Source organism: Salmo trutta, chromosome 8, assembly GCF_901001165.1.
Source record: "Salmo trutta chromosome 8, fSalTru1.1, whole genome shotgun sequence".
In the NCBI taxonomy this organism is placed as follows: Eukaryota; Metazoa; Chordata; class Actinopteri; order Salmoniformes; family Salmonidae; genus Salmo; species Salmo trutta.
This window is the reverse complement of record NC_042964.1, coordinates 43,037,551-43,181,729: the sequence shown is the minus strand read 5'-3', so window position 1 is coordinate 43,181,729 and position 144,179 is coordinate 43,037,551. Positions and strand designations below refer to the sequence as shown.

The following is a 144,179-nucleotide window of genomic DNA, read 5'->3' as shown; positions in this document are numbered from 1 at the left end:
AGTGTGATACCGATAGAAGAGCTGATGGTTGAAATTGGCATTTTAAGCATATAATGCGGTGCACAGCTTCCTCTTCCTCTACCAACAACACAGGGTAGGTCCTCCTCTATAGATTGGACAATACTCAGTCCTTTCACTTTGTCTAATGCGGTAGAGAAAGGCACTTTCCAGCAATCTAAATACATTCCATAAAGAGATTAGATCTTTTCAAACAGATATTTGATTTCAAATTGGATTGATAAAACAGACATTCGACAAACATTCTGATAAATACTTCGAAACCAGCATCAAAGGCCTGTCTAATAGTACGTCTAGGCTCAAGCTCCTGTTATGAAACACAAGGCTGTGTCTGTGTGTTTGTGCCCGCATGCCTGTCTGTATAGGCAGTGTTAGTCTGACGTCCGTATTGTACATGGGCTGTGGAATATCCAGCGTTAATGGCACGGGTTATTGATTCAGTTTGCTGTAATCTGTCGAAACCGGTCGAAACCAGCTGCAACAGGGGGCGACGCTTCCTATAAGGTCATCTGCAGCCATCTGCTCCGCAGCGGACGTGATTATCCTCCTACTACTTGTTAAAGTGCCACTATTAAGAGGATCCCACAGCAAATTACAACTTCAATTAATTGAGAAGAGGGAGAGTTTTCAGAAAGTTACTTTCTTTGTCGAACGCAGTTGTAGTCGACAGAAGTACAGTGCTGTCGATTGAGAATGATACCAGTTAAAAGTCTAACTGATCCAAACTCCTATCACTCAATAGTATTTTGACTATACTCATATAAAAAAAACATTTCAAATATATTTTTAGATACCTTTTTAGGATACATAAATATATTACAGAATGTCTTGAAAATGTATATATAAATGTATGGCAAGTCTATATCACAATATATGTTAAATGCGTCGGGAAATGTATTTACTATATTTCAAAATACATTCTGAAATACATTAAAGAATCTATTTTAGAATCTATTTTCAAATGTATTTGTCGATATATTTGGCAAATATATTTTAAAATGTATTTGGAAATGTTTAGTAAAATATATTCCAACATTCATTTACATATATTTGTAAGAAATATATTTTTAGATTAGAATGTATGGTAAATACCAAAAAATTGGCCAAATCATACTGTAACAAAATGGTGACTGTCTTAACAATGAAACTGTCATAGTAGGCTCTTTGGTATCACATGCACTTATATCAGTCTCATGAAGACTGCAGAACTGGCAGTATCCAAGCATAACCTTTAAGGGACATTTCTAAATGTTTCATCTTCATATTCATCATCACTCAACAAATTGGATGCAGTCTACCCCAGTGCCATCCGTTTTGTTACCAAAGCCCCATATACCGCCCACCACAGCGACCTGTATGCTCTCGCTACATATTCGTCGCCAGACACACTGGCTCTAGGTGATCTGTAAGTCTTTGCTAGGTAAAGCTCCACCTTATCTCAGCTCATTGGTCACGATTACAACACCCACCCATAGCACGCGCTCCAGCAAGTATATCTCACTGTCATCCCCAAAGCCAACACCTCCTTTGGCCGCCTTTCCTTCCAGTTCTCTGCTGCCAATGACTGGAACGAATTGCAAAAATCGCTGAAGTTGGAGACTTATATCTCCCTCACTAACTTTAAACATCAGCTATCTGAGCAGCTAACCGATCGCTGCATCTGTACACAACCCATCTGTAAATAGCCCATCCAATCTACCTACGTCACCTACCACACCAGTATTTCTACTTGCACATCATCATCTGCACATCTATCACTCCAGTGTTAATTTGCGAAATTGTAATTACTTCACTACTATGGCCTATTTATTGCCTTACTTCCTCACGCCATTTGCACACACTGTATATAGACTTTTTTCTATTGTGTTATTGACTGTACGTTTGTTTATTCCATGTGTAACTCTGTGTTGCTGTTTGTGTCACACTGCTTTGCTTTATCTTGGCCAAGTCGCAGTTGTAAATGAGAACTTGTTCTCAACTGGCCTACCTGGTTAAATAAAGGTGAAATAAAAAAAAATCATCTCCAGAACCACACCAACAGCAACATATGTGAAGATGGCGCGTTTCTATGTTTTGTAGTAACAAACATAGAGGAAAATGTGTTTCCAATGACATCAACCAATTAGTAGATGATTGGAAACACTTACCTAGCAGTGATTACAGCTGGGAGTCTCTAAGAGCTTTCCACACATAGATTGTGCAACATTTGCCCATTATTATTTTCAAAATTCTTCAAGCTCTATCAAATAGGTTGTTGACAACCATTTTCAGGTTTTGCCATAGATTTTCAAGAAGATATAAGTCAAAACTGTTACTCGGCCACTCAGTATCATTCAGTCTTCTTGGTAAGTAATTCCAGTGTAGATTTGGCCTTGTGTTTTATGTTATTGTTCCTCTGAAAGGTGAATTAATCTCCCAGTGTCTGGTGGAAAGCAGACTGAACCAAGTTTTCCTCTAGGATTTTGCCTGTGCTTAGCTCATTTCCGTATTTTTTTATCCTGAAAAACTCTCCAGTCCTTAACGATGACAAGCATACCCATAAGATGATGCAGCCACCACTATGCTTGAAAATATGGAGAGTGGTACTTAGTAATGTGTTGTATTGGATTTGCCCCAAACATAACACTTTGTATTCAGGACAAAAAGGGGGGGGCCAGCAGGCCAGAGGTGGATGAGCGCAGTGCCCTCGTTTGGGTGTAGGGACTGATCAGAGCCTGAAGGTACGGAGGTGCCGTTCCCCTCACGGCTCCGTAGGCAAGCACCATGGTCTTGTAGAGGATGCGAGCTTCAACTGGAAGCCAGTGGAGAGAGCGGAGGAGCGGGGTGACGTGAGAGAACTTGGGAAGGTTGAACACCAGACGGGCTGCGGCGTTCTGGATGAGTTGTAGGGGTTTAATGGCACAGGCAGGGAGCCCAGCCAACAGCGAGTTGCAGTAATCAAGACGGGAGATGACAAGTGCCTGGATTTAGGACCAGCGCCGCTTCCTGTGTGAGGCAGGGTCGTACTCTGTGAATGTTGTAGAGCATGAACCTACAGGATCGGGTCACCGCCTTGATATTAGTGGAGAACGACAGGGTGTTGTCCAGGGTCACGCCAAGGTTCTTAGCACTCTGGGAGGAGGATACAATGGAGTTGTCAACCGTGATGGCGAGATCATGGAACGGGCAGTCCTTCCCCGGGAGGAAAAGCAGCTCCGTCTTGCCGGGGTTCAGCTTGAGGTGGTGATCCGTCATCCACACTGATATGTCTGCCAGACATGCAGAGATGCGATTCGCCACCTGGTTATCAGAAGGGGGAAAGGAGAAGATTAATTGAGTGTCGTCTGCATAGCAATGATAGGAGAGACCATGTGAGGATATGACAGAGCCAAGTGACTTAGTGTATAGCGAGAATAGGAGAGGGCCTAGAACTGAGCCCTGGGGGACACCAGTGGTGAGAGCACGTGATGCGGAGACAGATTCTCGCCACGCCACCTGGTAGGAGCGACCTGTCAGGTAGGACGCAATCCAAGCGTGGGCCGCACCGGAGATGCCCAGCTCGGAGAGGGTGGAGAGGAGGATCTGGTGGTTCACAGTATCAAAGGCAGCAGATAGGTCTAGAAGGATGAGAGCAGAGGAGAGAGAGTTAGCTTTAGCAGTGCGGAGAGCCTCCGTGACACAGAGAAGAGCAGTCTCAGTTGAATGACCAGTCTTGAAACCTGACTGATTTGGGTCAAGAAGGTCATTCTGAGAGAGATAGCAAGAGAGCTGGCCAAGGACGGCACGTTCAAGAGTTTTGGAGAGAAAAGAAAGAAGGGATACTGGTCTGTAGTTGTTGACATCGGAGGGATCGAGTGTAGGTTTTTTCAGAAGGGGTGCAACTCTCGCTCTCTTGAAGACAAACCCCCCAAAATATTTCAAGTTTTCACCATTATTGTAAAGCCATAGTTATTTTGTTGCTTTGACAGTTATTTCTGAAGATTTTTATTTATTTCAAGTGATTAGTGATTCATTTACATCTGTCCCTCATTTTAAGGTCAAACCTGTGACATGAACTGAACTCTTGTTTTAAGAAACTATTCCTTTTTAAAAATGTATTTCAAAAGAAAAATTTAACATCTAATAGTCAAATCGTAGTGTAAAAGCAGGTGAGCTAGTTCCACTCTTTTTGGCCATTTTCTGGTGCTTTGTGGTGAAAAACTGAACGGATTGAGCATAATTTGTCAACCCTGTTACCCATAGATAGACAGGCTAGAAATTTATAAAAAAATATGTATATATTTTTTTTTGGGGGGGGGGCATTCAATTGCCCCTCCCTGCTGCAGTCAACAAGCTTCCTTTCCCCCTGTCACAAGGGGCTTCATGGCTCATTTAACTAGTATTACCAGTTTGAGGGCCGTTCAAGTGGATTTTCCCCAGATTAGGTAAATTCCCACTCCCCACTTGGATACGAACACACCATAACACAGCTAACCATCCACTGTAGATCAATATAATACCACTCATTGGAAGCACAAGACCTACACCTACATTTTGACATATTGTGGACTGTTGTTCGAAGTATAGTTTTTATTTAAACCGATAACTCAAATACAATTTTTTTTTAAATAGCTTAGCTTTCTTGTCATTATTTAATTAAGCTGAAGAGAGGCTCTTACTACAGTAATTTACTTTTTATTTTGAGATGGGAATTTTTTTTTTTTATAAAGTTGAACATTCTCTTTATGAAAGAATGTTAAATTTAGGTGAAATCAAAAGTACATTTTTTACTCACCATAACAATTTTGGGCTTGGTGGACCAAAAAATAATTATCGCCATTGATCAATACGTAATCAGTAATTTAAGAAGCTGACATAGTGTCACGACTTCTACCGAAGTCGATGCCCCCCTTGTCCGAGTGGTGCTCGGCGGTCGACGTCACCGGTCTTCTAGCCATCATTGATCCATTTTTCATTTTCCATTGGTTTTGTCTTGTTTTCACACTCACCTGGTTCCAATCCCATTCATTACCTGTTGTGTATTTAACCCTCTGTTTCCCCTCATGTCCTTGTCTGAGATTGTTTGAATGTTATTTTGTGTCGTGTATTTTGTAGTAGTGAGCGACGGGTATTGTTGCCCATGTTATTTTATGTACATTTTGGTTTTGGAGTTCGTTGTTTGTTTATTATTTTATTAAAACAACTCCAGTGATACCAAGTTGGTTTCTCCTGCACCTGACTTCCCTGCCACCTACACACAAGGCGATGACACATAGGAACCACTTTGACCAGCCTGTAGACTAGATGTCACTGCCATTCATGCACTTGAGCAAAGATGCAAATGTATGTACATGTACACTATCGTCCAAAGTTTTAGAACACCCACTCATTCAAGAGTTTTTCTTTATTTTGACTATTTTCTAAATTGTAGAATAATAGTGAAGACATCACAACTATAAAATAACACATATGGAATCATGTAGTAACCCCAAAATATATTTTACATTTGAGATTCTTCAAATAGCCACCCTTTGCCTTGATGACAGCTTTGCACACTCTTGGCATACTCTCAACCAACTTCCAGCTTTTCTGACAGTCTTGAAGGAGTTCCCACATATGCTGAGTACTTGTTGGCTCCTTTTCCTTCACTCTGCTGTCTGTTACTTGAACTCTGTGAAACATTTATGTGGGCTGCAATTTCTGAGGCTGGTAACTCTAATAAACTTATCCTCTGCAGCAGAGGTAACTCTGTGTCTTCCATTCCTGTGGTGGTCCTCATGAGAGCCAGTTTCATCATAACGCGATTTTTGCGACTGCACTTGAAGAAACTTTCAAAGTTCTTGAAATATTCTGTATTGACTGACCTTCATGTCTTAAAGTAATGATGGACTGTCATTTCCCTTTGCTTATTTGAGCTGTTCTTACCAGAATATGGACTTGGTCTTTTACCAAATAGGGCTTTCTTATGTATACCCCCCTACCTTGTCACAACACAACTGATTGGCTCAAATGCATTAAGAAGGAAAGAAATTCCACAAATTAACTTTTAAGAAGGCACACCTGTTAATTGAAATTCATTCCAGGTGACTGCCTCATGAAGCTGGTTGAGAAAATGCAAGAGTGTGCAAAGCTGTCATCAAGGCTGTCTTCAAGGTAAAATATATTTTGATTTGTTTAATACTTTTTTGGTTACTACATGATTCCATATGTGTTATTTCATAGTTGTGAGGTCTTCACCATTATTCTACAATGTAGAAAATAGTAAAAATAAAGAAAAACCCTTGAATGAGTAGGTGTTCTAAAACTTTTGACCGTTAGTGTACTTGAAATACATTTTATGTGACGTTAAATGTATTGACATTTATTTTTTCCTCTGTGGATACTGTTCTCCATGCTGTTGTCCATGTTGTTCTTCATGTTGTTTATATAACTTCTGTATATTAGATGACTGGGGCTATCCTGTCAGAGCCCATCTGTTGCTAACCCTACCCCACCCCAACTCAACCCAACCTCTCGCTCTCTCGCTCTCTTTCTCTGTCCCCAGTGTGACTACATAGCTCCAGTTCTGTCTCTAAGTGCTCCCTCTCCTCCCTCCTGTCTCCCTCTCTACCCCCTCTTTCTCTCTTCTCTCTCTCTCTGAGTGCTGCTCCCCTGCCAAGCGGCCTGTCCCTGGAGTGACCTTGTGGCAATGAGATCCTGATCACGAGTCAGGAAACCAAGCTTTTCAGAACGCCCACCTCTCTCAGCAACAGAAATGAGAGGGTGAGGGTGAGAGAGAGAGAGAGAGAGAGAGAGAGAGAGAGAGAGAGAAAACAGCTATCGTTTGCCCAGACTTGTGGAGAGACAAGACTGAGAGAGTAAGTGAAAGAAAGAGAGGGAGGTAGAGAGAGAATTAGAGAGAGAGTGACTGACAGCAGGGGTGAGGAGCAGATGAGAGGAGAGTTCACAAACTATTGCAAAGCATTGGAACAACCACCAGACCTCCAGTTCAAAGTAAGTACTGATAACCGGAGCAAGGTGCACACTTGGATGTGTGGTGGTAGTTGGGTGACCAGGAGAGACGTGGCGTGTGAAGCTATTGGGGCTGAGATGAGGAGGGAGATTTCAGAACTGTGAGAGGCAGACAGGGACTAGCAATGCTGGGAGTCTGGGGAGTATGAATGGGCCGAGACTCAATCAGATGAGTCCAACTGTAGCCTAGACAGATATGGACAATTAGGGATAGCAGAAGGAGCGTAGGGGGAATGTTTGTGTTGTGGGATAGTGGAACTGGTGTCTTTGAGTTGGCAGCATCATTATTAACTCTCTGTGTAGTAAGTGTTCTCTTGCTTGCTTTGTTTTGGATGTCGTGCCACGTCCCATGCTAATAATACACTAAACACTGTGACAAACCAAAGTATAGCTCGAGAGCCTTTTTGTGAAGTTTTTTTTCTCGATTATAATTTATGGTTGCAGATACTAATCACCACAAGCTATGGGTGTTGTTTTTGTATCCCTTTCAGCACACTGTTGCTGTAAACCATGTTGATTGTCCATGTGTTTTCTATGGTTTATTCAGTTCTGAACGTGGAAGGCTCAGGTATATGAACATAAAAGCTCTTGTTTTTTCATTAACAAAGGATTTATAATTTAAACTGGATATATTTCCCTTTCAGGCTTCGTATGAGAGACAAATAAAACAGTAAAGAACAAGAAGCTCAAAACAAGCTCATGAGGAAATGAGAAGAATAGTAGACAGAGCTGCAGGGCTTTGTGTTTACCGTCTCCCTGTAATATTTAGTGTTTGCATTACAGTAAGGGATTAACTCCAAAAGTAGCATTTATCCAAATACTTAGTATGCTGTAGGAATCGTTGCAAACTTCAAGACTTCTAAGAACATCTATTTCCTCTAGTCTAAAACGATATTTTGTTTTTCTTCATATTGTAGCACAACTGCTTGAATCCCTCCATCAGTCAAGTTTCACAATTCTACGGAGGTGCACGCCCACCAGAACACAACCCTTCATTCTCCAAGCATATCATTAGACTAGTCATTTTATTGGCTCCGTTTGGTGTCCTCTTATAAAGACCTATGCTTGCAGTGTATGTGAGTGTGTTTGACAGAGAGTATTTGTGCGTGGCCGTGCATGTGCGTGCGCATGCGTGTTGTTGGGGACAGTGTTTTTCCCAGGATATTGTAATTTGGGTCAGGCCTGACTGGAATGAGAAACCGAGGGCATCGGTATTGTAGAACTCCTATGGTTGAGCAAACCTTGCGCCTGTGTTGCCATAGTTATGTTCACCCCTGGTATAGGAACCCCAACTTCAACCAACATCTCTGGCATTCCTACTGTGTACAAAAGAGCCCTGGTCTCGATCTAGATTTAAATGAGCTTTGGCCAGTTCATTGCTTTAGAAGTAACACATGGTGTGTTCCTAATGAAAGAGCTGGGAGATTAAACATGAGGCAATAGGTGGAGAGATGAGCTTGAGAAACCAGCTTTGGTCAGTGGGAAGTCAAGCTCATTGAGAGACCCGAGGTGGAGCTGAGCTGCCTGGATGGAAGCCAGGAGGGTGAGCTAACTCTCACATAACCAGTCCCATTTGTAAATGTGCACTGGCATTTATGTAAGGGCTGCCATTTGAGGAAGATAAGGCAAGGCACATTTTACGGATCCTGCTTTCCCTCGATGTTAATTTGCCCCTCACATTTCAAACACTTGATCTTTCCATGTGTGACACTGAGAGATGCTATTCAGCATGGAACACAAAGCCAATGCATTTCACCCATTTATACAAATGCTGTGTCACATGACCGCTCTCCATGGAAGACCTGTAGCAATAAGGTATAGAATGGTCTGTGAGATGCCTAAGAAGGCTGCTTCACTGTGGGGAAGGGAAGCACTCTCAAAGGAGCCAGGTAAGGTTCAACAGTATCCACTATCACAGAGCTAGAAGAGGCTACTAAGATACTATGATACTAAGAGATGACTAGCTCTCTATTTCATCAAATCTTCTCAGAAAGTCCATAGGTAATCATGGCATGGGATTTAGACTGAGCTGAGGGCCTGTGTCGATTAAATGGTTAAATTGTCAATTGAGGAAATGCACATATTCTAATTGAGACGTCAACTAGACGGATATTTCATTACAACAAAACCGTAACAATCTCTGGCTTACTGAACATCCTTAAAGCCAGTGGCCCATTGCTTGACATGACAGAGTCTCTGTAGGGAGGAACATCATTGATGGCGCTGGCAATGACTTTTGTTGTGGGGAATCTGATGGGTGCATTTTTGTGTGAATCATGTCTGTGCCCATCTGTTCGTGTGTCTGTCCGTGTTTTTGTCTATCTTACTGTGTGTGTGTGTGTGTGTGTGTGTGTGTGTGTGTGTGTGTGTGATGGGACAGACTTCGAATCACATAACCACGTACATCGAACTTCAGATTCAGACCACCTTTCCACTAATGGCCAAATAATATATTCTTAGGAATTTTATGAATATAAACTGTCTGGAGAGTATCTGTATTGGGGAGAGCTAGTTTGTCTGTGGTCATATAAAGATCTGACTGTGACGTACTGTGGAGCGCCTGTGGTTTGGCCCTTGTATTGGCCTCATTGGCTGTATGATCCTCTGAGGAATAGTGACGGCCAGAGGCCTACCACCACGATCAATTACTTAATTAGTCTCCCACAGTCACAGCTTGGCCGGCATACTCCTGGCATCGTCCTTTGGCCTCTGATTGGCCCACACTGCTGGAAAGGTCATAGGTCATGTGTTTGCCTAATGAACTGAGAGAACACGAGGGAGAAGATAGGGCGATGGAGAGAGAGAGTAGATAGAGGGAGGGAGAGGACAGAGAGAGAGAAAAGAGAGAGAGCAAGAGAGAGAGAGGAGATAGAGAGAGAACAATGAAAGAGGGGGAGGGGGAGAGAGAGAGGAGGAGAAAGAGAGAGAGAAAGGGAGGAGGGGAAGAGAGAAAGAGGAGAGAGAGAGAGGGAGAGAGTAAGAAAAAGAAAGAAAGGGGGCGAGTCAGTGGAATAATAGATGTAGGGATCTATGCTTTCATATCTGTGTCATGTGAAGTGTGATTCAGAGCCATTCATCAATCATAAAGCACATTTTACATGGTGACATTTTATGAAAGGATGGCGTGATAAAATCCATCCTTACAGTACATTGCATTGTTAAAATCGACTGGTTTACATAAGCTAAGCAGGGTAGGGCTGGGTTAATCCCTGGATGGGAGACCACATAGGAAAGTGTGGTTGCTGTTGTTGGAGGTGGTGCTGGAGGGCCAGTAGTAACCTTTTCTCCATATGGTATTAGGGAAACTCTCCAAGTACTAAACATGCTTACTGATGCATTTAAATGCACTATATAAATGCAACAATCCATTACATACAACATTAAATGTGTCCTTAAAATAAAACGATCCATGTCCCTTTCAGCAACCTTTCCTGGCAATAGAGGTGCCTATATAACATTTAACACTCCTTGGGGGCACAATAACATGACATACAATGTATGTGCCACCTCCAATGCAAAAATCTAAATGTTAAAATCTATAAAGGCAATCACTGCTAATCTCATTTTATTTTACCTGACCTTTTAGCACTGTGGCTGAGTTACTTCGATCCACCGTAGAGGATTTTATTCAATATTATGGCCACTGTTAATCAGAAAGGAGACTGTCGTCAGGCATAAACAGTGTAGGGCTAAAAAGGAAAGACAGAAAATTATCGAGACACCCACCAAGAATACTCCCCATATTAGTTTGATGAACCATAGTCCGTCCTTAGGGGACTGTCAGTCTCTCTGCCCTTGACAAGTAGTCTGTACAGACAGACAAAACTGAGAGCCATTTCCACTGATGTGGCCAGTCCACTCAAGGAGAATGGAAAGATTAACTGAGCGCGAGCAGTAACCTGCAGCATTCTACCACTTTGTTTTCTTATTCCATTCTCACTGCTAATAGGATGGCTAATGCAAAGGAGAGATGCAGTGGAATGGTGATAATAGCCTAATGACAAGGCATTGCACGGCTCAATTGGAAAGTTCTGATGGAATTAAGTTAGACAGCCTATATTCGATATACTGTGATGCGTAGATGATTTTGAAACTCTACACTTCTGTGTAGCTAGCTGATTGATGAATGTTTATGAATGTAAGGATGTTGCCAACAGACCATCATCAGAAATGACATTCGATGCCAATCCTTTTGTCAATAATCTGTTTGGATTGGTCTCTGACTTGATCAATTCTTGTTAAAAACAGGAGGATCAGTTGCAAGGCCATGAATAAGCCTGCAATCAATGACAGATATCCTCTTATCTTTGCTTAGTTCTGCACGTGTTTTTCTTTTTTTTATCTGCATCAGTTATGGATGACGGCTGTTTTTAAAGTTGCCTGAATTGGAGATGTTGCAAAAAGCTATATTTCAAAGTCTTTGTTAAAGTCAAATGTAATCAGACTTTGTACGTTAAAGATGGAGCTTAATCCTACTCCATTTAAATCTCACCAGGTTTTAATCGGACTCTGTGGAGACGTTCACAAGCTGATAGCGTTCTGGGATGTTTTTATTTCTTTGAGGGCTGCATTCAGGAGTGAGAGAATGATTTGATAACTTACCACATAGAATGGCTAGGGGGGGGATTAGGTAAGCCCACTCTATGGAGCTAAGACCAAAGCGGTGCTTGTACCCACCAATAGGTGATCAGAGCTTCAGGATCACAACAATTATGAGGAGGGTTGCCTTCAGCAGCGCCTCAGGGGGACGTTCAAGAACGCTTTTTATCCCTGTTCTCATTAAACCTCCCACTAAATTCCCCCAGACTGACTTGTGTGGCTCAGAAATCCCTTTGCAAATCCCTCACTAAGGAAACAATCTTCAATGTGCTTGAAGTTCCGTCTTCAATGTGGTGGATTATGGCTCTCACACATACTGTGATTGTTGTGGAGAGAGGGAGAGAGGGATAGAGAGAAAGAAGGAGAGACAGAGAGGGAGAGAAGAAGAGAGAAACGGAGAGAGAGAGGGAGAGAGAGGAAGAGAGGGAGAGAGAAAGAAGGAGAGAGAGGGGAAGAGAGAGGGAGGAAGAGAAAGAAGGAAAGAGAGAGGAGAGAGAGGAGAGAGAAAGGAAAAGAGAGAAAGAAGGAGAGAGAAAGAAGGAGAGAGAAAGTAAGAGAGAGAAAGAAGGAGAGAGAGCGGAGAGAGGAGAACGATGGAGAGGGAGGAAGAAAGATGGAGAGAGAGGGAGAGAGGAGAACAATGGAGAGAGAGGAAGAAAGATTGAGAAAGAGAGAGGAAGCGGGATGGAGAGGGAGAGAGCGAGAGACAGACACCCCATTAGTCATACATTAGTATTCTGTCCACAGCTCATAGTGAGAGACAGCCGATCTACACTAACACCAGAGAAGGGAATGGCTCATTAGAACTTTCTACTCTTTTTTTACCAATAGCTCAAATTCTCCTGACCCTATACAGAAGAAACAAAAGAAACACATCCATGTTTCAGAAGGCAGAGAAACACCTCCATGTTTCAGAAGGCAGAGAAACACATCCATGTTTCAGAAGGCAGAGAAACACATCCATGTTTCAGAAGGCAGAGAAACACCTCCATGTTTCAGAAGGCAGAGAAACACATCCATGTTTCAGAAGGCAGAGAAACACATCCATGTTTCAGAAGGCAGAGAAACACCTCCATGTTTCAGAAGGCAGAGAAACACCTCCATGTTTCAGAAGGCAGAGAAACACATCCATGTTTCAGAAGGCAGAGAAACACATCCATGTTTCAGAAGGCAGAGAAACACCTCCATGTTTCAGAAGGCAGAGAAACACCTCCATGTTTCAGAAGGCAGAGAAACACCTCCATGTTTCAGAAGGCAGAGAAACACATCCATGTTTCAGAAGGCAGAGTAACACATCCATGTTTCAAAAGGCAGAGAAACACCTCCATGTTTTAGAAGGCAGAGAAACACATCCATGTTTCAAAAGGCAGAGAAACATCAATTCCAACGAAGTTCAGGGGTGTGCTACTTGTGTTAGCGAACAAACTTCCATATTCTCCTCAGGAATTTTATGTCTCCAGGAAAGGGGGGCGAAACCAAGGTCCAGAGAGAAAGGTAGTCGGGCAGGTAGAGGAAATTGTTGAAGCAAGCTTGTTTCTCGTACCCCTCGGATGAACACTAACGGTTTGCCCCATACATGTAACTGGGTAATGCCCCTGGTGATTTGAGTCTGCTGGTTGAGGGGGCTTTTTTGTTCTCTCCCTGTGCCGGTCATCCAGGCCAGACACCCCTGGAGCTGCTCGGAGAGAGCCCCTGGGGGCTAAATGGACCAGTGCATTGTGAGCTGAACACTGATGCTGCACTGTGGACACTGTCAGACTGTTGTGAGAAGCGGCCAACAGCTAAACTGGCATCAACAACCAGGGTTGGGTAGGTTACTTTCTAAATGTAAGGCGTTACAGTTACTAGTTACAGTGCCTGCCCAAAATGATCAGTAACGTAACTTTTGGATTACCCAAACAGAGTAACGTAATCTGATTACTTTTGGATTACTTTCCCCTTAAGAGGCATTAGAAGATGAAAAGGATCCCTCAAACGCATTTGGTGTGACGTCATAGTGGTCTCTGATTCGCTCAGGTGGAACAAACTTAAAATTGTGCCTGTTTTCAATGCTGAATTGAATGTCATTGAGAAAACAAAAAGTTGTCATGTCTTTTTTTGCAAACATCCTTTCTGAATTTAAATGTAATCCAATTAGTAATCGTCCACTTTTTTGAAAGTATCTGTAATCTGATTACAATATTTTAGCTGGTAACGGATTAGTTGTAGTAGTTTTTGTAATCGGATTACATGTAATCACTTATTCCCCAACCCAGGGAACAACCAATTTATGCAACTATGGTGGATGTGTAACCAGGCTAACCCAGTACAGCTTAGCTTGGTTTGACTCAGTAGTGTGAAAACGGTATTAGATAACTATACAAACACACACCCAGACAGACAGGTCAGGATCATAAAAAAAAATGTGTGATTTGAAATGAGTTCTTCAGTTTTCACGTGCCGATCTGTTGTGATGTATTCTCTGAGGGGGAAACCACATACGCCATAACCTGTTTGTCTGTGTGACCCAGTTCAATGTGACAGAGGTGGTCAGAGAAGGCATGGCACATAGCACAATCAACCACACTTCAACTCATGGAAAAGGAGTGTGTTTCTGTCCAGTCTGCTGTAATGTTCTGTGGCATGCTGAAAGGGCCCGGTCAATGCTCTGGGCTGTGCTGTGTCTGTGAGCAGGTTGCCAGAAACTATCTTGAATCCCACCATGACCAGAGACAGTGATGGAACACTGCCAGAAACATTTTGTTTTTCTGAGAAAAAACATAGGGATTGAGTGGAGGTTGTCATGTATGCTGGCTCCCAGGAGTGTTGTTATTCCCTTTGAGGAGGATGAAAGTGGAAAGCTATAATCACTCTATAGCAAAAAAGAGCTCCTCAATGTACTTGTAAGTTGTCCTTTGGAAAGAAGCATGTATTGAGGGTCTACTAACCACCGGTCCTGGCAACCCACACTGCGTTCACCTGGCAACCATCATTGCGTTCACCTGGCAACCATCATTGCGCACACCTGCTCCCCATCATTAAGCACACCTGGACTTCATCACCACCCTGATAACTCTCCGTTTATATAGCCCTCAGTTGCCTCATTCATCAGGCGGTATTGGTTTTGGTTACGTTCAGTATGCAGCTTCTGTTTTGTATTATTGTCATGTTTGTTATTAAACTCACTTTCTGCACCTGCTTCCTGACTCCCTGCGTATACGTTACAGATACTCATGTTTTTGGGTTAACAGGGTGTGCATCCCAAATGGCACCCTATCCCTAGGGGCCCTGGTCAAAAGTAGTGCACTATATAGGAATAGGGTGCCATTTGGGTACCAGGATAGCAATACATGTGTGATGGATGGGAATAGCATGTGTTGAAGAGGCCAGTAATGTGAACAGATGAAGTTGGTAGACAGGGTTGGCAGATCCTCGGTAAGGAGAATAAATTAAATAGCCTCTGAAAACAAACTGAGGCGGGAATTTCACATGCAAATGCTTTTACTGTGTGTGTGTGTGTGTGTGTGTGTGTGTGTGTGTGTGTGTGTGTGTGTGTGTGTGTGTGTGTGTGTGTGTGTGTGTGTGTGTGTGTGTGTGTGTGTGTGTGTGTGTGTGTGTGTGTGTGTGTGTGTGTGTGTGTGTGTGTGTGTGTTTGGGACCTTTGGTTTTGACAATGGGAGTAGATAAAGCTGACTAAGACATTGTGGAGTTGATGTTGTATTTTATGTGTGGTACTCTGATTCAAATATGCCAAGGAGACACTAATTGCTTCATGACAGAATAGTTCTGGTTAGTATGGCTTGAGACGATAACATTCAAAACACCTAGCTAACAGTGGCGACTGAGTGGAGGATGGCTCATAATAATGTCTGGAATGGAGTCAATGGAATGACATCATTCCATATCATTGGTTGATTCCATTGACTCCATTCCAGCCGTTAATATGAGCCGTCCTCCCCTCAGCAGCCTCCACTGCCAGCTAACTAATAACACTTTTAGGCTGCTGGAACATTTTCATAATAAAGGATGGACTTGACTTCATACAGTGCATACAAATACGAATCTCTTTAACGACAAATCAATGCAACGACAAATAATTTTTCTCAGATTAATCTTTTAGCATCAGTAAATAGTGTGTGCATATACTGTAGTACATTCCACAGCCAGTGCACACAGAAACAGACAAACAAGCCTCTGTCGGTTTTATTGTGGAATAAATTAGGCAGCGTTGCTGTGTATCGAATTCCCATCAGCCCTCTCTGCTGACTGACGTCACAGGGCCCCAGGCGTTGGATCTCTCATGGCTCTGCTGCACATGTTGTCGACAGTGGCTGGCTGGCAGCATGCTCTTCATCAAACAGCTCTATTAGCCCTATATCTCCACACCAGCAGATCATCCAACAGCTCTAGTATCCCTATATCTGTACACTAGCAGATCATCCAAAAGTTCTAGTATCCCTATATCTACACACTAGCAGATCATGCAACAGATCAGGCATCCCTATATCTCTAAATCAAATCAAATAAATACAATTTTATTGGTCACATACTCGTGTTTAGCAGATGTTATTGTGGGTGTAGCGAAATGCATGTGCTTCTAGTTCCGACAGTGCAGCAATATCTAACAAGTAATATCTAACAATTTCACAACAAATAACTAATACACACAAATCTAAGTAAAGGAATGGAATTAAGAATATATAAATATATGGATGAGCAATATCAGAGCGGCATAGGCTAAGATACAATAGATAGTATAGAATACAGTATATACATATGAGATGAGTAATGCAAGATATGTAAACATTATTAAAGTGACATTATTAAAGTGACTAGTGTTCTATTTATTAAAGTGGCCAATGATTTCAAGTCTGTGTATGTTGGCAGCTGTTCTAGTGATGGCTATTTAACAGTCTGATGGCCTTGAGATAGAAGCTGTTTTTCAGTCTCTCGGTCCTAGCTTTAATGCACCTGTATTGACCTCGCCTTCTGGATAATAGCGGAGTGAACAGGCAGTGGCTCGGGTAGTTCTTGTCCTTGATGATCTTTTTGGCCTTTCTGTGACATCGGGTGCTGTAGGTGTCCTGGAGGGTTGGTAGTGTGCCCCCGGTGATGCATTGTGCAGACCGCACCACCCGCTGGAGAGCCCTGCGGTTGTGGGCAGTGCAGTTGCCGTACCAGGTGATGATACAGCCAGACAGCATGCTCTCAATTGTGCATTTGTAAAAGTTTGTGAGGGTTTTAGGTGACAAGACACATTTCTTCAGCCTCCTGGGGTTGAATAGGCGCTGTTGCGCCTTCTTCATCACACTGTCTGTGTGGGTGGACCATTTCAGTTTGCCAGTGATATGTACGCCGAGAAACTTAAAACTTTCCACCTTCTCCACTGCTGTCTCGTTGATGTGGATGGGGGGGTGCTCCCTATAGGGGGGTGCTCCCTGTTTCCTGAAGTCCATGATCATCTCCTTTGTTTTGTTGATGTTGAGTGAAAGGTTATTTTCCTGACACCACACTCCAGGAGCCCTCACCTCCTCCCTGCAGGCTGTCTCGTCATTGTTGGTAATCAAGCCTACTACTGTTGTGTCATCTGCAAACTTGATGATTGAGTTGGAGGCATGCATGGACAAGCAGTCATGGGTGAACAGGGAGTACAGGAGGGGGCTGAGCACGCACCCTTGTGGGGCCCCAGTGTTGAGGATCAGCAAAGTGGAGATGTTGTTTCCTACCTTCACCACCTGGGGGCGGCCTGTCAGGAGGTCCAGGACCCACTATTTCATAGTTTTGATGTCTTCACTATTATTCTACAATGTAGAAAATAGTAAAAAATAAAGAAAAACCCTTGAATGAGTACTTTTGACTGGTACTGTATATATTTTTAATTATCTTTGAGAATTTAGAACTAACCATCAAATAAAAGCTAGACAGTCAGCGAGAATAAAAAAAGTTAAAGGCCATTCAGAGCACCTGCCCATTGACTTTGTTATAATGTTTGATAAGAAGAACACAGCATTATCCATTGCAAAATGCATAGAATTGCAAGAAATTGAAAACTGCAAAATTGTCTCAGCTCCATGTCAAACTGTGTAGAATTGTTGGAAATTAGCTTCGAAGCTGTCCTAGAGTTTCCACTTCCTCTTCCAGTGAACTGTGGGGAGGTCAAAATAATGAACCTGTCTACCAAATCTATTAATTTTAAAATGTTGATTATTTCTACTTGCCATTATCATTCACCTGATGATAAGACAAGACACACATCTTTTTTTTTTGCTAACACATGATGGGGTCTGTGGGTCGCTGGTTGGCCTTGGAGGGGGTCCCTGGGCAAGAAACATTTGAGCAATGTTTCTCAACATCCGGTTCTGGGACAAGCATTGGTCCCAGGGATGATGCTGACCGGTACCTCAGATGGTTCGCTGATATGAATGTTTTTGTCAGTTCTAAAGTTAGTTACAGTATATTGTAATCAGACCCTTAAGTAGGAAGTGCAATAGCTTACAGAAAATGTTGGAGAAACACAGGATTTGAGGAATATACTTGTATACTGGAAGCATGGCCCATCCCATGGCCCTCCATCCAAAAAGCCCTGAAGACAATGCAATAACATTGACTTGTTTTGGCTTGGAGTCATTTCCTTGACGTAACAGGGTTGTCCAATCTGTTTACACCCACCATTTTCAATAAATAACCTCCCTCTCTGCATCACGGGGAGCTGAAAATAAGAATGTCTCTGAAACCAGGGATATAGTGCATCTAGCCCATAATGACAGATGGTGTAATTCATTTAAATTAGCAGAAAGTCAGAAATAGAAGTGCAAGTAGTTAAATAGAGACAGCGCTCCATCCACGTGCCTGTAAATATCTTGAATGGAATGGGTTTCTGGCTCCATATTCAGAACACACACACACACCCACTCGGCAAAAATTGGTTGAATCAATAATGTTTCCACTTCATTTCAACCAAATAATTCAATGTGATGATGTTGAATCAATGTGGAAAACTGATTGGATTAGAAGAAAAGTAATCAATGTTAGGAAATTTCGTCATTTTTTCAGCCAACTTTTAAGCTAAATCCAATGACATGGTGAACTATTTTGTTGATTTCACGTTGAATTTACGTTAGTTGACAACTCAACCAAATGTCAATCAAAACTAGACGTTGAACTGACATCTGTGCTCAGAGGGAATGCAGTGTTTGTTTGCCGACAGACACTAGAATAAGACTCTCTGGAAGAGAAGTTAGACATTTAAATGTACATGGCAGACGTGAGCCTCTCTCTCTCATGACAATCTGGTGCTTGTACCACGGAGGGTGATCATTCTGCTTTGACTACTGCTGCATACTTGCTGAATTTTGATTGATTGGGCACTATGGCCAAATGTATTTCTCCATTCAGACTGTGTTGTCTGTCTTTGTTGTTTAGTGTCTAATCCAAAATGGTGGGCACTCAGGAAAAGCACCAGTGTTAAATTCCTGTTCCGCCACTACTCGCATTAGATCAGCGTCTCATAGGACTGATATTTGAATGATTCAGGCTCAGTGGAGACTTGGTGTAAAATCAAAGCCTGCCAAAATGATTTGTTATCATAGATTAATAGTTTTCGCCTCAGGGCACAGAACACCCTTAACATGCCAGACACAACAACTCCTTCATAGTCCACGTATAAGGGAATATATGATCTGAACGTCACAAACATGTTATTCAGCCATAATACTGAGCCTGCCTGTTTATAAATGACTGGAAACATCCTATATGTGAAATCATACAGTAGCCCTTTATCAATAGGAGGATTTTACATTTTACAGTAACTCTCATAAATGTTAAAACACTGGTCCTCATTTCTCCAGGCAGTACCTAGGACAGCCCAGAAGAGGGCAGTGTGTAGTTAATGAGAAGGACCAGAACTCAAGCGTTTCCATGACTTTGAATGCAACAAAAGCCGTTCTCTCAAGAGACAAAAAACACCTACACATGGAGGTCTCAGTGAAGTTGTGACCATAGATATAATTTAAGCCGCTAGAACGGGAAATATTATGAAGAGAAATCAATGGAAACACCCGCTATACTAAGACAAAAAAGAGACTCCAGATGTGTTGAAGCCAAGCAAGGCAGAGAGCTGTAAGCATGATGAAGCACAAGGCCATTGCTGCCTGTATTAGCAGAGGAAGACAGTAGAGCCTTTTCAGTATTTCATGAGAGAAGGGATGTGGGCTGCATTCAGCAAGTCACAACGTTTGTGAATAAATAGAAACTGATAGAAATATAAACTGTAGAACAAACACGCCTCTGTAGAAGAAGGAATAACGTCCGCTCTATTCTTGACTTTCTACTTGCAGCGTTCCATAAGGGTTGCCTATTGAACAAAGCCCTGGTGCTCGTTTAGGATTACACAACATAATGGAGGGGGAGAGAGGTTGCTGTCTGTCTGCAACTACTACAGATCATGAGAGCATTCTGCTGTCTGTCAGTTGACTCCAATCGGTGCCCAAAGTATTTAAAAGCAATTGGATCTCTACATCATACAGTTGGAAGATCCCAGCCCCATGAACTAAATCTGTTCTGGAACCGTAAGAGCATTTTGTTCATGGTGGAGTATTGAGATGTATTTAACACAAAAGCACAAAAGCTTCTGTAGGCCTATATGATAAATGCTTTATAAATGAAAATGTCACGGTATAATAGTAAGGGTTACGATACATGAGCACTCTAACACTTGGTGGGAGAGGAAGATTAGGTTTTAATCATAGGAAGGATGGTAAGAGATATAATTCAGCACACCCACTATATACCATCAGCATGTAGACATTTACTGTATGTCGTCAAAATGTAGTAACTTATTCCTGATGCCGATATTAAGGTTGCCTTCATTTCCTCATCTTCATACTCCAAGCTAAAGACCTGCTCCAACAACTTGCTTACAATCAAATCACATGAACTTGATTAACCTTTGAGGGCTGTTAAAATTCAGTTATTGATCGAGAGCTCAAAGAACATCTTCAATCCTGTTTAGTCTAGACTACTATCCACCCAGACAGATCACCACAGACACTACATCATCCCCGGCTGTTTATCTACACTTCAATATTAACTCCAATCTGGACATTTCCATCTAACAAACAGAAACAACTGAACAGAATATATTGCACATCCACACACAAGTACAATAGAGGAATGCTTTCATATTGAATTAAAATCCTCCCTCTATCGATATCTAACCTGAGACAGGTGCTTGTGGAATATATTAATAAAAACAACTTGGAAAAGGTGTTTGAATGTTTGGCACAAGCACTAATTTGTTCACTCCACACACCTGCTACCAGCATGTGGGTACATCTGGAGTCAATTAGGACGTCAGTGACAAGGGTCTCAAGAGAAAATGACTGAAAATAACCAGCCACAATTCACTTGTACAAAAGCGAACAGGTTAGCGATTACAAACTAAAATGCAAAGTTTTAATTATCTGAAAAGAAACTGAAAAATATAGGTTGTGTGGAGGACTGAAATCAATGCGACACAGGACAGGCATTTACTTTGTTTAAGGGAACACAAACCAATATGCTTTTGGACCACCTCAGGAGGAGCTATATGAGGACAGGGTCATTGTAATACCTGGAATGGAATATATGGAACTGTATCAAACATATGGAAATCACATGTTTGACTCTGTTCCATTAATTCCATTCCAGCCATTCCAATCATCCCATCCTCCTATAACTCCTCCCACCAGCCTCCACTGCATTGGTCTTATATATCCCACACACAGTAGCAATCTCTTGTCAGGGTAAGCTGAGGTGAGACACTAAGCGAAGGGAATTTACTACTGTTGGCTTTTGTGTATGTCGTAATCTTCACCTAAGCCTCGTTCCCTCGCCCAGCTTACTGTCTTGTCTCTGTCTTTTACAGGCTAGTTTCTAGAGGACCTTGGTGCATTGAGTAAAGACACCTAGGTACCCCTGACTCTAATAAGGAAAAGGTAGAGACACTGCATAGACATGGTTATGCTTGGAATGTCAAGTCCATTTGGGATGCTGGTTTCCAAATTCTATTCCCTTGCGCGAACCATGGGTTATCCCATTTGTGGGAGCTGTTCTTTGTTGTGCCCTGAGTGGTAGGCCTGGGATGGTGGTTTAAATGGGTATGAAAGTAGTATAGGATTAGAGGTGACTGACAGCTTTATATCTGCTCTAACAGCTTTAGCCAGGCTGGTTCCATCTTGTTCTCTAGCAGCTTTAGCCAGGCTGGTTCCATCTTGTCCTCTAACAGCTTTAGCCAGGCTGGTTCCATCTTGTTCTCTAGCAGCTTTAGCCAGGCTGGTTCCATCTTGTTCTCTAGCAGCTTTAGCCAGGCTTGTTACATCTTGTCCTCTAGCAGCTTTAGCCAGGCTGGTTCCATCTTGTCCTGTAGCAGCTTTAGCCAGGCTTGTTACATCTTGTCCTCTAGCAGCTTTAGCCAGGCTGGTTCCATCTTGTCCTCTAGCAGCTTTAGCCAGGCTGGTTCCATCTTGTCCTCTAGCAGCTTTAGCCAGGCTGGTTCCATCTTGTCCCTCAAGCAGCTTTAGCCAGGCTGGTTCCATCTTGTCCTCTAGCAGCTTTAGCCAGGCTGGTTCCATCTTGTCCTCTAGCAGCTTTAGCCAGACTGGTTCCATCTTGTCCTGTAGCAGCTTTAGCCAGGCTTGTTACATCTTGTCCTCAAGCAGCTTTAGCCAGGCTGGTTCCATCTTGTCCTCTAGCAGCTTTAGCCAGGCTGGTTCCATCTTGTCCTCAAGCAGTTTTAGCCAGGCTGGTTCCATCTTGTCCTCAAGCAGCTTTAGCCAGGCTGGATACATCTTGTCCCTCAAGCAGCTTTAGCCAGGCTGGTTCCATCTTGTCCTCAAGCAGCTTTAGCCATGCTGGTTCCATCTTGTTCTCTAGCAGCTTTAGCCAGGCTGGTTCCATCTTGTCCTCTAGCAGCTTTAGCCAGGCTGGTTCCATCTTGTCCTCTAGCAGCTTTAGCCAGGCTGGTTCCATCTTGTCCTCTAGCAGCTTTAGCCAGGCTGGTTCCATCTTGTCCTCTAGCAGCTTTAGCCAGGCTGGTTCCATCTTGTCCTCAAGCAGCTTTAGCCAGGCTGGATACATCTTGTCCCTCAAGCAGCTTTAGCCAGGCTGGTTCCATCTTGTCCTCAAGCAGCTTTAGCCATGCTGGTTCCATCTTGTTCTCTAGCAGCTTTAGCCAGGCTGGTTCCATCTTGTCCTGTAGCAGCTTTAGCCAGGCTGGTTCCATCTTGTTCTCTAGCAGCTTTAGCCAGGCTGGTTCCATCTTGTCCTGTAGCAGCTTTAGCCAGGCTGGTTCCATCTTGTCCTCTAGCAGCTTTAGCCAGGCTGGTTACATCTTGTCTCGTGCTTTGAAACCCTTCGCATTGTAATGCCAAGCTGTCGTTGAGGAGGGGGGTGGGGATGATTGTGGAAGTGCTGTCTCTGTGACACAGGAGGTTGGTGGCACCTTAATTGGGGAGGATGTGGTCGTGGTAATGACTGGAGCGGAATAAGTGGAATGATATCAAATACATGAATTATATGTGCTTGATGTCATTCCATTGCTCCGTTCCAGACATTATTATAAGCCGTCCTCCCCTCAGCAGCCTCCCATGCTCTGTGAATGTGTCGGTTTGAATGAACATATTGTATTGTAGATGGGTCTTCTCTGCTCAAAACAAATCGATTGAGTGTTAACAGTACTATCATTTTAAATCAGTCCTCTTAGGGTTGGTCTGTTCTTTCAGTTCAATACTTTTTCTACTTTCAGGACAAGTGAAACATTTTCAGTTGCTGATTGATTGCAAATTCATGGTTGGTAAATCAGAAGTATAGAGTCAAAGTTTGATTCCAAAAAGTATTGAGTGATATTAAAAGTAAGCCTGTGGCTTTTAAAGTTCTGCAGTAGAGTGTTTTGCACCTATAGTAGTGAAGTCAAGACACAGTCAGGCTTCCACCGTCAGAGCCAAAGAGCACATTGGAGCTGGTGTTTGCATAACATTGTGGGTTTAACATATTGACATCGCACTGCAGTTAATTAAATCCTTGGAGCCCTTCGACACTATTCATGCATCTATGATGTTAATGCGAATAGTTTGTTGTCAAAGTATTATTCATTATTTAGCCTCACTGTCCTTGGCACTGACATTCACGTTGAAAACTATCCTTCCTTTTTGATAACCTCTGGCGTCCACTCAGTTTCCTATGACTGACAACAAAACAATGCTCCATAGCTGAAAGAAAGTAGCATAACCATATGAACACACTGCCTATGTACAGTGAATGAGTGATAGAGAGAGAAAACCAGAGAGCACGTACGAGAGGAGCGACAGCGCTTTAATCAAAAGCCAGACCAAACTCCCCAAGGCGTACGCAAATGCTGTCTTTCAGACCTGATTTAATGAACTAGTGTCTCAAGGTGCTTTCACCAACGTCTCTTCAATTGTCTCTTCAATTAGGAGGACTGATCTAAATTGGAAGCTTTGGAGAGAGAGCTGATAAAGGTACAGAGAGAGAGAGAGAGGGGGAGAGAGGGAGATGAGGAGAGAGAGATATGGAGATGACTGAGATGCTAACAGTGTGAGGCTAGAGTGACAGGCTGCTGTCACTTGGCTGCTAGTCAGGCCTGCATGTGAGAGGGGATCAGAGGAACACAACTGGCAAGAGAGACAGGATCTAAAGTGAACAAAAAAAGCTGCTACTTCCAGCAAACAAGAAGGAACCAAAACAAGACGAAATGAAAGACGGATAGGAAAGGGGAAGGGGATTCCTAGTCAGTTGCACAACTGAATGCATTCAACCGAAATGTGTCCTCCGCATTTACCCCAACCCCTCAGAGAGAGAGGTAACACATCTCTCCAATAGCCAGAGGCTTCCCACAGCTAATTCAAGTGTGACTTCCACCCGTCTCACTATGATGAATTCTGATCAAAACGAAGAAGTGGTAAAAGCGCTTCCGGAAAATGGAAATATTTCAGCTCCGCCCTAGTGCCGCCATCTCAAGTCCTCAAGTCCCTGTTGAAAATGAATATTCATAAAATATGCTAATTTGTATGAGCCAGAAACAAAGCACAAACAAACATGGGCATCTTGTTGAGTAAAGCCCTTGAATGCAGAAGACAGGAGGACTAATGGTAATGCACCGTTACAGTGTTTAACATGCTAAACTGCTGAGGCAACGCAGCTCGAGCTGCACGCTAACCTGCAGGGGTGCACGGAGACGCTTAAAGGAAATATTTTTACTTCGATTTTATCTGGAGAGTTGTGACGATCTACATGAGCACAAAGCTGCTCATTTTTTGAGAGACATTTAGGTAGAGTTGACTTTTCTAAAACCGACATGGGATTCCCATCTGTCTTACTTCAAACAGCTCCCAGCTCAAAAGATATACTGGCAGTCAAGTGGAAAAAGATCTAAATAAGAGATATTTGCATTGAGACTGTTTATCATCAAGAGGGGCTGTTTGTTTGGAGAGTTTATACTCTGGTGGTGGTTAATGAACTGTATGCTTTTTGCAAGGAAGAGATCCTAGGATCTTTGCATAGTGCGTGTGTATGTTTGAAAGTGTAAGAGAGTGATTGTTGAAGAGAAAATGGATGATTTAGGGTGTGGGATACAGAGAGTGGGTGTCTAGATGCTAAATGTAATTTGTTGAATGTAATGGAGGCATTCACGCATAATTTGATGTCTTCCATTTTAGTCTTTTCAGCTCTGATGCACTCACTGAGCCACTGCTTGTCATCATTACTAATGTGTTTTATCATTAAACAAGCCTGTTACCTCGGCTATGTAGATTCCTGCTCTATTCGGCACCTTGCAACGCACACACACACACACGCACACACGCACGCACGCACGCACGCACGCACACACACACACACACACAGATAAGAGGATATCTCTGGAGATTGGTAGTGCGTGGCTGTTAGTAGAGATAATGAGGACGGTCTGCACACAGTCTCACAATAATACAGCCACACTGTCACACAATAATACAGTCACACAATAATACACTCACAAAATAATACAGTCACACAATAATACAGTCACACAATAATACACTCACAAAATAATACTGTCACACAATAATACAGTCACACAATAATACACTCACAAAATAATAGTCATAAAGTCACACAGTCACAAAATAATACAGTCATACAGTCACTCAGTCACTGCCTGACCTTTCCAACTGAGAAATCTGAATACACACACCATACACACAACATACACACCTGAACACTGAAAAATGGCGACAAGCCTCAATGAAGGATGGAGGATCATAAGTAAAGACTTGCTCCCCCTCAGCTTGATAGCTCCAAGGTTGATGTACAGAGACAACATTTACCCACAGCCATTGTTAACCATGACTGGTGGAGGTTTGTTAACCATGACTTTGACTATCTTCCTCTGGCTGGTGGAGGTTTGTTAACCATGACTTTGACTATCTTCCTCTGGCTGGTGGAGGTTTGTTAACCATGACCTTGACTATCTTCCTCTGGCTGGTGGAGGTTTGTTAACCATGACTTTGACTATCTTCCTCTGGCTGGTGGAGGTTTGTTAACCATGACCTTGACTATCTTCCTCTGGCTGGTGGAGGTTTGTTAACCATGACCTTGACTATCTTCCTCTGGCTGGTGGAGGTTTGTTAACCATGACTTTGACTATCTTCCTCTGGCTGGTGGAGGTTTGTTAACCATGACCTTGACTATCTTCCTCTGGCTGGTGGAGGTTTGTTAACCATGACCTTGACTATCTTCCTCTGGCTGGTGGAGGTTTGTTAACCATGACCTTGACTATCTTCCTCTGGCTGGTGGAGGTTTGTTAACCATGACCTTGACTATCTTCCTCTGGCTGGTGGAGGTTTGTTAACCATGACCTTGACTATCTTCCTCTAGCTGGTGGAGGTTTGTTAACCATGACCTTGACTATCTTCCTCTGGCTGGTGGAGGTTTGTTAACCATGACCATGACTATCTTCCTCTGGCTGGTGGAGGTTTGTTAACCATGACCTTGACTATCTTCCTCTAGCTGGTGGAGGTTTGTTAACCATGACCTTGACTATCTTCCTCTAGCTGGTGGAGGTTTGGGGCAGGAGGTTTTTTCTATCAAATCAAATCAAAGTTTATTGGTCACGTACACAGTTTTGCAGATGTTATCGCTGATGCAGCGAAAGGCTTGTGTTTCTAGCTCCAACAGTGCCGAAATATCTAGAAATACAGTAATATCTGTTTTTCTGGGGTGTAGTGAACTTTTATGTTGTTCAGGTCATACTGTTGTTCAGGTCATACTGTTGACCGGTCATACTGTTGTTCAGGTCATACTGTTGTTCAGGTCATACTGTTGTTCAGGTCATACTGTTGTTCAGGTCATACTGTTGTTCCGGTCATACTGTTGTTCAGGTCATACTGTTGTTCAGGTCATACTGTTGTTCAGGTCATACTGTTGTTCAGGTCATACTGTTGTTCCGGTCATACTGTTGTTCCGGTCATACTGTTGTTCAGGTCATACTGTTGACCGGTCATACTGTTGTTCCGGTCATACTGTTGTAAAGGTCATACTGTTGTTCAGGTCATACTGTATACCTCGTGGCTGTGTTTGCAACCAGTCTTTCACTGCGCTCCGTAGTCAAGATGTTTTCATCTGTTTAGAAATGTATCTTAAGGTGTGATGATGAAACACAAACAGGCAAACAACAAGAAATACATCCTTTTAATGTACTGTGTGTCTGGATGAAGCATTTTTCTGCTTCTCTAAAATATAACCAAAACATCTCAAAGGTGTATATCGATGCTACTTTCCCCAAGGACAAATAGAAAAATACTCAAACTTCATTTTCCCTTTCAATAAGCGTTAACAGAAAGTAATAGCTAAACCAACAATTGAATTGTGTTATTTTGAGATAGTCTGGCATCACATTTTAAACTAGGGGCCACCATCGAGAGTGATGTGATGACCTGATCTTACTAAGGCCTGGAGTTTCTCACAAAGTCAGGAAAGACTCCTGGCCCTCTCATAGCCCTGTACCAGGCATTAGAGGTTGTTGTACCTACTGTAGCTTTTATATGGCTAAGTAATAAGATATCACAATTACGTCTTAAGGAGTATATAAACCTGCCAGGTCACCAGGCAGTTATAGGACTCTGTAATCTGAGTAATGTCATTTCCAGAACTAGGTTTAGCACCCTGGTTTAGTGGCATTGGTAGCCATCTCTCTAGCCTACATAAACACCGTTACACCATTACTGTAGGTCACCTTCTCACTAAGATAACAGAATATTGCCATGTACGCATTACATTTTGCAACAACAATACTAGGCATAGCATAGGGAAGGGAGGGAGTTACTTCTCCCTGTTCACAAGTTTGTTTAGGCCTATTTGTTTTCGGAATCTGTGAGCGGCTGAGGTTGGATGAACAGAGGAAAATTTATTTGAACCTAACCTGCTTTGAAAGGCTACACTTATCTCCAAATACGATCTATGTATAATTTAATTCTTGCTGGTTTAAGAAAATGGGGATTTGCCTCTGAGCCTTCAGGAGGATAATATTCAATGCATGTTTTATTTATGTATGGCTACTTACCACAGCATGCTAGTGCACGAATCCCCCTCATTTGTTAGGATATTTCCCTCTATCATACCAGTAGAGTTGTAATGGTTGGATTACCATATCATCTATTCCGTTCAAAATATTAAAACATTAAAAAAAGATCAAATGTACATTTTCGTTCTTTGGAGGATGACCGAGGAGGATGACCAATATTTTGCATGTAACTTTAGAAAGCTAATACCACCCAGTCGATTCTCTTTCTACTGTCTTTTCATTTTAACGGCTCTATTCTTCCATGGCTAAAAACTTTATTGCCTCCGTTCCTTTTGTTCAAATGCCACTGAAAGGATCAGATAATATGAATAGATAATATGAATAGAGGCTTTAACTATTGAAGCAGTATCAATGAGAGAGGGAGTGGAGCGAGAATGGAGGTGAAGGAGTTTGTGGTGAGTTCCACAAACTCGCTGAGCGCTGCCACCGCTGTTCACAGATCAATGGGGAAATGGAGTGTTTGATAGGACTAATTCTGACTGGCTCATGGACTGTGTCTGCCACAGTGTTTCTGTCGAGGGCTGAGGAGGACTGAGGTACACCTGCCTGCTTGGCAGCTGGTGAACGCATGTTCTCCTGTGGTCCATAAGCCATGTCATCCTCATCTAACGGAGTGATTGGGGCTGGGCCTCACATGCCCACCCAGCACTCCACACTGTGATCTTCCCCGCTGATCCGCAGGAAAGAATCCCACTTCATTGTGACAGATAGGAGTGATGACTCATCGTATTAGGCCTTCTCATTTGGCTTCCAGTGGTATTCAAACTTTTTCAGCTTGGACCCCATTTTTTTTCCACCAGAATTTCTGGGGACCCTACTTTTTTTCACAATAATTTCTCGCAACCCCACCCATCCCAAATCTAATGACAACCTTTGAAGCGGTAAATGTAAAAACATTTTTTACATCAACATATAACCTTCAATTCTTATTGAATGAAAAGTAACCAATAAATACGGTGAAGTTGACCATGCATTTGGATTTAGCTTTTGCAACAACGCAGATCTACAGACAGGAATCAAATAAATCTCTAACCAAAGAGAACACAGGCTTCAATCATGCCTGTAAACCTGGCAGTAGTGCTGAACAATTAGTGCTTTGAGGTCGGTTTGGTTTCGGTTAGATTATTAAAAAATTAAAAGGTTTTCGATTTGGATTATTTGTGTTGAATGCTGTAACAACACAGAATAAAACAATGAATACAAGTCCCATGATGGTAGTGACTGCCCATTACTACTTATCACTTATTAACCATCATTTATTCACATTACTTTACTTTAATAAAATATTGAAATTGTTGTGTATATTACATTTGTTTTATTTGATTACTTTCTTAATTCATTCCAAGTCATCATTTAATCTCTATAGAGCTGCTGCCTATGCTGTCTGACAAAAATCACAGTTATGTAGTTCTTCAAAGTAAATAACACATGCTTTTCTGGCTGCCGAATACCAACTATCAATTACTATGATCATGTATTTTCAGGTAGAGATACCTGGTCAAGCAACAGCTGACCTCGCAATACCGCATTCTTGTCTCCTCTGTAGCAGGTGTAAAGAAACATACATAGTTTCATACCGTACTGTCTTTGGAAACACAGACCGGACAATTAGATTATGGTCATTGTAGTTAATTACTATGTTTTATGCACTAAACTATGTAGAATATTGGCCTGCTGGAAACTACAACTCCCTACTACATCGCACAGTTCAGGCTGGATCTGATTAATCTATAGAGATACTGTGCAATTTGACTATTGAGCTCACAGAAAAAAAACGGAATAAAATAGAACTGATGTTGGTTAACCGCTCAGCACTAACCAGCAGCAAGCCAACCTGTTACCTGGATGTCTTGTCTAACAACCAAAGAAATTATAAGCTTCTTGTAGCAATACCTATTACCCAGAATGCATCACAAACCCTACCAATTACCTCATTGACAATTAACTTCAATAAAGGTATGAAAAAGGTACAAACACATTGAGACAATATATTCCACATGATAAATATCCCCACATCAATAACAGTCAATAAATGTGCTTTCATAATAAAGAGGTGTTAATCGATGTCTGGACATACATAATCACATAATACTTTTGCTTATGTGACAGAGGACATTGGACAATAGTCACGAATACATTCACTCAATAAAAATTTATTTTTCAAATAATCTTTCTCAAAAACGTTTGTATATTGTCCCATACAATAATCTGTACTCTTATTTTAGGGTAAAAAAAAAAGCTAGAAAAATGTACAATTTTGGCAACCCAACTGGAGGTTCACGACCCCAACTTTGAATCCCACTGTCATAGGGTGACTTGTTGTGTCTGGTTGTGATATGAGAAGATATACATTTGAAATGATCTATGGGTGGTGGGAGGGATAGTGGGGAAAAAAATCGTTACTTTATTCCCAAATACAGCTAAATATCATACGATAACCTGGGTATGGTACAGTATGCATGGTGTGTACAATATCTGAGAACTCAGGTATTATCGATCGACTCTGTAGTAGTAGGACGGCAGGTAGCGTACCAGCTAGAGTGTTGGGCCAGTAACCTAAAGGTCGCTGGTTTGAATACCCGAGCCAACAAGGTGTAAAATCTATGTGCCCTTGAGCAAGGCACTTAAGCCTAATTTGGTCCAGGGGCACTGTACTACTATGGCTGACCCTTTAAAACAACACATTTCCCTGCACCTATCTGGTGTATGTGACAATAAAACCATTTTAATTTTTTAAATGGAAATCCAGGTTACAATGGAGATGCACATGTAGCATCTAAAAGTCAAGTGTACTGAATCAATCCATTCATCCATTATGGAAAGTGTTGTCATGCTCTGAGAGACAGAAAGAGATTTGGTGTAAACATTTGATGCACAGCACCAGTGAGTGAAAGTAGGAACACTTGATTCCATTGCAATGAGGGAAACCCTGCTGTCTACCCCTCTGCATACTATTCTGTCTGAACATACTGTACTGAATACTGCAGGAGGTTGATATCCCCTTTTAACCTGTAGCCCTCCTAAACTACACCTGGACCTGGACTGTAACTCATCTGCAGACTGCTTATGAATCATTAATAAGGGGAAAGACTTCTCCTTTGAGAAGTCACAATGCCGTAGCTTCCAAACTCCTGGTTGCAATCCAGAAGTACAATTGGAGAATTTCTCAGAAAACACTTTAGACTTTGCAGGTTGTCTATTTTTAGAAACGATCAAAGATGTTAGACTAACAAGATTTTTCTTGGAATAGAGAGAGGAATGGAACATTGACTGAATAGTTTGACTGACACAAAACTGCTTCTGGCAAGAAAACAGTCTGTCTAAAGGGGTCCTCAAATCAAATGTTATTCTGCCTCTCAGTTAAAGTGGGTATGTTGTATGCTTCCACTGTTGAGGGTTCAAGCCCTGTATTGTAAGGGTTCAGATGAGTTAAAACTCAGAGTAGACTCATTATATTTAGATGCACTGAGAGCAGAAGTGAATTCAACCAGCGAACGCTCTATTAAAAATGGCTAATAATAAAATAAAGGAGAGCGTTTGAATGGCATCTTTTTAAATGGATTATCACGTTGCCTACATCGCTAATAGACGTGGGGTGCATCAACTTCTGCAAAGTTTCAAACTGGAGAGGACTAAAAATACAAGGCCAAATGTGTCAGGGCGGCGGTAAGAGCCATGTCAGCTCATGATTCATTAAAATTGCCGAATGTAAATGATTTCCCCGCCAGGCTGTACCTTTTGCAGTAATTTGGACACAGTGGAGCATTTTGGCATCCAAGACGCTCGGTAATTGCTTAAATCTCACGCTGATTCCCCTCCTGTGGGTTTTAGGGTATCTCCAAAATAAACAGGGGGAAAGTGAAAGAAGGAATGAATGAGAAACGGGGATGGTGCGCCAATTCCACCACCCAGAGTTCCCTATCACAGCAGCACCCACGATTAGAGCGGTGCTTCTCTTCATTGGGCCGCTGGGAGGCCGGAGAGCGCCTGGAGGGGAAACAATTAGTCTATTCATAAAGAACATGCAAAAAAAGTTTTTTTCTATTTCCAAATCGTCTGTATCACTGTCTGACAGCCGATAATTTCCCCATGTCATGATACACATCTGTAGACCCGAGCACAGTGCAGCACACAGCAGGCCATTGTAGCAAATAACAACCATTTATTCCACAAATAGCCTGAGCTTGCCTTCACCTGTAACTGTGAACCATACATGTAAGTAGGGGCATGCTGTGGTTCTTTGTCAGGTCTGCCCCTTCATCTGAAGAAATGAGAGGGTGGTGATGGAATGTCTCCCACAGAGTTACATAGGTTGCTGTACTTGCTATTCCTCAATGCTTGTTCTCCCTCTATCCTAGCATGTCAGGACAGCAGCAGTGGACGCTTCTGGCCGTCATGGCCCTCCTGGTCCTCACAGTGACAGCAGGCGAGGGGGGGAAAGCTGAGAAACAAGGTGAGAAACACTGGCAGATTGGCAGCAGTCAGACAGACAGATGATATGTGGATGGAGGGGGATCTCCTATTACAGTACCTGCTACAAGGTATGAATGGTAATTTGATGCAAAGCTCAAATCAGGTCAGATTTGTGCATAAATACACTTTAAGCAGCGGGGCTCACTGCAGACTCACAATGACAGATGCATATCTCGGTTCTTTATATATTTGAATACTTTGACCTTTCACGGTGGTAGTGTACCTCTAGCCTGGCCTAATTACAGCCCACATAATTATGTTCCAGACATAACTGCAGTATAAGGTTGGTGTGTGTGTGCGATCCTGCAGGGAAGAAGGATCGTAAGTCGGACTGTGGGGAGTGGCAGTGGAGTGTGTGCGTGGCCAACGAGGGTGACTGCGGCCTGGGCACCAGGGAGGGCACACGCACTGGCACCGACTGCAAGCAGACCATCAAGACCCAGCGCTGCAAGATCCCCTGTAACTGGAAGAAGCAGTTTGGAGGTGTGTGAGTGTGGTCATGGGGAGCGGACTCAAAACACATTTACAATTCAGCACGAACATGACTGGTCTAGGGATTTTGTCTTTTTGTTTTGGTCATATTTTTTGTTGTGTATCCATGTCCATTGAAGGGGAAAACATTCTGCCACTCAATGGAGTAGGATTTCAGTTGTGTTTCCAAATCAGTCTTCATGTATGGACATTCCCAGAGAATGATTGCCTGGTTCAGGAAATTACAGACTGGGTATATACACACAGCAGAGATGTGAGTCATCTCCAAACAGAGCATGGGCTACCTGCCACTTTCCCTACTAGCTTATTCCTGATTCAGCTCACACCCAGGCTTGAACCCAAGATCTCTGCTTTGCTAGCACACGTGACTGCCTACCTGAAGCATCTTACCAGTCAGCGCCACATGAAAAGCTAGCTATTCTCTGGCGGAAGTGGGGACACTTCAGGCTGAGGAGTAAGTTTCACACATGCCCATATGCTACACGTGTTCACTGCCAAATTATAGGTACAGAGGCACACGCTTTTAGAGCACTCTGTTTTGAAGATCCCTGTAGAATTCCCAGAACAATGGTCCTGTCAACCCCTCCTCATCCCCCCCTCCGCTCCCCTCAGCCGAGTGCCCTGGGATTTCAGAGCCAGGTGACAGTGGCCCAAGCTTTTCTCTGAGAGAAATAGGGAAACGAGTGTCACAGCCAAGAGGGAGCTACGCCAGAGTCCAACAAAAGGAAGGGAGAGATGGATGGAGGGATGACACACACAAACACGCACGCACACACGAATGCGGACACACATTCTTACACACAAGAACAGGGCATGGCTATCCTTTCCTGGAACAGCTCTGCATCCTTGGGGGAGGAGTTTAAAGAGGACTCTGAATATAATGTAAAATTAGATCTTTAATGAAATCCAGTCTGTAGACTGCTTAAATGTTTTCTTTCCATAAAGAGAATAAAAGATAAAGTGAAAGAGTGGAGGCCCTCTTTGAAAGGCAGAGAACACCAGACAGTCTGTGTATGGGAAAGACAGATGGAATCTTCAGAGTGGAGAAACTGGGCAAAATGGAGCAAAAAGGAGACAATCCGGTCTTGGCAGGGAAGTCCATACACTGGCTAATAACACGGTGCACCAGTTGGTGGTTGATAAAAGTCCTGGGGCTGAGAATAGTTGGAATGTAAATCTTTTTGCAAATATTACCGGTTCTGGTGTTTGAGTAGATGATCAGATTACTTAATGGATAAAATTAAAATAAATCAGACATTTTTGTAACGGCTGTCTTAGGAAGAAGTGGACCAAAACGCGGCGGAGTTAGGGTTCGTCATATTTAATTAAACGAACACTATGCAATTTACAAAACAACAAAAACTGCCAGCCAACACAGTCCTGTCAGGTACAAGCACAATGACATGAACAATTACCCACAAACCCACAAGGCAAAGTAGGCAACTTATGTGTGACTCCCAATCAGCCACAACCCTCTACAGCTGTGCCTGATTGGAAGTCACACGGCCAAAATTACTGAAACAATAAAAAACACAGACTCTGCTGCCACGTCCTGACCCAACTACACCCTCTACTGGTCAGGACGTGACAGTACCCCCCCTCAAAGGTGCATACCCTGAAATGTACCTACACAAAACACAGAAAATCCCCAACAAAAATAAACACCTAAACAATAAGGGAGGGAAGGGAGGGTGGCTGCCGTCACCGACGGCACTGTGCTACACCCCCCCCTCCCCAACCCACCTATATCAGGAGGTGGCTCCGGTTCTGGCCGTTCCGGGCAGTCGGGCCACTCTGGCAGTTCGGGGCAGTCTGGGCAGTCTGGCAGCTCGGGACAGTCTGGCAGCTCGGGACAGTCTGGCAGCTCGGGACAGTCTGGCAGCTCGGGACAGTCTGGCAGCTCGGGACAGTCTGGGCAGTCTGGCAGCTCGGGACAGTCTGGGCAGTCTGGCCGCTCGGGACAGTCTGGGCAGTCTGGCCGCTCGGGACAGTCTGGGCAGTCTGGCCGCTCCGGCAGTTCAGGGCAGTCTGGCCACTCCGGCAGTTCAGGGCAGTCTGGCCACTCCGGCAGTTCAGGGCAGTCTGGCCACTCCGGCAGTTCAGGGCAGTCTGGCCACTCCGGCAGTTCAGGGCAGTCTGGCCACTCCGGCAGTTCAGCGCAGTCTGGCCACTCCGGCAGTTCAGCGCAGTCTGGCCACTCCGGCAGTTCAGCGCAGTCTGACCTCTCTGGCGACTGTTGACTGGCGGGCAGCTCTGACGACTGTTGACTGGCGGGCAGCTCTGGTGACTGTTGACTGGCGGGCAGCTCTGGTGACTGTTGACTGGCGGGCAGCTCTGGTGACTGTTGACTGGCGGGCAGCTCTGGTGACTGTTGACTGGCGAGGCTGGGCTGACGCACTAGACTCCTGATGCGTGGGGCTGGTATTGGACTTGCCAGCCTGGAGACACGCACCTCCATGCTAGTGCGTCTAGCGGGAAACACCGGACCGAAAGGGCGCACTGGCGGTCTTGAGTGCAGGGTTGGCATCACACCTTCCGGCTCGATGCTCCCCTTGCCCTGGCACCTGCGGGGTGCTGGTACTGGGCGAACTGGGCTGTGCGTCCGTATAGGCGAGATGGTGCGTACCACAGCGTAACATGGCGCCCTCCACCTCATACGCACCTCCCAGTAGTCACGAGTAGCTGGCTTACGGCTCTTCCCTGGCCTGGCCAAACTACCCGTGTGCCCCCCCAAAAAAAATCTTGGGGCTGCCTCTCGGGTTTGAACGCTAGTCGTGTACCTCGGAAACGTTCCCGGTGGTTCCTCTGTCCAGCTGCCTCCGCTCTCCTGAGTGCCTCCACCTGTTCCCATGGGAGGCGATCTCTTCCGGCCAGGATCTCTTCCCAGGTGTAGGCTCCCTTGCCATCCAGGACGTCCTCCCATGTCCATTCCTCATTTTTTCTCTTCCGCCGCTTGGTCCTGGTTTGGTGGTGGGTAATTCTGTAACGGCTGTCTTAGGAAGAAGTGGACCAAAACGCGGCGGAGTTAGGGTTCGTCATTTTTAATTAAACGAACACTATGCAATTTACAAAACAACAAAAACTGCCAGCCAACACAGTCCTGTCAGGTACAAGCACAATGACATGAACAATTACCCACAAACCCACAAGGCAAAGTAGGCAACTTATGTGTGACTCCCAATCAGCCACAACCCTCTACAGCTGTGCCTGATTGGAAGTCACACGGCCAAAATTACTGAAACAATAAAAAACACAGACTCTGCTGCCACGTCCTGACCCAACTACACCCTCTACTGGTCAGGACGTGACAATTTTATGGAGAAAAAAAATCCCTTTTCCAGTAAAAGAAAGGATGTTCCACAACAGCAGCTCTCTGAGCTTGAGGGTCCAGGTCTTAATTGCTGATTCTAGGCCGAAAAATGTAATTACATTTCATTTTCTACTTGATCAGTAATATTCAACCTATGGGATGTCTTCTGGGTGCTACAATCACCATAATACAAGCAACCTGGACTTAGGGGTAGACGTAACATAATAAATACAAATCTGGGACAGTCAAATTAGTATGATATGGTATGTATTCATTTGTGGATGACCATCATCCATTTTGTATGATATGTTACTAATTACAATTCGTATGATATGTTACCAATTGAAATTCATATAATATATTACAAATCTGCAATACGCATGATATGTTACGAATTCCAATTTGTTGTGAATGTTAGCTAGGTGGCTAAGTGGCTAACGCTAACATTAACTAGGTGGCTAACGTTAGCGAGGCTAGGGTTTAGGGTTAGGGTTAAGGATAGGGTTAGGAGTTAGGTGAAAGGGTCCTTGTGTTTGAAAGAAAAGCAAATTTTTTGTCCATTAAAATAACATTAAATTGATCAGAAATACAGTGTGGACATTGTCAATGTTGTAAATGACCATTATAGCTGGAAACGGGTGATTTTGAATGGAATATCTACATATGTGTACAGAGGCCCATTATCAGAAACCATCATTCCTGTGTTCCAATGACACGCTGTGTTAGCTAATCCAAGTTTATCATTTTAAAAGGTTAACTGATCATTAGAAAACCCTTTTGCAATTATGTTAGCACTGCTGAAAACGGTTGTTCTGATTAAAGAAGCAATAAAACTGGCCTTCTTTAGACTAGTTGAGTATCTGGAGCATCAGCATTTGTGGGTTCGATTACAGGCTCAAAATTGCCAGAAACAAATAACTTTCTTCTGAAACTCATCAGTCTATTCTTGTTCTGAGAAATGAAGGCTATTCCATTCGAGAAATTGCCAAGAAACTGAAGATCTGGTACAATGCTGTAAACTAATTCCTTCAACGAACAGCGCAAACTGGCCCTAACCAGAATAGAAAGAGGAGTGGGAGGCCCCGGTGCACAACTGAGCAAGAGGACAAGTACATTTGAGTGTCTAGTTTGAGAAACAGATGCCTCACAAGTCCTCAACTGGCATCTTCATTAAATAGTACCCGCAAAACACCAGTCTCAACGTTAACAGTGAAGAGGTGACTTCGGGATGCTGGCCTTCTAGGCAGAGTTCCACTGTCCAGTGTCTGTGTTCTTTTACCCATCTTAATCTTTTCTTTTTATTGGCCAGTCTGAGATATGGCTTTTTCTTTGCAACTCCACCTAGTATACCAGCATACCGGAGTCTCCTCTTCACTATTGACGTTGAGACTGGTGTTATACGAGTACTATTTAATGAAGATGCCAGTTGAGGACTTATGAGGTGTCTGTTTCTCAAACTAGACACTCTAATGTACTTGTCCTCTTGCTCAGTTGTGCACCGGGGCCTCCCACTCCTTTTTCTATTTTTCTTGGAGCCAGTTTGCGCTGTTCTGTGAAGGGAGTAGTACACAGCGTTGTACGAGATCTTCAGTTTCTTGGCAGTTTCTCGCATAGAATAGCCTTCATTTCTCAGAACAAGAATAGACTGGCCATTTTTCTGGCCATTTTGAGCCTGTAATCGAACCCACAAATGCTGATACTCCAGATACTGAACTAGTCTAAAGAAGGCCAGTTTTATTGCTTCTTTAATCAGCACAACCATTTTCAGCTATGCTAACATAATTGCAAAAGGGTTTTCTAATGATCAATTAGCCTTTTAAAATGATAAACTTGGATTCGCTAACACAACCTGCCGTTGGAACACAGGAGTGATGGTTGCTGACAATGGACCTCTGTACGCAAATGTAGATATTCCATAAAAAATCTGCTGTTTCCAGCTGCAATAGTCATTTACAACATTAACAATGTCTATACTGTATTTCTGATCAATTTGCTGTTATTTTAATGGACAAAAAAATGTGCTTTTCTTTTAAAAACAAGGACATTTTTAATTGACCCCAAACTTTTGAACAGTAGTGTATATACAATAGGTATGTTTGTGGCTGTAACAATCCTGTAAAATGTGTGTTTTGTATTGAATATGTATCTCTGTTGTAACCATGTCTCTGTAGGTGAATGCAAGTATGACTTCCAGGCCTGGGGAGAGTGTGACTTGGTGACGGGGAAGAAGAACCGGACAGGGGTGCTGAAACGCGCTCTCATGGATGCTACCTGTCCTAACACAGTGAGCGCCACCAAGCCCTGCGGCAAGATCCCCAAGACCAAGCTGCAAGGTAGGCTGAGGGGGAATATCAGAGAGCATATCAGCAAAGCCATAGATTTGCATATATAGTACATATATGTCTTTACCAGTAGTGTATATCCTGAGGGATTTGAATGGGAAGCTAAACCACTGCAAAGGGAACACATGTTTAGTGAATGATTAACTTACAATACCAGGAAATGGTGTAGGTATCAGTCAATATATTACTAGTCTAAAAATGTATACTGTACCAGTCAAAAGTTTGGACACACCTACTCATTCAAGGGTTTTTCTTTATTTTTACATTTTCTACATTGTACTATAATAGTGAAGACATCAGCACTATGAAATAACACATATGGAATCATGTAGTAACCATAAAAGTGTTAAACAAATGAAAATATATGTTTTATTTTAGATTCTTCAAAGTAGCCAGTCTTTGCCTTGATGACAGCTTTGCACACTCTTGGTATTCTCTCAACCAGCTTCACTTGGAATGCTTTTCCAACAGTCTTGAAGCAGTTCCCACATATGCTGAGCACTTATTGGCTTCTTTTCCTTCACTCTGCGGTCCAACTCATCCCAAACCATCTCAATTGGGTTGAGGTCGGGTGATTGTGGAGGCCAGGTCATCTGATGCAGCACTCCATCACTCTCCTTCTTGGTCAAATAGCCCTTACACAGCCTGGAAGTGTTATTTTACAATGATGGCCTACCCCGTCCAAACCCTCCCCTAACCTGGATAACGCTTGGCGCTGCCCTATGGGACTCCCGATCACGGCTGGATGTGATACAGCTCGGGATCAAACCAGGGTATGTAGTGACGCCTCTAGCACTGAGATGCAGTGCCTTAGACTCTGTGCCACTCGGGAGCCCCTATCCTCTGCAGCAGAGGTAACTCTGGGTCTTCCTTTTCTGTGGCGGCCCTCATGAGAGCCAGTTTTATCATAGCGCTTGATGGTTTTTGCGACTGCACTTGAAGAAACTTTCAAAGTTCTTGAAATGTTCCTAATTGACTGACCTTGAAGTAATGATGGACTGTCGTTTCTCTTTGCTTATTTAAGCTGTTCTTGCCATAATATAGACTTGGTCTTTTACCAAATAGTGCTATCTTCTGTATACCACCCTTACCTTGAAATGCATTCCAGGTGACTACCTCATGAAGCTGGTTGAGAGAATGCAAAGCTGTCATCAAGGCATAGGGTGGCTACTTTGTTTAACACTTTTTTGGTTATTACTTGACTCCATATGTGTTATTTCATCGTTTTGATGTCTTCGTTATTATTCTACAATGTAGAAAATATTCAAAATAAAGAAAAACCCTTCAATGAGTAGGTGTGTCCAAACTTTTGACTGGTACTGTACATGGTTGGAGAGGACAAAACACAAAGTTATAAGATCCATTTTAAACACAATAGTCAATACATTGGAGAGTGAATCTCCATAAATGTGCGGAAGCGTTGGAAGATGATATTAGTTTTGGTTAATTAAACCGTCAGAAAAGGACCATTTTCACCCGCTCCCTTTATGCTTCATATTTAAAGCACGTTGCCACTTTCAGTCAACTTTTTTCATCCTTTAACCTTGCTAACGTATATTTATTAGCATATTATTTGGCAGTACTTTCACAGCTCACACCGATGACATCCTGCTTAATGATTCATTCTGCGATAGTGCTAGACTTGTCAGAGATTCATGTTTAATCCAGCTCCACGATGGTGGAATTAGCCCCTTCACTGAGCCTAAAAGGTTCAGTGGGAGTGATTTCTATAAGTCTCCAACTAGGGTGAACTAAGGTAAATACAAGTATTGAGCAGTCAAGTATGAAAATGTAACGCTGCATTCTCTCAGTAACTGCCAGTAGACATCTAGACTCACCCATTTAAAGAAGACAACAGGAGACGTCAAGAAACATCGATTTTTCTCTTTCAATTATGTAAAGCAGTGAGACTGAGATGGTCACCGAACATGACATTGAGGATTTCAGATTGTGGTTTTAGTTGGCAATTCGCCCAACAGACATTATAGATTTCTAATGTATTTCGTTTTGGTTAATTTCATCTGTCTGATACAATAAACTAGATGAGTATCTTAATAGAATGAAATTGCATATTCAATATTTAGGTCAGTCACAGTTAGCCCTGTTTGTCTAACTACTTCATTCAATGCGCTGATGAACATTGCCTTTCATCATTCATCAAACCGTGTTTAACATAAGATATTTTTTGCCATTCAGTTTGTTATAAGATGTATACCTCATGTCCAAACTTTACAAAATGTTCCAAAAGTAAAGCAGATGAATACTTTAGTTCAGTGCTCCATCATTAATACAGTGACAGAATGTTACCAACATATAGAGGCCAACACACAGATTTTCATCTATTTTCCCCACATAAAGGCTTTATTAACATCTCCCACTAAAACCAATTAAGTGAGAGCAGAAGTTGTTTAAAAATATAATGAATGCTGCTGCATGATGTTGCCAGTAAAGGACTCATGGGGCTAGTGTGTACATTACGTCCAACCTGACTGCGTTTTGAGAAGTAGGCTACTGTGGCGATTTGTTGAGAGTGTGAAACTGGAATCAGGGTAGATTTGGCAGCAGCCCTGACAGTAATCTACTGTATGAGAGGGTGTGCCAGAACAGAACAGACTCTCCAGGAGCGACTGGACCAGAGTCTCATTGTTTTTCAGGCAGGCGGCTAACAGTTAAGACAGTTTCCTGCTCGAGGACAGAGAAAAACACGCACTCCTGTCAATCTGATTGGGATTTTGGGTTCAATTCAAGTTTCCCTCGCATCCTAATAACCTGGGAGTTAAGGAAATCAAAAGGGTAAAAAGCTGCTAAGACAAATCTCTCTGTGACGGAAAAAAACATGTCAGATTGACAGTGGAGTGGAACCCCTGGCTTGGGTAATGGTTCTCGAAAAAACTACAATATCTTTACACATAAGCCGAGCAAAGCCTATTTAAGATGTCACATGAAAGGAATCTGATCCAAATTAAAATCATATTTGTGTTGGTGTATTTCTTCGGTGCACATGCATTTCAGTGACAGAAATAGCAAGATGACATACAGAAATAACTTTATTTCTGCAGTGATTAACATTTAATGGTAATCTCTATACAGTGTGTGTGTGTGCGTGCGTGCAAGCACCTGTACAGGATTGTATAGCACTGTACCTATATAAATGATCATATACTCCCAAATGAATCCTGTGTGATGGAGGCCAGTCCTGTTTTAAGTCGGGCCTACTGCCCTAGGGAGGGTGAGAACCACAGTGTGAAAGGAGGAGGGAGGGATGACGGTGGAGAAGAAGAATGGAGAGTTGAAAAGAAAGACCTGCTATCTGAGAGTATGATTTCCCATGTCTGCCATTTGACAGATAAGCCCTGGTAAGCTAAAGGGTTACTGGGAAACAGACAGGCTGACGATGTTTGTGTGTGTGTGTGTGTGTGTGTGTATGCGCTTGCCTCTGTGTGTGTTTGTGTGTGTGTGTGTGTGTTGGAAGGGGATTCCAGGCCAGTCAGAGTCACAGAGGAGGGATCAGAGGGCTTGTAATGAACCCCGGCTACAGAGCGAGGGACTATCTCACTTCCGGCTGGGGCCACCATATCCGCCCAGTCATATTTACAATTCTAAACAGCCACCTTGTCTGCTGGTGCCAGGAGCAATGGAGAAAACATCTGCCAGGCCCATAGTCTTGAGGAGACAATGCTGCGAGGCAGCGAGGGAGCGATCTGAGATTCAGTGTCAGCTTCTCCCTTGTCTAACCTCAGGTAGAGATGGGCCCCACGAATGAAATGGAAAGGCCGGAAAACAGAGAGTGACCGAAATGAAGCAGAAATTAAACATTATGAATACCTGTAGAATTCTCCTATTCTCCTCCCTCCTTACTCAGAAGAATGAGCAGGGTAGCCACAGTGGGGAGCGGAGAATGTCAGAGATGATTTGCGGGGAAACAAAAGGCTTTATAGAGATGAAAACCCTGTGGCTGCCGTCGAGGAGTTGTTTTGGGGCTGGCGATGGTTTATCATTCCCCTGAGAAGGGCTGTGTCGTTGTGTCTCTGTGTACGAGACGGCCCATTCAGACACTGAATTCAGTTTTATTGCACTCAGCCTGTTTCACGGCATCCCGGTTCAAAACCTATTCTCTCCAAGCCGCTCTGATTATTATGAGTCTGTGTCAAAAGTGCGGTGGCAGAAATGAGAGCGGAGAGAGTACACAGTAATGTGCCTATGCAGCAGAAAGCACTCCGGCATGGTGAGAGCTCCAATCTCACAGACGGGGCTCGCAGAGGTAATGTGATTCTCTCTGTCTCCCTAGGGAGCCAAATGTGCTGACAAAGGCAAAGGCAAAAACACAGTTTAACAAATTAAAACTGGCCAAACAAATGGAGCGAGGAGCAATTTTCTGTGTTTTGTATGAACACCCACATCCCAATCTCCAAACTCACAGAACTCTCTTGGCTTGTCCACAATATGATTGCAATACATGTGCTTATGAGAAATGTATAGATTAGATAGCAGGTCCCTGGGGCATTGATGTCAACATGATATTTTAGGAGGATTCGAGTGACAAACATTATGCATTTTGGTAGCACAGGGAACATCTGGTAGGCTATCATCAATCAGTTAGACACTTGCGATTCATGAGTCATCTCTAGGTCTGTGCATTGGCCTGAGGCATATCGACCCTTACAACGGGTTCATTTATACCCACTTATTAATGATTTGGCAATTCTATACAAGCAAGGAATCATTACTTCTGTATTTACCGATGGATAGCATTGTTTGTTTATCAGGGATAAAAGATTAGCATGGGGATGATTTACAATACTTTATATGCTGATTATCATCACATTCTTCACATTAATGCTCCAATGCTGATAGGACGTTTCACATAGATTATTAAAGGGCATGTGAACGATAAGCAAATGATTCCTCAATGTTTGCATGACTTTGTTCATGTTTAATGCTGATGTCTTATTGTACTGTATATGACTTGGCTTGGTACTGCATATTGACTAATGCTGCATCGGTGGTGAATAGATCGATTCATGTGCTGTAAATTTAAATCCAGTTTGAATCGTTCTAATATGTTGTAGTGGAGCGGCAACGCACAGTAGTATTGATGGAGTGTTTAAATGTTTTATGTTGAGGACGTTTTTTCTCAGATTAGCTGGAGAGGGTGGCAAGGCTTTCATCAACAAACTGACGTGGGAGGATCTTAAATTAGTGGCAGGTGGGAACTTGCTTTAGATCAGGTACAAAACAAACAGGTGTTGATTAGCCAGTTGACATTCTCGTCTGTTACCGCCCACCAACAACATCCCACCCTGTAATCTACAATGATAGGAGCTCCTGGGGGAAACAGACTTTAGATGAGTCCTGCCTTTTCCTTGTTGTTTACTTTCCCCCTCACGCTCTTCTAAACGCAGACAGACATGCAGACATGCAGACATGCGAACAGGCAGACAGGCAAGCAGACAGATAGATAGATAGACAGATAGGCAGGCGGACAGACTAGCAGACAGACACAGAGACAGATAGACAGGCAGGCGGACAGACAGGCAGGCAAACAAGCAGACAGACAGACAGATTAGACAGACAGATAGACAGACAGTCAGACAAGCAGACAGGAAGGCAGATAGACAAGCAGACAGATAGACGGATAGACGGATGGACGGATGGACGGATGGACGGATAGATAGATAGCAGAATATATGTATGGAGGGTGGGGTATGTTGCTTCTGTTCATCAGACCAGAGACAGGGGTATGGACTGTGGTTCCTGCCATGGCTGTCAGGTACTAAAACCACTCTTGTGGGACGATGATTAAGCACTTTCATGTTTGTCCACATGCACAGTAAACCTGCAATCCTCAGGCCAGCGGTAGGATTAACAACACACCCAGTGAGTGAGCGAGACAGGAGCTTGAAGTGGAGTGCCAGTTAAGGCCCAAATAAAAATATCAAAAGATATTCCCTGTTTGAAGACCAATAACAAGTTCCACTAAAACCCAAATGGTTGATTATATCTGAAAAACTGGCAAATTCACTTTTCATGGAAGACTGTCCGAAAGGCAGGTTATGATCTTCAAAAACATTCTGACTGCAGGGTAAGTGACAGTGTGGATGTCGATTCTAACCTGATGCCCACCTGTTCCTGCAGATGCCAAGAAGCCGAAACGGGAGGGGAAGAAGAGGGAGCGCACTCCGATGGACTAGTGGTGCATCATGGGAATCAGGAAGTGGAAGTTGATGCTTATACTGCCCTATCTCAACATGGTTCCTATTTGTTTGTCCTGTAGGTTTATAGGGGCCTGTAGCAGCTACACAACAAAGAGTTGGATAGAAGTGATAAAATGTATTTCTTTCCAAATTTCTCATATGAAAATCTTGTAGGGGATTTAATACTCTGCGTAAATAATACAAATTAAGCATTTCTTACTAAAATGCTTACCTTAACTTTTTTCAGGGTCATTTTTGGAAAATCTAAATAAATTGGATTTTTGTTCATATTACATAACATCCATTTTGTTTGAGGTGACAAAATTATTCTCACTCAAATAAAAAATCCTTTCTTGCATGTCTTGATTTAAAGCAGCTTAAAGTTAAAACCTCATGTCTTTACTGTGGTTTTAAAGGTTATTTTGCTGGTAAAAAAAATTCTAACAATTTTTGAGGGCGTACATTAATAAGAAACATAAGTACTCATTGATTTAAAGGAAATTCCTTTCCTAATGTTATCTACAGTGAAAGATGTAAACTATTGTCAGATGACTGTATAAATTAGCTACTGTACTGTACAGTTGTTAGTGTGTAAGAGCTTGTGTCCAGTATTAGTTCGGGTCCTCCTGCTATTATACCTCACTTTGTAGTTCCCCCGCTCTCCAGTTGAACTCTGAGTAAAACTGTTATTGTGGTTTACAACTGGAGTTGACCTGTCCTAATTATCGACTACATAAAAAAAAAAAGTTTGAAATGATGTCCAAATATGTGTGATGTTTACTCACTCTGATTGAAGTAATTGCATGTCCATATGAAATTATGGAGGCGTAATATGAAAGCTAAATAAAAACCTAATGTGCGTCATTTCCAATTCCGACCAAACAAGTGGTACATTTCTCCACACCACTATCATTTGAATAATCTGGACACAAAATGCCATGAAACATTTTTCGTACATTTTATTTGAATTGATTTAAAAAATGAATATGCCACCATAAATCCACTGAATATGGTTAATATTTTACAGCTTCATAAGTGAGTGGCCAGTGATATTAACACTCAGCTTCATTGTCAAGAACTATTAAACAATCAACTAATGGCGCAAAAGAAATCATGAACATTATTACTGTACATTAGGGGTGAGGGAGTATCATATTAGGATGAGGGAGGGTGAGAAGGGAGGGGAAGGGAACATTCAGATAGCTTTTAAACATGTGTAGACCTATGTATATTTCAACTGTATCTCATCCAAATGACATATAATGTATACTATAGAGATATATACAATTAAAATAATACGTTTTTAACAGACAATATATCGACCGTATTAGGAGCCGTGAGCCACAGTGGATGAGAGCACAATGATTCGATTTACATACTGACACAACTGAAAAATGAACACCCTGTACACTCGTAAGAAAAAAAAGGAGCTATCTAGAACCTTAAAGGGTTCTTCGGCTGTCCCCATAGGAGAACCCTTTTAAGAACTAGTTTTGGTTCCAAGTAGAACCCTTTTGGTTCCAGATAGAGCCCTTTTGGGTTTCATGTAGGACCCTTTCCGCAGAGGGTTCTATGTGGAACCAAAAAGGGTCCTCCCTGGAACCAAAACGGGTTCTCCTATGGGGACAGCTGAAGAACCCTTTTGGAAGAGTGTACACTGCTGTATATACATTTTCCACAATATAAGTTTTTATCATTTGTATTCCGTTTGTCCATTTGAAGAGATATTTCAGTGAAGTCACACCTACAATGGTTCAACATGGTTCATTCCCTCAAGACAAGACTTTGAATATATTTCAATAACAATTCCCCCAGATATCTGGAAGAAGTCCAGATGTTTCCAATACTACACTGCATGTTGTAGCAGCTGGTCTCATAGTTTCTCCCTACGGTCAGTCTGTGTCCCTTTTTGCTCATCACTCACTTACAAGTTGAGACAAAATGGATGCCGAACACACATCCCTCTTGGCTGATCATCAGCACTTCATTGTTTGTAAGTAATGGATTTTTTTTCTCTGCAGATTCAGCAGGTTACCACTTGATTCTCCTCTTCGACTGATCGTCAGTCTCACAAAGCCCAAACATGGGACAGAGTAAAACAAAAGAAAAGTGGGACAGTTGAGTGTACTTTAGTTCAGTTTTAAATGTCACACGGCAGTGGTCCGTTCTCTCAGAATTGCATTTGTTTTCTCATTCACTAAACGATGTCTCTTTCTTTCCCACCATAATATTGTCACTCCAATAAACACATGTTCAGTCTGGATGCAGTACTCATCTAACACATACTGATACACTGTTCAATTCTAGATTTTGTACAACAATATAATAGATATAGCTTTATAAAACGTGATACAAAATGTACACTATGATGATCATATGTGTTTAGGCAAAAATAAATGTTTGTCTTGTATTTTTATCTTTCAGAGTGTGTCTTTGGAAGCCACTTGCTTTTGAGACACTTTTCAAACAGGGACTGTGAGGTGAGGACAGAAACAACATTGTTTGTTGAATCCTTTAGTGTTTCTTGCCCCCCTGAATGCAATGTGTGGCTTGTGTTTCTATGGGGTTGTCTTTATTTACAGATGCCACTTGGTGCTTTGACATGCTAAGGGTCTCTTATAGAGCAGAGCAAAGCAAAGCAAAGCAAAGCAAAGCAAAGCACACACACACACACACAGACAGACAGACAGACAGACAGACAGACAGACAGACAGACAGACAGACAGACAGACAGACAGACAGACAGACAGACAGACAGACAGACAGACAGACAGACAGACAGACAGACAGACAGACAGACAGACAGACAGACAGACAGACAGACAGACAGACAGACAGAGACATCATGCCCATAGGGGGCATAGAGGCACGTGACCCCCTCAGATTTGTCCTGTTTAATTAATATATAGTATATATGTGTGTGTGTGTTGTTGTCGTTGTTTTCTCTGTAATACAACTAGCCACCTAGCAATTTTATAAAGTTGGTTTTACCTAGCCCAGATAGGTTCCCAATCTCCCGACCGCATAAGTAACTAACATGAAGCCATTTCAGGCTATCAAGTTAGAGTAGCTAGCTTGTCTAACTATGTTAGCTGGCATGCCTGCTGGCAAGGTTGGTAGGCTTTAGAAAAGCAAGCATAAACTAAATGTACTGAATAAGACTCACATTCCTTTCAATCTTTTACCCAGATTTTAGCAGAGATGCAGAGAAGCATATTTAGTTTCTTTATAATAAGAACCACCAGTCAGGAGGATACAGACAGATCAACAGGTATGCTTAGATATGCCGAAAAATAGACACATTTTTACATATAATTAAGTCTCTAGATTGCAGAAAAAAGCTGTTTCAGGTGTTTGAAAAATGCCAAATTAGCCCCCCTCAGGACCACCCCCCAGCCATCTTCACATACATTTTTGGGGTGCATGACATCCCTGCGCACACACACACACAAACACACAAACACACACACACACACACACACACACACACACACACACACACACACACACACACACACACACACACACACACACACACACACACACACACACACACACACACACACACACACACACACACACACACACACACACACACACACGTGTTAAAGTACCCTCTAAACCTCCAGGGATGAATTAGATACATGTTTTCCCCCTTTTACAAAACCTATGCCTTCCACGACCACAAGGAAGAAGGAGAAAATATTTCAGACTTTAGATGATCTTGTGCTTTTCTACATCTATGACTGTCACCTTAAATTGCACCACCATCTAACAAAGATTTAATCACCTGAAAATATAAAACATCCATTTAAATATCAATGAGCAATTATAAGAATGGGTAATAAGTAATAAGGCACTTCAAATTGCTCAGTATACAATGTGGCGATATATTTGTCTGTTCAGATACACTTCACATACCACATCGCCTTGGAAACACGGCTATAAGTGGCAGAAGTAGCCCAACTATCTCAACTAGAAACAGAGACTCAGGATGTTCCCATCCCAATGGGTACTAACCCTCTGCTCAAGAACAGACCAAACAACACAGTAACAATCTGAATAAATACGCTTTCACACATTTCTCAAGTACACTATCAAAACATCACAATTCTAACTAACTAACTACTAAACCAAAAAATCCCCCAACATTTAATCAATCACAATCAAACATTTAGGGAAAAATACATCTCCCTAAAAAGGTTTAGCCCTTTGAAACAAGCCGTGTGAAGAGGAGCCCAGCTAGCTCAGACGGCACATGATGATCTGTTGACGCCATGGAGACAGTTTTTATGTGATGAAGGGGAAACATACCAGTGGAATGAGGCTCTTTGTACGTCGACAGGTGAATCCACTCAATGAGAAATACACCCCCCCCCCCACATGGACAGAGAGCTATGTCCTGTTGTTACAGTATGGTAATAAAAAGTCTAGCCAGAATCCCTCTGAGAGTTACTGTACTCCATCACCTTGTTTCCATCATTCTCTAGACTATACAGTAACGTGTGATTCCTGAAGGACGCATTATTTATTTTGTGGAAACCTTTGGCTGACCCTGTCTGAAATGGCTGACAGTATCCAAACATGGTACCTAAGATGTGAGAGCCTGTTGTGTATCCTGTGGACGACAGGCCGCCTCTCTGCAACTATGACTACAAATGTGGGCTTATCGGACCGTACAAAGTGGACAGCGCAGGATTTCTGTTAGTCAAACAATATGCTGTTGACTGGTGAGGAGTGCTAAAGGGGTGTGAGCTTTCCACTGTGTCTGAAAGCAGCTGAAAGAGCATTCCACTGAGACTCAGTGAGTGACAGCCATCTTGTCTGGGGACCCTGTCCCTCGATTGGTGATAAATGGCTGTCACTTTCCATCAAACACCCGGATAACTGTTCTCAAAAAAGACCCAGACCACCAGTTGTGTTGGAGAGCACTTACTTTCCTGCTGGTATCACTCAAACAGCAGCTTAGCCTGAGCTGAATCAGACGTTCCGTTCTGGGAAGCTAGGAGGCTCTTAGCAACACCAACCACTGAGACGTGTGACAGATGACACCCAGACATGGGTCCACTTATCAACCTGACGGATGGCTGGATTGTAAACTTGGATGGATGCCTCGCGCACACTGCTGGGCTCGCGCACACTGCTGGGCTCGCGCACACTGCTGGGCTCGCGCACACTGCTGGGCTCGCGCACACTGCTGGGCTCGCGCACACTGCTGGGCTCGCGCAGTCGAACAGATCGACTGAATTATAGGTGCCAGGCTTCCAGAGGATAACCTGCATTTAAATAAGGAAGATTTTAAGGATTCAGAGGATCTTCATCCTCTTCCACTTCCTTTGCCATCACTTTGCCATCACATTTCCATTAAAAGCAGAATTTATTAATAATTACTCATGACCTAAATGTTGTGTTATTTTGACGCCTCTAGTGAATTTTTCAGTAGGTTGCGTTGTCTTTTATCTTTATAATATTGGGGGCGATGTTAGTCATAACAATGTCATTAAGGGGGAGGAGACACTGGGGGACAATGTCAGAGAGAGAGAGAGCGAGAGAGAGAGCGAGAGAGAGAGCGAGAGAGAGCGAGAGAGAGAGAGAGAGAGAGAGAGAGATAGATAGATAGATAGATAGATAGATAGATAGATAGATGTAAATATGATGTTCCTTATGTTTCACGGGCCTTTAAACAATGCCCTGATATAGGGGACGTCACAGTCACACATAACGGGATCAGGAGCAAGTGGGACACTAAGTGGGACGGGAGGGGAGGGGCTGTGTAAACCGAGCGCATAACGGCCAATCTTTAATCTCCAGTAGGTGTTCCACATCATTTTATAATCTGATCAGGCTCATGGTGAGTTTCCATTAAAGGCCTGTCCCATATCTCTCTTTAAGGAGACTGCCTTAAGGGGTTGCTCAATGCTGGTGTCATTTTCTGTTAAGCCCCCTAGCAACCAACGTGGCGACCATCCCATGGCTGCTTTATGTTCATTACTTAAATTGGAATACATTAGCATGTCAGAGATAAATGGACTGTGTTGAAGATCAGCATACGGTGTGGACGAAATGTATGGACACAAACAGTATGACACAAAACCATGGGAATTCTAGTATCGTATTATTTCTAACGTCATTAGACTGTGATCTCATTAAAACACACGTACATAAACAATACATATGACTTCATCTATATTCATGTGATGAAACACGCACACACACACACACACACACACACACACACACACACACACACACACACACACACACACAGATGTAGATGAATTAGTACATCTAACATCGAGTAGCCCTTATAATTCACAAGGCCATGGCCTGTGATTATTGGTATTTAACCCCATTCCGGAGTAACAACAGAAACATGCACTGAAATAACCTCTAAATCTCCACGATATGACACTCTCAATCACTCTACAACCTTGGTAACCCCTACTCAACCACCTCTGATGACAGCAAGACAAAAATACAATCCTTTTCAATCTTTCTCTTAATTATCAGTCAGGACTGACATACAACAGGTGGCTCTTGTTACAGGCTGTAACATCTGCAACATAGCGGGATCAAATTATGTTGAAAATCCAATCTCAGAGGAATATCCAACTCACCCCTGGAAAAGCACAAGATCCCTTCCTGTATAATTGAATAGGCTTTGGCTCCAAGCCCCTGCCAACTGCCACACTCTGAATGTATTTACAAGCTCCAAGCATCATTACACTTTTAGAAAACAGGCTCCAAAAGGGTTCTGAAGCTGTCCCCATAGGAGAACCATTTTTTGGATCCAGGTAGAACCCTTTTTGTTTACAGGTAGAACTCTTTTGGGTTCCATGTAGAACTCTCTGTGGAAAGGGTTCTACATGGAAGGCAAAATAGTTCTACTGGAGGCAAAAGGGTTCTACCTGGAACCAAAAGGGTTTCTTCAAAGGGTTCTCCTACGGTAACAGCCAAATAACCCTTTTTGGTTCTAGATAGCACCTTTTTTTCTAAGAGTGTAGACTATCTGCCCCAAAAAATATCTTAATATACAATCAAATAAACGTCAAACTCTTCATGTAATGAATTGTAAGAGATCAAATCGCCGATCATCTAAAATGATGTGGAAAACGAATAGCAAGCTAAATAATGTAATTGAACAATGCCTTTTTAGACAATGCCTTATCTATTTATTTGTTTGCTCATGACCTTTTTTCAAAACAAGTTTCCTAACCTCAGTCCTACGTTGTGGTGAGAGGTGACCCTGGCCAGGCCTGGTCTCTGTCCTGATATGCCCTTCAGGGGCCATTTATGGTCCATCCCTGGAGATAGGAGGGCTCCCAGCCATGTTACTCAGTCGTATATGAACATGTCAGAGAGGCAGTTTAGACAAGCTGCTCTGCTTTGTGTGCCGCCAACACAGAGTGCCACCGGCATACAGATAACAGTTTGTAGTATGTACTGTATGTCCTTCTGCTGTCTTTACTGGCGGACATCTCCACTGAAACTGTGTGATGGATCATTCTGTCACGCTCAGACAGATGCACACACACACACACACACACACACACACACACACACACACACACACACACACACACACACACACGCACACACACACACACACACACACACACACACACACACACACACACACACACACACACACACACACACACACACACACACACACACACACACACACATATTTTGTGTATACATTGATATATACAGGTTTCTTTTTTTTTTACACTGAATTTCAAACGGGAAGTATGTGAATTCAGTCAGCCCTATTTTCCCTTACAATTCGTCTTGTGCAGTGCAGAGCTCTCTATCCAACTGTCCTTTTCATGTTCGGTCTATTTGTTCTCCTGGCTGTGCGCTTCTTTGTAAGTCTTATGTCTCAACAGTTGCATCACAAATCTCATTCATCAGAGCCAAACCCAACATGGCTGCAGGATACATGTTCTCTTATGAGCCGTAGAGTAAAAACAAAGGAAAGGGACCACATCATAAACCTCTTTCTCTCTCTCTCTCTCTCTCTCTCTCTCTCTCTCACACACACACACACACACACACACACACACACACACACACACACACACACACACACACGCGCGCGCACACGCGCACACACTCACGCACGCACACACATGCAAACACGCACACACGCACACTCGCATCCATATTCATCTAGCTGACCTAATGTTTTTGTATTGGCAGAGGAGGAGATGTTTGAATGTCTTTTTGAAAGTGACATTGCAGAGGGCATAGCAGGCGGGGTTGATGGTGCTGTTGATGTAGCACAGCCAGTAGCCGATAGTCCAGACCGTGCTGGGGATGCAGCTGGAGCAGAAGGTGTTGATGAGCACCATGACATTGTAAGGGGTCCAGGTGGCCACAAAGGCCACCAGGATGGCCATGATGGTACGGGTCACCTTCTTCTCCCGAGACGGTGGCGCTTTCTTCTTCTTGGGCGGCTGCTTGGTCATCTTCACGATTTTCCGCGCCACGTGGTTCTGCTTCTCCGTGGCGGGGACGATCTCCACCGTGGCGTTGGAGGGTGTGTAGCAGTCCCCCTTGGGAGACTTGGTCTTAATCTTGATGCAGGTGAGTTTGGAGCCGCCTGCCTTGGCCCGGTGGCGGGTTGGCTGCTGAACGAGCTCGGCGTTGCAGTTTGCTCTGGATGGCACCGCCTCTTCTTCTTTGTGGTTGGATGCAGCTGCACTGCCAGATGTCGAGTCGTTGGAGCTCTCTTTCTCCTCTCCGTGGGCACAGTTCTCCCTACCCCTATCCACGCCCTCCATCTCCCCCTCTCCACCCGTGGTGGACGGGCCCTTGCCGTTCTGCAGTTTACCGTCGTGCTGGTTGGCCACGTCATCTGTGGCTTCGATCCTGCCCTGCTCTGTGTCCTCTGCTGTCACGTTGTTGTTGATGGGCTTGGCAGAATTACTGCACCTTGCCTGCTCGTGGGACAGGGCCTCTGGGTTGGGCCCTGACGGCTTCCTGGTCTCCTTCTTCACCCGGCTTTTACTGGCTATAGAGATCTGTATGTAGAGAATGACCATGATGATAACGGGCAGGTAGAAGGCTGCGATGGCCGTGCCGAAGGTGACTGCTGCATTAGAGAAGAACTGAATGTAACACTCCCTCTCAGGCACTGTCCGCCCGCCCACGATGAACTGCCAGAAAAGGATGGCCGGGGCCCACAGAATGAAGGACAGGACCCAGGCAGCAGCAATCATCATCCCTGCCATCTTGGTGGTCCTTTTGACAGGGTAGCTGAGAGGCTTTGTGACACAGAAGTATCTGTCAAAACTGATGATGAGTAGGTTCATGACAGATGCGTTACTCACGACATAGTCCAAGGCTAGCCACAGATCACACACCACAGGTCCTAAGGGCCAGTAGCCAATCACTATGTATACTGTGTACAAGTTCATGGAACACAGCCCGATGATTAGGTCAGCACATGCAAGGCTGAATAAAAAGTAGTTGTTGACAGTCTGTAGGTTCCTATTGACCTTAATGGAAAGCATGACCAGGATATTTCCAATAACAGTGACCAGGCTGAGGGACCCAGCCACCAATACGATGAACACCACCTCCACAGTCTTGTATGGGCTTTCGGGTTCAATGGCAGGCCCTGCGTCAGTGCCTTCTGAGGCATTCCAGTAGGTGAAGCTGGTGAAATTGAACATCTCCATTGCATCTGGTCTTGGGGATGTTCTTCTATTCAGTTGGAGTTCAGGCTTTGAATCGCCTTTGCACCTATGGAGGGAAACAGAGGAAAACAATGGATTAGATAATTAAGTAGCCTACACGCATCCATCAAAATTCGAATTTGGGGAAACTACTGAAACTACTGAAAAGTAGGGCTACTTCCACACATATAACATCATTATCATGTATCTTTATTTAACAATAATGAATGTGTGCGACAAGGTGATTAGCGGAGATGTGCTAAGAAAACAAACGACGAGGACTAGGCCTGTCAAGTTAAAACAAGACAGTCAACAACTTGCTGGTGGTATACTGCTGTTGAAAACAGGCCTGGTAAACAAAAACTATTGTAGCCGACATGGGAGGAGATACTTTCAACAGGACAACGAGACAACCAGAAGTTGGAGAGGAAGCCACATACTGACAACAGTTACAAGAGAAGACCCTTTTTGTCTCAACAAAAGAAAACAACACCGCAAATGAGATGTATTTCCTCCTATTGTTTACAAAAAAGCAATTGAATTGACAGACCAAAACATTTCTCTCTTGTGTTGTGTTAGGTTATCCTACATGCAACAACATCTATTACTGGTAGGCGGTGATTCAGTGTAGGCCTAACAGGGCCATGCGGACCTAGCAGGAGCTCCCCACATCTACAGCAGCAATACACTCTCTCACTATGCTGTTCCTTCCACCATTTCACTTGATGTTTTCACCCTGTACCTGATGAGCTACGTGTGTTTCAGGCAGGTAAGAGCTGGTAGTATTATATCCAGCTGTGATTGGGGAACGGCTCTGCAGCTCAAAGAAAAGACACATTGATCCATGTGTTTTCAGGCCCCTAGTATTTTACCTTGTTTCGTGGCCTGTAGTCTATCCTGTTAGCCTGCCTCAGACCAAGCTACCAGTCTCACTGTGAAGTGTTTGGAGGGAACATGCTCTCAGAGGGAGGCTCTGCACGTTTGCTACATCTCTGACAGTTTAATAATGGTTTAATAATGGCGATCTCATTTGGTGTACAGCATCTTGTCTCTGAGTAATTTGTCACTTTGAGTAGTTGTTTTGTGATACTGGATGGTTCAGGGACCTGCTTGACTGTCACCATGCACAATTGGTTGATGTGAATGGGACTTAATGAGGAGGTATTGGCTGACAGCTCACTAACTGACACTGAACAACTCCTTCTATCTTAGGTCCTGCTTTTAGGCTTATGCCCCTTAACAGTTGAACACAGCCTCTGAATAACTAGCGATACAGTAATTTACTTATCTGCTCTGACAGAAATCCCTAATCTAAGCATTAGGTACAGAGCTAAGCTGGACTAATCCCCATCAAATGTTTAAGTCCACCAATTTATATGTTAAAACATCCAACAATACAAACAGGACACACTTGTGGCTCACTAGAGAGAAGTGGATTAGAGAAAGGAAGTGGATGATTCAGTGAGGAGAGACTGAGGATGGGGGAGTCAGAAGGTCCCTCGGCACATCTCTGTCCACCTCCAGCTAACATAAGCCTCGTCCTACACCTGAAATCTCTGCCATAACAGCCAAAGCTTTGCCCTTCCGGAATCAAACAGAGACAGTCACAAATCCCCTCTCTGTAGAACCATGGCACATAAATGTTGCTTAAGGGCCTCTAGAGAAAGTCTTCTTCTAAATGTCTCCTCACCTTGTCATGGTGACATCACCCTGCTGAAGACATTGCATTTACCCTCTAGGGAGCCCAGCCAGTCAGTATTTGACATTTCCCTTGAGAGGATGGGACACAGATGCCTCATGCCCGATCTGGGGCTGCAGTCTGCTTACTCATTTGACTAAATGGGTAACACTTTATTTGTAGATGCTCTACGGACTATCAGTAACATTTCAACTAACTATCTACTAACCCCAACCCTAGCCCTAACCCTAACCGTAACCCTTATCCTAACCCTAAACTTAAGCCTTACCTTAACCCTTATTTTAAACCTAACCTTAACCTTAACCCTAACCCTAACCTTAGCAAGCAGTTGCTTATCAACAGATAATTTGTTGATAGTATGACCATTTGTAAAGTATCCGGACTATCCAAATCAAATGTGACCTAGATGGTGTTCAACAAGTACTATTTATTTTCTCTCTAAAAGGTAGGGGTCAAAATCATTGACACCGCTAAAGATTCTTATAAATAAAGTAGTCAAAAGTGTAGTATTTTGTCCCATGTTCATAGCACGTAATGACCACATCAAGCTTGTGACTACAAACTTGTTGGATGCCTTTGCAGTTTGATTTGGTTGTGTTTCAGATTATTTTGTGTCCAATAGATATTAATGGTAAATAATGTATTGTGTCATTTTGGAGTCACTTTTATTGTAAATAAGAATAGAATAAGTTTCTAAACACTTCTACATTAATGGGGATGCTACCATGATTACAGATAATCCTGTGAATAATGATGAGTGAGAAAGTTACAGAGGGTCAAAGATCATACCCCCAAGACTTGCGTCTTGCCCAACTCACGCCTCCCACTTGAGCTTAATGAGCTGGCCTAGGTTATCCCTGCTTCAAGCCTATTACCCACAGGCATTGCCCTTCCAGCCCAGTCCCGATCCCAGCAACCCACTGATACCAGTGGCGTAGAGCTCGGCGGCCGACAGCTGGAGTGGAAGAAACCTTTTTATTAAAAACCACTCAGTGGGATGTCCAGCTCAGGGGTAGGGCGACCCGTAGTTCTATAAGACCAGCGAAACTTTAAGACCAGCGAAACTACAAGACCAGCGAAACTATAAGACCAGGGGAACTATAAGACCAGGGAAACTATAAGACCAGGGAAACTATAAGACCAGGGGAACTATAATACCAGGGGAACTATAATACCAGGGAAACTATAAGACCAGGGAAACTATAAGACCAGGGGAACTATAATACCAGGGGAACTATAATACCAGGGGAACTATAAGACCAGGGGAACTATAAGACCAGGGGAACTATAATACCAGGGGAACTATAAGACCAGGGGAACTATAATACCAGGGGAACTATAATACCAGGGAAACTATAAGACCAGGGAAACTATAAGACCAGGGAAACTATAAGACCAGGGGAACTATAATACCAGGGGAACTATAATACCAGGGGAACTATAAGACCAGGGGAACTATAAGACCAGGGGAACTATAATACCAGGGGAACTATAAGACCAGGGGAACTATAAGACCAGGGAAACTATAAGACCAGGGGAACTATAAGACCAGGGGAACTATAATACCAGGGGAACTATAAGACCAGGGGAACTATAAGACCAGGGAAACTATAAGACCAGGGAAACTATAAGACCAGGGGATCTATAATACCAGGGGAACTATAAGACCAGGGGAACTATAAGACCAGGGGAACTATAAGACCAGGGGAACTATAATACCAGGGGAACTATAAGACCAGGGAAACTATAAGACCAGGGAAACTGTAAGACCAGGGAAACTATAAGACCAGGGAAACTATAATACCAGGGTAACTATCAGACCAGGGAAACTATAAGACCAGGGAAACTATAAGACCAGGGAAACTAGAATGATGGCTATAATTTCTCCGCTTGGCAACTGTTATTATTAAATAAATATTTAGTTTTACACCTTCGGGTGCGCGTCACATACCCTTCACCTGTGGACCTGGAGTTACTCACCGTAATGGGACCTAGTGTCCCACGAGACTAAATGGTATAGTCACTGTGTCATGCCTTAGTCCCACGAGACTAAATGGTATAGTCACGGTGTCATGCCTTAGTCCCACGAGACTAAATGGTATTGTCACTGTGTCATGCCTTAGTCCCACGAGACTAAATGGTATTGTCACTGTGTCATGCCTTAGTCCCACGAGACTAAATGGTATAGTCACTGTGTCATGCCTTAGTCCCACGAGACTAAATTGTATTGTCACGGTGTCATGCCTTAGTCCCACGAGACTAAATGGTATAGTCACCGTGTCATGCCTTAGCCTAACATCCTAAGACATTGCTATACACACCCCAATGTGTATTTTACCCTGCCCATGTGGGTAAAAGAACGAAGGCTTACCTCTAAATTATGTCTTAGAAGAATTCAGAAAAAGGCTCCGCCCCCAACAACAGTGTTCCGAAGAGTGAAACAAAAAAAACAACAATAAATCATTTGGCAAAATAAATCCCCAAAAAGAGAGAGGTCCAAAAAATAGGCTCTGAAACAAAGAAAGCAGACCCCTTCTAACCTGCAAAGACTTATATATTCAAGCCTCCCTTACACACTCCTCCCCACAAACCGGTTACATCAAATTCATACAATACTGTCATTTTCCCTTATTCCATCACTCCCTTAAAACTGGTTACATCTGGTCCATAATGGACTGCCCCTCCCCAAACCCCCAGTCCCTGTTGTTACTGTCTTCTTCCAGAAGGATGTCAAAAAAGGGGGTTAGTGGAAGTTCACGTTTCACTGCACATCCCCTCCGTTCTGGTAATTCCCCCGACTCCACTTTTGGGTGAGGGAGAAGGTGCTGACGATGGAAGTAAGCCTGCTGATGCTGCAATCCCTGGCTGACCTCGAGCTGAGCTGCTCGGCCCTCTCCTTCCTATTTTTCTGATTTTCACGATGAATTCCCGCCTTTATGGCCTCCTGCTCCCTACGACCCAGAATTAGCTGTAGCTCAGCAGGAGTGAGAGTTACATCCAGCCCCCGAGCCACGACACACGCTCACCTCTCACCATTACCAATAACAGGGGAGGTTAGTATGTCTTGGGGGTATGATCTTTGACCCTGTGTAACTTTCTCACTCATCAGTATTCACGATTCATTTCTCCATTGTTTTCAGCATACAACGTAGCTCAGTATTTGAATTCTTTATTTTATACAGTCTTTATTGCTCATCTTTATCAAGGGTGTCAATCATTTCTGAACTCACTCTATATCCCCCAGTGATTGGTGCTGAGACACAAAACGTGACAGGGAGATAATGGTGCCATTACAGCCTGTGAGGTGAATAATGACATCTCCCCTGCAGTCGTTGACTTACAGGTGTAGGCTTCCAGCTGTACAGCGGCCCCGCTGTGCGTGTGTACAGTTCAAATCACCTGAGGCGAGGCCTGGAGGCTCAAGCATGGCCATCAATCATTGAGGCTGCCTCTCATCAGTCATCAGTCATCACTGAGATCCAGTGCACCTGGGTGATCTACACCATAGACTGCACTCATACACAAAAGCACACATCTCAGGCTCCTAAAGATGGCGATTTTATATGTTTCTTTTCTATTGCCCTGTCATGTACACGGTTTTCTCCTTGGCTAAAACATATTTTTTAATGTTAGATTATCTTATGAATATATCTATATTTGTATTGCCATCCTGTGATTTGCGGTGTAGTCCCATCTCCCATGTCATTGATTTCCACTGTCCCCATTTCCCCATGTTTAGTAAGTTTTTTTTTTAAATGCCAAGGAGAGTCAGTTGCTGCTGTGGGGTGGATGTGTGAATAAATAAGTTGAGTATTGTTCCACATTTGGTCTTAGCTGGTCCTGGAGCTGGATCACTAGAGCTGAAAATTGCCTGTGCCCTTTGGGAGGCAAGGAGGGCCAACTTCTCCCTTTTTCTGCATTTGTGTGGGTATCCTTCACTTTCTCTGTACCGTCTAATGCCAGACAAGTCAGATCACCAGTATGCAAAACGTAAAGAAAAGTTTTCTTCCGAAATCTAATAAAACAAACTGATAGTTTTGACCCAAATGTTTTTTTTAGGTGATCTTTGCAGGTCATATTTGTTAGATTCACAAGCGATATTCTGACTTCACCTATGTCCTGGGAGACACACAAACATCATTTCATCTTGATTCTGTATAAAACATGCAAGGGAATGTGATTACAGGGGAGCGGGTTATTTAGCTGCACGTAAAGTGATGCATTATGCTGACTCCCCAGGGTACAGATTCTCATTCCCATCTCCGAGCACTGATTGAAGGTAAAGCCCAGGGCAGTTACCCCCTGTTTCAGCTGATTAGATGCGTTTTTATTGCCTGCCCTCCATGGGATTACACAGGGTTAAGGCCTTTGTTTACTGCGCTGTTTGTGGCGAGGCATGCCTGGAATACACAAGCCTTCCTCACTGCACCACAGCAGGAAATTATTTTTGGGATAGTAAAACGTTTTCAGTGTACACTTAAATGACTAAAATCAGACATAAAGTATGTAGAAAAACAGATAATGAGAACTAACAATCTCCTAAATTAATCTCAAAAACGTGCTCAAAAACGTTCAACACTCCTCTCAGTGGTATTACATGGGTCTGTTCCAGGCAGAACATATCAGGTTAGTTACTAATGCTGCTGAGCTTAAGGGCAGGCTGATTCCAGTGCAGTTAGTCACGGGGAAATAAATGCTTATATTGAATGTCTGCAGTTCTATTTAAGAGGTTGTCTCAGACTACATGTTGCTCAAGTCACCAATGTGTACACCACACCTGAAAATGTTATTATGTGAAAATCTGTCAGAACGGCATTTAGACTGTACTAGGCGTTGTGTCCGTGCCCTATCGTCTGTACAAACCCATTTGAATGAAAGTGTTTTGGAATTGTTTACAGATGAAATGTTGATCTTTCATCTCAGCTGAGCTCCTGTGGATTTTCAACTGCCGCTGTGAGGTTGACAACCCGGTTAGGTAAATATTGGCTTGTTTCATCACAAGTGTGTGTTAAGTGCATGCAAAATGGGAGATGGTATGGAATACACCCACACACCCACACATCAATAAACTGCCAGTATGTTATATTTGTGATTCCTATAGGCTACTGGAGCATTGTAGTGTTAGTCATTGGAAGTTTAATGGTTGTGATCTTGTCGAGTTGGTGGATGCCATCTTAGAAAATGTCATAAACAAATGAAAAAGGCAATTTCCACGATCTATTCTCATTAGGCTATATGGTGGTGAATGCGTTCATGAAGACTGTAATCTTCAGTCACTGGATTATGTATACTGTATGTAGTTTACTCAATACGGTTTGCGTTCATTTCCTTGGAGCATCAAACCCAGTGGGATCAGAATGTGAGCCACAGGACCTTTCCCTTGACAGCAGCCTGGAGAAACCTATGCATTTGAACCCAGAGCGTGATCCACTTCTCATGGGATGTTTTGGCCTTTATATACCTCCCATGGAAAGATACCTCTCTGATATTGCAAACAGCTTGGGAGGCAGACAAGCAGTCATCAAATCAAATCAAATGTGATTTTCACATGCGCCGAATACAACAGGTGAAATGCATACCTACAAGCCCTTAACCAACAATGTAGTTCAAGAAATAGAGTTAAAAAAATATTTACTAAATAAACTAAGTGAGAAAAAAAATCTCAAAGTAACACAAGAAAATTACATAACAATAACAAGGCTATATACAAGGGGTACCGGTACCGAGTCAATGTGCGGGGGTACAGGTTAGTCGAGGTAATTTGTAATGTGACTATGCACAGATAATAAACAGCGAGTAGCAGCAGTGTAAAAACAAAGGGTCAATGTATATAGTCTGGGTGGCCATTTAATGAATTATTCAGCAGTCTTATGGCTTTGGGGTAGAAGCCTTTTGGTCCTATCCTTGGGCCTCTGGTACCGCTTGCCGTGCGGTAGCAGAGAGAACAGTCTATGACTTGGGTGACTGGAGTATTTGACCATTTTTTATGCCATCCACCACCTAGTGTATAGGTCCTTGATATCAGGAAGCTTGGCCCCAGTGATGTACTGGGCAATACGCGCTACCCTCTGTAGTGCCTTACGGTCAGATGTTGAGCAGTTACCGTGATGCAACTGCTCAGGATGCTCTCGATGGTGTAGTTGTAGATCTTTTTGAGGATCTGGGGACCCATGCCAAATCTTTTCAGTCTCCTGAGGGGGGAAAGGTGTTGTCGTGCCCTCTTTACAACTGTCGTGGTGTGTTTGGACCATGATAGTTAATTGGTGATGTTGATACCAATGAACTTGAAACTCTCGACCAGCTCCACTTCAGCCCCGTTGATGTTAATGGGGGTCTGTCCGGCCCTCCTTTTCATATAGTCCACAATCTGCTCCTTTGTCTTGCTCACATTGAGGGAGAGGTTGTTGTCCTGGCACCACACTGCCAGGTCTCTGACCTCCTCCCTATAGGCTGTCTCATCATTGTCGGTGATCAGGCTTACCACTGTTGTGTCGTCAGCAAACTTAATGATGGTGTTGGAGTCGTGCTTGGCCACACAGTCATAGGTGAACAGGGAGTACAGGAGGGGACTAAGCACACACCCCTGAGGGGCCTCCCTGTTGAGTATCAGCGTGGCAGATGTGTTGTTGCCTACCCTTACCACCTGGGGGCGGCCTGTCAGGAAGTCCAGGCTCCAGTTGCAGAGGGAGGTGTTTAGTCCCAGGGTTTAGTCCCAGGGATGAGCTTTGTGTGCACTAAGGTGTTGAACGCTGAGCTGTAGTCAATGAACAGCATTCTCACATAGTTGTTCCTTTGGTCCAGGTGGGAAAGGGCAGTGTGGAGTGTGATTGAGATTGCGTCATCTGTGGATCTGTTGGGGCGGTATGTGAATTGGAGTGGGTTTCCGGCATGATGGTGTTGATGTGAGCCATGACCAGCCTTTCAAAGCACTTCATGGCTACCGACTTGAGTGCTACGGGGAGGTATTCATTTAGGCAGGTTACCTTCGCTTTCTTGGGCACAGGGACTATGGTGGTCTGTTTGAAACATGTAGGTATTACAGACTCGGTCAGGGAGAGGTTGAAAATGTCAGTGAAGACACTTGCCAAGTTGTCCGTGCATGCTTTGAGTACATGTCCTGGTAATCCATCTGGCCCTGCGGCTTTGTGAATGTTGACCTGTTTAAAGGTCTTGCTCACATCGGCTACGGTGAGCGTGATCACACAGTCACCCGGAACAGCTGGTGTTCTCATGCATGCTTCAGTGTTGCTTGCCTCGAAGTGAGCATAAAAGGCATTTAGCTTATCTGGTAGGCTCGCGTCACTGGGCAGCTCTTGGCTGTGTTTCCATTTGTAGTCTGTAATATTTGTCAAGCCCTGCCACATCCGACGAGCGTCAGAGCTGGTGTAGTAGGATTCAATCTTAGTCCTGTATTGATGCTTTGCCTAGCGGGATTTCTCATAAGAGTCCGGATTAGTGTTCCACTTCATGAAAGCGGCAGCTCTAGTCTTTAGCTCGGTGCGGATGTTGCCTGTAATCCATGGCTTCTGGTTGGGAAATATACGTACAGTCACTGTGGGTACGACGTCGTCGATGCACTTATTGATGAAGCTGGTGACTGAAATGGTATACTCTTCAATGCCACTGGATGAATTCTGGAACATTTTCTAGTGTGTGCTACTAAAACAGTCCTGTAGCATAGCATCCTCGTCATCTGACCACTTCCGTATTGAGCGAGTCACTGGTACTTCCTGCTTTAGTTTTTGCTTGTAAGCCGTAATCAGGAGGATAAAATGATGGTCAGATTTGCCAAATGGAGGGTGAGGGAGAGCTTTGTATGCATCTCTGTGTGTGCAGTAAAGGTGGTCCAGAGTTTTTTTTCCCTCTGGTTGCACATGTGACATGCTGGTAGAAAAGAGGTAAAACAGATTTAAGTTTGTCTGCATTAAAGTCCCCGGCCACTAGGAGCGCCACTTCTGGATGAGCATTTTCTTGTTTGCTTATGGCCTTATACAGCTTGTTGAGTGTGGTCTTAGTACCAGCATCGGTTTGTGGTGGTAAATAGACGGCTACGAATAATATAGTTGAGAATTCTCTTCGTAGATAGTGTGGTCTACAGCTTATCATGAGGTATTCTACCTCAGGCGAGCAATACCTTGAGACTTCTTAAAAAAGAAACATTGCGCACCAGCAGTTATCGACAAATAGACACACACCCTCGCCCCTCGTCTTACCAGACGTAGCTGCTCTGTCCTGCCGACGCACAGAGAAGCCAGCCAGCTCTATATTATCCGTGGCGTCGTTCAGCCACGTCTCTGTGAAACATAAGATATTACAGTTTTTAATGTCCCGTTGGTAGGACAGTTTTAATCGTAGATCATCCAGTTTGTTTTCCAATGATTGCACGTTGGCTGGAGGAAAAGGGGGAGGAGGGCGAGGTGCCTTGTAAGAATTTGCCGATGAGTAGGTAAACTCCCACTTCCCTCCGTATTATTGGCCAACGTGCAATCACAAATTCTTACAAATTCTTACAATGTGCCCTCCTCCCCCTTTTCCTTCATCTTTTCTTCAAGCTGATGACTGAGATTTGGGCCTTGTCTTGACAAAGCACTATATCCTTCGCTTCCTTCGCTTAAAATAAAAACATCTTCATCCAGTTCGAGGTGAGTAATCACTGTTCTGATGTCCAGAAGCTCTTTTCGGTCATAAGAGACGGTATCAGCAACATTATGTACAAAATTAGTTACAAACAATACAAAAAAACTAACAAAATAGCACAGTTATTTAGGAGCCCGTAAAACGGCAGCCATCCCCCCCGGCGCCATGTTTCCTCAGCATGGAAATGTCTGAGCAGGTGTGACAAAGCATACAGTTCACATGCGCCGCTGAAGTGGCAGAGTGGACACAAAGAGCGAGGGGTTAATGGAGAGTTGACAAGCAGTAAATGACATTCAAGCCTGTGGAAAAACACTCTGGGGTGTGCAAACACTGTCTGCTGTCCTCTCCAGAGAACACTGATGGGCCATGTGGCACTGTATGTGTGTAGAAGATGGAAGTGTGTGTGTGTGTGTGTGTGTGTGTGTGTCTGTGAGTGTGTGTGCGCATGTGTGTGTGTTGTGCATGAAGAGCAGAGTAACCTTGATCCTCCCAGATAGAATGTGACACCTCCTCATCAGCTTGGGTCGGTCCCCACTGTGAGGGTTAACCGAATCATAAAAACACCTCTGCTCTTCCTCCATTGCTTCCATTGCTTTAGATCACATGTCAAACTCATTCCACAGAGGGCCGAGTGTCTGCGGGTTTTCGCTCCTCCCTTGAACTTGATTTATGAATTAAGGTCACCTATTAGAGGAACCCCCCTGGTTGTCTAGGTCTCCATTGAAAGGAAAGAACAAAAACCAGCAGACACTAGGCCCTCCATGGACTGAGTTTGACACCTCTGCTTTAGATGAACCCCCTCTACTCCTTAGAAGATGAAGAGCCCACAACCTGACCTTTACATGCCACTTCCTAGAAATTACATTCATCCTGATTTACCACAAATGATACTTCCCATATACAAGGTCTGTCAGTTTAAAGTGACCTCTATTCCTCTCCCCTGTCTGCACAGCTTTCAGAGAATGGACATAGATGTGGCTAGTTTACTACAGCAGTCTCCAACGCCATCTGTGAAAAATGATAGTGTGATGTACGACCTCTAGCGTCCTGTCAGACCACACCACCAATAGGGCTGTGCTGATTATACAGGAACAACTTAGCAAATGCCACAAAATAGACCTTGGACAATGTAATGCAAAGGTTCAGCTCATAGGTCATTCCTGAAGATGAAGCATTAGCCAACTATAGGACTAACTGGTGTGCTCCACAAAGTTTATCTAAAAAATGTAGTCCCTCCTAACCCAGTTATGCAAATACCACAGTATGACAGTACGAACATGCAAAGTTGTTTTTGTCAGATGAAGTGCAAGAGAAATATAACCTATTCACTTAGCCTGCTTTCAATTGGTAACAGTTTCTGAGCCATATGGGCAGGTCAAATATCACACAGTGATTTGGCAAAATTGCTATGGAAAACAAAGATACACACAGCCCAAATTCTAATGACAAGTTCTCAAGCAGACGAGTCAATTTCCTCCTGTCACATTGAGTGTCCCCGCGTGGCTGCCGCCACTTGACAAACACAATCACGCTGCTTACCCAAATGCTACCAATATTGCCTTTCACTACACATTACTGCGTTCATAATTGACCTGCGACTGAAAAACACTGGACGTATGTTTCCTGTGTTAGATGAGCGGTAATTAGCATTCTTTGTGTATTGGTGAAGTTCGGTGCATTTTCAGTAATCTTGCGATCATATAAAATCTAAACTAGATACCATGGTTTTGGAGTTAGGACAACCATTGTTTATGCACTGAAAGAATGCAGACCTCCTGTACAAACAGGGATAATTAAGTCAAATTAGACTTTATAACACAGCAAGACTTCTGACATGGCAGAAAGTAAGAGTTATTATCTCTAGTGAAATCTTGTTTTGGCTCATCCTCTGTGGAAAGTGTCCCAGGTGTCATTGTTGGCAGATGGATGTGCCATGTTTTCCACTGGGCTACAAGGACACTAGCGGCACCCCTGAAATAGCTCATTATCGACAGGCAGACATATTAACGCCAACATCTGGCAGCCAGGTCATCACTCTGGCGGAGTGCCGTAGGCGACAACTGCCGGGACAGGCATCATGTTTGGGAGGGGGTAATGGCACGGAAAGAATGTGCACAATGGTAACTGTCAGTGGTACACCTTGATGGGCTAACACTCTAAAAACATACACTTCCCATCAGCTTGTCACTATATTTGCAGTATTCTTCCCGGCGGCGCTAATGACTGGCAAATATACAAATATTCGTTTTTGAATCGAAAGATAAGTAAATCCTGCTGTTGCATGTAGCAAGATATAGTGCTGGGTTCAGCATCATTGGAGAAGACCGAGGTTTCCTGGAAAGTAGAATCACTTCAGTGTTGTGCTTGGCTGAGGCTACATTCATGAAACTTATTACACTTGGTAATGTGACACTCTACATGGCCACTGTCATCAGCTGAGCGTATCTCCCAGGTAATACGCTCCCGTAGAGAATGACAATATATCCTGTTTCCTTTTTTTATACTGCTGGGGGACTCTCCTGTTGTCCACAGCCATCCATACTGTGCATGGCAATGAGCGGACCTGCCGCTGGCTCATTGGCTCAGTAGTCATATCACGTTGCAGAAATAACCCATTGGCCCTGCCCTGCGCTGAGGCCTCCTCTATAAAGCTTGGTTCCATTACGCCCTGTTCTACAGTGAAGGTCCAGAGCCAGCTGTCTCACGGGTACAGGGAGAGGAACAGGTGTCTGGATCTTTTACAGATGCTGCGAACAAACTTGGAGCAACATGGAATTAGGGAATTAATGGAAACAATTTGGTCCAGTAATTAGATTATGGAAATGAATCACACCTGGTGTGAAGGAGTACATCCTCCAATCTGATGAACAAAGTCTTCAGTGATTATGAATAGAGCAATCTACAGTACACTACATATACAAATGTATGTGGACACCCCTTCAAATGAGGGGATTTGGCTATTTCAGCCACACCCTTTGCTGACAGGCGCATAACATCGAGCACACAGCCATGTAATCTCCATAGACAAACATTGGCAGTAGAATGGCCTTACTGAAGAGCTCAGTGACTCAACATGGCTCCGTCACCTTTCCAACAAGTCACTTTGTCAAATTTCTGCCCTGTTCCAGTGAAGGGAAATCTTAAAGCTACAGCATACAATGACATTCTAGATAATTCTGTGCAGTTTGGGCAAGGCCCTTTCTTGTTTTAACATGACAATGCCTCCGTGCACAAAGCGACGTCCATACAGAAATGGTTTGTTGAGATTGGTGTGGAAGAACTTAACTGGCCTGCACAGAGCCCTGACCTTAACCCCATCGAACACCTTTGGGATGAATTGGAACGCTGACTGCGAGCCAGGCCTAATCGCCCAACATCAGTGGCCGACCTCACTAATGCTCTTGTGACTGAATGGAAGCAAGTCCCCACAGCAATGTGGAAAGCCTTCCCAGAAGAATGGAGGCTGTTATAACAGCAAAGGGGGGGACCAGCTACATATTAATGGCCATGATTTTGGAATGAGATGTTCAACAAGCAGGTGTCAACATCGTAGTGTATGTAAGGACTTTGGAATGGGATGATTTGGCGAAATGGAAGTGTGAACAAAAACGTTATTTATATTGGTCGCTAAATGTTGATAATACTAGTATGATATGGTTAGTATGGTGGTTTTCAGGATTTATAACGACTAGCCTCATTCTGTGCATTGCCTTTTCACTGCATTAACAGAGTTAATCTCTTTCTCTCTCTCTCTGAATGTATTACATTGAGGACATCAATTGACTTTGGGTAATGAGCCCTTATTGCACAAGTGCAGTGAGTTGTTGTACAGTGCATGGTTCAGTCTCATAATGTGTGGGATGTGGAGGACTCAATGCACTACCCACTTTATGGGAGAGACAAGGACAAGAGATATGTATTCAGGTCAAGATGAAATGTTTTCTTTAGTAGATTAAGGCCATTCGAAACAACTCGTCTGAGTGGTTTTACTCTCAGCACCAAAATACCAAAGTCATGACTCATGGAGTACTTTAGGTTTTATGCCAGTATGAACAGCCAGGACATCTCGGTGATTGGATGAGTCAAGTGTTATTTGAGAATGCACAGTATATTGCACACCGGATTCAGCATGGTACTCAGGGGACAGTCTTTCCTAGAATGTGTTATTAGATGATAACTTGCTGGTAGGTACTATGTTTTAACTCTCATACAGCACAAGCTGAGTCCTCTCACGCATACAGTGCATTCGGAAAGTATTCAGAGTCCTTGACTTTTTCCCCCCAAAAATTACGATACAGCCTTATTCCAAAATGGATTAAATAAATGTTTTTCTTCATCAATCTGCACACAATACCCCATAATGGTAAAGTGAAAACAGGTTTTAAAAAACAGAAATACCTTATTTACATAAGTATTCAGACCCTTTGCTATGAGACTAGAAATTGAGCTCAGGTGCATCCTGTTTCCATTGATCATCCTTGAAATGTTCCTACAACTTGATTGTAGTCTACCTGTGGTAAATTCAATTGATTGGACATGACTTGGAAAGGCACACACACCTGTCTATATAAGGTCCCACAGTTGACAGGGCATGTCAGAGCAAAAAACAAGCCATGAGGTTGAAGGAATTGTCCGTAGAGCTCAGAGACTGGATTGTGTCAAGCTTCACATTTCTGCAGCATTGAAGGTCCCCAAGAACACAGAGGCCTCCCCCCGCACCTCCCTGATTCAGAGGGGTTGGTTTAAAGGCATTCAGTTAAAGGCATTCAGTTGTACAACTGACTAGATATCCCCCTTTCCTTTTCTTTCTTAAATGGAAGACGTTTGGAACCACCAAGACTCTTCCTAGAGCTGGCCGCCCAGCCAAACTGAGCTATCGGGGGAGAAGGACCTCGTTCAGGGAGTTGACCAAGAACCCGATGGTCACTCTGACAGAGCTCCAGAGTTCCTCTGTGGAGATGGGAGAACCTTCCAGAAGGACAACCATCTCTGCAGCACTCCACCAATCAGGCCTTTATGGTAGAGTGGCCAGACGGAAGCCACTCCTCAGTTAAAGACACATGACAGCCTGCTTGGAGTTTGCCAAAAGGCACCTAAAGGACTCTCAGACCATGAGAAACAAGATTCTGTGGTCTGATGAACCAAGATTGAACTCTTTGACCTGAATGCCAAGCGTCACATCTGGAGGAAACCTGGCACCATCTCTACGGTGAAGCATGGTGGTGTCAACATCATGTTGTGGGGATGTTTTTCAGTGGCAGGGACTGGAAGACTAGTCAGGATTGAGGGAAAGATGAACGCCGCAAAGTACAGCGAGATCCTTGATGAAAACCTGCTTGAGAGCGCTTAGGACCTCAGACTTGGGCGAAAGTTCACCATCCAACAGAACAACGACCCTAATTTTAGAAGAAGGCTGTAACATAACAAAATGTGTAAAAGTCAAGGGGTCTGAATACTTTCTGTTTATCCTACCTTCAATCACAAATGGAATCTTAACCTTGTAAACTGAATAGAGAAACAGCAATCATTTAAATTCACACCATAGATATAATAAAGCATTAATACTTTTTCCAAATATAGGCTCCCTCTTTAAAGAGAACACAGGACGCCTGTGTCGTTCTCCTTGCCATGATGTCGCTCTCACTCCTTCTGTGTGAATCAGCATGGCTGTCTACTCAATCTTAATTGCCCTGTATAGTGTTCTGCCAGCATCGCCGTCACCCCGCTCCTGTCCTCTCCCCGTCCCCTGTCCTGCTTGTGATGTATTGCCCCTGCACTCTCCGTAGATGGAAAGTTCTGCTGCTCATTAAGATGGAGGAAGATAGCAGGGGTGGAAGGAAAGGCAGAAGAAAGGAAGGAGATAAAACATGGGCCTGTTGGATTTGTTCCACTTCATTGTTTTCGTATTTTCAGCCTCTTCCTCTCCCTTTCTCCTTTGACGCAGAGCTTGACGACAAAGCCAAGCTACATCGTCCTTGAGCAGGTTGCTCCATTCACCGGTATGTTCTTGCTTGCTTTCCTGGCTGCTCCTATTTGCACAGGTCAGATAGAATAGATGTATAACACATAGGAATAGGTCTAGGAAAAATGTGCTATAGTTAAAGGGAATACCTATAACCATACTGCCCTGTTCACATTACTTGGCAGTTTTTCAACAGGGTTAAGTTGTCTCTGAACCGCACCTTTTGAACTGTAGCTTGACTCATTTTCTTACCGCCAGGTACAATCCAGGACACACTTGCAACCCGTCTAGCTTCCTCACAGTGGGTTGTGGGAATTGCGGTTCAAGAATCATTAATGTATGAAGGTTCTCTGTGGTCATTCACCTGCAGTAGAATCTGTCTAACACTTGTAAAGAGACAACTTCAACTGTGTCAGATAAGGGAGGAACAAAATGTGCCACATGCCAGACAAGTGGGCGACAACATTTTGCAGTAATCTCCAGCCCAAAGCCCTGTGGGGTGTGATGTGTGACTGGAAATGAAACAGGCTGACGGATGCTAATCCATGAAATACAACCTTGATCCAAGCATCAGATTCACAATGCACAGCAATCACAGACACTAAGACTTTGAGAGGCGATGTCATGTCAGGACAGGTGGGAGCAGAGAGGGTGATCACTTAGGTAGGTCTTATCTCTGCTTCATTTTACTGTCATTACCTCTCATTCCACTCCCAATGTAAAAGCCTCAGTATAGATTAATACATGACAGGTTGTATATAACCCGACCACGCATGCTGCTATTAGCACAGAGTCAAAAAGAAGATGGAATTCACACGGTACCTCAGAGCCCGTTAATGGGATTTCTCACATTGTCTGCTCTCCTGACCTTAAACACGCCTGCATAGTGTGTTAATCAGCTTCCATCAGTCACTCAACATTGCTTATTGTTTATTACTTTTGCTGTGTTGGACCCAACATTATGATACTTTAGACAATGGTTACATATTTTCACCAATACCAGGTATTCTTGATCAAGTCCTCTCAAAAAGATGTTTATGAATGTCCTAATACTCTACCCATTGATATTGTCAGAACAAGCCTCTTAAAATTGCTAAAAAACAAACTCCTCCAATTAGCTCTCAGTCTCGAAAGCCCAGCTATATATTTCACAGGCACTGTCATAAATTAATCATGCTGTATATTAAACACTTCAGTTTCCCACTTTTCTCTCAACTCATTTGCATTACAGTGAGGGGCCGTCCCGGCAGGAATAGCTGTCCAAAACGGTTACTGCTTCATTAAATGATGTTCACAGAGTTTACTAATAGTGCCTGATTTCTTAGACAATGATCACATAGTTTACTTTTCAAACATGAACGGCCACAGGGGAAGAAGTGCAACAGAGATGTATGAGCAAATTCTATAATTGAGCCAGGTACGCAGTACAATCAAGGGACTTTCCACTGAGGAAGATCAGCCTCAGTATTCATACAGTTCTTCAACAGGGACGGACAAACCAATAAGCCGTGGAGCCAGAACAAAATCAGCCTCATTAATTATTTAGGAATGTGGACGCAAGAAGAACTTATGATGCAGCGCTTTGGCAATTTGAAGACACAAGGTCTCAGGTGCACAGTTAGCCCCCCTCAGCTCTCTTGCTCTCTCTCTCCTCGCCTGCAGAATTGCATTCCCCAGTGTTCTGATGGACACCACAACTCAGAATCTCCAGAGACACCAGGCTGACGGACTTTGGCACATAAATCCCCACTCTCATGCCCCTCGAGACACGGCTAATTGGGTTTGCGGATTGGTAGGAGCAAAGACAGTGCGCCCAACACAGAATCTCATCAAAACTCGAGCCCAGAGCCAATCAAAAATCAAGGCCCAGCAGCAAAAGCATTCATTACAGATGAAGGTTATTTTTGTTTGTCAATGTGCTGACTTTGTCAGGGGACACGGCCTGAAGGAAACTTGCTGTCAAATCTGATTCTGTTAATTGGTGATGTCAGGTCTGAGTTAATGTGACCTCTGGTCAGAAATGCCTTGAAAAGGCCAGTTCTTTGACCTGGATAGTTCTGCACTTCTGACTGCAACCCTGTTTCATCGACACCATTTCTTCAGAATAGAGAAGAACCCTGCTCTGAAAGAGCACATCTAACTTCCAATTTGCACACAGCAGGCAACAGGATTACCACTTGCAAACCTAGTGAGTTATTCAACAGAACCAAAATTAGCTAAACATTACTGTTTCTCCTTTTGAACAGACTTATTCAGCTCCTAGCTGTTTGCTCTACTTCAGTTGATTCGTACAAACGTTGGCCTGGTTTGCATCTTGCTTTGGGCTGTACTAGCAGCACCTTTCCTGAATGCCCTGACAGCCTTGCGTGTGTACAGCAGGCACGGCATGAAATCTCCATGAGAATTCACACATGTGATCCTTTCACTACCAACTATGCCAACAGCCTGAGGTTTCACCAGGAGGGTTAGAGACAGGAAGCTAAGACATACAGGTGACACTTCAGTGAGGAAACACATGTCTTGTCGCTAAACATCATGTCAACTTGTCCACATTTATTAATGTGTAGATGTATGTACCAGCTACCGGTAGTTCCATTGTTCTGGGCTTTCCATCCCCAGTCAACATGCTTGACATTTAGCACGTTGACATACAGTATAGAGTATTGGTTTGTGCTAAATATGATTTTGGAGAGACATGACTTAACCCATTTGATGATGACAAATGCAGAGCATAGCTGTTGCTAAGCAGGATACTGAACTTTATTCATGGTTCATTAACAGTTACAAAAAGCGAATTGCCGACTGATTGAAGGTATCCTATTTGTGCATTGATAATTGATATGTTTTAAAAAACGTTTTACCTTACTCTGAGCTAATGAATGCTGTGTGAATTACTAGTCTTGCTTTTTGAGTTTATGTAGAACAAAGCATACACTGCAACAGCAGAAATCGAATTCTGATTAGAGTCCTACTAGGACTTGTATGTTATGTCAAATTAACTAAGAAAGAGCATAGAGCAGCAATCAGACATTACGTTTTAGGGGGCCTCAGGAAATGCCGACATGGAATGTCTCTCTTCTACAGAAGTACATTGTGACAAAGCATGTTTTTGCATGACTGGTTTCTCCAATCTATCAGAGCCTGCTGGAAGAGCTTTCTTGCTGCAAGTCTAAACAAACATCAGCAGACTCCTCGGTGGAAATCTGATATCTTTACTAATGGAGATGACTGATTTCATTGTCAAACATATCAATGATGTTATTCACAATCACTGCCGAAGTCAAGAGGTTCTAAGAGTGTCTGAGGAAGCCGCCTGAAAGACTAGAAAGACAAGGTCTAAGGGTTGTTTTCTGATACATTTGGTTAATAGCAATAGTTGCAGTTTAAAATCTATAACTTCAGAAACTCTGATCTGAACACAGTGTAATTGCTTCCTCTCATGACAGTGTCGGCATTTATATCAATGCCGTTACATTAGATGTGAGGTTCCAATGGTGGAATCTTTTTACATTAACATTTAGAGTAGAGGTTTTTCGATGGAGTAGCCTATCTTTCACTGTTAGTCTGTAATGCTTCTGCCAATTTTCCTTTGTAAGAGTTTTGAGAGAAAGATAGGATGAGCAGAAAAGGGGGGGGGGTTCATTGGCAAATATCCAGTCAAGATAGGGTAAACAACAAACATAACAAACTGATACTGGTCTAAGAAACGAGACAGTGCAAGCAAAAGGCTGGACATTAAGAGAAGTGGTCGATCCACGGGGGCAGAAGAGCTGGATGGAAAAACTTCAGATCAGTAGCCTATCTTGTTTTCTGAGATGGGGCTGTGTAAATGATTTTCCAAGCTGTCTGAGCTATGAGGAAAATGGACGCGGCATTGTAATATTAGTCAGCCTGTAACGCTTGGGCGTAGTGGGTGCAGAGTCAGGAGCAGGAAGCAGAGAATGCAGGGTAGTGTTATTTATTAAACACACAACGGCAAAACACAAGCCGCCCCAACAGCGAACTAGAGCGCACACAAAAACCAAAGTGCCCAAACACATGGGACAAAACAGGTCGGCGCAAAATACGCACTCGCACCTCAAAACACAATGAGCGCGCATTCACAAGCTATACAACGATCAAATAATCCCGCACACAGAGCAGGCGGGCCTCCTGGCTAAAATAGCCCGGCTAATCAGCCCAAACCAAAAACAGGTGCACACAATAAACGAAAAGGGGGAAAAGGGAATCAGTGGCAGCTAGTAGGCCGGCGACGACGACCGCCGAGCGCCACCCGAACAGGAGGGGGAGCTACCTACGGTAGGAGTTGTGACAGTACCCCCCCTGACCGCGCCGACACCGGCCTCGAGGGCGACCCGGAGGGCGAGGCGCAGGGCGATCCTGGTGGAGGCGATGAAAATCCCTCAACAGGGATGGGTCCAAGACGTCCCCCACCAGTACCCAGCACCTCTCCTCCGGGCCGTACCCCTCCCAGTCCATAAGGTACTGCAGGCCCCTCACCCGGCGTCTCGAGTCCAGAATGGCCCGTATGGTGTATGCCGGGGACCCCCGATGTCCAGAGGGGATGGAGTGACCTCTGGCACCTCACCTTCCTGCAGGGGACCAGCTACCACCGGCCTGAGGAGAGACACATGAAACGAGGGGTTAATACGGTAATAGGAAGGGAGTTGTAACCTATAACACACCTTGTTTATCCTCCTCAGGACTTTGAAGGGCCCTACACACTGCGGCCCCAGCTTCCGACAGGGCAAGCGGAGGGGCAGGTTCTGGGTCGAGAGCCAGACCCTGTCCCCCGGTACGAACACGGGGGCCTCACTGCAGTGGCGGTCAGCGCTCCTCTTCTGCCGTCCACTGGCTTGTTTCAGGGATTCCTGGACGGCTCTCCAGGTCTCCTTGGAGCACTGCACCCACTCCTCCACCACAGGAGCCTCGGTCTGACTCTGGTGCTATGGTGCCAGGACCGGTTGGTAACCCAAAACACACTGAAAGGGTGATAGGTTAGTAGAGGAGTGACGGAGTGAGTTCTGGGCCAACTCTGCCCATGGGATGTACCTAGCCCACTCCCCTGGCCGGTCCTGGCAATACGACCGCAGAAACCTGCCCACCTCCTGGTTCACCCTCTCTGCTTGCCCATTACTCTCAGGGTGATAACCGGAGGTCAAGCTGACCGAGACCCCCAGACATTCCATAAACGCCTTTCATACCCTGGACGTGAACTGGGACCCTCGATCAGAGACAATGTCCTCCGGCACCCCGTAGTGCCGGAAGACGTGGGTAAATAGGGCCTCCACAGTCTGTAGGGCCGTAGGGAGACCGGGCAACAGGAGGAGACGGCAGGACTTAGAAAACACAACAACCAGGACCGTAGTGTTCCCCTGAGACGGAGGGAGGTCGGTCAGGAAGTCCACTGACAGGTGAGACCATGGCCGTTGTGGAACGGGGAGGGGCTGTAACTTCCCTCTCGGAAGGTGCCTAGGAGCCTTACTCTGGGCGCATACCGAACAGGAAGAGACGTAGACCCTAACGTCCTTAGCCAAGGTGGGCCACCAGTATTTCCCCCTGAGACCCCGCACTGTCCTCGCCACACCCGGATGACCCGAAGAGGGTAGAGTGTGGGCCCACCGAATCAATTGATCCCGAACACCAAGCGGCACATACAAGCGACCCGTGGGACACTGTGAAGGTGCAGGTTCCACCCTTAACGCCCGCTCGATGTCCGAGTCCACCTCCCATACCACCCGTGCCACCAGCCTAGACGCTGGGATGATGCGAGTCGGATCGATGGGCCGGTCCTCTGTGTCATAGAGATGGGACAACGCGTCGGCCTTCATGTTCAGGGAGCCCGGTCTGTAGGAAATAGTAAACCTGAAACGGGTGAAGAACATGGCCCACTTTGCCTGACGCGGATTCAGACTCCTAGCTGCCTGGACATACTCCAGGTTCCGATGGTCGGTCCAGATGAGAAAGGGGTGCTTAGCCCCCTCAAGCTAATGTCTCCACACCTTCAGGGCTTTTACCACCGCTAACAACTCCCGGTCCCCCACGTCATAGTTACGCTCCGCCGGACCGAGCTTCTTCGAAAAGAAAGCGCAGGGGCAGAGTTTAGGTGGCGTACCCGAGCGCTGTGACAGCACGGCACCCACCCCAGCCTCGGATGCGTCCACCTCCACTATGAAAGCTAGAGAGGGGTCCGGGTGCGCCAACACGGGTGCATCGGTGAACAGCGCTTTCAACCTTTTGAAGTCTCTGTCCGCCTCAGTCGACCACCGCAAACGCACCGGCCCCCTCTTCAGCAGTGAGGTAATGGGAGCCGCTACCTGGCCAAAACCCCGGATAAACCTCCGGTAGTAATTGGCAAACCCTAAGAACCGCTGCACCTCCTTCACCGTGGTTGGAGTCAGCCAATTACGCACAGCATTAACGCGGTCACACTCCATCACCACCCCCGTGGTGGAAATGCGATAACCCAGGAAGGAGACGGCTCGTTTGGAGAACATACACTTCTCAGCCTTGACGTATAGGTCATGCTCCAGCAGTCTCCCAAGCAACTTGCGCACCAGAGACACATGCGTGGCGCGGGTGGCGGAATATATCAGAATATCATCGATATAGACAACCACGCCCTGCCCGTGCAGGTCCCTGAGAATCTCGTCTACAAAGGATTGAAAGACGGCTGGAGCATTCTTTAACCCATACGGCATGACGAGGTACTCATAATGGCCCGATGTGGTACTAAATGCGGTTTTCCACTCGTCTCCATCCTTGATACGCACCAGGTTATACGCGCTCCTGAGGTCCAGTTTTGTGAAGAACCTTGCTCCGTGAAATGATTCCACCGCCGTAGCGATGAGAGGTAGTGGGTAACTAAACCCCACCGTAATAGCATTTAGACCTCTGTAATCAATGCACGGACGCGGACCTCCCTCCTTTTTCTTCACAAAAAAGAAACTCGAGGAGACGGGTGAAATGGAGGGCCGAATGTCCCAGAGAATGTCCCCGAATGTCCCCTGTCCCAGAGAATCCGTGACATATGTCTCCATAGCCAACGTCTCCTCCTGTGACAAAGGGTACACGTGACTCTTGGGAAGCACAGCGTTTACCTGGAGATCTATCGCACAATCCCTGTGTCGATGAGGTGGTAATTTGGTCGCCCTCTTCTTACAGAAAGTGATCGCCAAATCGGCATATTCAGGGGGAATGCGCACGGTGGAAACCTGGTTTGGACTCTCCACCGATGTAGCACCGATGGAAACTCCTATACACCTTCCTGAACACTCCTCTGACTACCCCTGGAGAACCCCCTGTCTCCACGAAAACCGGGGATTGTGACTAGCCAGCCAGGGAACCCCCAGCACCACCGGAAACCCAGGTGAGTCGATAAGGAAAAGACTAATCCGTTCCTTATGATTCCCCTGCGTTACCATGTCCAGTGGAACCGTGGCCTCCCTGACCAACCCTGACCCTAATGGTCGGCTATCTAGGGAGTGCACGGGGAAGGGGAGATCTATCGGCACTAGCGGAATACCCAGCTTAATGGCGAGTCCGCGATCCATAAAGTTCCCAGCTGCGCCTGAATCGACTAGCGGCCTATGCTGGGAAGAGGGAAAAAAATCAGAAAAAACGATTTCAACGAACATGTGACCGACAGGGGGTTCTGGGTGAGTTTGGTGCTGACTCACCTGGGGTGACCGAGAAGTGTTCTGCCTGCCCTCTCGACTCCCAGACTGGCTCCTCCAGCACCGGTCGGCCGTGTGTCCTCTCCGACCACAGTTGGTGCAGGAGGAGCCACCTCCTCCGGTACCCCTCGGCACAGCCCCCCCTAACTCCACCGGTAATGGTCTATCAGGGCCCTGTCGTTCCACCCCGCCCCAGCAGCCAAGGTCCGGAACTCCAGCGCGAAGTCCTGCGCGCTCCTCATCTCCTGCCTGAGGTGGAATAGCCGCTCACCTGCCGCTCTTCCCTCCGGAGGGTGGTCGAATACAGCCCTAAAGCGACAGGTGAACTCTGGGTAGTGATCCCTCGCCGAGTCCGGACCATTCCAGACTGTGTTGGCCCACTCCAGAGCTCGGCCCGTCAGGCAGGGAACGAGGGCACTCACACTCTCCTCCCCTGAGGGAGTAGGTCTCAGGGTGGCCAGGTACAGCTTGAGCTGGAGCAGAAATCCCTGGCACCCAGCCGCCGCTCCATCATACTCCCTCGGGAGCGCAAGACGACGCGTGCCGGAGCCGGATGAAGCGGGGGAGAAGGCGGATTAGTCGGAGGAGCCTGAGTTGGAGAGAGGAGGCCACTCTTCTCCCAACGGTCCATCCTCTCCATCATCTGCTCCATCGCCGATCTGATCCGATGGAGAACTGATGTGTGATGGAGAACACGTTCCTCCATCGAGGGTGCAGAGTCAGGAGCAGGAAGCAGAGAATGCAGGGTAGTGTTATTTATTAAACACACAACGGCAAAACACAAACCGCCCCAACAGTGAACTAGAGCGCACACAAAAACCAAAGTGCCCAAACACATGGGACAAAACAGGTCGGCGCAAAATACGCACTTGCACCTCAAAACACAATGAGCGTGCATTCACAAGCTATACAACGATCAAATAATCCCGCACACAGAGCAGGCGCGCCTCCTGGCTAAAATAGCCCGGCTAATCAGCCCAAACCAAAAACAGGTGCACACAATAAATGAAAAGGGGGAAAAGGGAATCAGTGGCAGCTAGTAGGTCGGCGACGACGACTGCCGAGCGCCACCCGAACAGGAGGGGGAGCTACCTACGGTAGGAGTCGTGACACAGCCCCATCAGCGGCTACAGTACGTGATCGGCAAAGACCTATAAATGATAGACGTTAAGAGCTGTTTTATGTGACAATGGAAGAACCTCATAGCCTCACAAAGGCCAGTAGCTCCTTTTGAACATGGTAACTCAAGTGATGAAAAATGAAAGAGGCAGAATTCTCTTTCTCTACAAACTTTTAAGCTTTGAGCACAATTGACCTATTACTCCGGTGGGGGAGTTGATAGATTCGGATTAATTAAAATGCATGCAGCCCTTTCTTCAAAAGCCAGACGAAGATCCATCATTCACAGAGAAATGACTGTGATTTTGATCCCCCTCTTTGTCATGTGATTCAGATGAGGGTAATTGAAAAATGATAATTGACCAGAATGAAAAAGTCAATGTCTCTTGAGATTAAATTCACTTCTGTCTCAGCCCTTGGTGGCAAGGCCAACCTACCAGTGTAACGATAGTGAATCAGTCAAACACAGAGAAAAGCTGACAAGCTGAACTATGAGGAGCCTTGAACTGCAACACTGTGGATTAACAGAAGCCCAATTTATCTGTAGTCTAACATCCCTAATATTTCTGTTCGAAAAAACATGATTTTAGTCGTTGTCTCACATAGTGTGATGGTACATGATCTATTATTGTACATTACATTTGGTAATGTATATAAGCGTTTACAGTATAGCAGCACTTCCTTCACCCCGCAGAAAATATGAAAATGACCGTTTTAAAAATGAGTCAATCTTCTATCCTTTATTTTAATATCATGCGCTCTTCCCAGGAACTCTAGCTGTTAGATGTTCCAGTGTTTAACGGGAAAGTTTGAAATGGAACAAAGCAATGCAATATGTTCCACTGTTTACTGGGAAAGCTTCAAAAGGAACAAAGCAATGCAATACATGTATTGGGCAATTCAAAGGCACTTTGTAAGCATTTCGAACTGCTCGCCTACTCACTGTACTTCTTGGAGCACAATTTTGCGCTTTTGTGCATGTAATATATCCCAACTAATAGTTCTCTCTTTCTTAGACCATCAACGGAGTAAAGAAAATGTTCCAACTCTGCTATTTGCCTGAAATAAGTCTGCAACCTTTATTTCCAAGAAAGTAGCCTTTTCACTTCTATCAAGTTGAAATGTCATCCTAACAGAAGTAGCTGTGTTTGCTAGTATACCTAAAGATAGTTCTGCAATGCTGCTATAGGGCACCACCATTCACCAGGTCAGATTAGTTTGAAAAGGGAAGGAGCAAAAAAGACTGGAACCATGTGCAGGTAAATGAGTTGAACATTTTAGTGTAGGTGATTTGATATGGTATAGCTGTGTGTTCTGAGGCGAAGAAACATATATACTGTACACTGTATAGCTCTGGTAACGACACAGGCGTCACACGTCAGAAATCCCATGCATCATTCAAGTTTCAAGTTTTAATGACACATGCACAAGTACAGTAAAATGCCTTTCTTGAAAGTACCCAGTGGTCACCAACCAGTCGATTGGTAAATCTCCAAGGCATTCCTAGTCGATCACCAAACATTTCTGTAAAAAACCCAATGATGAAGCCTTGCATTCCTATTGTTTTTATTCTCTTCCCAGTGTTGACGGTAGGTGCACTTGATTCAGTAGCCCTAGTGCCGGGAAGGCAAAGTGTTCCCATTTTATGTGTCTGAAGGTTCAACTCTGCATACCCAGCAGGTCTAGAGAGCAAATCAAGTGCACCTATAGGCCAGACCGTTGGCCAATCAGATAGCTCAGATCACCGTGTCTGTACAGTTCCCTCATGCCATAGACTGTAAAAAGAAGCCTGGAAGCCAGCAAAGTTGATAATGTGAGACTTCAAAACCTTTAAAACCATGACTAGAGAGAAACTCAACAAATACAGCAAAGAGTGGCTGTTTTTATGAGTAAGTTCATATTTAAATTGTTATTCAGCACTGGCAACACTTCGTTCAGCACTTTTATGAGCTATAAAAGTGTTTCGATAAGCTCGCATTGTTATTATTAACGCTGTCATGATTGTCAAAATGAGTAGACCAAGGCGCAGTGTGCGTAGAGTTCCACATGTTTTAATAAATGAAATTCTCCAAAACAAATACAGAAGCAAACGAAACGTGAAGTAATGGTGTGCTCACAGGCACAACACAAAAACAAGATCCCACAACTAAAGGTGGAAAAAAGGGCTGCCTAAGTATAATTCCTAATCAGAGACAACGATAGACAGCTGCCTCTGATTAGGAACCATACTCGGCTCAACACAAAGAAATATAAACCATAGAATGCCCACCCCACACCCTGACCTAACAACCTAGAGAAATAAACCGTCTCTCTCAGGTCAGGGCGTGACAGTACCCCCCCAAAGGTGCGTACTCCCAGCCGCAAACCTAAACCTATAGGGGAGGGTTCGGGTGAGCATCTATACTTGGCGGCGGCTCTGGTTCGGGGCATAGTCCCCACACCACCCGCTGATCCCCCCGCTTCTGTGTCGCCGGAGGAACCAGACCGTGCATCATCGCCGGAGGCTCTGAACTGCCGACCGCCGCTGAAGACTCTGGGCTGCAGACCGTCGCTGAAGACTCTGGGCTGCAGACCGTCGCTGAAGACTCGGGGCTGCAGACCGTCGCTGAAGACTCGGGGCTGCAGACCGTCGCTGAAGACTCGGGGCTGCAGACCGTCGCTGAAGACTCGGGGCTGCAGACTGTCGCTAGATGCTCCGGACTGGGGAGCATCGCTGGATGCTCCGGACTGGGGAGCGTCACTGGAGGCTCTGGACTGGGGAGCGTCGCTAGAGGCTCCGGACTGGGGAGCGTTGCTGAAGGCTCCGGACCGGGGACCGTCACTGCAGGCTCCGTGCCATGGATCATCACTACAGGTTCCGCACCATGGATCATCACTGGAGGCTTTGTGCCATGGATCATCACTGGAGGCTCCGGGCCATGGATTATCACTGGAGGCTTCGTGCCATGGATCATCTCTACAGGCTCCGGGCCATGGATCATCCCTACAGGCTTCTTGCCATGGATCTACAGGCTCCGGGCCATGGATTATCACTGGATGCTTCGTGCCATAGATCATCCCTACAGGCTCCGGGCCATGGATCATCACTGGAGGCTTCGTGCCATGGATCATCCCTACAGGCTTCGTGCCATGGATCATCACTGGAGGCTTCGGACCACAGATCATCACTTGAGGCTTCCTAGGTGGAGCTGGAACCGGTCTCACCGGACTGGGGAGACGCACAGGAGACTGGGTGCGCAAAGCAGGCACAGGGTATACTGGGCCGTGGAGGCGCACTGGAGGTCTGGAGCGTAGGGCTGGCACACCCCGTCCTGGCTGGATGGTTATTTTAGCCCAGCAAGGGCGTAGTGCTGGCACAGGACGAACTGGGCTGTGCTGGTGAACGGGGAGTACCGTGTGTAGAGCTGGCGCAGGATAACCTGGGCCGAAGAGACACACTGGAGACCAGGAACGCTGAGCCGGCACACTTCTTCCTGGCTGACGGCCAACTAGCACGGCAACGGTGAGGAACTTGCACCGAGCGCACCGGGCTGTGAGTGCGCACTGGCGACATAGTGTGCATCACCGCATAACACGGTGCTTGCTCGGTCACTCGCTCCCCACGGCAAGCACAGGGAGTTGGCTCAGGTCTCAACCCCGACTTAGCCAGTCTCCCCGTGTGCCCCCCCCAAAAGAATTTGGGGCGCTGCCTCTCGGGCTTCCATTGTTGGGCTAGCTCCTCATAGCATCGCCGTTCCGCTTGCGCCGTCTCCACCTGCTTCCATGGCAGGGTCTTGTCCCCTGCCATTACCTCCTCCGAGGTCCAGGACGGCCTCCACTCTCTCTTCTCCCTATCCCGGGATCCCTGCTCCTCCTGGGCACGCTGCTTGGTCCTTTGGTGGTGGGATCTTCTGTCACGATCGCCAAATGAGTAGACCAAGGCGCAGTGTGCGTAGAGTTCCACATGTTTTAATAAATGAAACTCTCCAAAACAAATACAGAAGCAAACGAAACGTGAAGTAATGGTGTGCTCACAGGCACAACACAAAAACAAGATCCCACAACTAAAGGTGGAAAAAAGGGCTGCCTAAGTATGATTCCTAATCAGAGACAACGATAGACAGCTGCCTCTGATTAGGAACCATACTCGGCTCAACACAAAGAAATATAAACCATAGAATTCCCACCCCACACCCTGACCTAACAACCTAGAGAAATAAACCGTCTCTCTCAGGTCAGGGCGTGACAAACGCCTTGTGTCTTTTTAATATCGAGGAATATTTCCCTTTCTCTGGTCATAGGAGTAACAACATGAATTGGTGCATGAAGCAGAAATAATGCAGTGCGACTTAAGTTTCGTCATCAGCTGGAAGACTATCCCCTTTTCTCAGCGGAGGCCGGGAGAGAGGAGGGATGTGTAACGCCCTGGCCATAGAGAGGTTTTTTTTTGTTCTTTATTTTGGTTAGGCCAGGGTATTACATTGGGTGGGCGTTCTATGTTCTTTTTCTAGGTTTTGTATTTCTTTGTTTTGGACCATGTGTGTGTGGCTCCCAATCAGGCACAGCTGAAGTTCGTTGTTGTTGATTGGGAGTCACACATAAGGAGCATGTGTTTTCTTTGGGTTTTGTGGGGGATTGTTTCTGTTTAGTGTTTTGCACCTGACAGGACTGTTTGGCTGTCGGTTCCCTTGTTTTGTTTGTATAGTGTTCTTGATTAATTAAATTGAAAGATGAACACTAACTCCGCTGCGTATTGGTCCACTTTCTTGGACGATGACTTCTCTGTTTTGTCTGACGAAGACGACAGCCGTTACATGATGGTAAGTCGAGTGAGAGGCAGCCTCACACTGCTGCTCCCTCCATCCCTCAGACTGACCATCAGATGCAGGCCATCAGTCCAGTAAAAAGAGAAGCACATTATTATACTCACTTAGCTGTGCCTCACAAGTAATACAACACATCATCTATTACCAGTGATCATGTACCTACAATTTTGAAATATAGTTTCAAAATGGTCTGAGAAGAACAACATTGGCAGGGCTAATCAAGCGTAGTCAATATGCAGTGATAATGTATTGGGTCTATAGCCTATTGCACAAACCTCATTGCTACAGAACTGTTTTTAATTAGTTAATGTTGCATAGGCTTGCATTTTGACTCAAAGTGATCTTCACTCAGAAAAGGTTGGTGACCACATCTCTTAACCCAACAATGCAGTAATCAGTAACAATGTAATACCAAAAATAACAAGATAGAACAAAGACACACAAGATATAAAAATAAGAAATAACAAGAACACAATAAAGTAAGTAAGCATAGTATACACAGGGTCAGTTCCAGTAGCATTTTAACAATGTGCAGGGATACTCTAGGCTCTGTGTGTTCATCTTTAAGCTAAAGGTCACACATTACACTAGGGATGGCTCCTGCTGAGAACCTCAATGGGCCAAAGGTGAAACACACTGTGCTCTATTCTGGGCAATAATGAGATGCACTGCTTCTTGTTTACCTAAATGCTAAACTAAGGCATCTGTTGAAATCCTTAAACTTTTAGATTCACCAGTTTCAACCACAGCACTCCAGGTTTTCCTGTTTATCCCACTACAACAACCGGTGCTTGAGAATTAAATGTCTCCTCAATAAAAAAGAGCAGATTAACCAAGTATAGATATTTCATTTGAGGTGAATAATGGATATTTAGCGTTCTTTAAAATGCTCCCTAGGTTGTGTTGGTTTGCTTTAGTGCTTATTTGTTTATTCTCTCATCATGTCTCAGCGTGATTTCTCCTTGTCCCCCGTTTAGCTGTGCCAAATGAAGTGTAGCTTCTCTCCCGGAGGCTGCCACCAGCTACATCCTGGAAGTTTGGGTTTTACTCAATACGGTTTTACACAATATGTTTATGCATTGGCAGTTGCAACATTTTAAGAGTCAGGCCTTAAACTACTCTCTTGTAATGTGTTCTACTCAGTGTGAAGCAATGAGGTAAGGTTAACTATGTACATATAAAGTGTATGGTGTTGAATGTCATGTATATGCTCATGTATGACTCCGGTCCGTTCCCAAGCCATCCTAGCCCCCCGAGGGACTGTGAGGTGTAAAAACATGCTGATAGTAGAATTAAGCCCAGTTATGCATGGGCACTGTCAGCATTGCCTGTGAAAAATGTCCTGATTTCCGCATGTACTGGATATACATATGAGGAGGTTCTCCAGCCAGAGAGATCCTGCTCATGAGCACAGTGCTTCTCCTCAGCAATTAAACATCTCTTATGTATGATAAGTCCTGGTAAAAACCCTAACCTCTCCTATGTATGATAAGTCCTGGTAAAAACCCTAACCTCTCCTATGTATGATAAGTCCTGATAAAAACCCTAACCTCTACTATGTATGATAAGTCCTGATAAAAACCCTAACCTCTACTATGTATGATAAGTCCTGATAAAAACCCTAATGTATGTAATGTGCTTTTGATTTGACATCCCTGGGTCGCTCGTCTTTTCAGTTCACTGCACCTAGTGACTGGAACGAGCTACAAAAAACACTCAAACTGGACAGTTTTATCTCCACCTCTTCATTCTAAGACTCAATCATGTACACTTTTACTGACGGTTGTGGCTGCTACGTGTGATGTATTGTTGTATCTACCTTCTTACCCTTTGTGTTGTTGTTTGTGCTCAATAATGTTTGTACCATGTTTTGTTCTGCTACCATGTTGTGCTGCTGTTGTGTTGCTACCATGCTGTGTTGTTGTCTTGAGTTTTTTTTTTATCTCCCGTCACGCAGGAGGCCTTTTACCTCTTGGTAGGCCGTCATCGTGAATAAGAATTTGTTCTTAACTGACTTTCCTAGTTAAATAAAGGTAAAAAATACAAAATAAATAAATAAATGATAAACCCCGATAAAAACCCTGCACTTTTTTTTCACTCTCCCTCTCTCTTAGCTGTTCCATCTCCCCTGTTAGCTAGCTGTGCTTTCTCATAATCTGATTAGGAGATCCCATTTGAGGTCTGATTAATCAGCCTAATAAGGGCTCTCTCTCTCTCTGAGCCTTCGTCCCCGTTAGGAGATTAGCATCAGGCTGTAGCTGTATGGTTGGGCCTAGTGTAGAGACTGACTGTGTTGAATCTGCTCAGTGCAGATGTGATGTGGAGGGCTGAGCAGCCAACTTTTAGGTGGTCCTATTGATCTGATCATGAAGACGGCTAACCGGAGACGGCTCCAAATGAAGACGGCTGACCGGAGAAAGCCAACAAAGCGTAGGTTAAAGGTGGGGTTTCGTCTTGGCTGCTGTTGATTAACACGTTCCCCTCTTATCTCAGGATGAAAGCAAATGCTGTATTGGCTTGACAGCAAACAGTAATTGCGGGGGGTGTTTTGGCTGTGAAGGAAGGTGCGTTTAGGCTCATCAGGTGTAGATGACAGAGGGATGAGAAACGTTCAATAGTAAATTGGTTACAGGAGCCAGCCAATACAAATGCTTATCAAGTGTCAGTAATCAGGGTGAGTGCAGTCTTTCAGATCTGGCATAATGTTAGTGTTACAAATGGATAATATCATGGCCTAGCACACTGGGCGTACCTAGACTGGGACAAAATGCAGTGTCGGAGGAAGAAATATTGTTTGTTTGGGTGAGGTAAGGAAATGAAATTATTCCATCTGGCTGTGACCCGGCGTTATGAAGATTATCATATATATTATTATACTCAGATATGCATTTATTCTGGCAGTGATGGAGCTGAGTGTGCTTTTAATCTGCCAGCGTCCCGCCGTCACACTTTCATGCTGTGGTGGGTTTGATAAACTGGTGCTAAGCGCTCAGTGCTATGCGTGGGAAAAAGGGAGAGAGGGAGTTGGCCACTACCAGGCGACCGTCCAGCTGGACAGTTCCCTGCCCCAAGTTTGGCATTGGTACACTGCTTCCTTATCATATGTGACTGGGTTGGAAAGGGAAAAAGAATGGACATCAAGCATGTATACAAGTTTTACATGAAACTATGATCGTTTTGGTTTCGCAGACTCCTTAGGGGGGGTGTTGCATTTTACAACCATCCCTCTTGAGCAACAGTTGTGTTATCGAAAAGAAAAAGGTGAAACGTATTACCCACGTTTTCAATGTGTGTGTTTTACATTTAGATTGGAGTATTGTCTCGGGTCACAGGCCTAAATCTGCAGTGTACAGGAAACGAAACGTGAAATCTCTCTCTCTCTCTCTCGCTCTCTCTCTCTCTCTCTCTCTCCTATGTAATGTCTGCCTGTGTATAGCTGAGTAGCAGGGTTAGTGGGCAGCCCTCTCTATTCTGAGACAGAGTCATGAAAGGATCATTATCAGTGACCCCTGAAGTAATAAAAGCACTGGCTTTGTGCATGAGGAGGGGAGGCTGCAGCGAACAGGCAAAGAGGCCAGGCTTCAGTGATGGGTCACTGCAAGCTCTTAGCACAGTGCTTTTCAAATCTTTTTTCCCCTCCCGCTGCCTTCACACGGGGACAGTTTTCTCTCACCGCAATTTTCACTGGGGTAATTACAAAAAGTTTCAAAGTGAAAATCTGTCAAGTTACAACAAGTGTTGAGAAGAGCAGGTTGCGGGGTCATTTATATTTCTTATTCGGTGGGTTTGAATTGTAACTTGTTTATTTCTTTTTGGGGAAAAACTATTTAGGTTGGATGATGACATTTTTAAAAAGCTTTAGAAATGCCTATTGATGGATGGCATAGGTTATATTTTAGAAATACTATAAAGTATTTATCTCTCAGCCTAATAATCCAAGCAATCAGACGTGTGTGTGCGGGTGTGAGTGTTCGTGTGTAACAATGAGGTGCATGGTGGTGATTTCCATGATTCCATGAATGCTGACATCTGGAATCCGTGTGGACATATGACAGTGCATTCTACATGCTTGTGTAGATGGGAGACTCTGCACTCAGCAGATGTTGCAGATAATCTGATTGACAGTTGGCTCCTGGTACTGGCCTACCCCGTACTGATAAGATACCAGTTTAACATTGATACCTGAGATAGGTTGTCTAAGCATGTTCTCTGTTAGCGTAGAGGGATGGAAGGGCTGTATGTATAGGTCACACATGAATCTAGATGCATTCAGCAGATCTCTTGCTGTACAGATGATAGATTGATGTTCCAAACGTTTTTTTATTTGTATTAATGTACGAATGAAAGCTGGTGACCAGATCGAAGCGCCTCCAGCGTATCTTTTGCATATAAGACAGCTGTAATTGTAACGATGACACTGCTAGTCAGGAAGCAAGTGGTGAGTTTATTATTATTATTAATAATAATAATAATGAACATAGAGTGATACAAAACAAGCACCACGTCTGGACATATACACAGAATTAATACTGCCTGAAGAGTGATGCTAGGAAGTGCCAGATAAAGGGGGAGTAATCAGGGTAGTGATGGAGTCCAGGTGTGTCCTCATGATGAGGTGCAGGTGTGCATAATGAGGGTTGTCAGGTTTGTGTAATGATGGGTTGCCAGGTGTACGTAATGATGGGTTGCCAGGACCGGGGGTTAGTAAACCGGCGACATCGAGTGCCGGAACGGGGCAGCGGGAGTATACATCAGATTCATGAGCACTTAATGTTCCCAGCGCTGACCAAAGCGCGTTCCATTTCTACCTACCTGTCAAAAACACATTTAAAATTGGGAAATAGTGCCTTTTTCCTTTGGCGCCTATTTGGTCACAGAGAGAAGGCATCAACAAGATCACATTCCATACCGCAATGTGTTAATTATCTGATGGAATACGATGTTATGATTCAGTCTGTGCCTACAGCCCTCTGTTGGTCAGCCAGTGAGCTCAGAGAACGATTCATCAGACCATCAAGCATGTTTTTTGAATGACACTCAGAGCAGATAGCTATGCCATAGCCACAAAGAAGGAGATTTAAAGGCCTGCTTGTCTATTCAGACAGCCCTATTGGATAACATCAGAGATTATTGTTCTTGAACTGCCGTAGACGTGGATAGATAAAAATACATACTGTCCCTCTCGTTGGCGTTGTGTCAGAACAATAACACAGTTTATTAGCCTGAATATGACTAGGTGTTGTGAAGCTAATGGGGTTGAGGAATACTCAAAGAAATGCAGCAACATTTTGCCACTGATATTGAATCCCTAAATGGCTCGATGTGCCTCGTCCATTGTCATTTCAATATAGCCTATAATATCTTTTGATAAACTCAAATCTTATATGGTTTCACAGCCGTCAACCATTTCAGTGAAATCAAATGTGCCTAGACTTCAAAGACGAAGTCCTCCGCAATATTGTGCAAAAATATCCAGACGACTAATTTTCATATGCCTTGAGCTAGGCCTATATATTATATTCTTAATTGCACTTCTCTTAAGGGATTGACTGGATAGTGTGGTTTTCTCTCATCAGACCCGCTGATTGGCTGAGATGAATGGGGGCCCAGTGTAATGGCTAGTGAGAGGATAGCGATTTTCCATTATGCCTAAGTCAAAGAGAGGGCATCTGAGAAATGACCACACATGTGAAACATTGATCACATCCAATTAAGTCAGCCTCTCCACTCCCCCATGATAGACTGCCTGCCTGGCCTGCCTGTCCTGCATAAACAGAGGCCTCGGAAGCTACCCAGCTCATCTTAATCTCATCAAGCCTACGCCTCTCTTTCCCTCTACCTCAATGTCACTCATCTGTCCACACATTCATTAATTTAGTCATTCTGTCAATTTGTTATTTATGACAGGTTTGTTTATTCATTAAATACACAGAAAGATGATCAACTCCTGAAGTCTCCCCGGAGGCACCAAGACTATAAAGATCCATCCTTTCTACTATATTCCATTACAAAATCCAGTGCCAGTGGAAGGAACCACTACTCCATCACACTGCACAGTACAGGGCAAAGTAAGATGGCCAATGCAGGATAACAAACCCCTGTCAGCTGAAGGTTAACCAGCTCCAATATAACAACAGAACGAGACAATTAGAGAGGGGGAATAGAGTCATCGCTGGCACTCTTCCACCCTCTAAGCGTTGGGGAAAAGTTCCTTGACAATGTCCATCCTGTTGCATCCATTCAGAGGCAGGGATTACTTAATGCGATTACCAGGGCCGCCAAATCAGCCGTGGTGAAAAGAGCCACTTAATTACAGCTGCGAGATGAGGAAGGTGTTTGACAGAGATTAGGAAAGGTGAACTGCAGTGTCCGATAGGGACACAATACTTTTATACGAAACACTTTCACTAAAAGTTCAGGAAGAGTGCGTTTATAGAAACAAAGAGCTTCTCGACAGGTAGACGTTTTGTCTCCTTATGAAGGTCACACTGTGTCCTATGCTGCTCTGGAATGTTTAAGTACCATTGGTTGTCTACATTCTTCAACATAATGCTGAAATGATTGATGATGGTAATCATAGTAGGCTATAGCTGGTTTGACCCAGATCTGACATGGCCAGACTAGTTTACCTGAAGGGAAGTATGACAGTAGGTTTGCATCATCAATGAGTTAGGCCTTGACAAACCATGACAGTTAGTCAACCACCCCATTCACCTTGTTACTCCCTGGCTAGATTTCTTTCATATGAGGAATGGTATTCATTCTCTCCCATCATATTGGCATTGACATTTCATTTGCTAGCGAAGGCCCTCCTGTGGATACGGTTACATGTCTTGAGTTTCATTTCTGAAGATGAACTCTGGGAGATTGAGACCTTCTTAATGATACATGGATGAACATTTGGTTTGTAATTACGCAGATGAACTTGCTCGGCAATATGAGCGCTATCATGTTGCTTCTCCACTAAATGGATTGGATGTGAGAAGTAATTAGGTGCTTGCCTGTCTCTGAGATTGTTTAACCATTTTAACTACATATCTAAGCAATCTATCATAAGGCCAGCGGCTAAACCGCCCTGCACCCTCCGTTAAAGTATTGAGCAGGATATCAATACTCTATTGTTTTTCTAAATAAGCACTGATGACCACCTGTTAAGGTGTAATGTGTTGACAATAAGATGGAGAGGTCACGACCCTGAAGGTGCCATTAGCGTAACACTACAGGGACTCTATGTGACGCACGTGTCTGTTTAGTACGTACATGGCTGGTAGATGTAGAGAAACATTCAACACCTTGTCATTTAGTTTGGTCTTTCCTCCCTTTAGCACATCATTCAGAGCACGTAATTACTTTCCCAGTTAGACATTTTTCTTCAAGTGTGCCTTTAAGCTTTATGTTGAGTCAAGCGGTTGGCAGCTCATTTGAATTGGGAGACATCACTTGCAATTTGTGTGAAGTAGCATTGCTTCAGTTACTTCACTTTGCAATAAAGGAGCTTAATGTCCAGGCAGCTTTAGTAGTTGTTTTCTTTGGTTAAGGACAGAGGAGGCTGTGAATGGCTTAGTAGTCTTGAGTTGGAAATTGTGTGTTGGTGGCATGCTATGCTTGTTGCTTACATTGGAAGTTATGAGAATAACAGAGAAAAAGGTCATGTTTTAGTGTTAAATTAAACATCAACTTATCAGTCGAGGTTGAAATAACATTTTGTTTGTATCCTATTGGCCTAATCTGTTTTGTTGTAAAGGACAGTAGATTTGAACTGTCTCAAACCCATCCCAGGGGGACTAACAGTCACACCAATGTGCTTGTATACAAGGCCACATTGTTCTCACATATTATATTCGGGTACGTCTGAGTTAATTAAATGTTTATGTCTGCATATGACACCACAGCGACAGTGGTTCACAATGCTGGTCGGGGCTCTCAGAAGAGTATGCCACCGTGTCATCTGGTACTATATCATCTGGTACTATATCATCTGGTACTATATCATCTGGTACTATGTCATCTGGTACTATATCATCTGGTACTATATCATCTGGTACTTTGTCATCTGGTACTATATAATCTGGTACTATATCATCTGGTACTATATCATCTGGTACTATATCATCTGGTACTATATCATCTGGTACTATGTCATCTGGTACTATATCATCTGGCTTACCTGCAAGAAATTCATTATGTATCTATCTCTATGTGACTGTAGCCTACATCTTACCCTCATCCAACCGCTGCCAATCATAATTTCTTGGGGGAGGGTGAGAAGGAAGGCTGCCAATGAGAGTATAAGGGAGTAACAGGAAATCATGTCCAAAGTAACACCCACAAGGTCTCTGATTTACAAAAAAGAAGAGGAATCCCGTCTTTCTATATATCACCTATACCAAGGAGAGAAATGAGGCTTATCGCCGAAGCAGTCGGCCATCCATCAGCGATTTCTCTCAGTTTATCAGGCTGCCCAAGTCAAAATGCACACTATGATGTCAGTTTATCAGGCTGCTCAAGTCGAAACACACAGGATGATGTCAGGCATGAATCAAATGATGACACCTCACATTCAGGACTTAGACGGGTGCCCTTCCTCCATTCCCAGAGCTGGCCGCTGTCCCTGCGGTGTCTCTGACGACCACTTTAACCTCTATGAATCTGAGGACCTCGCATGTTGGAGAATTTTGGAGCATGTTGAAGCATGTTGAAGCATGTTTAAGCATGTTGGAGCATGTTGAAGCATGTTGGAGCATGTTAAAGCATGTTGGAACATATCGGAGCATGTCGGAGCATGTTGAAGAATGTTGAAGCATATTAGAGCATGTTGAAGCATGTTAAAGGATGTTGAAGAATAGGGAAGAATTTCTGAGCATGTTGAAAAATGTTGAAGCATGTTGGAGCATGTTGAAGCATGTTGGAGCATGTTGAAGCATGTTGGAGATTATTAGGGAATGTTAAAGCATATTGAAGGATGTTGAAGGATATGGAAGAATGTTGGAGCATGTTGAAAAATGTTGAAGCATGTTGGAGCATTATGGAGCATGTTGAAGCATGTTAGAGCATGTTGACGCATGTTGATGGACATGTAGTCTTGTGAGTTGGGACTTGGGTTCTGTCACTAGAGAGGTCACTGTATGTAGTAATAATTGCATTGGCAGTCGTTTTTTATTAATGTAAATACAATTTGATTACCTTAATCTAACCTTGGATTAAATAATGATACAAAAGTTGAGGTACTCTCACCACTCAGTTTCTTGTGATTCCTACTGAACTCTGTAGTGTTAATCCTGTATTGAAGGTAAACATTTCGAATCCCCAATTCATTAGTAAAAACTAGAAGTCACCAAAATGTCCATGTTTTTCTCCTGAAATATCAGAGTGCATAGCTTCCCTTTGATTTCCAGTTGTTATCAGTGATTATGAATGAGCTGGAAAAAAGCTTGTTGTTGTTCTTCCTCCTTCACCATAACAACCTGCACATCTAAAGGACTGCTGCATGCACTATACCCTGCCTGGAATAATCTACTTTCATTCAGAATGCAGTGGAACGAGGAGATGAGCGTTTCGCAGGAAGGGTAGGGTGCTGTCTCTTATTTTTAGACTCCCTGCTGATCACTCACTTTCTGCCATCTATAAATTACCACGACAGTTGTCCCATTGATATGATTAACTAGATTGTTCATGACAGGAGAGGTTGCAATTAATTTAGCATCAACCCAGTGTTGTACCTTTTTGTAGCTCTTTGTAAATGAGCAAAGCACACAAGTAAAGAGGATCTGGCTTAGATAGTTATTTGAACTCACATTCTTCTGGTCCCCTTTACTAATGGAGGAAGTGAATTATTTAAAATGGAGAGATCTCTGGAAATGCAAGCCTGGGAGCCAGCTGTGACCCACCCTGCCACACATTTCTCTGTTTTCTCTCTCTCTCTCTGTCTGTCTGTCTGTCTGTCTGTCTGTCTGTCTGTCTGTCTGTCTGTCTGTCTGTCTGTCTGTCTGTCTGTCTGTCTGTCTGTCTGTCTGTCTGTCTGTCTGTCTGTCTGTCTGTCTGTCTTTCTCTCTCTTCTTTTCTCTCTCAGTCAGACTGTCTATCAGCATCAGAGAGTGGATGTTTTGGATGCCGCATTTGTTTAACTGAAAGTCTCTCTATTATGAAAGTACAGAGAGAGTGGGTGAATCCATTGTAGCGCTGCAGGGCCTCCAAGGCTGCATGTCACTCGGGTTCACCATGTACATTTTCACTATAACCCAAAATGTCTGCGTTGCACTTTGCCAAGATCAGACTCTACCGAGATCAGACATGAGCACCCCAGTCTAAGGGCCAAGTGTCTCAATAAACCTCCTGGCTGATCTTCCAGCGTTGGCTTCGACATCTCTGAAGTCACCCAGAAAATTACATTTTTACAAGTTACACACTCACTGGCTGTCACATGCAAATTGTAGTGTGCGTGACTCCTTTACATTTCTTGACTCACTCGGAAGGAAAGCTAAAGGCTTGTAATGGAAGATTATGTATACATACAATTGGTGTTGAACACAGACGCAATATTTGGTCTTGGACCATTATGAGCGTGGCATTGTAATTATAATAGTGGTGATGAATGGTAATGACCCACAAGTGTATGGCCTTATCGTGGTCCCCCTGCTAATGCTATTGCTAACAGACTCTTGTTGGAGTCGCTTTATGGATGCACACTCCTGTCTCAGAAGACAAACAGCCTGGATAGATAATTCAATACGTTTTCTTATTACTGTACAGCTAGGGGCCCATTTAGATTGACGCAAAGCTAATGTCTTTCCAAGGCGGATTTTGGACTTCTTTTCTACACTTCAGTAAACTTGCCTAAGAAATAGCTAGAGGAAGAGTAGACATCGCATATCCAGTCACTCTCTTTGGGTGTTACAGGTCATAGCATATCCAGTCACTCTCTTTGGGTGTTACAGGTCATAGCATATCCAGTCACTCTCTTTGGGTGTTACAGGTCATAGCACATCCAGTCACTCTCTTTGGGTGTTACAGGTCATAGCACATCCAGTCACTCTCTTTGGGTGTTACAGGTCATAGCACATCCAGTCACTCTCTTTGGGTGTTACAGGTCATAGCACATCCAGTCACTCTCTTTGGGTGTTACAGGTCATAGCACATCCAGTCACTCTCTTTGGGTGTTACAGGTCGTAGCACATCCAGTCACTCTCTTTGGGTGTTACAGGTCGTAGCACATCCAGTCACTCTCTTTGGGTGTTACAGGTCATAGCACATCCAGTCACTCTCTTTGGGTGTTACAGGTCGTAGCACATCCAGTCACTCTCTTTGGGTGTTACAGGTCATAGCACATCCAGTCACTCTCTTTGGGTGTTACAGGTCGTAGCACATCCAGTCACTCTCTTTGGGTGTTACAGGTCGTAGCACATCCAGTCACTCTCTTTGGGTGTTACAGGTCATAGCACATCCAGTCACTCTCTTTGGGTGTTACAGGTCGTAGCACATCCAGTCACTCTCTTTGGGTGTTACAGGTCATAGCACATCCAGTCACTCTCTTTGGGTGTTACAGGTCGTAGCACATCCAGTCACTCTCTTTGGGTGTTACAGGTCGTAGCACATCCAGTCACTCTCTTTGGGTGTTACAGGTCATAGCACATCCAGTCACTCTCTTTGGGTGTTACAGGTCATAGCACATCCAGTCACTCTCTTTGGGTGTTACAGATGCATATTTTGGGAAAGTCCTGTTGGGCTACTCTGTACCAGTGCTGTGGAGCACTCTGAACCTGATGTCTGCTGTGTGACTGTACACCTCAGGTGTTGCTGGGAAAGCCAATCTCATACCTGATCCAACTTTTATTGGACTGCTATCACTGTTTCCACAGCACCTAGCCTCTCATTACCCATCAGTGACCCTGATCAATCCACTGATGATGCAATAACTCTAAGGTTCTGGGTGTAGCTGGTGCAGAGGAGTCAGGCGCAGGACAGCAGAGATGAGTAACACAATGAACTTTACTAAAAATGTCCAAATACATGAAGTAATACCAAGCCCACAAACATCGGACTGAACTTACAATAAAACAATCACTCACAAAAACCATGGGGAAAACAGAGGGTTAAATAAGGAACATGTAATTGGGGAATTGAAACCAGGTGTGTAAAACAAAGACAAAACAAATGGAAAATGAAAAGTGGATCGGCGATGGCTAGAAGGCCGGTGACGTCGACCGCCGAACGCCGGCCGAACAAGAAGAGGGACTGACTTCGGCGGAAGTCGAGACAATAACCTTTTTCATTAATACAAGTGGGCTTTTTTAAGTGTCACTATTGGGCTGTTGGCTATTTATATTCCCATATGGAAACCTCCTTAATGTGTTAGAGGCTGGTCCAATCATGGCTTCACCTCCTCACTGTTTGGAGGCCAAATCTATAGGACATGCATAATTCACTGAGCGTATCTGAACTCTGGGAATAGATAGATTCATCACCACAAAGGGAATAGATGGCAATGTTTGATTGGTCACATGTTGAGTGGATAGGAACTCCCAAAAATTATATTCCTCAATAACAGTTCAATGGAGGTGGGAGACATTCATTTAATATACTATATTTTAATGTTATGTAGAATAGTATAATATTCTGCTGAGTGCAGCAGACCTGGGTTCGATCCCAGGTTCTGTCACAACCGGCCATGACCAGGAGTCCCATGAGGCGGCGCACAATTGGCCCAGCGTCATCCGTGTTAAGGGAGGGTTTGGCCTGGGGGGCTTTACTTGGCTCATTGCGCTCTAGCAACTCCTAGTGGCGGGCCGGATGCCTGCAGGCTGACTTCGATTGTCAGTTGAGCGTTGTTTCCTTCAACACATTGGTGCGGCCGGCTTCCGGGTTAAGCGGGCGGGTGTTAAGAAGCGCGGTTTGGCGGGTCATGTTTCGGAGGACGGATGACTCGACCTTCGCTTCTCCTGACCCTGTGAGGGAGTTGCAGCGATGAGACAAGATTGCAATTGGATCGCAATTGGATATCACGGAATTGGGGAGGAAAAGGGGGTAAAATACAAAATTAAAAAAATTAAAAGAATAGTATAATATTAACCCATATTATGTGTTGATACACTATTCCCTATTCCCTATTATGGTGATACTGAATCCCGCATGACAAATTAGGCCTATTTCCAGCATTCATGTAAGCCTGTAAATGTGTTTAGCGGCATAGCCCAATCAAGCAGATATTCTGAGACATTCCCCTGTGAAGAAATCCCCATCGGACCACTCGCATACCTGACTGTAATCAATGACTTGGTTCCTGTAATTACTGTTTATCTTCACTCATTATTCTCCCAACTTTAATTAAACCATACAATAGTCTTCATGTGGCGGAAATGTGACCTTAATTGGGTAGTTTCCATGGCACATATATCCTGCAACGGTGGTATTGTACACTGAAGGAATAGAGGTCAGAGATCAAAGCTGCCTAAGGCAGAAGCTTTTCAATCACCCTCCCACACATCCGTCCTCTCTCTTCTCTCTTTGCCTTTGTGTCCATTTAGAATCTCTTTGTAATTGTCCACCGGGTCGACCAGAAACAAAAGATGAACAACAGTTCTTTGGAAGACTGAGCCACAGCAAATTGCTCACACATAGCGGTTCAAACAGCAGTGCAGAGCAATTCATATCTTGACATTTAGAACCTAATTAAAAGCGAGGAGGGAAATGACCCAAGCACGGTCAACCACTTATTACACACACACACACACACACACACACACACGCGCACACGCGCACACGCGCACGCACGCACGCACGCACACACACATACACACATACACACATACACACATACACACATACACACACACACACACACACACAAGCACGCACACAGGCATACACACACAGGCACGCACAGACACACACAAGCACGCTAGGACAACAGCGATTCGGTTGTCACATCTGATTTATCTAGTGAGAGAATGCCTCATGGCCACTTGTTTCAATCACAAATAAGCAGGCTTCACTGGACATAAACCCATCGGCCGAGTGGTGGCTGGCCCTTTATGCAACAGACCTGATAAGGCCACATAGAGCTAGTTGTATAGAAATAATAGTTTGATATTGATTTCCATTTTGTCATGGTAGGGTGTTCTGTATAGAACTCTGTAAGCTGATATTGGTATGAGAGGGTATAAATAAACTATGGAAACAAGTCCTAATGCTCTGTGGCCTGGAGTACAGATTTACAGTATAATCAGGAAATTGTTACCATTCAATAATCTCCACTACCCTAACACGCATCCCACCCCCTGTTTCTCCGAATATTCTCAGGGTGCTGTGTGTTATGGCATTCCATTCAAGGCCTATCAAATAAGATGACATGAGAAACATTGTTCGTCATCCCATAGTGACTGCCAATGCTGTTTCTTTTATGTGCTCTATTCACTAAAATGTTCTCTGTAAGTACAGTGCTCCTAAAAAAGAACAAGATTGAGGACAGCAGCAGACATTTCCGTTTGCCGCCCCCACACTCCTCTAATGATACACCGCCATGTCATATTTGTGCATGTAGAGACTACTGTTGAGACATTTTCAATACACAGTACATCAAGCATAACAAAAGCCAGGGTTCAGTAGAATATTTTCCCCATAAATATTACTGCACCATCTCTATTTAGAAAAGGGAGCTGGTTTGAAGACATTTTCTTCAGGAAGATACAGCTGAAATATACTGCTCAAAAAAATAAAGGGAACACTTAAACAACACATCCTAGATCTGAATGAAAGAAATAATCTTATTAAATACTTTTTTCTTTACATAGTTGAATGTGCTGACAACAAAATCACACAAAAATAATCAATGGAAATCCAATTTATCAACCCATGGAGGTCTGGATTTGGAGTCACACTCAAAATTAAAGTGGAAAACCACACTACAGGCTGATCCAACTTTGATGTAATGTCCTTAAAACAAGTCAAAATGAGGCTCAGTAGTGTGTGTGGCCTCCACGTGCCTGTATGACCTCCTACAACGCCTGGGCATGCTCCCGATGAGGTGGCGGATGGTCTCCTGAGGGATCTCCTCCCAGACCTGGACTAAAGCATCCGCCAACTCCTGGACAGTCTGTGGTGTAACGTGGCGTTGGTGGATGGAGCAAGACATGATGTCCCAAATGTGCTCAATTGGATTCAGGTCTGGGGAACGGGCGGGCCAGTCCATAGCATCAATGCCTTCCTCTTGCAGGAACTGCTGACACACTCCAGCCACATGAGGTCTAGCATTGTCTTGCATTAGGAGGAACCCAGGGCCAACCACACCAGCATATGGTCTCACAAGGGGTCTGAGGATCTCATCTCGGTACCTAATGGCAGTCAGGCTACCTCTGGCGAGCACATGGAGGGCTGTGCGGCCCCCCAAAGAAATGCCACCCCACACCATGACTGACCCACCGCCAAACCGGTCATGCTGGAGGATGTTGCAGGCAGCAGAACGTTCTCCATGGCGTCTCCAGACTCTGTCACGTCTGTCACATGTGCTCAGTGTGAACCTGCTTTCATCTATGAAGAGCACAGGGCGCCAGTGGCGAATTTGCCAATCTTGGTGTTCTCTGGCAAATGCCAAACGTCCTGCACGGTGTTGGGCTGTAAGCACAACCCCCACCTGTGGACGTTAGGCCCTCATACCACCCTCATGGAGTCTGTTTCTAACCGTTTGAGCAGACACATGCACATTTGTGGCCTGCTGGAGGTCATTTTGCAGGGCTCTGGCAGTGGTCTGTTGTCCCCACCTGCAGAACCACTCCTTTATTGTGGGTGTCTTGCTAATTGCCTATAATTTCCACCTGTTGTCTATTCCATTTGCACAACACCATGTGAAATGTATTGTTAATCAGTGTTGCTTCCTAAGTGGACAGTTTGATTTCACAGAAGTGTGATTGACTTGCAGTTACATTGTGTTGTTTAAGTGTTCCCTTTATTTTTTGAGCAGTGTACTTCACAAAGTAGTAGACAGACAATGGATAAGTCAAAAGTGGCTGTAACTATAAATTAATCGATAACCACTTGCAGAAATGAGCTCAGCTAGCATGCTTCTGGTGTCCTCATATTGAAAAGCAGCCATTTCTGAAGGCCTTCGCTATTTTCCATTGACAGAACTGGTGGTGATGTACAGACGTTGCCAGGTCCAGAATCCAAACTGAATTCCAGCCATTGTTATCTCAGGCTGCTGAGCTATATGGTGGCGTACAATTCCACAGCATTCTAACCTAGCACATTGAAATATGCCAAATCTGCTCACTAGGTGTTAATCACATCAGCTTTTAAGTATGCAACCTGCTTTAATCCTCCCATTTCCATGCCTAATTGGTTATCCGGTGCACACGTTGACAGAAGCAGAAACCCGTGGACACTGTAGATGAGAGGCTAAAGCAGGATTAAACTTAACAGGAGTCACTGAAGCAAGGATCTCCGGCTCCTGGCAGACAGTTACTTAAATGTGCCGCTCTCTTTTCCTTCTATCTGTTTTTTCTACCTCTAAACACTCTCAACTCTCCATCTTCCTCTAACCTCACATCTTAATTCTGCCCCTCCGTCAGTCTATTTCATAGAATATGCTTCTTGAGATATGTCCACATCTGTCCCCATCTGTCTCAGATTCCAGACCCCATACTCAACTTCTATACATCATGGCACAATTAGCCAGTTGAGAATGTTCTCACTATGTCATTAAGATTCCAGCGATGGACCATGCTGTGTTGTCATGTGCTGCTGCCTTGCTATGCTGTTGTCTTAGGTCTCACTTTATGTAGTGTTTTGTTGTCTCTCTTGTTGTGATGTGTGTTTTCTCCTCATAGGAGGAGAAGAGGCTGAATCACCCAAATTCCTCAGTGTTGAATTATGCGGAGCAAATCCCATGAAAACCCAGCCTCTCCAACACCTGCCTTTGAGAAGAAAGACCCTTTCAGTCAGTGCATGTGCTCAACAGTATGTTATTACAAGCAGCACTGAGGACCTCTCACCCTGCATGTGCACAGGCCTTATTTATTTCCATGGTGTTTTCTTGTCTCTTTAAATCACCATGTCTGCCTGTCATTGGATACACTGGTCCAGTAGTATGAAGGTGTGATGAACTATTAGATCTATTATAAGTCACACCAGGATTGATTCATTGCTTTCAACCCATTCACATTCGGGGAACCATCCGCACTGTGTCCCTTTGTCCAACGTTCTATTTTTACAGGGACAATAGCGCATCAATATGGGCCTCCTCAATCTTGTCACTTTAAGCACGATCAATGCGACTTTCCCTCCGACTGAATGCAATTGGATACCAGCCTTCCTCTGCTTCTCTCACAGTGGATTCAACATAACGATCAATACAATCTGCTGAGGGAGAAACACAGCAACAACAAAAAAACAACTAAGAATGCCTAGGCTGAATGAAATGCTTCATGAAGGTTGAGCTTGATAAAAATAAAATGCTGGCGTTTATCACACCGCAGAGGTTCCTCTTCAGCATTAGAATGTAATGAAATTCATAACTATAAATAGCATATTTGCAAGTCTAGTCTTGAAAAGGTTATATTTTTCATTGTCAAAGCCTTTTTGTAAAAAAAAATATATATTTGCTCATAGAAATGACATACATGAGTGACCATCTAAAAAGCGTAGCATATTGCATAATTCACATAATGCTACAAAACACTGCCTTAAGAAAAACACAAAATGGCTATAGAGTTTTATATAGAGTGGGAAACTACTACTTTGTTTATGGGTCACCCCTCTTCCTTAGGTGAATTGTCATATGACACGTGTTCATGGTGATGATCAATGAGTTGTCAGTGGTTTGCAGAGTGCTCCACTCCAATGAGATGGAATGAAATGAGTCGTGGACCACAGTCCTCAGCAATGGAGATGAATCTACATGAACAGTTCAGCCTCCTGCTGGTTGGGAGAGGTTTAAGTGCCTGGTGTTTGGCCCTACTGATTGTTAGTTGTTTGCCTTAAGGATTCCGTTGAACATTGTGCGTGTGTGGATGTTGTTTGGGGAAAATGGTTCTGCTACAGCCTAATGCTATGTAAACACTTGAGTTGAATAGTCCTATATGTACTGTATCAACTGGTAATTTTCCATAACTGTCCAGTACCCTCTTCACACACCGCACAAAGGAGTGAATTGCTGCTGGCTCCTTATCGCTTCGGGTACTAGAGGCCCAGTACAAGGCCAAATTCTTCTTCTATCTGAATAGGCTTTACAGAACTCATCACTCCCCTCTCTAAGACACGCAGGCTGTGAGAACTGGTTAGAACATGTTCTTGTTTGTTCAATGCATTAAGGAAGTGGAGCCAAGTCCCCCTCATCTCTCAACTTAGCAGCTCTTTGTGTAGAAGAAGTATATCATGACTGTGTGATTCTGTAACTTTTCAATGAATCTCTGGTTTATCCTCAGTGTGATCTCCTTTGCAATTGCTTGAATAAACTCTTATTAACTTGATCATGAGCTCTGCCTGATCCTTGGAATGAGTTTTCCTCAACAATGTGAATAGATCTGTGTGTCTGTGTGTGTGTACTCAGGTCTACGGGTGCATCCCTGTCTGGCCTTGGAACCCGGGCTGAAAGCAGGGCAGGGTTGGAAGGTTACTGGTTGCTAATTGGAAGGGCACTCCCACTGAGCTCTCAGTCAGCACTGGCGCTGCCCTCTCCTGTCAATACCTGCCAGGGAGCCGACGAGCACGGCACCACACTGACCTGACAGTCCTCTGGGAAGTGCTCCCTCTCACACGGCAAACAAACCACCGCTTTGATGCTGCAGCTCCACCAACAACACTACTGTTGAGAGGCAGACACTGCCACTGCAGCACTGCAGCACCATTTACACACAGAACTCTATCTCCATCAGAGATGCAGAAGAGCTTTGAACTGAGAGGGAATGTGTGGCTGGCAGGGTGGACTGATACCGTGTCCTCCATTATCTCAGCATTATCAGTGAGGCTGTTGATATGGAGCACTAGGTTTTTAAATGTATTATTATTATTATTTTTTTCACCTTTATTTAACCAGGTAGGCCAGTTGAGAACAAGTTCTCATTTACAACTGCAACCTGGCCAAGATAAAGCAAAGCAGTTCAACACATACAACAACACAGAGTTACACATGGAATAAACAAACATACAGTCAATAATACAGTAGAAAAAGTCTATATACAGTATGTGCAAATGAGGTAGGGCAAGGGAGGTAAAGCAATAAATAGGCCATGGTGGCGAAGTGATTACAATATAGCAATTAAACACTGGAATGTGTATATATATGTGTATATGAATGTGCAAGTAGAGATATTGGGGTGCAAAGGAGCAAGAATAAATAAATAAATACAGTATGGGGATGAGGTAGTTGGATGGGCAATTTACAGATGGGCTATGTACAGGTGCAGTGATCTGTGAGCTGCTCTGACAGCTGGTGCTTAAAGCTAGTGAGGGAGATATGAGTCTCCAGCTTCAGTGATTTGTGTTCGTTCCAGTCATTGGCAGCAGAGAACTGGAAGGAAAGGCGGCCAAAGGAAGAATTGGCTTTGGGGGTGACCAGTGAGATATACCTGCTGGAGCGCGTGCTACGGGTGGGTGCTGCTATTGTGACTAGTGAGCTGAGACAAGGCGGGGCTTTACCTAGCAGAGACTTGTAGATGACCTGGAGCCAGTGGGTTTGGCGACGAGTATGAAGCGAGGGCCAGCCAACGAGAGCGTACAGGTTGCAGTGGTGGGTAGTATATGGGGCTTTGGTGACAAAACGGATGGCACTGTGATAGACTGCATCCAATTTGTTGAGCAGAGTGTTGGAGGCTATTTTGTAAATCACATCGCCAAAGTCGAGAATCGGTAGGATGGTCACTTTTACAAGGGTATGTTTGGCAGCATGAGTGAAGGATGCTTTATTGCAAAATAGGAAGCCAATTCTAGATTTAATTTTGGATTGGAGATGCTTAATGTGAGTCTGGAAGGAGAGTTTACAATCTAACCAGACATCTAGGTATTTGTAGTTGTCCACATATTCTGGGTCAGAACCGTCCAGAGAAGTGATGCTGGATGGGCGGGCAGGTGCAGGCAGTGATTGGTTGAAGAGCATGCATTTAGTTTTACTTGCATTTAAGAGCAGTTGGAGGCCACGGAAGGAGAGTTGTATGGCATTGAAGGTCGTCTGGAGGTTAATTAACACAGTGTCCAAAGAAGGGCCAGAGGTATACAGAATGGTGTTGTCTGCATCGAGGTGGATCAGAGAATCACCAGCAGCAAGAGCGACATCATTTATGTATACAGAGAAGAGAGTCAGCCTGAGAATTGAACCCTGTGGCACCCCCATAGAGACTGCCAGAGGTCCAGACAATAGGCCCTCCGATTTGACACACTGAACTCTATCAGAGAAGTAGTTGGTGAACCAGGCGAGGCAATTATTTGAGAAACAAATGCTGTTGAGTCTGCCGATAAGAATGTGGTGATTGATAGAGTCGAAAGCCTTGGCCAGGTCGATGAATACGGCTGCACAGTAATGTCTCTTATCAATGGCGGTTATGATATTGTTTAGGACCTTGAGCGTGGCTGAGGTGCACCCATGACCAGCTCTGAAACCAGATTGCATAGCGGAGAAGGTATGGTGGGATTCAAAATGTTCGGTAATCTGTTTGTTAACTTGGCTTTCGAAGACCTTAGAAAGGCAGGGTAGGATAGATATAGATCTGTAGCAGTTTGGGTCTAGAGTGTCTCCCCCTTTGAAGAGGGGGATGACTGCGGCAGCTTTCCAATCTTTGGGAATCTCAGATGATATGAAAGAGAGGTTGAAACAGGCTAGTGATAGGGTTTGCAACAATTTCATCAGATAATTTTAGAAAGAGAGGGTCCAGATTGTCTAGCCCGGCTGATTTGTAGGGGTCCAGATTTTTCAGCTCTTTCAGAACATCAGCTATCTGGATTTGGGTGAAGGAGAAGTTGGAGAGGTTTGGGCGATTTACTGTGGGGAGTGGAAGGCTGTGATCGGGGTAGGGATAACCAAGTGGAAAGCATGGCCAGCCGTAGAAAAATGCTTATTGAAATTCTCAATTATAGTGAATTTATCGGTGGTGACAGTGTTTCCTAGCCTCAGTGCAGTGGGCAGCTGGGAGGAGGTGCTCTTATTCTCCTTGGACTTTACAGTGTCCCAGAACTTTTTTGAGTTTGTGCTACAGGATGCAAATTTCTGCTTGAAAAAGCTAGCCTTAGCTTTCCTAACTGCCTGTGTATATTTGTTCCTAACTTCCCTGAAAAGTTGCATATCACGGGGACTATTCACTGCTAATACAGAATGCCACAGGATGTTTTTGTGCTGGTCAAGGGCAGTCAGGTCTGGAGAGAACCATGGGCTATATCTGGATCCACATTTTTTGAATGGGGCATGCTTATTTAAGATGGTGAGGAAGGCACCTGCACCATTATGGATGCAGGCAATGAGGCAGTGATCACTGAGATCTTGGTTGAAAAAAGCAGAGGTGTATTTGGAGGGCAAGTTGGTTAGGATGATATCTATGAGGGTGCCCGTGTTTACGGATTTGGGGTTGTACCTGGTGGGTTCATTGATAATTTGTGTGAGATTGAGGGCATCATGCTTAGATGGTAGGATGGCCGTGGTGTTAAGCATGTCCCAGTTTAGGTCACCTAGCAGCACGAGTTCTGAATATAGATGGGGGCAATCAATTCACATATGGTGTCCAGGGCACAGCTGAGGGCAGAGGGTGGTCTATAGCAAGCGACAACGTTGAGAGACTTGTTTCTGGAAAGGTGGATTTTTAAAAGTAGAAGCTCGAATTGTTTGGGTACAGACCTGGATAGTAAGACAGAACTCTGCAGGCTATTTCTGCAGTAGATTGCAACACCGCCCCCTTTGGCAGTTCTATCTTGTCGGAAAATGTTATAGTTAGGGATGGAAAATTCAGGGTTTCTGGTGGTCTTCCTAAACCAGGATTCAGACACGGCTAGGACATCCGGGTTGGCAAAGTGTGCAAAAGCAGTGAATAAAAACAACTTAGGGAGGAGGCTTCTAATGCTAACATGTATGAAACCAAGGCTTTTATGGTTACAGAAGTCAACAAATGAGAGCACTTGGGGAGTAGGAGTGGAGCTAGGCACTGCAGTGCCTGGATTAACCTCTACATCACCAGAGGAACAGAGGAGGAGTAGGATAAGGGTACGACTAAAGGCTATCAGAAGTGGTCGTCTAGTACGTTCAGAACAGAGAGTTAAAGGAGCAGGTTTCTGGGCGCGATAGAATAGATTCAAGGCATAATGTACAGACAAAGGTATGGTAGGATGTGAGTACATTGGAGGTAAATCTAGGCATTGAGTAATGATGAGAGAGATATTGTCTCTAGAGACGTTTAAGCCAGGTGATGTCACCGCATATGTGGGAGGTGGAACTAAATGGTTGGTTAAGGCATATTGAGCAGGGCTAGAGGCTCTACAGTGAAATAAGACAATAATCACTAACCAGGACAGTAATGGACAAGGCATATTGATATTAGGTAGAGGCATACGTAGCCGGGTGATCATAGGGGTCCAGTGAGGGGTTGGGCTGGCTGGAGACACGGCGATTCAGACAGCTAGCAGGCCTGGGCTAGCAAGCTAGCAGAAGGGCCTTAGAGGGACGACTCGATGGAGGAAAGTCTGTTTTAGCCTCCGTGTGCGGTGACGTCGATAGACCAGTCGTGATGGATTAGTAGGGTTCCGAGTAGCAGAGGGGTCCAAGTCCAATTGGCAAAATAGGTATAGTGACCCAAGAAATTGACCAATGTATCTATTCAGCTAACAGTTCAATATGCTCTAGACAGCTAGTGGGCTGTAGCTAGCAGGCTAGCAGATGGGCATTCAGGGGATGTCGCGATGTAGGGGCCAGTTGAGTACCCCCTCGAGCAGATTACGTCGTAATCCAGTCGTGAAGGATCGGCGGGGTTCCGTGCCCCGTACCGGCAGTAGAAGGCGTCCGGGTATTGTAGCCCAGGAGTGGCTGATGGGCCTCTTCAGCTAGCCGGGAGAATGGGCCTAGCATGGGCTCGCTCCAGGCTAATTGGTGCTTGCTTCGGAACAGACATTAGCCAGGAGTAGTCACTCGGGTAGCAGCTAGCTAGTTGCGATGATCCAGGTGAAAAGGTCCAGAGCTTGTGGTAGGAATCTGGGGATATGAAGAGAAAATAGGTCCGGTATGCTCTGGTTTGAGTCGCGTTGTACAAACTGGCGAGAGCTTTCCGAGCTAAAGGTTAGCTGATGCGCTAGTGAGTTGGCTAGCTTCTGTTGGGGGATTCCGGTTCCGAGGTAAATAAAAATACTTTTGAAAAAACAGATCCACACCACATTGGGTGAGGCGGGTTGCAGGAGAGTATTTTGAAGTTGAGGTTTAGAAAAAATATAAAAAAGATATGCGAAGAAAAATATATATACATGGGACACAACAAGACGAAAGACAAAGACGTCTGACTGCTACGCCATCTTGGAACAACATTGCTGTTGTTGATATGAAGCACTATGCTAACACATTGCTGTTGTTGATATGAAACACTACTCTAACACAATGCTGTTGTTGATATGAAGCAATATGCTAACACATTAGTATTGTTTATATGAAGCACTATGCTAACACATTGGTATTGTTGATATGGAGCACTACGCTAACACATTGGTATTGTTTATATGGAGCACTACGCTAACACATTGGTATCGTTTATATGGAGCACTACGCTAACACATTGGTATCGTTTATATGGAGCACTACGCTAACACATTGGTATTGTTTATATGAAGCACTACGCTAACACATTGGTATCGTTTATATGGAGCACTACGCTAACACATTGGTATCGTTTATATGGAGCACTACGCTAACACATTGGTATTGTTGATATGGAGCACTACGCTAACACATTGGTATCGTTTATATGGAGCACTATGCTAACACATTGGTATTGTTGATATGAAGCACTATGCTAACACATTGGTATTGTTGATATGAAGCACTATGCTAACACATTGGTATTGTTGATATGAAGCACTACGCTAACACATTGGTATTGTTGATATGAAGCACTATGCTAACACATTGGTATTGTTGATATGAAGCACTACGCTAACACATTGGTATTGTTGATATGAAGCACTATGCTAACACATTGGTATTGTTTATATGAAGCACTACGCTAACACATTGGTATTGTTGATATGAAGCACTACGCTAACACATTGGTATTGTTGATATGGAGCACTACGCTAACACATTGGTATTGTTGATATGAAGCACTACGCTAACACATTGGTATTGTTGATATGAAGCACTATGCTAACACATTGGTATTGTTGATATGAAGCACTATGCTAACACATTGGTATTGTTGATATGAAGCACTACGCTAACACATTGGTATTGTTGATATGAAGCACTATGCTAACACATTGGTATTGTTTATATGAAGCACTACGCTAACACATTGGTATCGTTGATATGAAGCACTACGCTAACACATTGGTATTGTTTATATGAAGCACTACGCTAACACATTGGTATTGTTTATATGAAGCACTACGCTAACACATTGGTATTGTTTATATGGAGCACTATGCTAACACATTGGTATTGTTGATATGAAGCACTATGCTAACACATTGGTATTGTTGATATGAAGCACTATGCTAACACATTGGTATTGTTTATATGAAGCACTACGCTAACACATTGGTATTGTTGATATGGAGCACTACGCTAACACATTGGTATCGTTTATATGGAGCACTATGCTAACACATTGGTATTGTTGATATGAAGCACTATGCTAACACATTGGTATTGTTGATATGAAGCACTATGCTAACACATTGGTATTGTTGACATGAAGCACTACGCTAACACATTGGTATTGTTGATATGAAGCACTATGCTAACACATTGGTATTGTTGATATGAAGCACTACGCTAACACATTGGTATTGTTGATATGAAGCACTATGCTAACACATTGGTATTGTTTATATGAAGCACTACGCTAACACATTGGTATTGTTGATATGAAGCACTACGCTAACACATTGGTATTGTTGATATGGAGCACTATGCTAACACATTGGTATTGTTGATATGGAGCACTATGCTAACACATTGGTATTGTTGATATGAAGCACTACGCTAACACATTGGTATTGTTGATATGAAGCACTACGCTAACACATTGGTATTGTTGATATGAAGCACTACGCTAACACATTGGTATTGTTGATATGAAGCACTACGCTAACACATTGGTATTGTTTATATGAAGCACTACGCTAACACATTGGTATTGTTTATATGAAGCACTACGCTAACACATTGGTATTGTTGATATGAAGCACTACGCTAACACATTGGTATTGTTGATATGGAGCACTACGCTAACACATTGGTATTGTTGATATGGAGCACTATGCTAACACATTGGTATTGTTGATATGGAGCACTATGCTAACACATTGGTATTGTTGATATGGAGCACTACGCTAACACATTGGTATTGTTGATATGAAGCACTACGCTAACACATTGGTATTGTTGATATGAAGCACTATGCTAACACATTGGCATTGTTGATATGGAGCACTACGCTAACACATTGGTATTGTTGATATGAAGCACTATGCTAACACATTGGTATTGTTTATATGAAGCACTACGCTAACACATTGGTATTGTTGATATGAAGCACTACGCTAACACATTGGTATTGTTGATATGGAGCACTATGCTAACACATTGGTATTGTTGATATGAAGCACTACGCTAACACATTGGTATTGTTGATATGAAGCACTATGCTAACACATTGGTATTGTTGATATGAAGCACTATGCTAACACATTGGTATTGTTGATATGAAGCACTACGCTAACACATTGGTATTGTTGATATGAAGCACTATGCTAACACATTGGTATTGTTTATATAAAGCACTACGCTAACACATTGGTATCGTTGATATGAAGCACTACGCTAACACATTGGTATTGTTTATATGAAGCACTACGCTAACACATTGGTATTGTTTATATGAAGCACTACGCTAACACATTGGTATTGTTTATATGGAGCACTATGCTAACACATTGGTATTGTTGATATGAAGCACTATGCTAACACATTGGTATTGTTGATATGAAGCACTATGCTAACACATTGGTATTGTTTATATGAAGCACTACGCTAACACATTGGTATTGTTGATATGAAGCACTACGCTAACACATTGGTATTGTTGATATGAAGCACTACGCTAACACATTGGTATTGTTGATATGAAGCACTACGCTAACACATTGGTATTGTTTATATGAAGCACTACGCTAACACATTGGTATTGTTGATATGAAGCACTACGCTAACACATTGGTATTGTTGATATGGAGCACTACGCTAACACATTGGTATTGTTGATATGGAGCACTACGCTAACACATTGGTATTGTTGATATGGAGCACTACGCTAACACATTGGTATTGTTTATATGAAGCACTACGCTAACACATTGGTATTGTTGATATGGAGCACTACGCTAACACATTGGTATTGTTGATATGGAGCACTATGCTAACACATTGGTATTGTTGATATGGAGCACTATGCTAACACATTGGTATTGTTGATATGAAGCACTACGCTAACACATTGGTATTGTTGATATGAAGCACTACGCTAACACATTGGTATTGTTGATATGAAGCACTACGCTAACACATTGGTATTGTTGATATGAAGCACTACGCTAACACATTGGTATTGTTTATATGAAGCACTACGCTAACACATTGGTATTGTTTATATGAAGCACTACGCTAACACATTGGTATTGTTGATATGAAGCACTACGCTAACACATTGGTATTGTTGATATGGAGCACTACGCTAACACATTGGTATTGTTGATATGGAGCACTATGCTAACACATTGGTATTGTTGATATGGAGCACTATGCTAACACATTGGTATTGTTGATATGAAGCACTACGCTAACACATTGGTATTGTTGATATGAAGCACTATGCTAACACATTGGCATTGTTGATATGGAGCACTACGCTAACACATTGGTATTGTTTATATGGAGCACTAGCCTAACGAAATGCTTCACACATTCACTCTTTTGTTTCAAAGGTCAATTTTTACAGTGTTATTAGAACAATTGGAGAGCATCCATTTAAGTCACACCAGGCGATATCAGCGATATCAGTGTGTAGGAATGTTGTGGGAACTGGGGAAATAACCATTTAAATGGTAAAAACGTTTACTACGCTTTGCTAGACAAATTCATTTAGACAGCCATTGATAAGAGTTCAGCGACGAGTCAGTTTTCCTCCCATATGAGATGCTTTTCTCAGTCTCCTGAGAGCTTGAACAAGCTGTTGAAATTCCACATTACCACTCTAATGAGCAGTGAGAAGATGAACAGAGATAATCTCCACATCAACCTTCAGAATGTCACACACACACCTCACAACTGTACTGCAGTGACTGACTGGCCCATGCCTCAGGCACTTATGAAGATTAACCTTCGAGGAATTATACAGAGGAATGGCAGAAGATTGGATGTGGAATGATTCATATTTATTTTACCTTTACTTTACCAGGTTAGTCTTATTGGAGATTAGCCATTTATTTTACAAGAATATCTAGCAAAATAGGACAGTCCTATACCTCTGTACTCTAAATAAATGGACCAACCTCTAGCTGCCTTCAAGTTGTCTTTACGTTCCCAGGAGGTTATGTGTAGAAGTGAGGAGGATGAGTGAATAAATAATTTCCCACACATCACACACATATTTCAGATAATGAAATACAACCTGCCAGCATGTTGAAGAGGACCATAATGATCTACTGACCATGAAGTCTATAAGATTTTATTTCAGGTAAAAATTCATAAAGACGATCGAAGCAAACGACACGCGTTTATACCAGGGCAGACATACGACTTTTCAAATAAACATTAAGGTATGTACATTTTAAATCCATAACGACACAGCAGGGTGTATGCTTCACTGTCAGTTAGAAGTGAACTAGTTCTGTGTAGCCAAATAAAGGATTTAGGATTTAGGGTCTCCCTTATTTTGCTGTAACTCATTGGTTGAGATTTACACACGGGCCGTGGTCTGTGCACATTTTTAAGCCAACCTAAGGCTGCGAAGTTTCACACATGAAAATACACAGAGCTCATGCATTAAATACCTACTTAGCTCAGAACCAGGACGGATGTTAATGGACCAAGCTTGAGGGTGTGAGCTTTGGCCAACAGATAATCTTCTCTATTTGCGATGAATAAAAACTGGATCATAGGCAATATGCAACTTTGCTTGACAAAGAACTTCAAACGCGAGCATGTACACCTTTGAAGCCCCATTTCCAATATATTTGACCAAACGTCTTTCTCATTCGAAGACAACATGGAACAGGTTTCCTTGGGTCAGATGTGAGAGTCCATTTGGAGTGAGGAGCCATTAGCGTGCAGTCATGATCCAGCACTCTGTTAGTCGTTACATTCTGGGTGTCCTTGTTAGATATAGCACTAGTGAGATTAATGGAGCCGGGGCCAATGCTAACAGTAGAGCCACCTTCACATACTAAACATTAGTTGTGAAGAGTTTCAAGATATTTTAAGAGAGGAGTGGTGAAAGGGAGGTGTTTGTTGATTGAATACTTTCATGAGTAGAACTGATAATTACGGTTGTGTACGAAGGCCAGTGACTTTGTTCAAGGGTGGAACATGAAACCGCCATTGGATTTGCTCTCTCAGCCCTACTGCTTGAATTATAGTCTCCTTGTCCAACCCTAAAGCACCTGTAAACCACGATTTACATAATACACACACTCCACTAGACTAAGCTAATTATGATACGCAAAAGTGGCTTTGGCCGCCTCACATGTAAATGAGCATGGTCTAAGTTCAACCTCACATGCCACATCTATAAAACCCATGCCACTTTGAGAACATTTTCCCTGAGCAGTTACCCATAGTTCCCTATGTGGCGCTAACAGGCAGCTTGATGTTTAAATGCAAATTTTGTGTCACAGCACCTTGCAGAAATCAAAATACTTTTTTATTTCACCTTTATTTAACCAGGGAGGCCAGTTTAGAACAAGTTCTCATTTACAACTGCGACCTGGCCAACATAAAGCAAAGCAGTGCGACAAAAACAACACAGAGTTTTGAAAGCTCTTTACCAGTCGCTACATAAAAACACTCCTGGGACTCTACCTTAAGTGGAGAATGAATGTAACACCTGCTTATGAACCGAACCGCAGGCTGCTAAAGAACACGAGGTATTAAAATAAGGAATAAAAAAGACAACAGTTATTAGATGAGACATAAGCCCTGTGGCTACGGTCGTGTTTTGTACACTGTCATCCCAGAGCAGATTCAGATATGATATTGTGTTCTGTTGATGAGACGCGGGTGTGTGCGTTACAACGCGTTCTGCCGGGCAATACCCTACTGCGCCTGTTATGAGTAATCACACTGAAACAAGAAGAACTCACGAAGCCCCTCAGAGATTAAATGGCACCCTTGAGGCGTGACAGGAGTGATGGAGGTCATTTTCTCTTCAATGCAGATAACGTAGTTTCCATATGTAGAACTGGTGGGCCACCAGATCGTTTCACTTCACATTGTCCAAAGTCACTTTGTCCAAATGATTGTCACCTGGTGAAAATGTGCTTAATGATCTTTGTTTCTGTGGCTATAATTCATTCATTAGGCTAATAGGAGAAGTCGCTAGTTTGATCAGACACACATAAAGGAAGGTACACTCTGGTGGGAGCTGATCATGTGGAATGTGTTGGAGGATTTTGCATAAATGTGAGAAGTTCTTATTCCGTTGTTTAAGGTATTTCTGGCTCTTCAGGGTACACCCCATCCTGACAGTGACAGTCACATGATGACGATACTGGAAATTCAGAAAGATTACATGACATTGCCGGCGCCCATTTTGCTGATGGTAATATTAGAAACCATTCAAGATCTTACATTAGTGTTTTGCACATCCTCGCTATTTTGAACATAAGCTATATTTCTCAACATCTGGTTACTTCCTGATGCAGATTGCTAGCTGACTAAACATACAAGTGAGGCAGCTTGTAAAGTAGCAATATGGTGATGAAAGACATAAGGAGGCAGCTTCTGCTGAGTTCCAGTAAAGTTGAGTTCTTCTCTGTCTGTGGCGCAAGCTGCATCTGTCCTGGTTGGAGAGTTATCTGTGTGTCAGTGAGAATGCCCATCAGGGCTGTAAAGTGTGGTCTGTGGTTCTCCATGGATCCTGTCTGGCTGTGGCTGATGTCTTTGTCCATACTCCATCACCTTAATCTTCCCTCATAAATTACCCTGCCCTCTGGGGAGGGGGCTTTGATTTAATAAAGCTGCCTGACTGTCCCAACAGACTGTCATTGCTGATTTACTCTAGGCCTGGCTGGTGCATCGCTGTGTGTGTGTGTGTGTGTGTGTGTGTGTGTGTGTGTGTGTGTGTGTGTGTGTGTGTGTGTGTGTGTGTGTGTGTGTGCAGGAGGGTGATGTGTAAAAATGAAAGTGTGTGTACGATTATGTGATTGAGTGGGTTTGTGAGGACAGAGCTGGTGTCCTTGTGTTGGGTGTTGAACATAATGATCTGAACTACAATAGTAGGTTAGAGGTCATCTGGTGGTTGAGGCAAGGTTTAGATTGTAGCCTATCAATTGTACATACTCTATTACACTTTGTAGCTGAGAATATGCAACTCCAGACTGAACTGAATCTACTAGGGTTTAGCTGCAGAACATCTGAAACTAATTACAATCTAGACTTTACCCCCCTGTGATTTCAGTGGTAAACAGAAGCCTTCGAGATAAACAGTAAATTCAATTGTTTCTTATTAGGCAGATTTAAGATATTATATAAAAGTAAGCATATGCTATCTCTACCATCAATGCCTGAAATTTTGTGTGTCAATTTATGCTGTTAGTTTAAGTTACCCCATTCAACCTTGTAAAAAAGCTGCTTTCAAGTAGAAGATATAATGGAGAAACTACACCCTACCCCTTTACTCTCTCAGAATCACCCTTATAAATATGGCAGCTGCTCCTCTCTCTCCCCTGCCGGTGGGTAGAGTACAGGTGGTGAGGCAGGAAGGCCCAGAGGGCTCTCTATACTGAGAGGATGCCTGCCATCATCCCCCCTCCTGGGTCAGTACAGCTCCAGAAGGGCCAGGGGAGCTGCGGTGCTGCTTTGGCTATACGTCTTAATGAGGCCCTCTGTCTCTCTGACATGCCTCTACGGCGTCCTGACTAGGTGACAGAACCATTTATCTGGGAAGTCTCTCAGCTCAGCCCTCCCTGAAGAGAGGGGTGCAGACTGCAGATAGGTGCGGAGCATGTTCACACAGTATAGCAGAACTCCATGGGTGTTTAAATAGGATGTTTCCATATGCACTGGCTTACTGTGAGTTAACGTTGCGCAACAGCTTGCTATGACATTGTGCAGAAAACGATTAACTCAAGAGAGATGTTTATATGCGGCAAATAGTAGACATGAAGTTATACTTCAAATTGTCTCTGGTATAGCCAAGCAAGTGGTTTCATCGCTATTCTACCTAGGGGGTACATTGGACACCCCCTGGGTAGAATAGGTTGCATCATGAACTATGGGGGATTGAATCCATTTATTGTCACTCCCTGATCTGTTTCACCTGTCTTTGTGATTGTCTCCACCCCCCTCCAGGTGTCGTCCATTTTCCCCATTATCCCCTGTGTATTTATACCTGTGATCTCTGTTTGTCTGTGGCCAGTTCGTCTTGTTTGTCATGTCAACCAGCGGTTTTTGTATCTGCTCCTGCTTTTCCCCAGTCTCTCTTTTCTCATGCTCCTGGTTTTGACCCTTGCCTGTCCTGACCCTGAGCCCGCCCACCTGACCACTCTGCCTGACCCTGAGCCTGCCTGCAATCCTGTACCTTTGCCCCAACTCTGGATTACCGACCTCTGCCTGACCTGTACCTTTGCCCCTGTTGCTGTAATAAACATTGTTACTTCGACGCGGTCTGCTTCTGGGTCTTACCTTCATCCTGATCATTTATATTATGGTTTTAGAGTCATCGCAATTTCCCCTCACGCAATCCCTGGTGAAATGTATGTTTTATGTCCAAAGACTCTAGCATTTCCATTTGATACCCCTTAGAGACTAGTATAATTCTCCTTTTACAGAAAAACATATTTGCACCACTATGAACTGTTAAGTGCTTTGAAAATACCTCATAGCAAGAATAACCCATTAAACAGGCCTGCCAGTGTTTCCATTTTGAAATACTCAGGAGGGAGCGCCCATAATGCAATGTTCTAGTATTCGGTGTCCCTCCGCGCCAATTTCCAGGGCCCGGGCTCCATGTATGGGCTGCTGCTCTATCACGGTTCAGGAATGTGATGAGGCTTGCCTCTCAGGGTTCTGGGGCTGTTATAGATCTTAGGGTCTGTTCTAAAATGTTTGTCAATGAGAATCACCTCTTAGCTGACGTCTTAACCAGCTCACCCTGTTGTCTACTTTGTGCCTTCCTACCAGCAGTAGTGCGTGTCTCTGCTCGCTGCCTTCTATAACGTCTTGATTATACCATTTGGGAAAGCTGCTCGTCAATCAGCCTCTGCTGGTGTGTGACAATAGGCTACATCTCTGCAATGCAGAGCTCTCACTGCTCTCTATTCCATATCTCTGTATATTTGTTAAAATTATGGATATCTTTGTATTTACTTGAATTGTTATTCTCAGACTGCCTTCCCTAGATACTGATCAACCTCAAATGCTCTCAGCAACCTTTCATCAGTCACAGATGAGTTGCTTGCAGTTGTCTAAGAAAGTGGTGCATGCTATTTTACAGGCACATACCGTACACATGTGTTTTTGTGTTTTTCTCCATGGGTGAATATGTCTGCAGCAGCTTGTTTATTCCGACGTACTGGCATGAGTCTCAGACACCGGGGGCTGGAGTTGACCGTGTTCAGACAACACATCTTCTCGGCTGCTCCCTGTATGAATACCAATGCAACTGAATCAAAGAGAGTGATTAGAGGGGTCTGTTGTTTAACCCCAGGGCCGAGCGCTCCAGTTATTAGTTTGTTTACTTAGCTATTAGCATTGCTTTCTGTTTTTCTCTCCCACTCAGTATGTCCCAGTATATGCCTGCTTTGTGTTAACTGCGCTCATTAAGGAGAACGAGGAGAACGAGGAGGCGGAAGGCCTTTCCCGTCACGACGCCAGCGAGGTGATTTAGAGAATGACAATGCAAACATTATAGTAGTTGACCCTGGCGCAGGTAGAGCCCGCGGCTGGCACTTATTGTCCTAGACCTTGTCACTCATAGAGTTGTCATACCTATGACTAATACAGGTTCAGATGAAGCTGGCCAAGTGAGCAGTCCCTACACTGATACCATGAATTATGGTATTCCATGTTTTCCTGACTGACTACCTCAACTCTTTTTTTTGTGTGATTCATTTAGCATGCGGGAGGAAGATTATGTTGAAACAGCTGTTGATCTTGCATAGTGCTCTTTGGAAAATGCATTGTGTTCTATTTTGGACTTCTAATATTCTTGATATGATTTAGAGGTTCTTCTCTCATCAACTGAACAACAATGAATTTGGCTCGGTACATAACACTGGAGATGACATGGCAATCATCAAGCATGACATCCATACAGAAACTAGCAAAATGGACTGAAGTATTAATTTATGTTAATAGTGGAAGACATTGACAAGAGGGGTGATTGCTTATTAAATCTTTCCCTGGAACTAGTGCATATAATTGTACACAGTCATGAAACCTCCACTCAACCAGTCTTCTATTGCAACTTTTCAATCAAACGCTTCCCTCTTGTACATTTCCCATTTAATCTGTTTATGAGGCAATTTCAGATTTGTGCGTAAACAGCCCAACAACTGCACAATTAGCTCAATGCGAGATGAATATCAAAGAGATTGTGTTGCCACCCTGGCTGCTGTCTGACTACTAAAACGGCCAGTTGGAGAATGGACCCCCCATTTGAATGGCTAAAGGAAGCAGGCAGTGAATACTACAGGCTAGTAAACCGGCCCGATAATGACATTCGGAGGTCAGGGGATTCGTTTTTTTCACATATTATCTAAAACCTGATAAGCAGGTCTGTTCACTCTGTGCTCTCGGACAAAACCATGCAGCCTCTGCATATTTATTCAACCTCATCCCATCCCCCTAGAAATCCCTGCTATTGAAAAGTGGGCTTTTACAGTGTTCATCATCCTTTGGAGGAAAGCAGTCTATTCTGCTGAGCTCCGACTTTACACTGGGATAAAAAGATTTCTGCCTAAAGTTCAGGGGAGAGCCTGGGAGAGAATGGTGCGAGGGTTAGCCAGCCACAGGAGGGCTGATAAGAAGTGAATATATATTCAATCCGTGTCATAAAGGTTAGCTCACACATTATGGCCAACTACTGTCTTTCACCATCCAGCACAGTGAGATTTGATTGAATTACGACCCCTCTTTGATCAGGTTAATCTTTATGGCAATGCTGGACTTTCCTTTCAAACCTACCAGTATTAAATCTATGTAAATCAGACCTAAACATCTGAAGGCTGTGAGAAATAGGAACGGTGTGTGTGTGGAGCGTTGTATGAACTCATCATCAGGCAGTAGAGGGAATCAACGGCGGCACTCCCAGAGGTTAGGTAGCTGATGGGAAAAGAACGGAGGAGGGGTTTTCTCTGAGATAATATAATTACATTCACAACTAGAAAGAATTCCGGCGAGGAGTCCTTTTAAAATTAAATTTCCCTCTGCAAGAGGAATAGCAGGGGATATTCCTGGAAAAGCAGGTGAGGATATCTGGGTTAAACAAAGGTTACAGGATAGAGAGGACGTCTTCTCTCTCAACTCTGATGTAACACTATCTGCTGTCAGAGGTTACTACAGTTACAGAGATTTAGGCTATTCTGTTCCTTTTGTAGTTTACACGATGCAATTCTCATAGCTTAACTGTGAACTCCTGGCAGGAACATATAGGAATATGCAGCTTTTTTGTGTGAATGAATGCATTGTTTATGCTGTCGATTTGAACTCTGTGAGAACTTGTACAGTTTGCATGTTTGACTTTGCAATTGCTGCAATACCGATGGCATCTCATTGGCTCTTATCAGATATTGCTATTTTGCGTTGTTTGGTTCCGTTTCCATCAAGAATTGGTTTGTGTTTAATGGATAGAACGCTTATTTTAAAATGGACTTTTTGTTTTCTAATTTCCTGCCATAACAATGGCCATAGTAAACGCAAATGCTATTGTGTACGAGAGAAAAGATGGGAATAACTACCGAACCTAGTAAATCCTGTCCCCAACATCAGTGACAGTCCCACGGGCTGGCACCACGACATTGTGTTGTCATCTACAGTCAACAATGCACTGGGATGGATTATCAGAAAACAAAAGGAACTAGTATGTTTAGTATTCAGAAGGTCTGGTCACAATCTGCCAATGGCAAAAACAATTTTGTCCTCAGTCCTCTCCCCACCTCGGCCCTATCTTCAGGCCCTTCAGATAAATATCCCAACATATTCCTTCAGCATTTATTATTTCACTGTTTTCCACTGTAATGTTTATCTTGCCCGTGCAGAATAGCCCTCTGCTGTCAGATGGGTCCATGTGGGAGAATTGAATTCTTCAGTGAGTGGTGAAGAGGACTTTACGTTCCTGCACCTCACTGATAACTTTATGCATTTGACCGTGTATTGTGTCGAGCTGAGTGGCTCCTGAAAGCAAAAGTACTGTAAGTTGCTTCTTCCCGAAAGGACGCTAAATGGATTCACACTCTTACTTCCGTTAAAGTTTAGTGTTGAAATGCGTACAAATGTTTTGAAAAGGAAATAGAGGAGATTGAATTAGGGCAGACTTGAAATATGAATGCGACTTTATCTTTACATTTTCATATTTTGTTGCCCTGTTTTGGTACTCTTCAAGGAAATAAAAACAATTTCACACACGCTTTCCGTACAAAAAATGTTTTATTCATAACGAAATCGGAATGCATAATGCATTACCTGTCCATTGTGATCAAGTTTGGAAGGCATGTTTCGAAAAGTCAGCAGTTTATTTCTCAGACTCAGGTTCTAACAATGGAACGTTCTGGGACTTTCTAATGATGGCTTTCTAATGAATTAGTCAAGCCTCGACATGAAAACCTTGGCTGTCAACTGGATTTCGCCTAGGTCTGCTGCTTCTACAAATGGCAAGAGAGAAAGTTCTGGAAATGCTCCATTGACATCCAGGTGATTGGTCATTTTGGTCTCGCTATTTATTTCCATCTCTCACTCTCTTAGCTGGCAGTCCTATCTACAAAGTCATATTTTTCTCCAAATGCCACTTTCAGGGCAAAAATAGTAGCTTAATAATCATGAACTCTGTAATCTGAGTAGATCTACATGTATGCGTACGTGGGGTTTTGACCCCAAAAGTGTGAAATACCACTATTGGAACTGGCCAAAACAGGCAGCTTAGACACCATTTCCATGCAGCAAGTCACCCCTCCCAAACTCTCTCCATTCCGCAGCCATTTTCCGGAGCGATTTCTGAGGATAATAGCACTCACAAATCATCCGCTGGGCAGTGGAGCCTGGGAAATTGATGTCTCTTCATTTCAAAACAATGGAGGTGCCTTATGAGTTGGCTCATGATGTCATAACTTCAGGGGCTGACAGACTGGGCAGGGAGAGGGAACATGGCCCGTGGACAGGCGCAGGGCCAACGGAACCCTAGGCAGGTACGACTCAATCAATCCCTGCACTGGGGAGATGCGGGGCTGTGGTCCAAGTAGCCAGCAGACATGCTCAATCACATCTCCTCACAGTGAACAAATTGACAGCCTTTACTCTGGGAATCAGCCCCTCCTAATCCCCCCAGTCTGCCAGCTTCTTCCTCTCCTTTCCAATCTTACATGCACAGAAACAGGTAATTCAAAGGATAATCTAAGACCATGTACCTCATCATTCTGGCAGACACTGCCTGCACAACGTCTCATTGGGTCAACCGGGCAAAGCACTGAGATCAAAAGTAATCCAAGTTTTTCAAAGTTGCATGATAAACTGAAGACAAAAAGAGAGAGAGAGAGAGATGTGTTGTCGCAGCAGTTTGGTTTTTATACGTCTCTCAGTCCACCAATATACAGTCAGGCAGGCTAATATCAGTGTGGATTAAAGACCTGCTGGGGTTTGTGTGAGAGACATTGACTAATAAATAATTCATGCAGGCCAGTGGAGGAAGTCGATAAATCTCCAGTTTTTGAGTCCTGCATGCAATTTAGAGGGCTGGGCACCGTTGGAACGGACATTCCACTGATTTAAACCCATAGATGAGACAAATAAAAACATAATTTTTAAGGGGAAATTCAAATCTTCAACCCTATCCATCAAACCCATTCTGTGTTATTTTGATTAATGTTGCTCCCCTGTGGGTTTATATGAGAGCAAGGGTTACCACACCTTCCGAAGAAAAGATTAAAAAGCCACTTACATACTGGATTACTCCCAACCACGGATGAATTGGAAGTGGATTGACTTGGCTGGGCTCCTGGCTACACACCTGGTCTCATACATACGTATGGAACGTTACTGCGTTTTTGAACGAGTCGCCCCACGGTAGTAGAACCTTTTTACACCGGAGGCACTGTGTCCTGCCTTACCAAATCCAACCATCACTTCAAAGAGACAGGACAACGGTGATCTTTGCATGACGGATGGGGCTTTCCTGGCTCTAAGCACTGGGGAATGAGTCGCTATGCATATCTGGGTCTCGCACATCATGGCCTTCCAACAGTCACAAATAACACAGAGACTAGAACGTCACCCAATCAGGATGGAACCAGCCCCCACCCCCGTTCAATGTAAAATGGATGCCTGGTCTGGATTGTGGAGATCATAGCAAGGCTGGCAGGATACGCATCCCTGGGAATGTGAGCGGACGGTGTGTGGAGTGATGACGTGATTTTCCCTGTGCTGTCACCGAGGCTGTGGCATGGATGGCTGCTTTACAGACTCTGAGCCAGAGACTGATGGCAGAACGTGAAGAAAACAGACGGGGGGGGGGGATCTCTGTCTGCTTACGTTCGTCAGCGAGGGTCACTGTCATGACCAATCCTCTGATGTAAATGAGGCTAACCGCACCGTCTGGAGACACACACGCACGCACACACGCACGCGCGCACACACACACACACACACACACACACACACACACACACACACACACACACACACACCTCTCTTTCTCAGAACAGAGCACATCTCCTGGGCTGTCAGACAGGGTTGTGAGGTTAAGGGAGGTTCGCGCAGCAGAGCAGGAGCAGAGCAGGCTGACTGTCAATTCTGTTGACAGCAAGACGGACGAACCAATACTTGAGGGAGCAACAGGCCCACGTTCCCTGTTTTATTAACACACTGTCCTGTCAGGCATGTATGTCTCCCAAATGCATACTAACCCTCCTTCATCATCCTTCATGACCTGCTATCATCCACCTTCATTTCTTAAGACATCAGTATACACTCATACACATCCTATCATAAACACTCTACTCCTCCCCCTCCCCCTCCCCCCTCCTCTAAACCCAAACAGTACACTTTTTTCCCCCGTTCAGGCCTCCGGATCCATATATGAGAAGTTATTGGGCCAGGCCGGCTGGAGGTAGCACAGTCATTTCTCACCACTCTGTGCCTCGGAGGAGAGTCGGTGATCCCAGTCAACATTAACATCAGCTTTCTGGAGCAAGGCCTCCATTAAGAACCAGCTGCATGGGAAAAGCCCATCACTGCTCTAAGGCGAGAAGCAGAGCTAGAGAGAACACACGAGGGGAGGGAGGGAGATGGAGACAGACAGGAAATATGAGGCGACTGTGGGGAGAGGAGAGGGAGAATAATGAACAGAAACAGAGGAGGAAGGAGGTCAGGTTGGGATGGAAAGGAGAACAACTGAACCAATAAATCACAAGTTAATAGATAATTGGAAAGACGCCCCCTTGGGATCTCTTTCCAGAGCCACGAAACTACACAGCTTAATTCTCAATTAACTTAGTATAAGAATCCGGTTCCTTCTGGATTAATTCCAAGGTATGTGATGCCTGATGTGATGGCAGACATAATGATTATATCCAGCCTGTTTAACATATTTTTGCTTACAGGTTGATACCGCCCACCAGAGAGTCACTGTCAACACACTGGGAGACAGGAGGCCATATTGGTTTGGATCTATAGAGGCGTATTCCAAATGAATCAGGTATAAATCAACTGGGAAGGCTGAAGTAGTGGTACTACTCTGGAGACCTTTCCATCATAGCCAATAAGTGGTTGAGTTTGATCCTCCAAGTCTAAGCCACTGTCATCCTGTTCACACAGGTTAAAATGTTAGTCATTGTTTACATGTTGTTTTTTTCTCATTCATGTCACCTAGGCTTAATGCTCTCTCCTAACATTATCGCTGCTAGGGAGTTTGAGTGCGGTTCATCATTCCACTGCTCATAACTGTGAAAGCTGTCACGCCTCCAAACTTTAGTCAATAGGCAAGACCATGGTGAGTCCCCACTGACTGGAAGAAATGTTCTCTCACCATGCACATAATAATGAGAAGGATCTGAGTGACCTTAAAGGCAAAATGAGGCAGTTGGGCCGACAGCACCACTCAGCCAACACCAGCCAACTCAGAACCAACGTCTGTGGAGTAAAGAGGATATTTACATTGAATGCACGTACGTTTAGCCTACTACATCAACACAGTGTTTGTCTGATGGAATAAAGCAGAGCAGATTTCTCATTCAACTTTTTCGGCATGTATTCATCTTTATACAAGCCTATTGTTAAATATCCACGGACGTTCTGTTATTTACAGAAGAAAGTAGTTACTCTTTGGCAACCAATCCCTCCATTTTCCCTGTAGTTCTGTTTAACTGCAGCAAAGACAGCATTGCAGCCTGCTGTTTATACTCACAACAGGACTTGCTTGTTGAAACGAGCTGCAGACTGTTCTCTAATGAAAGCCAGGGGTATTTAAAGATGGGGACTGACTAGTAAAAACAGCAAAAAAAGGATTTAAAAAAAGAGCATTGGATTTTGTCTGTACCTACCGCCACCTCAGTACGTAGGCCATTACGTCACAGACACACTCATCACACGGCATCTGGTCTGATATATCTATGGCCAGGTGGCCACCATCCTGACTGATGAGACAGACCAGTAGGACAATACCCAAATACCTTCCACCGCCACGTTCACGGAACACGTTGAAGCAGAGAGAAAATTGTCTCCTGCATTCTAACAGCTCCCAATTAACACTTATCTCTGAGCTGAAGCCCCGCTGATTTTGTCCTGGAATTATTTTTTTTATTGCTCGCTTGCCTGTTCATTGTTCTCTACTCGTCTTTGTTCTACCTGGTCTGAGAAGCCCAGAGTTTTTCTCTGGTTGTGCTGCTTGTTCTTTTTCTTTAGCATCCTAACTCCTTTCTTGGATGGTTTCTGGAGAGGTCTATCAGAGGGTGTGAATTCAGAGGTGCGGAACTACTCTGAGAATCTATCCCCCGAGTGTGTTTGTGTTACACTGACACACTGTATTCTCTGGGCTCCCTCGGCAACCTTGTCTCTGTCAACTCAAGTAACAGCATATCAGACGGGCCGTTCAGTTTGACACGGCTAGCTGACTCAACGGGGAGTCTAAAGATAATAACGGAAATAATAAATCCTTTCATAAACCCACAGAACTCGCATATAAATACCACATCGAATCAGCGGGGGGAAGGCATGAACAGTTCCTAAAACGCACACAAATAACTTAAATACACTCTTTCTCTATGGCATTTATTCCAAATGTCAATTCAGCCACCTGGAAAGAGTTTTGTCCACAATGGTATCTTCATGAATGTCAGGTCTCGTCATGGACCTGTGTGCAGCAGGTCTATAGGCCAAATGGCTGGTAGTTTCTCTCACTGACAGCCTGAGGTTGAGAAGGTTAGCTAGATATCTAGGTTTTGGATGATTCAGACATGTTGTACTTATGGCTTATGGAAATGTCTCTGAAATCTCATATGTCTGGAGTCGTCCTTGTCTTGTTTTGATAGTGGAAGTATCTCATGACCCTGTTTCCTCTTTGTCCCAGTCGCTCTTCCTCCTTGGGATATATCTACATCTCTAGTGATTTCCCTCCACTGTCCCCCCGGGCACAGCTAGACACACATCTTTGCTCTTTCTGAGAAATAACAAGAAAATAACAGAAATGCCATCCAAGACTAACAAGGCAGTGGTTTTTACAACCGTTATCTGGCCTTTGTCTTGCGTTTATGTATAGTTAGACAGAATGGACAGCCGCAGTAAATCTGACCAGCTGAGCACATAAAAGAACTGGGCTTTACTACACAACATGGTGGAAAAAGAAACAAAAAGTGAGATGAGTTATACCTGAAGCTACAGTATAAACAGGTCTGCACTCGCAAATGCACAAGAATTAACTGAGGCACCGTTGAATCTGTAACCTCAAATGATCATTGCCTGCATTAGTATTGCTCGGTTTTAACACGTATTCAACATGATCCACCACCATTGGGGTAGGAGCGTTGGGCCAGTAACCGAAAGGTTGCTGGATTGAATCCCAGAGTTGACAAAAGAAAGTAATGCAGAAAGACACATTTCAATTGAATGCATTCAGTTGTACAACTGATTAGGTATCCCCCTTTCCCTTTCCCATTCTGCTCCTTAAATTAGCCAGCGTCTTGGACAGGAGCATTTTTCTCTGCTATGATTCCGTCATTATCTTCAGTTCAGGGCCTGTGTTTAGCTGGTGAGAGCGTGTAGGCCTGTACAAAATGGAGCTTTTGTGTGAAGCAGTAGTCTCTCCACTACTCTAATTGAAGTTTAATTTTCGCAGATTGCCTTTTTGTCTACCCTGACACTGGGATGGGAGAAGCACAATTGCTTTGTAAAATTGCATAGGCAATTTACAGACTTGCTTCTTTGGCACATTCTGCAGTTCTGAACAATCACAAAAAAATGATAGTATTTATGTTGCAAGAGGCTCGCAACAGGACTAAATGGAAAAATGGATTGATGCTGTAATTTCATGCCAATTCCTTTCAATTTTACATTTTGTCAGTATCTACTGAACAGAGAATTAAATATAGCGTTCTAGTTTGACGAGAGTTTAGGGTTCCTCAATGTACGGAGGAAAGGACCAGGGCAAAGGTGTCGTAGAACCACAGACGTTTACAATAATAGGATTAGTAATTAAGATGTTAAGGCCTTTTAAGAGTACAATCGAATTTAAAGTGTGAGAATGACCTTTAAAACCATGTTAGCCCTTTACATAGGGGCTCAAAACACTTAGTTGTTGAAAGTGATTGGCTGAGGATGGGAAAACAACAGATCCACTAAGACAGGGGAAATTCTGAATTAATTAAAGAAATACACATGATTAACCTATCACCTTGGTAGACATGTCAACCTTTGGGGGGAGCCCAGTATCCAGGAGAGGGCATAATTGTAAGGTACATTCTTAGAAAAAAAGGGTTCCAAAAGGGTTCTTCAGTTGTCCCGATAGGAGAACCCTTTTTGGTTCCAGGTAGAACTTTTTTGGTTCCAGGTAGAACCCTTTTTGGTTCCAGGTAGAACTCTTTTGGGTTCCATGTAGAACCCTCTGTGGAAAAAGTGTTACATGGAACCCAAAAGGGTTCTACCTGGAACCAAAAAGGGTTCTTCAAAGGGTTCTCCTATGGGGACAGCCGCAGAACTCTTTTAGGTTCTAGATAGCACCTTTTTTTTCAAAGTGTGTAGATGAGAAACAGGAAAGAGAGATGATGACGGTGATCCAGGGAATGGTGAATGAAGAGAAAAGGATGGGCATAGGAGTGTGTGTGTGTGTGTGTGTGTGTGTGTGTGTGTGTGTGTGTGTGTGTGTGTGTGTGTGTGTGTGTGTGTGTGTGTGTGTGTGTGTGTGTGTGTGTGTGTGTGTGTGTGTGTGTGTGTGTGTGTGTGTGTGTGTGTGTGTGTGTGTGTGTGTGCGTATCTGTACATGCTTCCTGGAGTGTGAATGTCAAATGTTTGAGATGCTATCTTTCTTTCAGACATAACACAAACCCATTCAGACAGTCTCACTGGTCCTGTTAGTGGCTGTGAATGATTAAAGGCCCAGTCCTGTCAGATTCTGCCTGAAAGAGCTCAAACTCACCAGCACTGTGGGAGACATTTTTTCAGCCTCGTATCATCGTCCCTCTTCCTGTCTAATTGCTCGTTAGTGTTCATGACCCGAAAGGGGAGAAATTGACACAAGGCTCCCTCACAAACATTCACACAGTCAGCAGCAGAAACAGCAGTAGCACCGTAGAGGAAAACATCCCTCTAGAGTCCAGTATATTCTGTCTCGGCAGAGTTGGTAACAATAACAGCCAGATGAGCCAGGCTGGCTGTATCATTCTCTACCATCTCTCCATGTCTTCTGTCTTCCAATCTTCCAATCCCACATCATGGAGGAGTTAGATCTGGCTGCAAAATTACAATGTCACTGCTCCGCCATGGTTCCAACGGGAGCGGGGAGGGCTGAATGTTTTATGGAGCCAATAATAATGGAGCTAGAAGCGCAGTGCCGGATTTATCCGGTGCCGAGGCTTAGTGCAATTAAGCACCGGGAATGGGAGCCGGAATTATTACTGGATGAGTGGCAGGACTTAGGAACACCTGAGGCTTCCTCAGCTGTGTCTGAGAACTGAAAACAGGCAGAGAAATATCTTGTGATATCGATGGTACTACTACTTAGTAGTACTACTATTACTAAGCAGTCTTGGGTCTCTGTGATGGTACAACAAAGGATTCGGCACTGTTTACAGACAGCAGTGGGGAAGGTCTTTCTTCCATCTTTAAGCTGTGTCCCAACAATAGCTGATAGGCTAGCTGCTAGCCCAAGGCTAATGCAGTGAACCCTCTTGATTAGAATGGAACAGTGTCACGGTGCACCACAAAGACACTGCAACCTTTTGGATGCCTGGCTAATTCAGAGGGAGGAGACCAGGAAAGGGAGTTAGAGAGAGATACAGCGTGGATGATTCATTACAACGATATCAACAGATCTTCAATTTTCTCCGGCCATGATTAAAGCATGTTGATGTTTATTGGGATGAATCTTGTCCTGGAGGGTTACGTTTAAAATCCGATTGTATGACTTTGTGGCTGTGCCAGCAAGTGACTTCCCTGCAGAACTTCCTCCAGTACATAAGCTTTTACATAAGTCATCCCAATAAATGCCAACCTGCATGATTTAATGTATTCAGGTCTCCCCCTGTGGGACACTAAACAGATCACCTAGAGTAATGGCTTCTGATGTATTCTATTAAACTTTTACACTACAATCATCACTGGGTTCATCTAAGGTAGTGTAATTCACCACCGTATAAACTAGAGAGCCCTGAAATACTAAACGGCAAGCTTGGGTTTTACAACCACTACATCTCTTCAGCATTTTTGATGAAATATGCTGACACAATGCACAGAAGAAGAAAAAAACACACGACATACCGCTTAGTTCAACGACCTCCAATAGTCTTTGTAGGAAATGCAATGACACTATTTTATTTGATCCATACTTCACAGTGCTAGATAAAGATCTGGAGGAGCATCACTCAGTGCTGTGGAGTTCCTACGGTACAGTCTGTAGAAGTTCTGAATCCTTCAATGTCAGATAAATAATACATCATCTGCTCCAGGTGTAATGACTGCTGTTATGACAGCTGGATTTTATGCGCCGTGACTTGTTTGATTGTCCGATTTTTTCGATGTTCCTTGAGCTGAATCGCAGGCTTGCGAGAACCCTATTGTTACAGTATATAGGCTACAGAGTTGTATCAGGAAATCACGCGTAAGTACTTATTTGGACCGGAGATGAGCATGCTTTACTGTATCTCGACACATCTCCGTGTTCTGAGTGGTGGTGACTAGCATGGTCAATGTAGCTGCTCAAGAAACCGTCTAGAGAGGACTTGCTAAACATCCTTACTGCTCCATTGTGCTCAACACGCTAGAGTGGAAGATTTGCACATGCTCTTATTCCATTCTCCCATTTTAGCTTAATTACATCGTCTTCCTTAACAAGCCTCCATCGCTGGTGCCTCAGCTTATCCATACAAAGCAAAAATAACATTTTAATTGCATAAGAATCAAATTAAAAAGTGTGATTTAACACCAGCAGCTCAGTGTAAATGTGGCAGCCTGCTGTGGTTGAAAGCGTGATAATCAGGCATTCCTTTCAACTGGTGCCATCTCTCAGCTCCACTAATGTGCACCGCACCACCGCTCGATTAGCCGCACCACCGCTGGGTTAGCCGCACCCCCGCTGGGTTAGCCGCACCACCGCTGGGTTAGCCGCACCACCGCTGGGTTAGCCGCACCACCGCTGGGTTAGCCACACCACCGCTGGGTTAGCCGCACCACCGCAGGGTTACTGCTCTAAAGGCCTATGTCCATTGAATCAAACACATAACTGACTAAATGTAAACTTTTAAAAAGACACCTTCGCTCCTCACTGCTATATCAAATGCACCCCTGGTGCCAGCCTCTCGAACTTTCCATTAGAGCCTGGGTTCATTTAAAAGTGAGCATACATGATGCGCACATGGTGGGAATGTACAGGCAAAGCTAGAAGTGCATTATGTGTTAAGTGTTAACTTTGCAATTGTATTAAACAAGTGAGTAGTTATCATGCCTGTTCTGCTCCCACCCTCAGTGGGGAAACATCTTGTTTTCAGGGATACAGTATTTTCAACCTAGCTTCCTTTCCTCTTGAAAACCGGATGTGGGGACCCCGCTCAGGTGTTTATTTTACGCCTGCTACCTTAAGTTACTTTGCTCCTAAACAGCTGCTCTTTCAAGTGAGGCAGGGAACCTGTGTGACTTCTAGAGCCATTAAAGTGGCCCCTCTCAAGCAGACACTTGCTGCTCTCCTAACAGACCACAACTCTATAGATGGCTTATATGCAAAACATGAAATCCATTTAGAAAAGTGTAAGTAACTAATATGTTCTGGAGTAGCAACAACTTAAAAATGACAATAGGTCATTGATCTTAATTACAATTGTCCACCATACCTGTTAGTGGCATCAGCTCACTGCATGTCATGAAGGGGTGAGGAAATCCAGCTGAGCTACTGTACAGTAAACCTCCACTTTCACTGTCAAACAGTCTCCATTGTGTTCAGCCCAGGAAGAAGTCTCCGGATGGGGTCAGCTTGGGATGCCCCTATAGAGAAAACACACAAATAGCATCTCACTAAATGGTAACGCTCTCTGCCAAATCAATTTGTCCCACCTTTAGTGGGATGACATTGAACAAACTCGACATCTATCTCATGGTTGGTGTAGATACATTGGAGAATGAGTGTAAAACAAAAATGAACACTGATAACAAATGCCCCTATAGGTAAAAATGAATAAATCCATAGCTTCTCCCTACACACAAACTCAAATCCCATTCTTCCTCTTTACTCACATTGTTAGTAAGCCAGCATGTCATGCACAGCAGCCAATATGCAGCGTAACATATTCACATTGATACAGATCTCCAAGTTTATAGAATATAGGTTATGAGCCCTATACAGCGTGTACCCTAAGGGTTAGTATATGCCTGTACAGTACAGTAGGAGATAATCATGGTCATAAACCACAACGGCACAGGGAAATGATGCTTACTCTTTAGTGGTTGCCACTCTAATGTGATATCGATAACACATTGACAGTAATGTATTGACTGTGTCCTCGATGTGTAACCTAAGTAAATCTTTACTGAAGAAGTACATGCAAATACCAGCAAATGCTACCATAAGTGGTAAATAAACGGGTCCTTTCCAAAACAACCTCGCTCGGTACAGCTTGCATAAAGTATGATAACCAATACGAAAATAGCTAGACCTGTGGATAAGTCGACAACGCATTGTATGGATTTTACTGACAGCTTAAAGAATTGTGCAACTTTTTCACAAAAATTGCTAGGACTGTGCTGCGTGACCCGTTGACCATGCAGCCTAATACATCTTAAACTGTCAAATATTATACAAGTGTACTGCTGCTCACCCCACCTACGGTGGAGGAGGGAATCAGGAAAAATCAGTCGAGTAAGCTTTTCAGCAATTATATAAGGGCCTTTGTATATTTTCAGAAATGTGATGTTTGTGACAGGGAATATGAGGTAGAAAATACCCTCTCAAAAGCTCGCTCACATAATAATGTAGGATACAAATAATCTGATGCAATGGTGTGTGTCTGATCTGCACCATAGCTGATGGCAAGCACGTAATATGAAAAAACGAAATACACCAAATGTATTCCGGGTCTGTACTGTAAATGACAGTGCTTTACAAAAAACAATTCTATTTTCCTCTGGAAATGGAACTAGGTTACCCGTGCATGTTATTTTGCGAAGATATCGCAAAGGCAATACCAATAACCATTATGTTAAAGGCTCTTAGTTGTGAGCACCAGAATGCACCCTGTCAGCCAAGCTGTACCAGTACCAAATACACTTTGCAAGAACCAAACCACTACCAACAATTATTCAGTATTCAATTGGTCTAGTGTTGAGTCTGCCCAGTCTTTATCTCACCAAACCAATTAATTTCAACAATGAATTCAGGGTCACATTGTTCCTAATAATTACCAGTGCACTTACGCACGTAAAAGAGAGAGTGCAGAGTCCGTGCCTTTTTGTTATAAATGATGACCACGTTTTTCAACCTGCACCTGGACCTCAAATGCATCAAGTGCACTAATTAGTGAAACACACCAGACACATTAGCAAGAGGTACATTTGCATCCGTCTTCAAAGGATTCGCCCCCTCTCCAATCTGTTAAATGGCCAACGTCATTTAGACTTGGAAGCACAGATTCTTCATCTATAAAATAATTCTTGTTTTTTTTTCATCACCTATCAACTCGATCAAAAACAATCATATTTAACAGTTTACAGATGGGACAGTCGAGACAGTGTGTCTTTATCCCGGTCTGATAAATGCATATCCTTATCCTTATGTGAGTCTATGGGGCTATTTATGAAAAGCCAGGCACATTTATTCTCCCGCAGTGTGACCAGTGTTTTATATTGGAGATCACAGAGACCCATACATCACATGGGGATGGTAATCGATGCAAAGCACATTTTTCTTTCCCAACCTCAAGAGGCTTGACACGACTGTGACGTTGTCGTGAGGAATTGCACCAGCTTCCAGCGACCTCAAAACACAAAAGCAGTGGGTCATTTCAAAACGTGATTTTGACGCAATTATGGAAACACGTCATGCATCCTAGGTAATGAGGCAAGCCCTCTTATTTGATCTGTTGAGAAATCTGGAATCGCTCACAATCTTGTTAATGCTGTCCATTATACAATCATACAATCTGCTAATCTGTGTCAACATGCGCCAGCCATATCCAAACTCATCCTTCGGGGTTGCTCGCGCAGTGCCAAGCGCGCTTTTACGCGCACATTCAGTGAGACATGCAGCTTCATCACAGTCGAACAAACCCTGTTGTTTGTCACTAAATCGATCCCCTTCTCTCACCACCACTACAAAACAACCACGAGTAAACTCATTGCGCATTGGGTGAAATAATTGAAGTTCCTCTCTTTAACATATTCCAGCACGTATGTTCATGCAGCGTGCTGTCCATTTATCGTTATGATGGTGGGGTGCACACATTAATGGAGGCTGACGACGAAATCGACAAACCATTCCCTGTCTTCCTTTGTGGGGTAGGGGACACAGCAATAGCATTCTGTCCCCACTGGATGGACAGAGTCGTATTTGCACGAGGTATGAAGGTCTCCAAATCAAGGACATCGAGTCCAAATCATGCGTCAACGTCCGGATGCTTCATACTTCACAGCAAAATGACTACGATTCTGCTATATTTTTATTTTAAATATTTAAACACATTAACATGTACAAAACACAAATCAATGGCATATTTAAATGGTATACCCTCTTTGTGTCGCACAATAGAATAACATCTTAACGCAATATAGTTGTAGTAGCCCATAGCCCAAGCGGAAAATTCGGTTCTGTTGAACTTGCTTTGAAAAACAATTTGCCAACTCTCACGAAATGCTTGCTGTTATGCTGGAGAGGTGCTTGGCACGGGGATGCGCAATACCATTCCTATAGAGAAAGGAACCGTTCCATGGATGGATCGGCAACAGACATGCAAATGGTGGGAAATGTAATATTCCCTTTATGATCATTGTAATTATTAAGACAACGAATTAAAGATTATTATCGTAACATTGTATACCACCCTTGAATCAGTGGCGGTTCTAGACCATTTCAACTGGGGGGGCCAAGCTGGGGCCAGTTGTACTGTTAGAGGGGCCAGTTACGTTAGACGTTATTGTTGTCATAACGTTTTGCATGTGGTACGATACTGTTGTGTTCTGCCTAAAGCCGTCCCTCTCGAAAATGTGTGGGTTAAATTAGTATTCCACGTTGCCACTGTCTAATAACGGATGTAAAAAAGAATGATAGCAAAAATTAGTTATGTAAAAAGTATTTCATACTCCACATTTAGGGGGGCCACAAGGGGGTCCAAAATTGTTGTCACAGGGGCACCCCCCCCCAGAACCGCTAGTGCCTTGTATATATCGTTTCATTTATGTTGGATGCAGAAACAATCCACTGAAAAGAAGATATGGATCATATGAGAATTAAATACTTTTTACTTTTCCAAAATAAAATAAAATCATTCCAATATTGACGACAACAGCAGGTTATAGATAGCAATCTCCATAGCACTATGATAATTTATTTATTTGCTAAGCTGAATTTCATTGCGCAATGTGACAATTCAATTCCGTATCATGGCATGGCACAATATACAGATATCTATGTCTAAAGCGCAAACCATCTCCACTCCCATGTCACTGATAAACATGTTTATTACATCCTCCGATAGGAAATATGACTCCTATACGATATGTTCTATTGTATAGCATCGGTTGATTCAGTATAATGTAGTGAATGCCCAAGAAATACATTCATATACCATAGGTCATGTCAAACCTTGCTTGTTGCGCACAAAGTTCTGTCAGTATCCTGCCACGTCTGATGTTGTTACATTATACACGTATCCCAAGTAAATTGATATAAAAACAATCAAATGTATTGGCTACTATAAAGATTGCACGATTACATTACACACGGATGTTATGCGCCCGTACACTGACTGAGCGAATTTTTATTGTGCCCAATTCTCTACATTCTCTAACCAAACATTCTTAAGATTTGCGTGACCTATGTTGTTGAGTTAATTACCTGCTCTCAAGCTTTTCTGCTACTCGTGCAGCGGGTTTCCTTCGTCCGGTGCTCTCTGGAAGTTAGTCGGTCCGCTTCATCACACGGCTGCACGTCTGAGGACATGCTTGTAGAGTAAAGCTGGGGAGGCAAAGCTGGCTTCTTGGCTGGAGAAAGTGGCGAGGGAGGAGAGCGTGTATGTGAGAGACAGAGAGAGAGAGAGCGGGAGAGTTAGAGGGGGGCGGTGCACAATGCAGAATTTGTTAGAATATTTGTTGCGGGTGAAATCCCCTGCGTACTTGTCTTGCTTTTTGACGAACAAAACCGACGGTGATGTTATACACTGACTGTATGCAGAGTTGCAAACTGCGTGATAATTATAGTGTATACTATACAAATGATATATGTCCTATCATGGTTGCATTGTTTGTGCTCTGAATGTGCCTAAACTTGATTTGCATTACTTGTGAAATGTAGCCAAGGCCGTTTGTTTGAGCGGATTGCGTTGATGCCGTTCAGCACCATGGAGAGCGCACACCACGCCTGAGCAAGAACACTGGGGGAGAAAGTCAATAAGAAGGTAAAGCTGCTGGTTGATCGTCTTCAAAACAGACCTCTGCAGAGGAGGATTAAAAAGAGTTTAGCCATTTGACCGTACGTGCTGAACTGCACAGCACTCTCAGTGATATGAGATTTGTTTAGCCGCTGGTTAAAACGACTTAACCTACCCCAGAACAATGCCTCCTCATGCTCAATGAGCGCAGCATTGACTGCGCACAGAGGCGTCAAGATCATAGGGAGCACATGGGCGCCCTCAGATGTGTCCTGTTTCATTTTTATTTGCTGTTGTTTCTTTGTAATACTACTAGCCACCTAGCAATCAATCACCTAGCAATCAAGTTAGAATAGCTAGCTTGTCTAGCTATCTTAGATGGCATGCTTTCTGGCAAGGTTGGTAGACTTTAGAAAAGCAAGCAATTACTAAATGTACTGAATAAGAATCACATTCCTTTCCATCTTTTACCCAGATTTTAGCAGAGATGCAGAGAAGCATATTTAGTTTCTTTATAATAAGAACCACCAGTCAGGAGGATACAGACAGATCAAGAGGTATGCTTAGATATGCCGAAAAAATACATATCGTTTGACATTTAATAAAGCATAATGATTATGGTTTTAGATTGCAGGAAAAGGCTGTTTCAGGTGTTTGAAAAATGCCAAATTCACCAACCACCCTCATGTACAGTGCATTCAGATTGTATTCAAACCCCTTGAATTGTTGCACATTTTGGTAAGTTAAAATGTCTTAAATTGTTATTTTTTCTCTCATGAATCTACACACAATACCCCATAACGACAAAGCAAAAACAGGTTTTTAGAAGTATCCAGACCTTTTACTCAGTACTTTGTTGAAGCACCTTTGGCAGCGATTACAGCCTCGAGTCTTCTTGGGTATGACGCCACAAGCTTAGCACACCTGTATTTGGGGAGTTTCTCCCATTCTTCTCTACAGATCCTTTCAAGCCCTGACAGCTTGGATGGGGAACGTTGCTGCACAGATATTTTCAGGTCTCTCCAGAGATGTTAGATCGGGTTCAAGTCCAGGCTCTGGCTGGGCCACTCAAGGACATTCAGAGACTTGTACCGAAGCTACTCCTGCGATGTCTTGGCTGTGTGCTTAGGGTCGTTGTCCTGTTGGAAGGTGAACCTTCGTCCCAGTCTGAGGTGCTGAGCACTCTCAAGCAGGTTTTCATCAAGGATCTCTCTGTACTTTGCTCTGTTCATCTTTGCCTCGATCCTGAGTACTCTCCCAGTCCCTGCCGCTGAAAACATATTCACAGCATGATGCTGCCACCACTATGCTTCACCGCAGGGATGGTGCCAGGTTTCCTCCAGACGTGACGCTTGGCATTCAGGCAAAAGAGTTCAATCTTGGTTTCATCAGACCAGAGAATCTTGTTTCTCTTGGTCTGTGAGTCGTTAGGTGACTTTTGGAAATTCCAAGCAGGCTGTCATGTGCCTTTTACTGAGGAGTGGCTTCCGTCTGGCCACTCTACCATAAAGGCCTGATTGGTGGAGTGCTGCAGAGATGGTTGTCCTTCTGGAAGGTTCTCCCATCTCCACAGAGGAACTCTAGAGCTCTGTCAGAGTGACCATCGGGTTCTTGGTCACCTCTCTGACCAAGGCCCTTTTGGTACCCTTCCCCAGATCTTTGCCTCGACACAATTCCTTCGACTTCATGGCTTTATTTTTGCTCTGACATGCACTGTCAACTGTGGGACCTTATATAGACAGGTGTATGCCTTTCCAAATCATGTCCAATCAATTGAATTTACCACAGGTGGACTCCAATCAAGTTGTAGAAACATCTCAAGGATGATCAATGGAAACAAGATGCACCTGAGCTCAATTTCAAGTCTCATAGCAAAGCGTTGTTCTGTTTTTTATTTGTAATACATTTTCAAACATTTCTAAAAACCTCTTTTCGCTTTGTCATTATGGGGTATTGTGTGTAGATTGATGAGGGGAAAAAAAGATTGAATCAATTTTAGAATAAGGCTGTAATGTAACAAAATATGAAAAAAGGGAAGGGGTCTGAATACTTTCCAAGACACTGTACTTTGTGCCCCCTCAGATTCTTGGAGTGCATAATGACCCTGACTGTTCATGCACCCATCTCCCCCACAGGGCGGGCAAGATAATGGCTACCCTTTGTTTACATGTATAGCCCATCACACAGACGGATACTGTCACGCGCGTTGTAAGGATTGGACCAAGGCGCAGCGGGTATAGTGTTCATCTTCTTTATTTGAAGTAACGTGAACACTTAAACAAAATAAACAAAACGACGAAAACAGTTCCGTAAGGCAACACAGGCTATACAGGAAAACAACCACCCACAAAACACAAGTGAAACAAACCCCAACTAAATATGGCCTCCAATTAGAGGCAACGACAACCAGCTGCCTCTAATTGGAAGTCCTACCAAAACCCCAACATAGAAATAGAAAACTAGATTTAAACATAGAAATAGAAAACATAGAACCTAAACCAAAAACACCAAAACAAACACCCCCTGCCACGCCCTGACCAAACTGCAATGACAAATAACCCCTTTTACTGGTCAGGACGTGACAGTACCCCCCCCCCCCCCCCCCCCCCAAGGTGCAGACCCCAAATGCACCTCAAAAACAAAACCCCACAAAAACAACCACAGACTTAAAGGGAGGGAAGGGAGGGTGGCCACCGTCAACAACGGTCCCTGTGCTACACCCCCCCCCTCCCAATCCTCCCACTACGGAGGTGGCTCTGGCTCTGGGCATAACTCCCGTTCAGAAGACTCTAGGCTGGGGAGCATCGCTGGAGGCTCAAGAGCATCGCTGGAGGCTCAGGGCTGAGGAGCATCGCTGGAGGCTCCGGGCTGAGGAGCGTCGCTGGAGGTTCAGGGCTGAGGAGCGTCGCTGGAGGTTCAGGGCTGAGGAGCGTCGCTGGAGGCTTAGGGCTGAGGAGCGTCGCTGGAGGCTCAGGGCTGAGGAGCGTCGCTGGAGGCTCCGGGCTGAGGAGCGTCGCTGGAGGCTCCGGGCTGAGGAGCGTCGCTGGAGGCTCCGGGCTGAGGAGCGTCGCTGGAACAGGACGTACTGGACTGGGCAGGCGCACTAGAGGCCTGATGCGTGGGGCTGGCTTTGGAGGCGCCAGACTAGTAACACGCACCTCAGGGCTAGTGCGGGGAGCAGGAACAGGACGTACTGGACTGGGCAGGCGCACTAGAGGCCTGATGCGTGGGGCTGGCTTTGTAGGCGCCAGACTAGTAACACGCACCTCAGGGCTAGTACGGGGAGCAGGAACAGGACGTACTGGACTGGGCAGGCGCACTAGAGGCCTGATACGTGGGGCTGGCTTTGGAGGCGCCAGACTAGTAACACGCACCTCAGGGCTAGTGCGGGGAGCAGGAACAGGGTAAACTGGACCGAGGAGATGCACTGGTGGCCAGATGTGCTGCGCCGGCGCACTTCTCCCTGGCTGCCGACCAACTCTCGCCCGGCAACGCTGCAAAGCCCTTATTGACCGCACCGGACTGTGCGTGCATATGGGCAACACAGTGCGTATCTCCGCATAACAAGGTGCTTGCTTGATCCGTTGCTCCCCATAATCTGCCCAACTCCCCGTGTGCCCCCCCCCCCAAAAGTTTTTGGGGGATGCCTCTCGGCCTCATGTAGCTCCCTTAATTTCCTCACCCAGAAACGTCGTTCTGCCCTTGCTGCCTCCACTTCTTCCCATGGATGGTGATTGAATCCCTTCTGGATCTCCTCCCATGTCCAGGATCCCTTGCCGTCCAATATTTGCTCCCATGTCCATTCTTGCTGCTCCTTCTTCCGCTGCTTGGTCCTCTTTTGGTGGGTGGTTCTGTCACGCGCGTCGTAAGGATTGGACCAAGGCGCAGCGGGTATAGTGCTCATCTTCTTTATTTGAAGTAACGTGAACACTTAAACAAAATAAACAAAACGATGAAAACAGTTCCGTGAGGCAACACAGGCTATACAGGAAAACAACCACTCACAAAACACAAGTGAAACAAACCCCAACTAAATATGGCCTCCAATTAGAGTCAACGACAACCAGCTGCCTCTAATTGGAGGTCCTACCAAAACCCCAACATAGAAATAGAAAACTAGATTTAAACATAGAAATAGAAACATAGAACCTAAACCAAAAACACCGAAACACACAAAACAAACACCCCCTGCCACGCCCTGACCAAACTACAATGATAAATAACCCCTTTTACTGGTCAGGACGTGACACATACTTTACATTATTATCTCCCTATCCCACCCTGTCAACCAGTAAATTCTTATTGGCTGTTGTTCCAGCACAAGGCACGGTCCAAATGATTGTTTGTCATGGCCTCATACATGTAGCCTACAGGCCTCTTGAGATGTACATCTCTTGTTGTTCCAATTCATGGTGAAGCTGATGGGATCTTTTTATTATGAGACAATGATCTAAGCAACGGCTGGAAATAATTATTTTCTACGATTAGCTCTTGTATAACAGGGATGTTATCGTTCGCAAGCTCTCAGTGTGTTTGTCTGTTTGTTTCCCACATGATACTGTCCATTATTATTCCCATTCACTTCCTTTCACATGGCTTGGCATTGGTTATTCTGGGGATCATTCCAAAGCAAACAGCGTAGTTGAAACATTTGGGCCCGGAATGTTCTACTGACATCTACTGGGGAAGTCTCTCTGAGTCCTGCTGTGTGTGCTCCTCCCAACACACAACACCTCCATATCAGCTGTGTTAAAAAAATGATAGAGAACATTGTATATTGGAGTATACCATATCACAACACTATGGAGACATTTTAATGCAAGCGACATACAATGTAGACATTGACTGTCTTAAAGTCCTGTAAAAGATTGACAGACAGACAGGGAATTTGAAAAGCAGCCCAGTGTCATAAACAGACGCACCTGCCCCAAAACTGCCTCTTTCCATCTCTCCTTTCTCTTCAACTTGACAAAGCCATTACTCCAAGAAAAGCAATTTTCAGTTTTTAAGCCATTATTGTTGGACTATTGCTAGTTGCCAAATTGGGAAAGGGGTTAGTAGACACTGTATGGATATAAGCACTTCTAACTGTAGCTGTCAATTAAGACAGTGGACTGTAATGGTGTTTTGGCTTTTGCAAAATATACTCCTGCATTAAATGAGAATGCTGTCTTACCGTGTAGCAAAGTAGCGGTTGTTAAATTGGCTAGCGGTAAGTGGAGGGAATGCCTGCATAGAATATACTTTACATAATGTGAAGTAGAGGGGGGTCTGTGAGGAAAAGAAACATGAACCGGATAAAGCCATGGAGGTCAGTTGTTTTCTGGAGATGTGAAGTGACAAGTTTATATTTTCATCATAAGTGCAACTGTCAGCATTAAGCATCTCCCAACACTGTGAATTAGGAAGACAAACAAAAAGCTGGTGTTAATGCTCCTGTTAACGGGCGATGTGTTATTAATCAAGTCTGACAAGAACCAGGAAACATAGGACAACAGTCTGATGCATACTGCACACACACACACACACACGCACACACACACGCGTGCGCACTCACACACACACACACACACACACACACACACACACACACACACACACACACACACACACACACACACACACACACACACACACACACACACTATAAGAGGAGAGGATGATCAAGAGCATCATATTGAAGTGGCACACTAGAGACAGCTAAAGGTTGTCCTCAATTAGAGGGTAGATGGAGAGAGAGTGTCTTCTGTTAATGGACTGTCTTTCATCGAATTAAAGATGTGTTAAAGACCCACACGTGAACCAAAAGATTCATTAAGGGGCTATTCTTCCACTATGTATGTATTCAGAGCCATACGTTCTCAAGCACAGTGTTACGAAATACAGAAGAACTTTCTTCCTTCAGTCCAGTCCAGTGTAATAACCCAGTAATGCTCTTCTCTCCCAAGAGCAGGCCTTGGGGAGGTGGAGTACAGTGGGGAGTCCCAATGGAACCCTAGAGCCCTGTCTGCAGCCGTGTCATGATTGACACCAGGATATCAATATGGCCCTCGTTAAATACTTGTGCTCCCCTGGTTGACACAGTGTGTTGGAGTTACTGGACACTCATTCATCCTGGAGCTATCAGAGGATCTTAATTTGACCTATATTGTGATAGCAAGGTAAATCTGCAGCAACAGGATTGTAAACTTTTAGTCTATCATGTTGCTTGATCGGTGGTTAAGCTATTAGCTGGCCAAAAGTAGGATACATGAAAAGTGCAATACTGTTAATATAACCGTGTGTTAGTGTGGGTTTTCAGCTCATTTATTTAAATCAGGAAGCTCATCTGCATTGGGGTGCAGGAAAAGTGAGTCCCGAATTCCTCTGGGGAAGGATAGTAACATATGTTTTCCCTCTTCCCTGCTCCAGTATCAATACATATCCTGCAGTGAATGCAGCCATTTGACCCAGCCTAGTGCCAAAACACCTATTTCTACTTTTCAACGGATCATCCAGACCTTGACCAGCTAAAGCAGGTGTGATAACCATACACACACTGTGGACCATCGGGGGCAGGGGTGAAGAGCACTACAATATTGTTGGGCAGTGCATCCTAGAGAGTACACATGATATTATGGTACTATCATATCTTTTTACATGAACCTCTCACATCAACAATACATTGTAAAGTACGTATCCCCTCAGTGAGCCACTGACCCAGAATCCTCAGGGTATGGTGTTACAACAGATAAATGAGTATGGAGCAGTTTGTCTTATTCAGGCCTGACAAGTCAATGACAAATTGGGCTGCTCTGAATCCACCTGGAACCGTGGCGATGAGAGGGGCGAAGGGAGAAAGAGGGAGAGAGAGAAACGCTACATCTCACAAAATATGCACAAATCAATGAAGAGGCAGGTGGAAGAAATGTAGATGGAAGCCAGGGACAAGCATCTGATACAATTTGTTCTGTTTCTCATTGGTTTTACCCACCAGTGAAAAGGAAGGACATTGGTTTTACCCACCAGTGAAAAGGAAGGACATTGGTTTTACCCACCAGTGAAAAGGAAGGACATTGGTTTTACCCACCAGTGAAAAGGAAGGACATTGGTTTTACCCACCAGTGAAAAGGAAGGACATTGGTTTTACCCACCAGTGAAAAGAAAGGACATTTGTTTTGGTTTATAACCAAATCAAACATGTAATATAACATAGTTAAGTGCAAAATATCACATAAAGCGAAGGGGATGAGATGTTGAAATGATTCACTCAATTCCATTGGTTATACAGCTCTTGCTGCTTGAAGCATGACCAATCACATTTCCTGAAGTCTCCCGCCAGCTAATAAGCACTCTGCTGAACAGCGCTTGTTGACACATGGGGCCTGACTATCATGCAATTACAACACATATTGCTGTTGCAACATGGAAGAACATTGCTTTCTTCAGAGATAAGGTGCAATGTTCTTTAGTTCCAGCATTCCCTAAGGGTCTCACTCAGATTTCTGACTGGTGTGTTACAGCAATTACTGTATGTAACGTTTTGTTAGCATCAGCCCATAATAGGTGTGTTTTGGTGTCAGTCAGGTGACCTGGTAGCCACTCTTTGCACTATGTTTGGCCCCATTAACATGCTCTCAGCTTCAGTACTATGACATGCCTATATTGTCTTGTATAGTGTGTTTACAGTAAATAATACAGTAAATATTCATATCATACAGCTGTCATCCTACGGTATATGTTTTAGACAACACGGTCTGGTTTAGTAGCTGTGTTCGACAGTATGTTCCAAACCTCGGCATCTCTGTCTTCATGGCTCCTTTTGTTGTCTTGTTGGCCATTTTGTAGAGGTGTCCGTCCATCTTCCATATTTCCAGTTTCCACCTTAAAGTCTTGATTGATTTGATGTCAATCAGTGAATCTCTCCCGTCGCATGGTGAGGAGACGAGCGGCAGACAGGGCTGACAACAAGCTTAGGGTTCATTATCTTCCATTCACCATCTCTGTTTCAGTCTTCAATGTCCTTAAATTAGCTTATTAGCAATTCTTTAGATTGAGGGCTGGTTTATAGCGTCTTAATTGAGAGTAATTAATTGAAGTGATAGCGATGGTAGGTTGGACAAAGCACTGAAATCTGCCCAAGTAGATGAACCATGAATCTGTCGCTAACGGTGACCGCTCAGGAAAGAAGACCTCAAATCGTTATTCTGTTGTTTGAGACTGCTAGAGGACAGGAAGATCTACATATCTGGAACAGATATCAGCCAAAGCTGATGTATCGATTATTAAATGGAACGTTTTCGCAATAGAGACCAATGGGTGTCATCACAAACAGTCTTGCAGACAGAGACGAATAGAAAAATAGACATCCATCAGCCTGTTTATTGTCATTGTTCACCTCATATGACTGTCATATGAATGTGTGTTCATACCCAAGTGCACGCCTGCTGTACCTCTAGTTTTTCTGTTCACTTTCTGTTCACGAACAAATGGAAGAAGATCCGTATCTGTATTTGCTACTTTGGTTCATAAGGCTATATTGGGATCGGATTGGTCTGTCGTATTCAATATAGTCAAGTTGTTTGAACAATGACACTTAGCAGTGCAGCGCACTCTGTCAGTGACTATTTACAGAAGAGGAGTTTAAGCCTGTATCGGGGTGTTACTGTTGAGGTCATTTAGTCTGAGCCCGGTAAATACACCTGATGTGTATGATCTGGAAACTCTTAGAGGTGACTTACCGAGACAGTTGCAGCG

The 144,179-nt window shown here is 44.0% G+C and overlaps 2 protein-coding genes across 5 annotated transcripts; one reads left to right on the top strand and one right to left on the bottom strand.

The window, feature by feature from the left end:
- The first annotated feature begins 6,735 nt into the window (after positions 1-6,735).
- LOC115199013 (pleiotrophin-A) lies at positions 6,736-45,873 on the top strand. Its single transcript, XM_029761500.1, has 5 exons — positions 6,736-6,969; positions 32,539-32,633; positions 32,963-33,136; positions 38,627-38,788; positions 44,933-45,873. Exons 2-5 carry the CDS (start codon positions 32,540-32,542, stop codon positions 44,986-44,988), a joined length of 486 nt encoding a protein of 161 aa, XP_029617360.1. The 5' UTR covers positions 6,736-6,969; position 32,539; the 3' UTR covers positions 44,989-45,873.
- A 6,839-nt stretch (positions 45,874-52,712) lies between these two features.
- LOC115199012 (muscarinic acetylcholine receptor M2) lies at positions 52,713-135,371 on the bottom strand. Of its 4 annotated transcripts, XM_029761496.1 has the most exons (4): positions 135,355-135,371; positions 134,912-135,057; positions 130,701-130,851; positions 52,713-54,744 (listed from the first exon to the last, which is right to left on the bottom strand). In XM_029761496.1, exon 4 carries the CDS (start codon positions 54,678-54,680, stop codon positions 53,163-53,165), a length of 1,518 nt encoding a protein of 505 aa, XP_029617356.1. In that variant the 5' UTR covers positions 54,681-54,744; positions 130,701-130,851; positions 134,912-135,057; positions 135,355-135,371; the 3' UTR covers positions 52,713-53,162. The 4 variants fall into 4 exon arrangements, with proteins under 4 accessions (XP_029617356.1, XP_029617355.1, XP_029617359.1 ...); XM_029761495.1 differs by lacking the exon at positions 135,355-135,371 and having other exon boundaries at positions 134,912-135,131; XM_029761499.1 differs by lacking the exons at positions 130,701-130,851; positions 134,912-135,057; positions 135,355-135,371 and adding an exon at positions 75,476-75,510.
- Positions 135,372-144,179: the final 8,808 nt, after the last annotated feature.

Excerpts from the sequence above, each read along its gene's own strand:
- LOC115199013 (XM_029761500.1), top strand. The coding sequence starts at position 32,540 with ATGTCAGGACAGCAGCAGTGGACGCTTCTGGCCGTCATGGCCCTCCTG. Across the intron at positions 32,634-32,962 it reads GGGGAAAGCTGAGAAACAAG|GGAAGAAGGATCGTAAGTCG; the intron begins GTGAGAAACACT and ends GCGATCCTGCAG. Across the intron at positions 38,789-44,932 it reads CCCCAAGACCAAGCTGCAAG|ATGCCAAGAAGCCGAAACGG; the intron begins GTAGGCTGAGGG and ends CTGTTCCTGCAG.
- LOC115199012 (XM_029761496.1), bottom strand. The coding sequence starts at position 54,680 with ATGGAGATGTTCAATTTCACCAGCTTCACCTACTGGAATGCCTCAGAA.